This window comes from Vidua chalybeata, chromosome 22 (genome assembly GCF_026979565.1).
Source record: "Vidua chalybeata isolate OUT-0048 chromosome 22, bVidCha1 merged haplotype, whole genome shotgun sequence".
In the NCBI taxonomy this organism is placed as follows: Eukaryota; Metazoa; Chordata; class Aves; order Passeriformes; family Viduidae; genus Vidua; species Vidua chalybeata.
The window spans coordinates 6,142,014-6,279,371 of record NC_071551.1 but is presented as its reverse complement, the minus strand read 5'-3'; the positions used below and the strand labels follow the sequence as shown (position 1 = coordinate 6,279,371).

General features: G+C 48.2%; 7 protein-coding genes and 1 long non-coding RNA gene across 25 annotated transcripts in view; 4 read left to right on the top strand and 4 right to left on the bottom strand.

Moving 5' to 3' along the window:
• LOC128798847 (C-factor-like) overlaps positions 1 to 6,838 on the bottom strand; it is a 9,945-nt gene extending 3,107 nt beyond the window's left edge. The window contains exon 1 of one of the 2 annotated variants that reach the window (XM_053962731.1): positions 6,609 to 6,838. In XM_053962731.1, coding sequence (XP_053818706.1) covers positions 6,609 to 6,749 — 141 coding nt within the window. In that variant the 5' untranslated portion in view covers positions 6,750 to 6,838. The remainder of the gene's footprint in view (positions 1 to 6,608) is intronic. The other variant, XM_053962732.1, reaches the window with a different exon arrangement.
• A 4,976-nt stretch (positions 6,839 to 11,814) lies between these two features.
• CCNL2 (cyclin L2) lies at positions 11,815 to 20,979 on the bottom strand. Of its 9 annotated transcripts, none has more exons than XM_053962685.1 (11): positions 20,687 to 20,979; positions 19,800 to 19,874; positions 19,419 to 19,528; positions 19,016 to 19,136; positions 17,828 to 17,892; positions 14,921 to 15,020; positions 14,728 to 14,832; positions 14,375 to 14,516; positions 13,560 to 13,677; positions 13,385 to 13,477; positions 11,815 to 12,244 (listed from the first exon to the last, which is right to left on the bottom strand). In XM_053962685.1, exons 1-11 carry the CDS (start codon positions 20,954 to 20,956, stop codon positions 11,884 to 11,886), a joined length of 1,560 nt encoding a protein of 519 aa, XP_053818660.1. In that variant the 5' UTR covers positions 20,957 to 20,979; the 3' UTR covers positions 11,815 to 11,883. The 9 variants fall into 9 exon arrangements, with proteins under 9 accessions (XP_053818660.1, XP_053818661.1, XP_053818662.1 ...); XM_053962686.1 differs by lacking the exon at positions 20,687 to 20,979 and adding an exon at positions 20,266 to 20,544; XM_053962687.1 differs by lacking the exon at positions 20,687 to 20,979 and adding an exon at positions 20,310 to 20,543.
• A 954-nt stretch (positions 20,980 to 21,933) lies between these two features.
• MRPL20 (mitochondrial ribosomal protein L20) lies at positions 21,934 to 26,396 on the bottom strand. Its single transcript, XM_053962729.1, has 4 exons — positions 25,587 to 26,396; positions 24,399 to 24,509; positions 23,423 to 23,500; positions 21,934 to 22,514 (listed from the first exon to the last, which is right to left on the bottom strand). Exons 1-4 carry the CDS (start codon positions 25,671 to 25,673, stop codon positions 22,338 to 22,340), a joined length of 453 nt encoding a protein of 150 aa, XP_053818704.1. The 5' UTR covers positions 25,674 to 26,396; the 3' UTR covers positions 21,934 to 22,337.
• A 639-nt stretch (positions 26,397 to 27,035) lies between these two features.
• On the top strand, positions 27,036 to 35,209 carry TMEM88B (transmembrane protein 88B). Of its 5 annotated transcripts, XM_053962703.1 has the most exons (4): positions 33,471 to 33,718; positions 33,801 to 34,269; positions 34,352 to 34,611; positions 34,694 to 35,209. In XM_053962703.1, exons 1-4 carry the CDS (start codon positions 33,570 to 33,572, stop codon positions 35,142 to 35,144), a joined length of 1,329 nt encoding a protein of 442 aa, XP_053818678.1. In that variant the 5' UTR covers positions 33,471 to 33,569; the 3' UTR covers positions 35,145 to 35,209. The 5 variants fall into 5 exon arrangements, 4 of the variants coding, with proteins under 4 accessions (XP_053818679.1, XP_053818678.1, XP_053818677.1 ...); XM_053962704.1 differs by adding exons at positions 27,036 to 27,956; positions 28,970 to 30,259 and having other exon boundaries at positions 33,190 to 35,209; XR_008434559.1 differs by lacking the exons at positions 34,352 to 34,611; positions 34,694 to 35,209 and adding an exon at positions 28,544 to 30,259 and having other exon boundaries at positions 33,190 to 33,718; positions 34,140 to 34,149.
• A 2,497-nt stretch (positions 35,210 to 37,706) lies between these two features.
• Positions 37,707 to 42,521, top strand: LOC128798844 (uncharacterized). The gene is made up of 4 exons (XR_008434563.1): positions 37,707 to 37,798; positions 38,431 to 38,659; positions 40,447 to 40,808; positions 41,944 to 42,521. It is a non-coding gene; the product is annotated as an uncharacterized LOC128798844 (long non-coding RNA).
• A 13,782-nt stretch (positions 42,522 to 56,303) lies between these two features.
• Positions 56,304 to 77,432, top strand: VWA1 (von Willebrand factor A domain containing 1). The gene is made up of 7 exons (XM_053962695.1): positions 56,304 to 56,470; positions 62,538 to 63,101; positions 69,907 to 70,185; positions 70,681 to 70,953; positions 71,888 to 72,039; positions 73,600 to 73,717; positions 75,841 to 77,432. Exons 1-7 carry the CDS (start codon positions 56,398 to 56,400, stop codon positions 75,888 to 75,890), a joined length of 1,509 nt encoding a protein of 502 aa, XP_053818670.1. The 5' UTR covers positions 56,304 to 56,397; the 3' UTR covers positions 75,891 to 77,432.
• Positions 77,433 to 80,570: 3,138 nt separating this feature from the next.
• LOC128798823 (ATPase family AAA domain-containing protein 3-like) lies at positions 80,571 to 110,082 on the top strand. Its single transcript, XM_053962678.1, is given in 17 exon segments — positions 80,571 to 80,770; positions 83,098 to 83,174; positions 83,897 to 83,998; positions 85,443 to 85,502; positions 86,357 to 86,426; positions 87,228 to 87,393; positions 89,655 to 89,724; positions 91,890 to 92,045; positions 92,248 to 92,304; positions 93,212 to 93,257; positions 93,260 to 93,336; positions 94,141 to 94,265; positions 97,355 to 97,406; positions 99,288 to 99,358; positions 102,026 to 102,193; positions 102,461 to 102,569; positions 109,697 to 110,082. Coding segments are annotated over 16 exon segments (1,554 nt in total). The 5' UTR covers positions 80,571 to 80,770; positions 83,098 to 83,129; the 3' UTR covers positions 109,877 to 110,082.
• An 8,538-nt stretch (positions 110,083 to 118,620) lies between these two features.
• On the bottom strand, positions 118,621 to 136,156 carry TMEM240 (transmembrane protein 240). Of its 5 annotated transcripts, none has more exons than XM_053962724.1 (5): positions 136,019 to 136,156; positions 135,053 to 135,342; positions 134,681 to 134,787; positions 123,973 to 124,181; positions 118,621 to 119,019 (listed from the first exon to the last, which is right to left on the bottom strand). In XM_053962724.1, the coding sequence occupies exons 2-5, from the start codon at positions 135,107 to 135,109 to the stop codon at positions 118,871 to 118,873; spliced, it is 522 nt and encodes a 173-aa protein (XP_053818699.1). In that variant the 5' UTR covers positions 135,110 to 135,342; positions 136,019 to 136,156; the 3' UTR covers positions 118,621 to 118,870. The 5 variants fall into 5 exon arrangements, with proteins under 5 accessions (XP_053818699.1, XP_053818700.1, XP_053818701.1 ...); XM_053962725.1 differs by having other exon boundaries at positions 136,023 to 136,156; XM_053962726.1 differs by having other exon boundaries at positions 134,681 to 134,822; positions 136,019 to 136,155.
• Positions 136,157 to 137,358: the final 1,202 nt, after the last annotated feature.

Below are 137,358 nucleotides of genomic sequence, written 5' to 3'. Positions count from 1 at the left end.
GTTCTGTAAGAAAAGGGAAATTCTCCTGAAGCTCAGCTAGTGCTGGACATGAGTGCTTTTAAAAAGCCATTTGAAATTCCTGTTTGCAGGAAAATTTCCCCAGCAGTTTCCCCATGGGAATTTCGTTTCCCCAGCAGCCTCGTTAGCGTCAATTCTTGTAAGTGGAGGTGAAGCCCACCAAGAAATCAGTCTGAGGCACAGCCACTGTCCAGGAGAACAACTCCCTCCCTGCTGGAGCTCACTCATCTGCCTGTCAGCACGGCGGGCTGGTGCTCCTGCAGAAATCCGTGCTCTGCGCTGTTCCGGCTGCACAGAGTGTGTCCAAATTGGATTTATGGGCCCAGCTGGAATACTCAGGTTTCTGTGCCATGAAGCCAAGTGGGAAGCGTGGCCAAAGACAACAGATGGATTCCATATCCCCAGTCATGTTCAGGAGACACAGCAACCTGGCCAAACATTCCAGCCCCAGCAAATCCCTTTCTTTGGGAGCCCTTTGGGAATAGGGGTCAGGAGGGCAGGTTTGGAAAGAATCCTTCTCTGCCCCTTGGAGACACTTTCGGGACTCGGTGTCCTCTGACAAACCATAATGGATCACATCTTTTATCTCACATCAGAGCCTGCAGGGTTCTCTCCAGGCTTGTTTGGGAGATTTGTTCTCCCACCGAGGCCAATCTACAACTGCAGTTAAGGCTATTAAGGGGAGTGGGAAGGAAAAACAAGTCAGAAGCACAAAACCAGAAGACATTCCTTGCTTTGGACAGGGCTTGGTGGGACAGATTTCCATAAATTAAAGGCCCAGAACACACTGTCTTGTTTATTGATGCGATAGCTCTGCTGTGTCAAGGCCTGCAGGAATTCTGTGCCTTTGGATTGTCACTGGATTTCAGTTTGACAGTATCACTCAGAGCATAATAAACTCCAGGAGTGCTCTGCCTTCTCCAGGTTTGTCCATTTATTTATAGTTCATTTATTTATATGCTTTACTCTCTGACAGAAAGCTCCTGCTGAAAGGCAGGAGCTGCTCTGAGTAGCAGCAGGCATTGAGAGGCTTCTGAAGTGAGCAAGCAATATTTTCAATTAAGAACTGAAGCATTCTCCAGTACATAGCATGAAATTACAATAGCTGCATGCAAATTAGGTTTAAAATTCAATGGGTTTTCCAGTTAATTACTTAGTTAACAAGTGACTCCCACTTCAGGGGTTTAAATTTCTGAGAAGCAGCTCCCAGGCACAAAGCTGATCTAGACAGCTTTGGTCTTCGAGAATGTTACACCTGATATAAGCTGAAAAATCCAGTTAGAACATCTAAAAGTTGCAGGAAAGCCTATTTTCCCCCTCCTGTGACTAGAAGGAAAATGAGAAAAGGAGGACTGAGACACGTAGGTACAGCCAACATATCCCAGCTAAAGCATTTTTAATTAGTGTGCTGTGACAGATAATTTAAAAACAAACAAGACAAACAAAACCCAACAAAAAGCCACAACACAGCTCCCTAGCACTGTGTTTATTTAGCATAGTAGCTGTAGAACTGCTCTGCACCTGAACAATCACCCCTGAGAATCAACTCGTGGGCAGTCCAAGACGAGAATTAAACTCTGATTAGCATCTGTTGTTTCCTGCTTGCTGATTTTTAATTACGATTAACAAAGAGTCAGCCTATTCTGATTCAAACAAGATCCTCTGGCACTCAGGGCTCCAGAGGCAGACTCCTCAGCACGCAGGGTATTTATTGCTAGATTTCAACCAGGAATGTTTTGTTGTCTTTGTCATTTAGCAAGATTTACTTTGCCTTCTTTATGAAAGCATTATCCACTTCAGTTACAGCTCTTGGAAAGGGCCTGGCCCCATTCAGCCAGTTGGAAGCAATCAAGCCAAACAAACACAGCCTGCGGGCAGATTAAAGGTGCTTGGGTATCCTTCACCTCATCCTGCTTGCACTCGGGACAAAGCCAGAGGTGTATCCCATTTTTCTGCGTCCCTTTGAGACAGCTTTTCAGTATCACAGTGTACAGCCAGCTCAGCGTTCAGCCCTGGAACAGCTTCCACAGCACTGCCCTGACCCACAGCCCTCTCTGACTCCAGAAAAAACCAGACCTCGCTGCTGTAGGAAGTGTAAAACACTTCCAGAAAAAAAATAAAATCAAATAAAACGACTCTGCAATAACCCAAAATTAGAAAGACTTCAAGAATGCCCCCTCTGCCTGATATATATTCAGAAATGCCCCCTTTGCCTGATATATCTGGTGCACAGATCCCTCAGCTGCTCTTCCCAGTTGCAAAGCACATGGCTAAAATACGTGTTAAAGGGGAAAACAAGCCCCAAACCTGACAGAGACAGGCTGACAAGGGAACGGGCACAGCTTGTAACCCAATCTGCTTCAGAGCAAGGGAAACTTCGCATTTAGCCCTGGAAGCTTCCCAGAGCTCTGCAGAGGACTCGAGCAGTGAGGGATTTGTTCACCTGGGAACGCGCTGGGGCTTGGGGAGAGCAGGAGGAGCGGGAGATGCTCCCGTGCACATCCCACAGCTCTGGGCACTTTTAATTTTATTTATTCACCCCACGGCCACCTCCTCCTTCTCCCATCACACAGGGCACCCCAGGGGCTGCACCGTTTTTAAGCGCAGTCCTTTAGGGCAGAGTTTTCTCTTTTATGGGAAAGCAGGATGGGGGGAGGAAGGAGCAAAGAAGGAAAAGAGGAGTGTGGGGAGAATTCCAGCTTGTGCTGGCTCCCTGGTAACGACAGCACTGGGGTTGTGCCCATCTGGAGAGCAAAAACAGGACATCAGGATTATTTCCTAGGAGATTTGTAGCTGCTCCCACTGTCAGCGCTGGAGCAGCCCAAGAAAAGGCAGACTGGGATCAGAGCGCGGCTGGAGGAGTCTCCGATGATGCTTTTCCAGGAGGGGCAGTGGTTATCTGGCTGCCTGCGGGCCTGCTGCGCGTTATCGTGTGATCTGCAGCCCATTTGTTAGGCAAATGTTCTGGGGAGGCCACCTAGGAGCTCCTCAGCCCCAGAGCTCGAGTTTTCACAACTTCTGCCAGCACAGACTCACATGCAAAAGCCTGCAGCTGTTCCGCATTACCCCAAGGTTAGGGAGTTACAGGAGATGTGCTGCTTTTCCCGGTGAAGAGAGGAAAGCAGAGTCAGAATTCCCCAGCATCTTTGGAAAAGCAGGTCCTTAGGGGCTCTTCTCTGTCCACTGTTTGGAGGGCTCCAAAATATTCAGTCATCACTCTGCTGAGAGATTCTTGCCCAATGTGGAACTGTGTTTGCCAGCAGCTAAGCATATTTAATCACTTTTCCTCTAAAAATTGGATTATTTTTTAAAAGCCTTTTCATTTAAGCTCTGCCCATCTCCATTCTGCCACGGGAAAATGCTGCTCTGCCAAACCAGAGGAGAGCAGAATTTATAGGAACTGTCCAAAGTTGCCGTTCTCCAGGTTCATCCTCTCATGCAGGAGAGGAAGTGGGGGACAATTCACTTGTACCAAGGAGGATTTTTTGTGTGGGCAACAAAAAGCCAAGGGGAAAAACCAAAATTAGACCACCTGAATTGCTGCCAAGAGAAAAAGCACTGACCCGGGTGTGCAGAGAAAGAAAAATTCCCTCAATTTCACAGCCCACAAACAGATCTGAGATGGGCCAAGCCCATTTCACGTGCCCCAAGCTGAGCCTGCAGTGCCAATCCCTGGAGAGCAGGAACCCAAACTCTGGGAGTTCAAGATGAGCCTAAACTCTGAGTGTTCAAAATCTGACTGGAAATGCAGTGGCAGCAAAGGCTCCTCTCTGAGAAAGAAAGAAAAAAAATAATAAAAACGACAAGAAAATCACGGAACCTTTGCCTTTCCTGCCACACTCAGCAGCACTGCCAGGCTGGAGCCAAGCTTTGAGAGCAGCAGCTGAATTTGGTGCTGCCATGACCGAGATTCCCAGTGCTGGAGGCTGGAGCAGGTCTGTTCTTGCCCTCTGCCAGCCCCAAGGACCAGTGGGAACACCCTGAGAGGGTCAGAAAGTTTTGTGCCAGCTCCGTGCATTGCAGATGGGGCAGATAATGCTGGTGAAACCACTACAATACCTTTAGTAAGGATTTCTCTTCCTTGTGGAGTATCCAAACCCATCTGTTAGAAATCTGCTTTCAGCTGACTGCAGAGGTTTCTATTGATGTCCTGCCAAAGCACAGCACATGGCCTAGAGGTCCTTACAAAGAACAAAAACCCACCCTGATCCACCAAGGACAAAACCTGCCCCCCTAACAAATAAAGAAAGCTCAGGATGCACCCCATGTGGCCGGCAGGATCCCCAGTGGGGTTGCTGGAATGTGGCTCCTGGCCAGTTTCCTGCCTACAGGAGACACCCTGCCAGAGGCTTTCCAGGTTTCTCCCACCAGCAAGGAGTGACCCAGACTCTTCCCAGACACATTGCACTGTCTGAAGGCTGTTTCATCTTCCTGTGCAGGTTTACAGCCCTTTTGCTCCAGATTTTTAAATACTGGCCACACACAAAAACAAAACAAAACAAAACAAAACAACCCAAAAAACCCAAACCCAAAGTGATGATTTGTGCTGAGATTTGCCCGTGTAATGTTTCCTAGGAAGCTCTTCCTGCTGAAGGAACCATTTCACTTCTCCATGTAATGGATCCGAGACTATTATGATGAAAAAACACAGGGGCCAGTTGGTGAAAAAGAGAAAAAAACCTCCCTCAGCAGTGGCTGAAGCAGCTTTAGGACAAACAACCACGCAGGGAGATTTTGATCTAGCACAGGTCAGATGTCTCTGCTGCTTTCCTGTGCCACTGCTACACCCGGCTCTTGTGCAATCGTTCGTAGGAAATAGGGCTGGGAGCGGTGCCAGCTCGGGTAACAGCAGTTAAAAGAGAACAGAATGGAGTGCATTTCTGCTCAGGTGCTGCCAGGAGGGGCTCGGGGGGAGCCACAGGGAGCAGCAGCCCTGAAAGGGAGCTGTGCACCTGATCCCAGCCTTGCTGGGCTGTTTCTCTGCACTTTCATTCAGAAATACCCTAAATGTACCTTTGTGCTGGAGACTTTTTTTAAAAATGAAGATCTTTCCCTTCAGTTTCATAAGGACCTGCAGCTGTTACCTGGCCAACCCTGTCCCACATCCTGAGCACCACCTTTTAGAGTTTTTTTTTGTTTGTTTTGCTTTTTTTTTTTTTTTTTTTTTTGTAGCTAAGCAGTAAACAGAGTTGCTGCATTTGGTTTATTGCTAGGACGGTGTGATCACAATCTGTGTGAAAGGAACCAAATCCCCCAGAAGGAACGGACACAGGGGCTCTGTTTCCCTCTGGAATTTACCTTTTGCCTTGCTGGAGACAGGGGAGATGCAGGAATGGGGCTGTGGGTATCAATTCTCCTTCCAAATGCCTGGGCCATTCCGGAGGGGTTCGGGGCAGTGGCAGGGCTGAGGGCTCGGCTTCCCGCAGCTCCGGGAGGAGCAGGGGGATGGGTTCCTGTGGGAGTTTCTGTGCTGCCCAAATCGCCCCTCACCGAGGAGAGCCGAGATCAGCCCGCACGTACAACAGGTGACGCTGCTGGTCACAGAGTCACTGATCACCCCCAGCCATTTGCCCCCCAAAAGTTTGAGAGGTGTGCGAAATTTTGTCTGTGAAATTTGAATTTAAAAGGCTCCTATAGAAGTCTGTAGGAGTCCCAGAAATGCTGCAGCAGCAGGGACTTGGGCTGCAATGGGAGAGAGAGGGCACCAAGTGGATCCACGAGCTGCAGGTATCAAAAACTCCTGTTTCCAGCAGGAACTCTGAGCCCTGCCCAGCAGAGAGGGGAGCTAAGAGAAGTCTTTAATTCATTGCTCATCTGGGCTTTCTCACTTGTTGCAAGTGCAGCAGGGAAAAGGAGGCAGGCAGGGCACACGGCTCCTGCTGGGGACACAGACACGCGTGGAGAGAGAGAGAAGGAAAGCTGTGGCGGGTTGCTCCCACGGGAAAGGTTTCTGAGGGATGATGGGCTGCCCCTGCAGGGCTCCGGGTCGTGCAGATCTGGATAAGGACAGGACAGACATCTCCAGCAGCAAATCCAGCGAGAAACTCGGGGATGAAAGGAGGGGGGTGGCAGGAGCGTTGGAGATGCTGCAGCTGCCTGGCCGTGTCCCGCACGCTCTCCTCCTCCCGGGAACGCTCCCCGTCATCGGTAAACCCCAGCTCCAGCCCCGGAGAGCTGCCCGGTATCGGCTCCTGCCCCGGATGGGAGCTCCGTCCCGGCTCCGTCCCAGCCCGGGAGCTCCGTCCCGGCTTCGTCCCAGCCCGGGAGCTCCGTCCCGGCTCCATCCTATCCCGGGAGCTCCGTCCCGGCTCCATCCCAGCCCGGGAGCTCCGTCCCGGCTCCATCCCAGCCCGGGAGCTCCGTCCCGGCTCCATCCCAGCCCGGGAGCTCCGTCCCGGCTCCATCCTATCCCGGGAGCTCCGTCCCGACTCCATCCCAGCCCGGGAGCTCCGTCCCGGCTCCATCCCAGCCCGGGCTCTCGCTGCCGGCACAGGGATGCTCGAGATGTTCCGCTCTTCCAAAGTGCCTTCTCCTCCCTCCCGACCCCTTTACCCCACTCCGGGGACCCCCGGCGCCGCCGCCCCGCTTACCTGCGCCTTCTCGGGGTACCGGCAGGTCGCAAAGACCAAATCCGGGGAGGGGCTGGCGGCTGCGAGCCCCCGCACCAGCCCCAGCCCGATGCCGCGGCTGCAGCCGGTGATGAGCACGGAGCGGCAGCGCGGCTGGGCCATGCTGCCTGGCCCGCTCCGCTCCGCTCCCGGCGCTTCTTAAGCCCACGCGGTTCTCAACCTGCGCGGTGCGGAGCCGGCCCCGCCGCCCCGGGCCCGCCCCCGCCGCGGCGCCTCCCCCGCCCGGCTCCGGGGCAGGGAGAGAGCGGCCCGGGGAACGGGAATTGGCTTTTCCCTCCCGGATCCGGGGCAGGGAGAGAGCGGCCCGGGGAACGGGAATTGGCTTTTCCCTCCCGGATCCGGGGCAGGGAGAGAGCGGCCCGGGGAACGGGAATTGGCTTTTCCCTCCCGGCTCCGGGAGAGAGCAGCCCGGGGAACGGGAATTGGCTTTTCCCTCGCAGATCCGGGAGAGAGCGACCAGGGAAAGGGGAATTGGCTTTTCCCTCCCGGATCCGGGAGAGAGCGGCCCGGGGAAGGGGAATTGGCTTTTCCCTCCCGGCTCCGGGAGAGAGCGGCCAGGGGAACGGGAATTGGCTTTTCCCCCTCACGGTTCCAGGGAGAGAGCGGCCCGGGGAACGGGAATTGGCTTTTCCCCCCTCCCACAAGGACCCGAGCCCATCCCGCTCCCGGCGGGTGCCCAAACCCTGCTCCACTTCAGAGCCCTGCGTGTGGCAGAGCAGCCCCTGAGCCCTCTGCCCCTCATTATCGGCCCCGCAGAACCGGACAAGGGTGAACTCGCTCCCCCCGGCAGGCAGGAGTGGGCAGAAGGAAAGGATTCAGCTCTTGAACGGGGGATGAAGCAGAGGGAGGAAGGAATGAATCCCCATTTCTGGAACTCCTCACATTCCTGCCGAGGCTTTTTAGGGTGTGCCAGGCACCACATTTCTGTCCCTTCCTCACTGTGGGTGACCTGGTCCTGGAAATCACCACAGGATCCTGCCCTCAGCTCATCCTCACCCTGTCCCGTGTGCCTTCCCAGATCAATAACCTCTTTATTACTCATCTGCACACTCGTGCAGAAACTGGGAGATGGAGGTTTAAAGGCTCTGTAAGCATAATATTGCTCTTTTCTTTTATAAAAGATCACTACACTTTTAAAATATTTTCATCCTTCTAGAGGTTAAGGACAGACTCTGCCCTTGAACTTGGGAAACTGAAGAACAAAGATTTGGTAATTTTGAAAAATTCTGTGGAAAAGCCTCAAACAGCTGCTGTGTCTGCCTCGTTTCCCCTTTGTTGGTTTAATTCTAAATACCTGCAACAGCTCCAAAAATGTACAGGATTTATTTATATTTAAGTATTGCTGCTGCATAGCTCAGGTTTGATGTTACATCACATTCCCGGGGGAGATGAAGATGACAAAAATCCTTCCAGACATTTCTCCTACCTCAGACAGTGCTGGCTGTGAGCAAAGCTGACCAGGGGCTTCTGGAAGAGCCTGGATTCCTGTTCCCTCAGGCTGGGGGAAAAGCTCAGCCCTGTGCACACAGCAGCTGTGGCAGGAAGCCAGCAGCAAGGCTGCCCTGGAGATTGATACCTGTTTTTCTCTTTACTTCCAAATAAAGCTCCATTCCAGCAACTTCTGTCTCACAAACAGCCACACTCCCCTTTCCCAGGTGCTTTAATTTCATCCATCACCATCCTGCCCACATTTCAGAACCATTTCCTTTGTGCATTACCACTGCTCTGGTGGGCTTGGAAAAGCTTTTTTTTTTTTTTTTAAATCCCCATCAAGCCTAAAACTGCTTAGTGACCTTTGTGCTTGGGATGATGGCACAGCTGGAATTTTGCACAGCAGGGATTGGCAGCCTCTGGGAAATCCTCTGGGCTCTCAGCTGGGAAAGCTTTGGTGGCCGAGCCTCTGCTGACAAAACTGCAGCTCTGACAGAGTGAATTTACAGCTGGGTGAGCCATTTTTAGGGAAAACATAAAGCCTGGGTGGGTGGCCAGAGCAGGCAGGAGGTTTTACTGAGGGAAGAGCAGGTGGGATTTATCAGAGGAATGTGGATCAGTACCTGGCCAAGCCTGTTTTCTACCAGTCAGGTTTCAGTGCTGTCCCTTCCAAGCAGAACATCCCAGAGCAGGAGGAATTGCAGGTGAACACCAGAACAGATCAGGGACCAACCTGAGGGAGGTTCTGATCACTGAGAGCCACGCTGGAGTCACCAGAGGTGGAGAAAACAGAGCCATAACTCACCTGAAGGGCTCAGAGCTGTTTACACACACAGGTGCATGTGGGGCTTTTTATTTCAGGTGAACTTCTGCCAGCTCCAGCCACGGGACCCTGCCCTGCTCAGCAGCAGCACTGACTTCTTCAGTGTCCCAGCAAACCCAGCACAGATGTTCAGCCACCCCAACACTTTCACCCCAAATGTCCCAGCAAACCCACCCCAACATTTTCACCCCAAATGTCCCAGCAAACTCACCCCAACATTTTCATCCTCAAATGTCCCAGCAAACCCACCCCAACATTTTCACCCCAAATGTCCCAGCAAACCCACCCCAACATTTTCACCCCAAATGTCCCAGCAAACCCACCCCAACATTTTCACCCCAAATGTCCCAGCAAACTCACCCCAACATTTTCATCCTCAAATGTCCCAGCAAACTCACCCCAACATTTTCATCCTCAAATGTCCCAGCAAACCCACCCCAACATTTTCACCCCAAATGTCCCAGCAAACTCACCCCAACATTTTCATCCTCAAATGTCCCAGCAAACTCACCCCAACATTTTCATCCTCAAATGTCCCAGCAAACTCACCCCAACATTTTCATCCTCAAATGTCCCAGCAAACTCACCCCAACATTTTCACCCCCAAATGTCCCAGCAAACTCACCCCAACATTTTCACCCCCAAATGTCCCAGCAAACCCAGCACAGATGTTCAGCCACCCCAACATTTTCACCCCCAAATGTCCCAGCAAACCCAGCACAGACGTTCAGCCACCCCAACACTTTCACCCCCCAAGAAGTGGCACAAAGCCCAAGGGATGGGATTCTCCTCAGGCCCAGCTCCTCCTCCTTGCCCAGGTGAGGAGGCCCAGAGCAAACACAGCTCAGGAAACTCAGCTGGGACCTGCCAGCTACTCCTGAAGTCAGAGAAATGCACTTTCCACCTCAAATCTTTGTGGAATGGGGGATTTTATGCTTGGTGCCCAAAACTCCTGCCTTTAAGGGTAAGGGGATTGAATTCCAAGTCTTGCATCTACTACAGTTTAAAAATCTCTTCATTTTGCACCAGTTTCCTTCCTTGTGAGTAGGCACAAGTGGTGTAGCTCATAAGAAACTCAAGGGAATGTAATAGAAAATCAAATACTTTAATGAAATTAGGGAGCATGAGAGTAACAGCTCAGATATACCACTAGAACTGATAGTACTGGGCTGTGGGGCTCTGCTAATTGGTTTTTAAATGCTCTGTTCATCAAGCATGCAGACTGACAAACTATGAATTCTTCAGAGTGTCAAAGATCCTGAGTAAAGAATTTTCAACCACTTCAAATGGATATATAGGAAATGTCTTCTGAGCTGGTGGCCTGCACACAGCATTGCACAGATAAAAATATACTACTCTCAATGCACAGAGCTAAATACTTTCACATTTATCAGAATTTTCTACACAAGTCTTTTTTTTTTTTTCTTTTTTTGTTGTTGATAGAATTCAAGTTTTGAATTTTCCGTAGATATCTTCACCTGTATTAAACAAATGCTTATTTACATTGTGGGTAAAGTGTAAAGGCTAGGAAGGCCATTTTCCCATACTGTACTGTAACACTGCAAAATATATATACACAGAGAACCTAATATAGGCAATGGGTCTAAAAAAAAAAAAAAAAGTCACCTCCCACCTGTACAACATCACCGAGCCAGCATGAAAAGAGGGCATTGTTAGCACCAAAGCACTCCCAGGGGGATGAGGAGCTTTCCAGTCCCACAGGGAAGAACTGCCGGGCTCAGCATTCCAAGGATGGGCTGCCTGCAGGACTGGAAGCCCCAAACACTGCACTGTGACAGGGATGGAAATCCTGGAGCAGGACAGGAGCTCCAAGGGTGAGGGTGACAGTGACACCCCGGCACAGGGTGTCCTGACATCACTTCCCACCCTGTCAGCCTTTCCTTTGGATTCATGGATGAGCACAAACTGCTGCCTCGAGCCAGGGGGGGTTCACCAGCCAGATTAACCCTGCACAAGCCGCGGGGAACGAGCTCTGCTGGCAGAGGGAATTCCGAGGGAAGCAGCCCTGGTTTGCCAGTGGTGCCAGAGGGAATTCTGGAGGGAAGCAGCCCCATCTCACCAACTGTGCCCGGGGTGCTGGAGGGAAATCCCTCAGAAAGCAGCCCTGGTGGGCATTCCCTTGGGAAGCAGCCCCAGCAGGGCTCACTGGCAGGAATTCCCTTGGGAAGCTGCCCCAGCAGCTTGAGAGGCTCCCTTCAGAGCTGCCCCAGCAGGCTGAGAGCTCACCAGCAGGAATCCCCCCAGGGAGCAGCTTTGGGGGCTCAGCAGTGACAATTCCCCCAGGGAGCAGCCCCAGCCGGGCTCACCAGTGCCAATCCCCCCCAGGAGCAGCCCTGGGGGCTCACTGGCAGGAATTCCCTTGGGAGCAGCCCCAGCAGGGCTCGGCAGTGCCAAACCCCCTGGGACCAGCTCTGGGGGCTCACTGCCAGGAATTCCCTTGGGAAGCAGCCCCAGCAGGGCTCAGCAGTGACAATTCCCCCAGGGAGCAGCCCCAGCAGGGCTCACCAGCAGGAATCCCCCCGGGAGCAGCCCCAGCCAGGCTCACCAGCAGGAATCCCCCCGGGAGCAGCCCCAGCCAGGCTCACCAGCAGGAATCCCCCCGGGAGCAGCCCCAGCCAGGCTCACCAGCAGGAATCCCCCCAGGGAGCAGCCCCAGGCAGGCTCACCAGCAGGAATCCCCCCGGGAGCAGCCCCAGGCAGGCTCACCAGCAGGAATCCCCCCAGGGAGCAGCCCCAGGCAGGCTCACCAGCAGGAATCCCCCCGGGAGCAGCCCCAGCCAGGCTCAGCAGTGCCAACTCCCCCCGGGAGCAGCTCTGGGGGCTCAGCAGCGCCGATCCCCCCCGGGAGCAGCTCTGGGGGCTCAGCAGTGCCAACTCCCCCCCGGGAGCAGCGCCGATCCCCCCCGGGAGCAGCTCTGGGGGCTCAGCAGCGCCGATCCCCCCCGGGGGGCAGCCCGGGGCTCACCGGCGGTGCCGGCTGTGCCCGGGGTGCTCGCGCTCGTAGCGGTGCCCGGCGCGCTCGTAGGAGCGGGAGCGCTCGTGCCGGTGGTTGCGGTAGTAGTGGCTCTTCTTCTTGTACTTGCCCGAGTGGTCGGAGCGCTCGCGGGAGCGGCTGCGCGAGCGGGACGAGCTGCGCGAGCGCGACTTGCGCGCCTTGTGCGCCGAGTATTTGCTGTAGTCCTTGGATTTCTTGTAGCTCCGCACCTTGGAGCCCTTGTAGGCCGAGGAGCTGTGGTTGAACTGCCTCGGGGGGGAATCGCTGCGGCTCCGCGAGCGGCTGTGCGACTTGGAGCCGCTGGACGTGGAGTAACTCTCGCTTTTCCTGCCGAGGAGAAGAGAGCAGACGTGCTGTTCTGGGGTCCTAAGAACTTCATGCTGCATTTTGCTCTCAGTTTGGGTTTTAAGAACTTCATTCTGCTGGTTATTTTGGATTTTAAGAACTTCATTCTGCAGGTTTTTGGGAATTTTAAGAACTGCATTCTGCTGGTTATTTTGGATTTTAAGAACAGTGTTCTCAGGTTTTTGGGAATTTTAAGAACTGCATTCTGCAGGTTTTTGGAATTTTAAGAACTGCGTTCTGCTGGTTATTTGGAATTTTAAGAATTACATTCTGCAGGTTTTTTGAATTTTAAGAACTGTATTCTGCTGGTTATTTTGGATTTTAAGAACTTCATTCTGCTGGTTATTTTGGATTTTAAGAACTGCATTCCGCTGGTTATTTGGATTTTAAGAACTTCATTCTGCAGGTTTTTGGGAATTTTAAGAACTGCATTCTGCAGGCATTTTGGAAATTTTAAGAACTGCATTTTGCAGGCATTTTGGAAATTTTAAGAACTGCATTCTGCTGATTATTTTGGATTTTAAGAACTGCATTCTGCTGGTTATTTTGGATTTTAAGAACAGTGTTCTCAGGTTTTTAGGAATTTTAAGAACTTCATTCTACAGGTTTTTGGAATTTTAAGAACTGCATTCTGCTGGTTATTTTGGATTTTAAGAACTACATTCTGCAGGTTTTTTGAATTTTAAGAACTACATTCTGCAGGCTTTTTGAATTTTAAGAACTGCATTCTGCAGGCATTTTGGATTTTAAGAACTGCATTCTGCTGGTTATTTGGAATTTTAAGAACTGTGTTCTGCAGGTTTTTGGAAATTTTAAAAACTTCACTCTGCAGTTATTTTGGATTTTAAGAACGCCATTCTGCATTTTGAATTTTAAGAACTTCATGCTGCATTTTGCTGTTCTCCCACGAGAACTCATCTTGTATCCTAAACTTCCATCTGGCTACTGGAAAAACACTGATTTTTAGGAACTCCAGTGACAGGAATACTGTGAACACCCACAGCTGGAGCTACTCTGGAGTTCAACGAGCAGCACACACTGCTCAGCCTCAGCCTCTTGGTGCTGATCTATCCAAGCTGGCACTGGGAAACCAAACTGGGAGGGACTGGGAGCACACCCTACCTGTGCTTAGGGGATGCAGACCTCGATGGTGACCTTGAGTAACTCTGATCTCTGCTTCCACTTCGACTTCTGCTCTCTCTTCCTTTCTGGACACTGCCAGAGACAAGGAGCACTCAGTTATTTTATTTCAAATACTGATGGGAGAAAAATCAGCTGCTTCCTCATAAAACCTTACCCATTCACTGGGCTGTTGGAGCTGGTTCTCTTGGCTCCCTCTGTTTTCCTTTTAGCATTCTTCATGGCCTGCACAGGTAGCGGTGAAGGTTTATTTCCTTTAACCTCTTTTGGAGACTCTGCAAGAAGAAGCCTTTGTTACCTCTTTGGAAAGTACCTGAAAGGACCTGAGGCTCCCCTCACCCCATGTCTGCACCAACCAGAGCTGCACAGCTGGGCTCTGCACATGTGTGCACACACAGCCACCCACAAGCAGATCTCAACAAGTTCACAGAAGGCAGAAATTCATCTGAAACGTTCCTGCCAAAGTATTGAGGCAGCTGCAAGAAAAGGCAGAAAACCACCCTCCTTTCCTTGCCAATTATTCAGCATTGCTTGAAAGGTAAACTGGGGAAGAAGTTTGTTTGGGTGAACGTGGTGCTCTAGGTGAGACCTGCACCAGACTGGAAAATTTAACCAACAAATTCCTCACCCAGCATCCCAAAATGTTACCCCTGCCAGGGCACCTCTGCTTCAGCATAACATGCCAGTGGCAAGGATTTGAGCTTATTGCCAAATCCACATGAAAGCAAGTCTCTGGTCTATATAGGTTTAAACTAGTCTTAATTTCAGACTAATTTGATTTTAGCTTTTATCTGATTCAAGAAATCACAAAGTCACAGTGTTATTCAAACCCTGCCAGTTGAGTAGTGCTAGAAGCCATCTTAAAAAAAATCCCCAACAAACTCCAAACCACACTTGTAAATGCTTCCCAAAAGGGTAAATATACATGAAAGATGTGAAAGAGTTATTAAAAATGAGTTATCCACTATTTACCATTTTTTGGGATAGGGGAAAATCCCGATGTGTTATCCAAGCTTGGAACTCCCTCAGGTACCAGACCTTTAGCTTGTGCTTTTGCCTCTTCAATAGCCAATTTCTTCTTTTCTATTTTACTTTCCAGATCAGATAAATCCACCTGTGAACACAGGAACACTGCTTGTGAGAACTGAATTTCCTGGCTACCCACTCCCAGGGAGGGGAATGAAAATCCAAGGAGTCCCAGACAGTGACTGCTCTTTGTTCACTTCCAGGCTTGCAGCTGTGGTTTTAAACAGCCTCAAATTTTCCAGCTCCTGCTCTGAGCTGCAGCCTTCACTGAGGGCTCCCAACATGAAAAAGAACCAAACCTTTTTCCTTGTGTAGAGCTGCAAGATTTTTAAGCAGATTTCTTGAATTTCTTCCTCAGTTGCTCCGAACAGTAAAAACCAATGTGGGCGATTTGGAAGTGGGATCTGAAAGGGAGAGAGAGACAAAGCTCAGATTTCTCCTCCTGTTGAAAGGGCTTGGAAAAAACCCCAAATCCATGGCACTGTGGCTCACCTCCAGTGTCCTGGCTGCCAGGTAAATGCAGGCACAGGCAATGCTTTCTGGCTGGAACCTCACAAAGACATCTGTTCTCAGGCTGTCGTTCATGTAGTTCCTGAAAAACAGGAGAGCAGGAGGTTGCAAGGCACTGCAAAGCTCTCTGGGGTTCTTTTTTTTTTTGGGTTTTTGACTTGGTTTTACTTCTACAAGGGCTATTTCTTTCTGCATTCAGTTACTAGACTTCAACATTATATTCCTGTAAATCTAAAGAGAAGCTGAATGATTTTACTAAAACAAAAATAAAAGAAATAACTAAAATAAATCCCTCAAGGGGAGGGACGTGTGACAGAAACAAAGTCTGACTGCTGAAAATTCAGTGAGAAGAGAACCAATTTTAACTTCACTTTTGCTGCTGGATCTCTACTGGCCTGCTCTCATGCAATAAACAAGTTATTTTCATCAAGACAACATACAGTGTGCTCAGAAATACTCAGTTATAGAATTTTTAGGTTCACATGTTCCCCTGCAATAGGGCAGAACCAGGTGTCTGGCAAAAGCTGCAGCTCCTGGAGCAGTTCTCCCATGAAATGCAGTCCTCTTCAGCACAGGTCAACTTCCAGTGGCATTTAAGGGTCCGTTTCCATCCAGAAGAGAATTCTTTTTGATGCAAAAAGTCAGCCATAGGAGAAATCAGGGTGTTTGGGAACATCAGTTCAGGAGAACAGTCAGTACTCAGGCAGATCTCCTCTTTGGCACATGAAATAAGGTTTCCAAATTGTCCCATTTCAGTAAGGTTGCTTAAAATGAATATTCACAGAATGAGAAAACTGTAAAATATTGCACATATTCCAGTCAGTACAATGAAGCATTATGCTGTTAAATCTTAAATACACAAAGCAAATTCCTGTGAATCTGTCAGCTGATGTGCTTTAGAAGATCTAGACTTGGGAGCACATATGTCAATAAAGTATCAGATGGAGAGAAACTAAATCCAGACATAATAAAAGTCCTTAAAATAATACTTTAAGGTAATAATTAACCATGTGGGTACCCAGTATACAAGGATTCACTGACCCCAAGATATCCAAAGCAGAGACCACAGGCCAGGCACCTGCAATGTTTACAAGGACAGAGAGCAGGGATTGGAATCCCAGGAGTTTCCAACTCCCACCTGCCCCAGCTGTCCTCAATTCTTGTTTACACAAACAGCAACTGCTGCCCTCAAAAAAGCAACATTGGCCATCAGCTCATCTTTCTGGGAGAAAGGAACTTCTAAACCTGCTCTTGTCTCACTACAAAGAGAGCACAAACCTTTTGGCCAAAGGAGTGATAAAGGAAAGGGTGGCTTGGAACATTTGGAAGCTTTTTTTTTCTGATTTGCCAAATTGAGAACCATGCCAGCTTCCAAGTTTGGCCTCTGCACATCTGCCCTGTGGGCTCAGTCAGACACAGGAGGAAATGAATCCTTGTCACAATAGCTTAAGAAAAAGGTAATGTTGTAAAAATGCACATTTCAAAAAACCAGCTATACTGGATACCCACCAGTTTTTGGGTACTGGAAGTAACAAACACGAGCACAAAGATGTGTTATTGTAACATCTGACCCCTTTCTCAACTGGGGTAATTCCCTCCCTCCATAACCAGCAGATTCCTGGCAGTCCAGAACTCCCATTCCACTGCTCCATGCAATGCTTCTGGGAAGTGTCTCTAAATATCACATCTTGTGTCCAAGCTTCACACACGTACTAGTTTTTTCATTTAAACATTTGAGATAATTGTATCTTTCAAACTATTCATTTTTTTTGTTGTTAATTCATCCCTTTTAAAGATTTAAACCCCACCTTAATTCGCTTTATCATATAAGAAACACACCAGATTATAACAGTTAAAGAGAAATAGAACATTAAAATAAAATAAAATTTCAGAACTTCAACGCTCTCAGGTTATCAAATATACAAACAATCAAAAAATGCAGAGTAAGAAAAAAAAATAATAAATATAAGCACAAGAAGCAGTTGGCCAGTTACTCTACTATCATGTATATACCACCTGTCTAGAGCCAGCCTTCTCTTTGGAGAGCTTTGGGTTGACTGAAGACGGCAGCTATCCCTGCACCATGGGCAGCAGAGGAGAAGTCTTAGTCACTTACCCTCAGAGGCTACCCTTTGATCAAAAGAGTACAGAAAAGAAAAGTCAAAACTGGTTCTCTACACACAGGTCACAGTACCAGACAGTTCAGTCAGCAGAAATATGGTCTTTGGATTCACTAAAGGTGGTTTTTTTGTTGTTTTTTTTTTTTTTTAGACCATTGGTATTGTTAAAAAAGCATTATGGTTTATAAAAGCATTATTTGGTAAAGTTTAAGATGTGGAATTTTACAGAAGCTTCCCACCCCCGAGCAAATATTTATTAAACGAGAGCAATAATGCAGAGAACATTTCTTGGCAAGTATGAATCCAGGCTATCCATCTATCCAGTCTCAGAAGCTGACATCTTGCATTATCCACACAGCTAAAAGAAATTGATCTGTGCTGAGGTCTAGATACACCTGAAATCAAGCTCAGGCCCTGGGAAAAGCCATTTCCCAGCACTGGGAACAGACTTGAATTACACCCAAGTTTTCCCTGAAGAAGACCCCAAGGGAACAACTCTAAACCCACCCAACCTTTTCCCTTCAGCTGGAAAGTGAGAGCAGAGAGGAGGGAAGTGAGAAGTCAGGGTGGAAAGCTACCTTACCATTAAAACAGTGCCTCGAACTTAAGAGGCCGCTCAACATTTGGGAAGTAGTTTGGGGCACACCAAGGACAGTGGAGCTGTCTGGGGTGGCCCCAAGCACTGCTGAGCAATGCTGCCCAGTGCCTCAAGTGACATATTTCTGCTACTGCCCCTTCTGGTCTCTTAGAACAAAGAAAATCAACTTACCATGAGGTCTGGACCAGGTGTTGGTTACGTTCACATTCTAATACCTGAAGGTACATAACGATTATCTGGAAGATATGGGTTATTGAGTTATTAACAAGCATCTGGAGAGCCACCTGCTTATTTCAGAGGGACATCCATGAGGCATCTGTGATCCTCTTTCAAGGCCTAAAACACTCCACATGAAGTGTTTGCACCATCCCCAGTGTTTATCCACACCAGCTCTGACCTTCCGAGCCCTTCCGTCCTGCTACTCAGCCAGGCCTTGTCTCCACCTGGGCTTGATCGAGGGATTTTGTGGATTGGTTTTGATTTAGGGATTTTTGTGGATCGATTCTGTTCTCCTACAAACCTCACAAATCCTTTTTTAGCTGCAGCCTGGGGAGAAAAAGCTGCTGCCTGCAATCAGCAGTGAGGGAAGTTGGCAGAGAACAGACCTAACGCTGTGCCATGGTTTGTTCAGTTCTGAGAGGTTTTCCTTTGGTTTGGAAGGAAAACAAGGCTGCAGAGAGGAAGAATAATGGCAGAATTCACCCCAATTAACAAACCACAGCTGCCCTCTGGGGTGGGTGACAAAAGGAAATTCTGAATGTCAAGAAGCTCAGAAAGGCAGCTCTGAACAGGAGTTTTTTAGAGGAGAAAAGAGCAAATCTCAAATTGTGTTGGCACAGAAATAGAAGATCTTTTACCAGTTAAGGCACTTGAGGCAATTGTATCTTTCAAGTAGCATCCCCTCTGACATTTGTTACTTTTATACTGAGCCTTGCCTCAGTTCTAGCCAAGCCTGAGCGTGGTTTTAACACACCCCAAACACTAAACTGGCTCACAGAACTTTAATACCTCAGCACGTTCCCAGCAGGAGTGACCATGACAACCCCAGGCCTCCAAATTCCTCCCTGCTTGGGAGATCTAAGTTCAGGTGATGTTTTTCCACCACCAAAGCTACCTACTGATCCAATTTGCCTTCCAGGAATACTGAGCACCTGCATCCACCTCGCCGTCACTCAGCAGTGATACGAGACCAATTAGTAAGAGTCTCTTAAATGAGAAAGAAAACATCAGGATGGTAAGAAACTAATCTCACTGAATTCACTGATCAGCATGAGCAGTCCACAGAGCTTCCAGGCAGCCTCCTCAGAGCTTTACAGGACGTGAAACATTGGTTATGTAGTGAATTTATAAAGTACCAACCTTGTGAGGGTGCTTCACGTGAACACAAAATCCCAACTCCTTCAACACTCTTCTTTCTGCCTTAATTATTTGATTCTTCAAGTTCACGTATTCTTGATCCAATATTAGAGGCACAGGTTTTCTGCAAGACAAGGTCAAACTCACAAGATGATCTTAACCCTTAAGGAAACTCAGGCTGAGGTGTGTAAAAGTATTTTTTAAAAAAATCATTATTTATAAAATGAAAAATATTTATTATTAAAACAGGTCAGCTCATGAGATCACTTTGAAATGAGACACATGTCTTTCATGAGATCACTTCGAAATACTCCCTGATTGATGAAAAAGGCAATGATGCTGTTGTGAAGTTTAATAATTTAAACACAACACAGATAATTCAGATTATTCTGGATTCTCAGCTTACTTTTTCTCCCTCAGGTGTCTGAGGCGATGGAACACATTGATCACGTCCCGAATGCGTCTGGGAGCTTCCTCAATTTTGGATGCCAGATGGACACAGGCCATGGACACATGCTGAAAAACATAATATTTTATATAATATTTTGTTCCCAGTTCAGGAATTGAGCTCTTACAACAGCTTAAGGAGAGAAAAAAAAAACGCGGCAAAACAAAAAAACATGAAATATTTGACAAAAACCACTATTAAATAGCTTTGTAAAATCATGTTTCTCTATATCTATAATCCCCAGAGTAGTTCCTAACACTGATCACATCTCAGATAACAACTTGCCAAGAGAGATCAGAAGATAAACATGGCAACAAATGTCATTTAATGCCTTCTTACCTCCATGGAATGCTTCACAAAAGACTTGGTATAAAAAAACCGCTGGAACAACACCTGTCCTGTAGCCATAGCCACCTAAAAAAAGAGATAATCACAACAGCCATGAACAAAACCACCAAAGAGAAGTTTTAATAGGTTTAAGACTCAGAAGATTAACTAAGCATGGGAGGAAGTTTAATGGTATCTAAAGAAAACTAGAATTGCTACTGAAGTAATTAAGTTGTCCAAGACATTATCAATGCTTTAAATACTGCTTACAAGTCAAATACAGACAGAAAATCCCAATTTTATTTTATAAAAAATGCGAAAATACGCTCAAAGTCATTAAGTGAATAATAAACAACAAGAAAAAAAAAATCCAAAAAGCCAATAAAGTTCAAAGTTATTAAAACTACGTCAGAAAAAAAAAATTGCTTTTTGGGCGTGGAAAGTGAGGAGCAATCTAATCGCGTCATGATTTGCATACATTTGAATATGCTAAGGCTCGTAATCGCGTCATGATTTGCATACATTTGAATATGCTAAGGCTCGGTAGCTGGAAAGTTTTACGCTCAGAGAGCAACGAGGCTGTTCGGCCTGAAGTTCTCCGGGGAAACAAAACCTCCCCGAGGTCACCGCGGCTCCACGGGAGCCTTAAGAAATCCGTCTTTGCACAATCCTCCCGCGGGGGCGGCGCAGGAAGGCGCTGACATCACCCGCTTCCGGCAGCCGGCGGCCGGGGAAGGCCCGGAACGACCCCCGAGCAGCGGGCGGCCCCGCGGCCTTGCCCGGCCGGTAACTGCGGCCCGGCCCCGGGGCCTCCCCGGCCGGTAACCGGGAGATCGAGGCCCGCACAAAGAAGCGCCCGGCTGAGTTCTAGCCCGCTCCCTGCCCGCGCCCAGCCCCACCTGCGGCAGCCGCAGCAGGATCCCGGCCGCCTGGATGAGCTCGCAGCCGGTGACGCGCAGCTCGGTCTCGGTGTCGGGGTCCAGGCCGCTGCTCATGGACGGCGTGAAGCGCAGCGTGTGCTCGGGCAGCAGGCAGTTCTCCAGCGTAATCAGCACGCCCGAATACAGCCGGTCGCCGATCAGCACCGCGCCGGGACCCGGTACCGGCGCGGGAGCCGCACCGGCCGCCTGAGGGCCCGCGGGGCCGCCGCCTCCCGCCGCCGCCGCCATTTTGTGCCGCCGCCGCCTCGCTGGCTCCGCGCTCCTTCTCCTTCCCCCACCAGCATCCGCCCCACGCCGATTGGTGGAGCGCGGCGGGGCCGCGGCCGCTGATTGGCTGAGAGGCCGTGACGCACGACGCCGCCCGGGCCGCGCGCGGCGCGGTGACGCAGCGGCCGGGAATCCGGACAGGGCGGGGCCGCGGCGCCCTCAGAGCCCTCAGAGCCGGACCCGCCCCGGGACGGGCGTGAGGGGGCTGGAACACAGCGCTCACCGAGTTAAATATCTTTGTTTACTCCCTAAAAAACCACACTATGCTCACCGAGTTAAAGATCTTTGTTAACTCCTTAAAAAACCACACTATGCGCTCACCGAGTTAAATATCTTTGTTTACTCCTTAAAAAAACACACTATGCGCTCACCGAGTTAAATATCTTTGTTTACTCCCTAAAAAACTACACTATGCACTCACCGAGTTAAATATCTTTGTTTACTCCCTAAAAAACTACACTATGCACTCATCGAGTTAAATATCTTTGTTAACTCCGTTAAAAATCACGCTGTGCGTGTCCTTAACTTGCAGAGGTTCACGTGTGAGGGCCGAAACGCCGCTCCCCAGCCTGGTTGGGTTTTCCCCTTGCAGCGCTAGAATTTCGCCACACAAAACGTTTCCCTGTAGCAGTTACCAACAAAAATATGTTTAGTATTAAGTCCTTAACAGAACAGGCTATGTTTGTCCTTCACCTAGGGGCTGTCGGGGCTCATGTCTGAGGGCTCACACTCTGGACTATATTTTTGCTGTGCAGCGCCAGAACTCACCTCAAAAATTGTTTCTCCACAGCAATTTCCAAAAAATTACTTTTATAAGTTCTTATGTGTGTCCTTAACACAGGGGCCGTGTGTGAGGTTCAACATCCTGCCCTTCCTCCATCCCCCGGCTGTATTTTCCCTGTGAAGTGCCAAAATTAACACAAATTGTTTCCCCATAGGAGTTTGCAATAAAAATGTCTTTATTAAATCCTTAAAAGTATAAACTATGTGTGTCCTTAACACCCAGGCTTCACCTGTGAGGGTCAACATTTCCCCCCATCCCAGCTGCGTTCTCCCCGTTCTGAATTCACCACACAAATTAAGTCTTTTTCCTAGGAGCAGTTACCAAAAAAAAAAAACAAACCAAACTATTAAGTCACTGTATGGCCTGACTGCTAACCTTGAAGTGTGCTTTTAATTTAACAGGTTTCAGTGACAACAACACAGGGAAAAAGCCATCAAGGAGAAGCTTCACCCACGCGATCCTCAGAGGATTTGTTCCACATTTTCCATTTCAGCAGCAGTCCCACGACAGGTTTGCTTCACAATCCCTGCTTCTAAAACATGCACACAGACTCTGATATCAATAGTGGTGGTGCACAATACGTGAAAATATCCCCTCTGGTTCTTTTCCATCTCCCAGGGCAGCCAGGAACCCTTCCTGTCTCCTCCTCTGGGCTAAAGCTGCCAGGGACTTGAATGTTTTTGGCTCATAAATAGCCAAGTCTGCCAGAACTTTCCTGTTCAGCTCCACCTGGGACTAAAGGCAAGAAAAAAATTGTTGGTTGAGGACTGTGATTTTTAGGAATGACACTGCAATGCTTAGTTTTAATATATTTAAATTAAATAGATTTTATTAAATATAAGAAAATTTTATTATTAAATAAAATTACATTTGTTTATTTTATTAAATATAATGAACACTTTATTAAATATAATTAACATTCTTTACTGTTTATATAAACGCCCTTCATTAAGTACCATTAAACACTCTTAAGGCTTAAGACCTGAGGTCTTAAAGCAGATTAACTTTTTTCTACCCTGTGCAATTTGGAGCTGCTAAAAGCCTGTCAGACACTCCCTGGCCATGGATGTCTCATTAACCCACCATGTAAAAATTATTTCCTGCCTTTCTCTAAAGTTTTTCAGGCAGAAACCAAGAACTGAAAAAAAATCCCCAATTTTGCTCAAAGCCACGCTGTTCCAGGTGAATCCATGGCATCTGTTTCAGCTCAAACAAATTAAAACAGAATCACCAAATCGAAACAAATTCCCAGCATGTTTTAAAAACAAGGGACAACAGCACCAAGCTTCTGCATTCTGCAGGCTCACCAAATCACAGTTATAGTGAAAAGAATAAGGATTTCTTAGGTTTTTGGGTTTTTTGCTAACACAAGCTTTGTATTTTTAAATCTCTTCAAGTAAAAGGAAAAGCAGCTGTCACTGAATGCCCACAAAAAAAAAAGCATTTTAGAAGTCTCATTCCTAAGTTTTGGGGGCAGAACATGAGGTAGAGCCACAATGTTCACCAGGATAAAAGGGAGTAATCCATACAGGGAAGAGAAATAGTTTAGGGCACAACTTAGTTCCTGAAGTGGATGAAACTGCTTTCACAAGACTTTCATCACTCTAATTAGTAAGTAATTATCCTCCAAACCACATCCTTACCTTGACCAGGTTGCTTATGAAGGCTGGGTACTTCAAACCATGTTCAAGGGAAGCTGCTTCAATCCTTGTGATCCAGAGCTGAAGGTGTAAAAAAAAAAATCAATATATTGCGTGATAAAATACTTTAAAATAAACCCTTTGCCACGCTTGTCTGCTCACACTTATTAAATATAACATTAAATAACATTAAATATAACATGGGATATCCTGAGCTGGAAGGGACCCACGAGAAAAGGCTGCTTTAAACTCCTACTTTTCACCCAGAAACTCTGGGGGGGTTGTTTTTAAACGTATTAAATATAACATTAAATATAACTTATTAAATATAACATTCAATATAATTATTAAATATAACTTATTAAATGTAACTTATTAAATATAACATTAAATATAATATGGGATATCCTGAGCTGGAAGGGACCCACAAGAAAATGCTGCTTTAAACTCCTACTTTTCACCCAGAAACTCTGGGGGGGTTGTTTTAAAATTTATTAAATATAACACTTATTAAATATAACATTAAATATAACTTATTAAATATAACATTAAATAACATTAAATATAATTATTAAATATAACTTATTAAATATAACATTAAATACAAAATGGGATATCCTGAGCTGGAAGGGACCCACAAGAAAATGCTGCTTTAAACTCCTACTTTTCACCCAGAAACTCTGGGGGGGTTGTTTTAAAACTTATTAAATATAACACTTATTAAATATAACATTAAATATAACTTATTAAATATAACGTTAAATATAACTTATTAAATATAACATTAAATAACATTAAATATAACATGGTATATCCTGAGCTGGAAGGGACCCACAAGAAAATGCTGCTTTAAACTCCTACTTTTCACCCAGAAACTCTGGGGGGGGTTGTTTTTAAACCCCTCAGAGTAAGAAAAGCAGCTGTTTCACTTCTGCCTTGCTCCCATTTTGATGTTTCCACCCAACATTTTGCTCTTTACCGCTCTGAGGAATCTCTTCTTCTCCCTCCTGGCCTTGGTGGACTTCACGAAAGCCCTGCGGACGCTCCTCACTGCCAGCTTGTAGCAGCGGTTCTTCCTGCCACGAAAATGCTGCAAAAAAAAAAACCCCAGAATGGTCTTCTTCAATTAAATTTAAAGATATAACACTAATAAAGCTCATTTGCATTCACAGCTCTCCATAACAAGGATCACTGAACCCTTCACAAGCACCCCCTAAGCCTTCAGCTGGCACATAATGAAAATATTCTTTCCTTGTATTTTTTTTACCGTGGGAATATATGGGATATAATATGATATGGAATATAATATCATGGAAATGTAGTTTTTATCATGGAAAACCTGAAGATGAGGAGTTGGAGCAGGGTGGGGAAAAAAATCTCAGTTCAGCAGAGGCAAAACCAGGCCTCACTTTGGGCTGTGGTTCTGTGGGAAAGGCAATCACAAAATCACGGGCAGTGCTTTCACCCAACACTGAATCCACACATTTATTCTCCTTCCTGAGCTCCCCTCTGTCTGTATGAACACAGGGATGGGGCATGAGCCTCTGACTTGTCAAAAACAGAAAAAAAGAATTAAATTTGTTTTCTGACATCCATCTAACACAACACAGGAGAAAGTGGCCAGTGCTGCACCAGGAATAACTGGTAGTGTGGGCAGCTTAGGTGCTACAAAACCAAAATATTCTCACTTCCTTCAACTTTCTCTATCTCATTATTACAGCAAGATGTACTACCTAGGATGCCCTTGAGAAAGGTTCATCCCTAACCTCGGCACGGCAGCTTGGATCCCAGCAGAAATCCAAAATGCAAAAAAAAATTCAAAACGCGCTTGAGAACTGTTGTGATGCACTAAAGGCAATTCCTACAGAGAACAAGGTTAATTTTCTTCCCAGCTTCTTTGCCCAGTAAAACAAAGAAAGAAAAAACACTCAAGAAGGACGCACAACCAGCACGCTGCGTTTCACGAAACGCAGATCGCTTCACGGCACGAGAAAAGCGCAGAATGGGCTGGGTGGAAAAGGAACCTCCGTGCCCACCCAGCCCACCAGCACGGACCCCTCCCGCTGCGCCAAGCCCCGTCCAGCCTGGGGCACTGCCAGGGATCCGGGGGCACCCCCGGGGCACCCGGCAGCGCCGGCACGGGGGGATGCGGGCATCCCGCACTCACCCGCGCGTACTTGAGCACCTCCTGCACCCTCCAGAAGCGATCCGAGAGGCGGCTGCGCACCCAGCGCGCCGCGCTCAGCACCACCATGGCTGCGGCACGGCGCCTTCCGGGGCGGCACCCGAGCCTCGCCGCGCTTCCTTCGGACCTTCGCCCGCTGCTTCCTCTGATCCTGTCCCCGAGCCTCGCCGCGCTTCCTTCAGACCTTCCCCCGCTGCTTCCTCTGCTCCTGTCCCCGAGCCTCGCCGCGCTTCCTTCGGACCTTCGCCCGCTGCTTCCTCTGCTCCTGCCCCCGAGCCTCGCCGGGCTTCCTCTGCTACTGCCTGCCGGGCCCTCCTCTGCTCCTGCCCCCGAGCCTCGCCGGGCTTCCTTCGGACCTTCCCCCGCTGCTTCCTCTGCTCCTGCCCCCGAGCCTCGCCGGGCTTGCTCTGATCCTGCCCCCGAGCCTCGCCGGGCTTCCTCTGATCCTGCCCCCGAGCCTTGAGTAGCTTCCTTAAGACCTTCCCCCGGTTCCTCCTGTGATCCTGCCCCCGAGCCTTGCGGAGCTTCCTTAAGACCTTTCCCCGGTTCCTCCTGTGATCCTGCCCCCGAACCTTCCCGGAGCTTCCTTAGGACCTTCTCTCAGTTCTTCCTCTGATCCTGCCCCCGAGCTCTCCCGCTGCTTCCTCTGGTCCTGCCCCCCAGCCTTCCCGGTCCTTTCTCCAGTCCTTCCTCCGGTCCTTCCTCTGATCCTTTTCCCGGTCCTTCCCTCGAGCCTTCCCGGTCTTTCCCCCGGTTCTTCCTCCGGTCCTTCCCCTGCTTCTTCTTCTGATCCTTCCCCTGAGCCTTCCCGGTCCCTCCTCTAGTCCTCCCTCCGGTCCTTCCTCCAGCCTTTCCCCCTGTCCTTTCTCCGGTCCTTCCTCCAGCCTTTCCCCCTGTCCTTTCTCCGGTCCTTCCTCCAGCCTTTCCCCCGTTCCTTTCTCCGGTCCTTCCTCCAGCCTTTCCCCCTGTCCTTTCTCCGGTCCTTCCTCCAGCCTTTCCCCCTGTCCTTTCTCCGGTCCTTCCTCCAGCCTTTCCCCCGTTCCTTTCTCCGGTCCTTCCTCCAGCCTTTCCCCCTGTCCTTTCTCCGGTCCTTCCTCCAGCCTTTCCCCCTGTCCTTTCTCCGGTCCTTCCTCCAGCCTTTCCCCCGTTCCTTCCTCCGGTCCTTCCTCCAGCCTTTCCCCCTGTCCTTTCTCTGGTCCTTCCTCCAGCCTTTCCCCCGGTTCTTCCTCCGGTCGTTCCACCGGTCCTTCTCCTGATCCTTCCCGGTCGTTTTCCCAGCTCTTCCTCCAGTTCTTCCCCTTCTCCCCATCTTCCCCTTGCCTTTCCTCCAGTCCTTCTGCTGTCCCCAGCCCTTTTCCCGGTCCTTCCCCGGCCTTTTCCCGGTCCTTCCCCGGCCTTTCTGCCTCCCCCAGCTCCTCTCTCAGAGCACAGTGGCTTTTCCCTGTGCTGGGCATCCCCTGCCCCAGCCTGAGGACAGCCGTGGAATCATGGAATATCCTGAGCTGGAAAGGACCCACCGGGATCATCAGTCCAGCCCCTGGCCCTGCACAGACACCCCAAAATCCCACTCTCTGCATCCCTGGGAGTGTTATCCAAACCCTCCTGGAGCTGTGCCTGTTCCCTGAGGAGCCTGGTCAGTGCCCCAGAGCCATCTGGGGGGAAGAACCTTTCCCAAAATCCAACCTAAACCTCCCCTGACACAGCTCCAACCATTTCCTCAGGTCACCAGAAACCTTCACCCTCTGGGTGAAGAACCTTTATCCGATCCCAGCCCTCTCAAGCGACCACGGCACCCTCACCACCTGCCTGAGGTGTGACCCAAACCAGCCCAAACCCACAGCTCAGCTGGGAGCAGGCACACACGGTGTGCTGGTGTTGTACCAAAACTCCCTGTAAAAAGGAGCTGGGCTGCTTGGAGTGTGCGTCCCCACAGCTCAGTGAGGGATTTGGGATTTTGTGTATCCCCAGCAGTGCTCCAGCCACCAGTGTGAGATGATCTGGTGTTGTTTCCAGTGGCTGGAAGGATTCCATAGTGGATAACAAGCCTTACAGCATCCTCTAAGGGTTAGGGTTAGAGAATAAGAGACATAAATTGAAAATTTATGAACTGCAGCAAACCACAAGATGGTGCTGCCAGAAAATGATTCCATGGGAGCAGCAGTCCTTGGCGTCAGAGAACTGATGGATTTTTCTGATGCTTTTTAATCATCACCACTTCCAGCGTCTCAAAGCAATCATGCTCCTGTTATAAACTGCTCCATCATCAAGATCTTCCCCACTTCTGGGAAAGTCCTTGTCAAGAATGTGGAAATTTCAGGGAATTAGAGAGAAATCTTTCTTCATATCGCTGAGGTTTGTCTGACACAAAGTTCGCTTGGTTATTACAAGAACCAGTAGAAAATAAGTGTACAACACACAATTTTCAGACCTCCCTGAAAAGGTTAAAATGCATTTTCATGACAGCAAAAGAACTTTGAAAAGTTTCACTGGATTTAGCAAAGCTTCTTAGAATTTATGGCACTTTTATGAATGCTTAAGTTGTGTTTCACCACACCCCTGGGCCATCACCAGCAGATGGTAAAAGCAGCTGTAGGATTTTTAGTTGCCCAGCACCGAGTTCATTTTTCCATGGTTTAAGCCTAAAATTGATTTCTCTTCCTATAGTTTTGGGTTGGGTTCCTTCTGTTTGTATGACTCGTCCTTTTTTCCACTTTGAAGGCATAAATCAAATTTGAAAAATATTATGTCTTTAAATCTAAACAGAATTTAGACAGGCAGAGCAACCGCTGAGACTCTCAGAGCTCCCTGCCACTTGTCACATTTATGGTTTCCTGCACAGCTTCAGATTTTATTATTAACACTGTCTGTGGCCTGTGCAGCACTGAAAACAGGATGGATCCAGCAGTTATTTCCCTCGGGATGTCTGGACAGATCCGAGAAGAGATTTCACATTTTGCAGCTCGGGTGGAGGCTGCTGCCCTGCAAACTCCCCTGGGAGCCATCCCAGCCCGAGAGTGCAGGGAAGGAACACGATGGAAATGGACTTGTCACACTCTGCTGTCTGCCTTAGAGGTTGTTTCTCTCTGCATTTTTTAATATCTGTGTCTTATTACCGCCACTGTATCTTGGAGGCTACACAGGCATGGAGATGGCACTGAAATTCTTCAATAATATTGATCTTATGAGGTAGATGAAATAACTGATAATTGCTGTGCCTCCTCTATGGGAGTATCAATATGTTCTGCAAACAATAACAGATGACTGCAGGGGACAGCTGATTTCTGAGGAATACAGTGATTATTATCAATTCCTCTAAGGTGGTTTTTTTTGTTTTTGTTTTGTGTTTTTTTTTTTTTTTAATCTAGAGAGGAATTTTAGAAAATGAATCAGAGGCAGAATAATTAAAGTTGGAGAGGAGAGGGACCATCTTGACCCTTGATGGATGGCTGGAGCGTGGCTCTCGGGTGCTGCGTGTTAAATCCCATCCGTGGGGAGGCAGATGTGGAGGATTGGCCAGCACAGAGAGCACTGAGGCTGTTCTGTAAACACAGCAGCCTTGCAAAGCTGAGCTCAGAAGGGACCACACTGCTGGGTGTGAGTGGCTGCAGCTGAGAGCAGTGACACCACCACACACTGCTCCCATCTCTGCTGCACGGGGCGGGCAGCAGGACTCCAGAGGCTGGGAAACAGCTCCTGTCCTTCCTCTTCACTGCTCACCTCGTTTGGATGAGACCTGGGCAGGAATATTTGCTTGGGTACAGGGTGAAGAGCACAGAAAGCTGATCTGAAGACAAGGAACTGCCTGTGGGTGCCTAAACCTGATATTCTCAACACCCAGACCTGATATTCTGAATACCTAAGCCTGATCTGATGAACACCTAAGCCTGACATCCTGAACATCTAAGCCTGATATTCTGAGCACCTGAGCCTGATATCCTGAACCTAAGCCTGACATCCTGAACACCCAGCTGAGCTCCAAGGTGGAGGGGGATACCAAAGCCCACTGAGCAGCCCATCACAGCTACCACAGCAACCCTCTGGGACCTCTTGGGATCGTAATCCTGGGAAAAACAACAGCAAATTCTGTAGGACTCTGGATTCTAAACCAAAATAGAAATTAGTGCCAAACTTCCAGGAGATCTGCTTTGGGACTGAGGCTGGGAAAAGCACCTGAAGGAAGCAAACTGTGCTGAGCAGGTCCTGGGAGAGCAGGGGGCCCAAGGAGAGCTTTCCTTGCTTGCTCCACGATGATCTCTGGTTAAGGGCTCCTGGCCACATGTGGAAGAGGCAGAAGAAGCCTTTGCAAGCTCCTTCCCAGCTCTGTTAGACCAAAAGCAAGGAAATACTTTTGGATAAGAGCGTGGGTTGGTGGATCTTCCTGGAGGATGTCTGGCCAGCACCCTGAGGACTTTGGAGCAGAAATCCTGTCGGAAAAGTCCCGGATGATCCCTGGGCTCCCCCCGTATGACATGGATGACCAGCTCCTTCCCAGGGAGCCCCGCAGCCCCTGGTGCTGCCTGGCCTGGACCCTGGTGATAGGAACCATGAACTCCCTGGTCTTCCTCCTGAATTTGCTCCTGATGTTTGTTATTTTCACCGTCGTGCTGCTTCCTACCATCGTGGTGGTTTACTTTGGCTTCCAGTGCCACTCCCAGGTAAGTGCCACTCCTCAAGGGCAGGGCCACACCTGAGGGTTCCTTTGAGCCCAGACTCCCCAGGTTTTGGCTCTGTTTCCCTGAGGAAACAGATTTTTCCCTGTGTGAATAGTCTGGGCTGACAAGGACAGGCATGGTGGGAAATTGGGCGATGAAGCTGTGTCCCCATGGAAGTGCCAGGTGAGGTGAACACGCTCCCTGCCCCGATGGAGTTGCTGCTTGCATTTTAATTTCACAATATTTCTCTCTTCCCTGGGATTTTTTGTCACTGAGAACTGCCAACCTGAGCTCCAGAGCTCAGAGTCCTGCCTGGGCTCTGGTAGGGTTTGCTGCTTTCTGTTTAAGTGAGTTTAAGATCCATTAGGGCCTGCCTAATGATAGGATTAGTCAAATCTGACAGAATATATAATCCCCTTCTCGTGCCAATCTAGCATTCCTGTTCCCAAACATTCTGTGCATTCCTCACACCAAAAATGAGCCTCCTTTGTCCATCCAGACTCTTTTTGCTGCCCTCTGCATTGCATCACTTCCTTACTTACAAACCCCTTCTTGGTATATTCCTTTAAACATTTTTGGGATCACTGGACCAAGGGTGGATGTGAAAAAGCAATTCCCTGTTTTCCTTGCAGGCATGGGCTCTTAGACCAGCTCAATGTGCCTTTTTCATAAGCCATAAACAGGGCCTGCAAATTGGACTGAAAATGGGAAAAAAAACCTCCCAGAACTGCCCCTTCCAGCTTCCCTCACCTTGGAAAACCTCAAGTTCTCCTTTGCACTTACACCCAAATGTTGCCCTGATTTTTCAAAGTGTTATGTTTTCTTTTATAGTTCTTTTGAAAGTTTGAAAGTTCTCATAAAACTTCTTTAGCCTTCTGATAGTGTTTATATATTTAAGAGTCACAGTTCCCACACAATTTCATGGATAAATAGATTAATTTACATATTTCTCTGTGGGTGGAAAGAAATAATTGATTGATCTTTGGAGCAGTGTGGTTGGAGAGGTGGCAATTCCATCAATCCACGGTCACCTTTGGGATTCTATAAATACCAGATGTTTGAATAAAACTGAGTCTTTTTCTCTTTTGACCTTACCAAGCTCCTGTGTGCTCATTTCGTGCCCAACAGCAGCACTCAAAGGCTTTGAGGAGATGCAGGATGTTTTTTGAGTGCAGCCAAGTGGTCCAGAAGTGAAAGCCCCTGAGCTGCTGGAAGCTCTGAGGAGTCTTTTAAACTCAGCCTTTCCTTTAATGCAATCATAGCAAGGGATTGTGGCTGCCTTTGAGCTTTCCAGCAGCCAGAGGCTGATTTCTGCACTGCAGCTCCATTCGATGGATTTATTGTTGGTTTTTAGCTTGATGGGTTGCGTTTCTTTCACTGCTGAAAGGAGAAAAGAACAAAGTCTGGGGACGCTGAGGCTGCCTGCAGCATTTGGGGCGCAGAACAAGCGAGTGCCCGGCTCAGCTCTGCGTGGAAGGAGGGTTTCAAACCACTCAGGCAGGCCCCCAGAGGTTTTCTTTGCAAGTGGTCCTCCCTGGCAGGTTTTTCAGGCAGAAATGAGTGTACACATGTTGCTATTGGACACAAAATGAGCACACAGAAGCTTGGTGAGTTCAAAAGAGAAAAGAGCCAGTTTTACTCGAAAATCTGGTATTTCTAGAATTCCAAAGGTGACCGTGGATTGATGGAATTGCCACCTCTCCAACCACACTGCTCCAAAGATCAATCAATCAATCATTTCTCTCTGCCCACAGAGAAATATGTAAATTATTCTATTTATCCAGGAAATTGTGTGGGAACTCTGACTCCCAAATATGTAAACATTACCAGAAGGTTAAAAAGTTTGATGAGAACTTCCAAACTTTCAAAAAAAATAAAAGAAAACTTAACACTTTTAAAGACCAAAACAAGATACACAGAGAGCAGAACACCAAGGGGTCTGGAGAGCCACAGAATGACCGGCATCTGTCTGCAGAATGGAACAGATTTCCATATTTCTATTTATTTTTATTTACATATGTATATATTTATAAATATATTTTCTATTTATTTTTAATTATATAAAATATAAATGTATATATTTAATAGAAATTTATAACATATTTTTATAAAAACTATATATATAATTAAAAAAAATTTCTTTATTATTCCCAGTGTTGTGCCACCCACACCGATGTAGCACCATGAGGTTTTTGGATTTGGTTTGTGCCTATCAAATGCTGTTGGATAATTGAATAAAGACGAGTGTTTCCTGCTCCAGGATCAGTGTGCAGTGCTCTTGTCTCCCAGGGATCATTGAAAGCTTGATTAAGATGTGCTATCAGTCACAGAGTGTACCTGAAGATCACTCAGCTCTGAGAGAGGCAGCAAAAAAAAAAAAAAGTTTTCTTTTTCCATGAAAACATCGGAAACTCAAGGGTGTTTTGGCTGTCAGCACCAGGGTACATGACAGGGGTGGCCCGGGCAGAGCTGGGACTTTTCACAGAATTCACAGAATCCCAGGTTGGAAGAGACCTTCAAACCCATCGAGTCCAACCCAGCCCCAGCACCTCAACTCAACCCTGGCACCCAGAGCCACATCCAGGCTTTGTTAAACACACCCAGGGATGGTGACTGCACCACCTCCCTGGGCAGGGAGAACTTTATCACCCTTTCCATAAAAAACTTCATCACCCTTTCTGTAAAAAACTTTATCACCCCTTTCTGTAAAAATCTTTATCACCCTTTCTGTAAAAAACTTTTTCCTGATAACCAACCTGTATTTCCCTTGGTGCAGCTTAAGATTGTGTCCTCTGTTCTGTCAGTTCCTGGAGAAAGAGCCCAACCCCAGCTGGCCACAGCCACCTCTCAGGGAGCTGTGGAGAGGGATAAGGTCACTCACTGGAGCTCTTTTCCAATTTAATGATCCTGGTTGTGCCTCTCTCTCCCCACAGGTGCTGCACTCCTCTGCCCGCTACTGCAAGAGCATCCTGGACGACAACAGCTCCTCTGCCCTCATCATCCTGGGCTTTGTCATCATGTCCCCACTGCTGGTGGTGGCCATGGCCATTTACTGCAGCCTGGCACGGCGCCTGCAGCTCCTGGTGTGCTTCCAGCCCTACAGCCTGGCCCTGTACAAGGGGGGCCGCTGGTGCCGCCGCGGGGAGGGGGCTCCGTGCTGTGCCAGGGGCTGGGGCACCCAGCTCAAGGCCTGGGTGTGACCCTGCAGCACCAGCAGTGTCCCCTCCCTGTGCCCCGTCCTCATCCTCAGCCCTCCCTGCAGAGCTGCTGCTGCTCAGCCAGGCCACCCCGTGGTTTATCCCAAAAATCTGCAATGGAGTGGAAACACGGCGTGGGACAGGTGTGGGATGGGCAGGGCAGCTTCATCCTCCCAGATCCTTCCAAATCCTTCCAAATCCTTCCAAATCACCCTGTGGTTTATCCCAAAAACCTGCAATGGAGTGGAAGCACAGCATGGGACAGGTGTGGGATGGGCAGGGCAGCTTCATCCTTCCAAATCACCCCGTGGTTTATCCCAAAAATCTGGAAACACAGCGTGGGACAGGTATGGGGAGGGCAGGGCAGCTTCATCCTTCCAAATCCTTCTGAAACCTTCCATCCTTCCATCCTTCCAAATAAACCCTGTGATTTTTCCCAAAAATCTGCAATGGAGTGAAAACATAGTGTGGGAGAGGTGTGGACAAGGCAGGGCAGCTTCATCCTTCCAAATCCTTCAATCCTTCCAATTCACCCCGTGGTTTATCCCAAAAATCTGGAAACACAGCGTGGGACAGATATGGGGAGGGCAGGGCAGCTTCATCCTCCCAAATCCTTCCAAATCCTTCCATCCTTCCAAATCACCCTGTGGTTTATCCCAAAAATCTGGAAACATAGTGTGGGACAGGTATGGGGAGGGCAGGGCAGCTTCATCCTTCCAAATCCTTCCAAATCCTTCCAAATCCTTCCATCCTTCCAAATCACCCTGTGGTTTATCCCAAAAATCTGCAATGGAGTGGAAACACAGCGTGGGACAGGTGTGGGATGGGCAGGGCAGCTTCATCCTTCCAAATCACCCCATGGTTTATCCCAAAAATCTGGAAACATAGTGTGGGACAGGTATGGGGAGGGCAGGGCAGCTTCATCCTTCCAAATCCTTCCAAATCCTTCCAAATCCTTCCATCCTTCCAAATCACCCTGTGGTTTATCCCAAAAATCTGCAATGGAGTGGAAACACAGCGTGGGACAGGTGTGGGATGGGCAGGGCAGCTTCATCCTTCCAAATCCTTCCAAATCCTTCCAAATCCTTCCATCCTTCCAAATCACCCTGTGGTTTATCCCAAAAACCTGCAATGGAGTGGAAACACAGCGTGGGACAGGTGTGGGATGGGCAGGGCAGCTTCATCCTTCCAAATCACCCCATGGTTTATCCCAAAAATCTGGAAACACAGCGTGGGACAGGTATGGGGAGGGCAGGGCAGCTTCATCCTTCCAAATCCTTCCAAATCCTTCCATCCTTCCAAATAAACCCTATGATTTTACCCAAAAATCTGCAATGGAGCGAAAACATAGTGTGGGAGAGGTGTGGAGAAGGCAGGGCAGCTTCATCCTCCCAAATCCTTCCAAATCCTTCAAAATCCTTCCAAATCACCCTGTGGTTTATCCCAAAAATCTGCAATGGAGTGGAAACACAACGTGGGACAGGTGTGGGATGGGCAGGGCAGCTTCATCCTTCCAAATCCTTCCATCCTTCCAAATCACCCCGTGGTTTATCCCAAAAATCTGGAAACATAGTGTGGGACAGGTATGGGGAGGGCAGGGCAGCTTCATCCTCCCAAATCCTCTCTGGTGTTGTTTTTGCTGTTGTTTGTTGGTGTTGTTCCTGCTCATCACTGGCTGCTGTCCCCTTTAGAACCATTTGGTCTGCCCTTTAGAACCTTTCCCAGTTTTCTGGAGAAATAAAGTTTGTGCCCAATCCCCCCTGGAGGAGTTTGCTCTGTCTTAGCCCTGGCTGCAGCAGAACCACCTCTTGTTCTCCACCTGGTAGCACTGTAGGGTAAAATGGAATTTTTGTTCCCTTTCTGAGGATTGATTTTTCCTGCTATTTGCCCTGTGTGGCCCCGATACCACCCAGAGGAATAACCAAGGGTGGCTACAGGGGGAAGTGAACTGGAGGGAAAAAAAAAAGGAGGAAAACGAGTTGACATTTTCTGACAAGACTGAAGAAAAACAAGAAAGTTCTGTTGCAGGCAAGGAGATCGTGCTAGAGGATAACAAGGTTTTGCCTGAGGGCAGTGTCTGCTCACTGGGTACAGATATTTGATATGAGCTGCTGTTCCTTTTGCTCACCTGTGGTTTAATCCAACTGCTTTGGAAAGGAAAACACTCTTGAGCCTGGCAGGTATTGTAATGAACCCTCCCCGCTGCTGTCCCTGCAAAGAAACCCAGAGTTATTTGCTACAGCCTCCCCAGTAAAGCAAAATTGTATTTCATTTGGTATTTCACTTCTCAGAGTATTTTAATAACGAAGGGGAAATGAATTTACTTGCAGTGCCAGCAGCAGAGCAGACAGCCCAGGTGCCCCTCAGGCTGTCCTGGCAGGGGCAGAGCCCCAGCCAGACATCCCAGCAGTGCTGCAGCTCCGAGGCGAAGCTGGCTTGATCCTAAATTTCCTGTGGAGAGCACAGAGCCATATCCTGAGCCTTGGATCAGGTCCTGAGGCAGCTGTGCCAGCCTGCAGGGCCCGTGTGCCAGGCAGGGACTGTGCCACAGATGTGGGGGATCCCTGGCTCTGCCTCCTCTTCATTCCCACAGGCAGGGCTTTGTCCTGGCAGCTCCCAAACCAGCCCAGAGCACAGCAGGGAGGACAGAGAGAAATTTATTTTCACTGGTTTATTTTTTTTTTTTTTTTTTAAAGTTCAACAGTGTGTGGATTTAATTCTCCTGCAAGATCTCCACGGTCAGAGCCACGGCCCTGACCTGGTTCTGAGGCACCTCAGAAGACACTAAAACACATTTCCTTTGGTCAGGTCCGTGTTTGTTATTTGTGCTGCCCTGTCACTGGCTGGTCCAGGTGAAGCACAGGAAGGTGCCTCAGTGGTTATCAGACGCCTTCAGCTGTTGGAACACTCAGCTGGGGGTGCTGCAAACACAAACCATCTGTCAGGCTGAGCTGAGATCAGGAAGAGCATCTTCCAGAGCCAAGGACAACAGAGAATTTATGGGAAGGATGCTCCGTTCCTGCTCCGAGGGAGGCCAGGGGAAAGGAAGCTGGAACCTGCTGCACATACCATGAGAGGATGTGCTGCTGCTCCCCAGCTCATCCCGGGCCCTTCAGTGCTCCAAGTGCTTCATTTTCTGTGGAAAACTCTCCAGCTAATTTGGCAGGATCTGCATGGTAATCTAACATGGTAATAAAGCCCCGATGACATGTTCTGGACAGTTCCTTGTGCTCTCTCCACTGCTTCACTGAAACTTGAGTGTCTTCAGGGAAGCTTTCCCTGTGCTCCCTCCCCTCTCTCTAACTGGGCACTGGTGATTGTTTCCAGCTCTGCTGGAGAACTTGCTTAGAATGGATGGAAGTGATTAAAGAAGAGACTTTTTAAGGGAAAAAAAAAAAAAAAAAAAAAGAGACTTTTAAAGTGATTAAGGAAAGAATTATCTGGGAGTGCCTGCAAGGGCCCCTCCTCTCAGCTGATCCTCCAGAGTGGGGCACAAACTGCCCTGGGAATGCTCCCCTGGGCACTGAGTTAGCTGTCACCCTCTGCCTTGGTTTGGAAAGACAGGTGTCTGCTGAGGAAGGCAGGAGCCTCCCCTGAAATGGAAAAATCTAGATCCTTCTGAATAACAATGAAAATAAAAATTAAAAAAAAAAAAAAGATCCTCCTTCCGAATTGTTATAAATTTGAAATTAAGGGGGGGCCAGCCTGGCAGGGCAGCTGGGTGCCAGCAGGAGAGGCTGGCGTGCCCCCCGAGCCCTGCTGGGCCATCCCCCAGAGGGGAAGAGCAGGCAGGACGTGCAGGGCTGGACCTTTCAGTGGTTTCTGTGAACCTCGGGGGGAGATGAGAATCAAAGCCAGAGCTCCCAGCCAAGCCAGAGGTGCTGGCTGCTTTCCTGTTGCCCTGATTTTTCAAAGTGTTAAGTTTTCTTTTACAGTTCTTTTGAAAGTTTTGAAGTTCTCATCAAACTTCTTCAGCCTTCTGACAATGTTTCCATATTTCTCCTGCAGTTCTCACACACTGTTCATGTAAACAATGATTGTTTTGCATTCTTTTTTTGTGGGAGGAGAGAATTGATGGATGTTGGTTTGACCAGTGTGGTTGGAGAGGTGGCAATTTCACCCTCCCATCCACTGTCACTTTTAGAATTCTATATATTGTGAGGTCAGAAATAAAATTGGATCTTTTTTCTCTCCAAACTTCTGTGTCCTCATTTCGTGTCCAATAGCAACAGTTTCCCTCTCTGCTTTCAGGTGCTGCCAGCTCCATTTGTGCCTCCTCCATTGTTCCCAAGCTCAGGACAGAGCTGAGGAAACCAAGCCCTAGACCCTACAGGGATGAACAGAGGTAAAATTAGAAACCAGGGGAGCAGACTTCCTCCAGATTGCTGCTGCTGGAAGCCCAAAATATCTGAATTGTCCCTGAGAAGTCCTTCACCAGCTTCCCCTCACCGCTCAGGGCTGATTCAGGCTCAGCATATTTGGGGAAAAAAATTGCCTTTTGGTGTCTATTTCAGCTGTGCTGGCCAGCAGCCCTCACATTTGGATAATCCCACTGTGATGTGCAATGGTGAACTCTCACCAGTAAAAGGCAAATATCATTTATACATGTTAAGAGAAGTTTTATAGAGTTATAGTTATGTTTTACCCCCTTGTGCTGTTATCAGGGCTGGCCTGGGACATTTGGGAGGGTTGGCTTGTTACAGTGGCAGCACCTGACCTCCAATCAAGATTTAAGGATTTAAACTTAAATCCTTAAAGGACTTAAACTTAAATCTTAAATCCTTAACTTAATCGGACAGAGAAGGAGTGGATGGATAGAATTTTGGGAGGGCTAAAGGGTTAAAAGGCAAAACCTCCATGGTGTGGATGAGCACAGGGTGGGAAAAATCCTCTGCTCCCAGCGCTGTAATATTTTCTTTATTCCGTCTTCTATTTCTGCTAATGTTTTAATAAACCTTTTTAATTTTTTTTTTTTAGAAGCGAGGATCATTTCTCCCAGCCCCTTTCTGGGTCCCTCAGGCAGCTGCTGCTGAGGTGCAAAGAGAGCCCCTCTGTGCACACAGCGCTCAGTGTGTGAGAGGAACAAATGTTTGGGAACAAAACTCCTCATCCTCACCCCTGTCCTGGAAGGAGCTCGGCTGTGCAGGGCCTGCCTCTGTGCCAGGGACCTGGGCATGGGAAGGAGGGAAGGAATCCAGCCAGACTGGTGTGTGGGAAATGGATTTGTAGGGAATTCTCAAAGCCTCAAAGGCAGCGAGGCTCCTGCTGTTCCCCCCTGGGCAGATTCCCTCGTGGAAACTCTGCGGGGTCGGGTGATGGGGCAGGGAGTGGGGGTGATGTGTGGTTTATGTGTGATTTATGTGTGATTTATGTATGATTTATGTGTGATTTATGTGATTTATGTATGATTTATGTGTGATTTATGTGTGATTTATGTGATTTATGTGTGATTTATGTGATTTATGTATGATTTATGTGTGATTTATGTGATTTATGTGTGATTTATGTGTGGTTTATATGTGATTTATATGTGATTTATGTATGATTTATGTGTGATTTATGTGTGATTTATATGTGATTTATATGTGATTTATGTATGATTTATGTGTGATTTATGTGATTTATGTGTGGTTTATGTGTGATTTCTGTATGATTTATGTATGATTTATGTGTGATTTATGTGATTTATGTGTGATTTATGTGATTTATGTATGATTTATGTGTGATTTATGTGATTTATGTATGATTTATGTGTGATTTATGTGATTTATGTGTGATTTATGTGATTTATGTATGATTTATGTGTGATTTATGTGTGATTTATGTATGATTTATGTGTGATTTATGTGATTTATGTGTGATTTATGTGATTTATGTATGATTTATGTGTGATTTATGTGATTTATGTATGATTTATGTGTGATTTATGTGTGATTTATGTGTGGTTTATGTGATTTATGTGATTTATGTGTGATTTATGTGATTTATGTGTGATTTATGTGTGGTTTATATGTGATTTATATGTGATTTATGTATGATTTATGTGTGATTTATGTGATTTATGTGTGGTTTATGTGTGATTTATGTATGATTTATGTATGATTTATGTGTGATTTATGTGATTTATGTGTGATTTATGTGATTTATGTATGATTTATGTGTGATTTATGTGATTTATGTATGATTTATGTGTGATTTATGTGTGATTTATGTGATTTATGTATGATTTATGTGTGATTTATGTGATTTATGTATGATTTATGTGTGATTTATGTGTGATTTATGTGTGGTTTATGTGATTTATGTGATTTATGTGTGATTTATGTGATTTATGTGTGATTTATGTGTGGTTTATATGTGATTTATATGTGATTTATGTATGATTTATGTGTGATTTATGTGATTTATGTGTGATTTATGTGTGATTTATGTGTGGTTTATGTGATTCATGTGATTTATGTGTGATTTATGTGATTTATGTGTGATTTATGTGATTTATATGTGATTTATGTGTGATTTATGTAATTTATATGTGATTTATGGGTGATTTATGTGTGATTTATGTATGATTTATGTGTGATTTATGTGTGGTGTATGTGTGGTTTATGTGTGATTTATGTGTATTAATTTATGTGTGATTTATGTGTATTAATTTATGTGTGATTTATGTGAGATTTATATGTGATTTATGTGTGATTGATGTGTGATGATTTATGTGTGATTTATGTGATTTATGTGTAATTTCTGTGTGATGATTTGTGTGTGATTTATGTGGGATTTAAGTGTGATTTATATGTGATTTATGTGTGATTTATGTGTGATTTATGTGTGATTTATGTGTGATTTATGGGTGATTTATGTGTGATTCATGTGTGATTTATGTGATTTATGTGTAATTTCTGTGTGATGATTTGTGTGTGATTTATGTGGGATTTAAGTGTGATTTATATGTGATTTATGTGTGATTTATGTGTGATTTATGCTGATGTCCAGGCAGGATTTTCCTGCAGCGTTCATTCCCATCCCAAATCCTGGCCCCACGAGGCACCTGCCCCTCCAGAGCTTCGCTGAACTCGTGGAAAAAAAGGAAGAATTGGTGAAGAATTGGTGCTTGGAGGAGGAGCTGACTCGGAGCTGAGCCCGTGCCCCCTTGAAGGCTCCCACAGTGTGTGCAGCTGTGTGCAAACCCTGAGATAAGAAATGCTGATTTAGAAATGCCATGGGACAGGACAGACATTGCTGAGAGAGAAATGGAACCAGAAACAAGTTTTCAAAGGATGGCCTTGCAAAAAAAAGATTAGATGCTTTGGGAAAATGGAACTATGAAAGATGCACTGGAGGAGGAGCCACGAGGGGTGGGTTATTATTTTAATTTTAGATTTATTTAATTTTAGATGGTTGGCTTTAAGGCATTTACAGCACGGTGTGGCCGAGCTCCTGTTTCTTCTTGGAGCCAGCTCCCCTCTCTCACACTCCCTTTCCCCTCTGAGGTCTCACCCCTGGCTGGGATTGTGGCACTTTTGGGGACAGATGTTGTGACAAAGAGCAATTTTCTCTCAGGCACCAGCTGCCCTTCACCTGCTGCTGGACACGTTTCATCTGCTGTGGAGTCTGGCCCAGCCTGAGGCACAAAAAAATCCCTTTTGCTTGAGATGCTCCTTCTAGGCACAGCTGGGCTCCAGATACTCAGAAATCCAGAGAAAAAAAAAATAATTCACAGAGAGGAAATCAGTCAGTGCTTCAGAATTTTAGTTCAGGCTACAGGGGAAGGGTTCATTCAGCCTCCTGATTTCCTGCTTGTTCATGATCCCATACTCCATATCCCACAGAAACAGAGGGAGCAGGGAGAAGGAAAAAAAAAAAACAAACCAGCAAAACCCTTTTGCCTGGCTGCAATTAAAGATGATTTCTATTTTAAAGAATGGAAATCATTCAGCTGAATGAGGGTGTGAATAACTCTCATTTTTCTGGTTTGTTCTCATACCCGGGCGTGGCTCTGCCTACCTGGGCTAGACCATTCCTGTCAGCACCTGGAAAATCAGCTTTCCTTGGGATTGCACAGGTCCTGTGGGTGGGACTCACCTCATGCTTGGTTCCTGCATGGAGGGCCCTTTGTTCAGGGGCGTTTTTGGTGCTTGCTTCTGTCATTTTGCTTGCAACTTCTTGCTGCTCCTCGCCATGATTTTACCCACACCGTGATTTTAGCCACGCCAAAAGTGGCAGGCAAAGCGTGTGGGGAGATTTTGGGCTTGTCTCATGGAGACAGCAGTGATGGGGGAGCAGGGTTTGTTGTGCCCCGGGAGCTGGGAAAAGGCAGCTGGAAGGAAATTTCTGGGTGTACAAATTGCTGCAGTAGCAGAATTCCCTCATTCCCACCAAGAAGCAGCAAAGCTGTGTTTGTGCTGAGCCACTCCACAGCAAGGTTCCCACTGATCATGATTAGAGGGGAAAACAGGAGACCAAAAAAATCCCTTTTTTTTTTTGTCCCAGGACAGCCTTGAAAGAGAGAGGAAAACAATCCCTGGATGGTGGAATTGCAGCCCAGCACAGTTCCAGAACAGATGTTGCATCTCCCTGTCGGTGCTGCTGGATGTGGCTGCTCAGAAAAACCCCATGAACATCCTGGAGACGAGGAAAATTCCCTCCAAAGCCTGGCCAAGTGTTTCTCTGGCAGCAGACATTTCCATGAGGTCACTCTTGGAGCTCCTCCCGTGTCTGGATGGTTCACAACCAGAAACTTCAATATTTTGGGTTTTGTGACCCCTCGTGTGTCCCGCTCTGGTCCAGCGTGGGGCAAAAGGGGCTTTGAGTTCCTGCTGGCATCCTCCAGGATTTGGGATCCTGCAGGATCTGGCTCAGTCTCCAGCTCCCCTGCTCCTTCCAGAGCTGCTCACAGGAAAGTCTTGTCAGCCCTGATTAATTATCAACTGTAACAAAAGATTATTCAAGATTACACAATTAATTATCAACTGTAACAAAAGATGATTCCAGGAATCCCTGCACTAAAACTGTCTGCTTTTCGATCTGCAATCCTGGAAAAATGCTGGATTCAGGGCAGGGGCAGAGGTGCCACATGTGGGGTGAAAAAACTGTGGGTTTTTGCTGGGTTCTGCTGGTGAAAGCTGCAGCAGTGATGTCTCCTCACATCCTGCCATGGATTGGCCTGAAGGGCCAGGAGAGAACAGGGGGAGAACCCCAGAATTCCACCTTTTGGAGATTTGTAGGAATTCCCTGAAGGGACAGAAGCCTCGGGAGCTCATGATGGAAGCACTAACATGAATAATCTGAGGGACTGCAAGCAAAAATGACTGCAAGCAAAAATCCCTTTTTTTTTTTTTTTTAAAGTTTCACTGTTCCATTCTGCATCAGTTTCCCTTGGCTTCCCCTCTGGGACATCTCTCCACCCTGTTCCAGGTGTTCCCTCCATCCCTGCCCAGCTTGCCAGTCCTGGAGATGATGGAAGAGAGAGAACAAATGTGGAGAGAAGCTCTGAGTGCCTTTTCTTGGCAAAGCACCCCCACAGCAGCGTCCCTGACAGGTGCCAGGAAGCGAAGCAGAGGCAGAAAAAGCCCCATGTGTGGGAGAGCTCTGCCAAACAGGATCTGCCACGCTTCCTCTGGATGCCCAGGGAGCAGGGAGAGGGGAGCAGGGCAAGCCCCACACTTGGAGCAGCCCAAGCACCACCTGAGCTTCCCAGCTGGAAAAGTGTTTTTTTTTTTTTTCCCATTTCCACTGTTTTCCACCCATTTTTTGCAGAAATCTCTGCAGCCTTGGCTGCCCTTTGGAGAGGCAGCAGGGAAAATGGCAGTGGAAGTGGTGAGTGCTCCTTCATTCCCCGACTCAGGGCTGCAGCTGGGAAGGGGAGGGATGCTGGAATTGCAGATTTTTAGGGAGCACCAGGATCTGGGTGCACAGGGTCAGAGTTGGTGTGGGTCTGTGGCTGTTCCCATTTCCCCTCAATGTTTGGTGGCATTCCCAGGGAGCCATCCCATTCTGGGGGGGATTTTTAGGGCCGTTCTCTAGGAGTTTGCTGTAGAGGCAGATTTCCACGTGGCTGATCTGTTCAGAACCCTCACATCCTGAGGACCTCAATTCCTCCTAAGAATTCCTCCTCCCTAATGTGTCTTCCTGGATTTTATTTGATTCCTCATTCCTGTTGGGAAGTGGGGAGTGTGGATGGGCTCTGCTCTCTCACCTGCCTCTTCTTCCTTGGCTGAAAAAGCAAATTTACCTTGCAGAAAGAGCATGACCCCACTTGTGGAAGAGCAGAGAGGACATTTCTGCCCAACAGTGCCACTTTTTTTGTGGCTGAAAAAGCAAATTTATCTTGCAAGAAAGTCCATGGAAGAGCAGAGAGGACATTTCTGCCCAACAGTGCCATTTTTTTTGTGGCTGAAAAAGCAAATTTATCTTGCAGAAAGAGCCTGACCCCCCTGTGGAAGAGCAGAGAGGACATTTCTGCCCAGCAGTGCCACTCATTTGTGGGGGGATATTTGTGCTCTGCCTGTTCTTTCATCGTTCAGGAATTACAGCACCCGGCTCTGGAACAAAAGTCCCTTATCCCCAGACAGAGACGGGGATTGTTTGGGTGGCTTTGCACAAATCTTTCTCCAGGAGCTGCTGGAATGGCAGCTTTTCCCCAGGCTGACGTGGGAGGGTGTGAGGCTGGCAGGGAGGAAGGGATGGATGGCAGAGCAGTTCCCTGTCGCTGTCAGACACGAAATGAGAGCTTGGTAAGTTCAAAAGAGAAAAAGAAACTGATTTTATTTCTGACCTCGCAGTATATAGAATTCCAAAAGTGACAGTGGATGGGAGGATGGAATTGCCACCTCTCCAACCACACTGGTGAAACCAACATCCACCAATTCTCTCTTTTCACAAAGAAGAATATAAAACAATCATTATTTACATGAACTGTGCAGGAGAACTCCAGTAGAAATATGTGAACATCAGAAGAAAACTTTTAAAAGAGCTTTAAAACTTTCAAAAGAACTATAAAAGAAAACACTTTTAAAAATCAGGGCAACAGTTCCCAGCAGAGTCCTCCACTTCCCTGGTCTTCTTTATCTGTCAGTGTGGGAAATGAATTTGTAGAGAATTTTTTTAAAGCCTAACATTTTTTTTTTAAAGCCTAACAGAAGGCCTAACATCGTTGGTTTCCAATTGTGATGCTGTGAATTATAACATCTGCACTGTCTCACCCTTTGCATGAGACTGAAAACGGAATAAAAGTTTTAAAAGCCTTAAAAACTCTCAGTTTCCCCATCCCTGGGTCAGAAAAGAGCTTAATCCGACACATCAGGATTTCTAATCTGCCTTTTTTTTTTTTTTGGACTGGAAATAGCAGCTTGTTGTTGGCAGCAAGGCTCATCCCCCTTCTCCTTCCACGCTTCACCCAGGCAGTCCATGCTGCCCTCCCAGGCCCCTGTCCAGGGCAGCTCGAGGTGGAGCACACGGGATTGTGTCCCCAAAGGGCTCCCAGCGAGGCTCCTGCTCTTCCCCCCGGGCTGATTCCCCCGTGGAAACTCTGCGGGGTCGGGTGGTGGGGCAGGGGTGGGGGTTATGTGTGGTTTATATGATTTATGAGTGATTTATATGTGATTTTTGTGTGATTTATATGTGATTTTTGTGTGATTTATATGTGATTCATGTGTGATTTATGAGTGATTTCCATGTGATTTTTGTGTGATTTATGTGTGTGATTTATGTGTGATTTATGGGTGATTTATGAGTGATTTATGAGTGACTTATATGTGATTTTGTGTGATTTACAAGATTTCTGTGTGATTTATGTGATTTATGTGTGATTTATGTATGATTTATGTGATTTATGTGTGATGATTTATGTGTGATTTATGTATGGTTTATGTGATTTATGTGTGATGATTTATGTGTGATTTATGTATGGTTTATGTGTGATTTATATGTGGTTTATGAGTGATTTCTATGTGATTTATATGTGATTTATGTGTGATTATTTATGTGTGATTTATATGATTTATGTGTGATTTATGGGTGATTTATATGTGATTTTTGTGTGATTTATGTGTGTGATTTATGTGTGATTGGTGTGATTTATATGTGATGATTTATGTGTGATGATTTATGTGTGATTTATGTGATTTATGTGTGATTTATGGGTGATTTATATGTGATTTTTGTGTGATTTATGTGTGATGATTTATGTGTGATTTATATGTAATTTATATGTGATTTATGTGTGATTTATGTGTGATTTTTTGCGTGATTTATGTGTGATGATTTATGTGTGATGATATATGTGTGATTTATGTATGGTTTATGTGTGATTTATATGTGGTTTATATGTGATTTATGTGTTATTTATGTGATTGGTGTGATTTAGGTGTGATGATTTATGTGTAATTTATATGTGATTTATATGTGATTTTTGTGTGGTTTATGTGTAATTTATATGTGATTTCTGTGTGATTTAGGTGTGATTTCTGTGTGATTTAGGTGTGATTTCTGTGTGATTTATATGTGATTTATATGTGATTTATGTGATTTCTGTGTGATTTCTGTGTGATTTCTGTGTGATTTAGGTGTGATTTCTGTGTGGTTTATGCTCCACTCTGCTGATGTCCAGGCAGGATTTTCCTGCAGCGTTCATTCCCATCCCAAATCCTGGCCCCACGAGGCACCTGCCCCTCCAGAGCTTCGCTGAACTCGTGGAAAAAAAGGAAGAATTGGTGAAGAATTGGTGCTTGGAGGAGGAGCTGAGCCCCTCTGACCCCAAAGCACCACGAGTTCCCAAGGGCTGCAGGAGCTGGGGGGCGGCTGGCCAAGGCCAGGGGGGCTGGAGGAGCCCTGCTGGGGCCACCACGAGTCATTCCCTGCCCTCCCACTGCCCCCCAGCCGCCCTGCACACAAAAAGGGCCGATTGTTTTTTTGTGCTCAGAGCTTTGCTTGTGCCCTTTCTCCCCGAGAGCAGCGCTGGAGGGGGGAAAAAAAAACCCCACAGCAAATCCCAGCCTGGAGTGGGTTATAAACGCTGGCAATGAGGGCGTGAAAAACGCCAATCACTTGGTTTTTAAAAGTTTTAAAGTTTAACAATAATAAAATGGTTATAAAAATAGTAACACAATTACAGTAATAAAAATTTAGAGTTAGGACAATTACAAGACAATAAAAAGCAAAGAATTCCGGATGCTCTCGGGCCCTTAAGCCACGACAAGCACGCCTTGTGAAAAAAGGAATCACCTTAAAAGCAGCAGCCTGTTGCATATCCAAAACACTTCATGATTCTGCTATATTTTATTTAAAACAAGAAATTCATCTGGTACTTGTCAAAAAGTTTCTGTCAATCCCCAGGCACCTTCGAGTCTAAGTCAGGCTTGAAGAAGTTCATTTCTGTTGATAAGGAAAGCCATAAATTCCTCTTCTCTGGAAAATTTAGGGGTTTCTGTAATTGTTATCCTTGTGCGAAGAATTCCTTGATTATCTCATCTCTTTCTTGAGCTGGTTAAAAAGTATCTTACATAGTATGGTTTCTATTTTAACATTGTGTTATAAGTTAAAAATACATTTAACACGCCACTGGAGAGAGTTAATACAGCGTAACTTTCCAACATTGCACATATAATGTTCATTGTAACATTTGTGAAAAGCCAATCATAAAACATGCATTTTTCACAAGGGGTTGGTGCCATTCTGGAGCGGGGAAATAAATGGGAGAGCAGCCCCAGAGTGGTCCCGTTTGCAGCTCTGCTGCAGCCACAGCCCAGCTGGAGCTGTTCCACCCCAGTGTGGCACATTCAGGGCCGGCTTTATCCCAAAGTGAAGCCCCACTGATGCCTTTTGGGGCTACCTAAAAACACAAACCAGACGAAATTAGGAGAATAAAAAGAAGTTCTATTTATTGAAGGGCCCCCAGGTACATTTAGGGCAGACAAAGCCCCCCAAAAAATGGACAACAAGTCACAGGTTTTTATATTTTTATAAGTTTGGTCCATTTGCATATTGGGGGTGAATCTCCCAATTACAGCTTCAGGTAATGAAGGGATTTATTCCAAGTTTGCTGCTCCCAAATTCATTTTTGTTTAACTTTTTTGGGGCCTGAGGCAGTGAGGTGTCCTTGATTGCCAGGCCTGGAGAGGAATTGCTGTGTCTGGAAATAAAATGTGAAGACAGCAGCTCACACTGCACCTGGAGTTGAGAGTTCTACACTGAAGAACATACAGGAAACACAGAAAATATTACATGAAAAAATAGAAAAGCTAAATATGTGAAAATAGAAAATACATGAAAAATAGAAAAGCTAAATATGTGAAAATAGAAAATATGTGAAAAATAGAAAAGCTAAATATGTGAAAATAGAAAATACGTGAAAAATAGAAAAGCTAAATATGTGAAAAAAAAAGAAAAATAGAAAAGCTAAATATGTGGAAATAGAAAATAGATCGAAAATAGAAAAGCTAAATATGTGAAAATAGAAAATAGATGAAAAATAGAAAAGCTAAATATGTGAAAATAGAAAATAGGTGAAAAATAGAAAAGCTAAATATGTGGAAATAGAAAATACATGAAAAATAGAAAATACATGAAAAGTAGAAAAGCTAAATACAGGAAAATTGAAAATACGTGAAAAATAGAAAAGCTAAATATGTGAAAAAAGATGAAAAATAGAAAAGCTAAATATGTGGAAATAGAAAATAGATGAAAAATAGAACAGCTAAATACATTAAAATAGAAAATAGATGAAAAATAGAAAAGCTAAATATGTGAAAATAGAAAATATATGAAAAAATAGAAAAGCTAGATACATGAAAATAGAAAATAGATGAAAAATAGAAAAGCTAAATATGTGGAAATAGAAAATAGATGAAAAAAAACCAGAAAAGCTAAATACGTGAAAATAGAAAATATATTAAAAAATAGAAAAGCTAAATACATGATAATATAAAATACATGAAAAATAGAAAAGCCAAATATGTGGAAACAGAAAACAGATGCAAAAACCCCGAAAAGCTGAAGTCCTGAGGAAGAACAAGAAGGCTGCAGGGAGTGGAGAGGCTGGAGCTGTCACCTGGCTCCTGAGGCTGATGGAAAATCAGCCTCACTCCAGATTCCAGGCTGGGAGCAGCGAGCTCTGGGCCAGCGCTGCTGCAGCTGGGGCCAGCAGCTTCTCCTGGTGGCAACCAGCCCCACGCTGCTCCCCTGTGCTGCTCTGGCTGGATTTGGGTGCTCAGAGACCCGTCCCTCGCTGTCCCTGCTGCTTTCCCCTCTCCCACCACGCTCAGAGCCTGGCAGGAGTGACAAAAATCCTCCAAATTCCAGCTGCGCCCAGGGGTTGTGGCCCCAGGAAAAGGGGAATCATGTCCTGAAACAGGAGGCAGGGATGGAACAGCCAAAAAAAAAAAGCCATGAGAGGGTTAATTCAGCCTGACAGGGCCCCGAGCGGGGCTGGAGGCTGAAAATCTGCCCTGATTTAAGGAAATTTGGGGTTGAATGTGAAGAAATTTGGGATAGAATGTGAAGGGAGAGAAGCAGGTGCCAGGGCAGCCTCCTGGGGGAGGGAATCTGATCTCCTCTGCTCTGGTTGTTCCTGTGCTCCCTGCAGATAAACACAGCTCTCCAAATGCTGGAGTCTCCTCTGCATCCCTGCAGAGGGGAAAAAAATAAAAATAAAAACAAGAAAAAGTGAAAAGACAAATAAAAAACAAACAAAGAACCCGAACCAAACAAAACCAAGCAAAAAAAAAACCAAAAAAAACCCAACAAAAAAACCTCAAAAAACCAAAAAAACCCCACAAACAAAACGGAACCCAACCAAAAAACCTCGCCAAAAACAAACAAACAAAAATCCAAACCAAACAAAAAACCCAAACCAAACCAAAAAACCAAAACCAACCAACCAAAAATAAACCCCCAAAACCAAAATAAACTAACCCAACCCAAACCAAAAAACCAAAACAAAAAAAAAAACAAAACCCAACGAAAAAAAACCCAAAAATCCAAAAAAGACTCAAACCAAACAAAAAAACCCAAACAAAACCCAACGAAAAAAAAACCCAAAAACCCAAAAAGGACTCAAACCAAACCAAAAAAAAAAAACAACAAAAAAACCAACCCAACCAAAAGATCCCAAAAAAACCCCAACCACACAACAAAAAAAAAAACCCCAAAACTCAAACAAAAAATCCAAAAAAAACCCCAACCACACAACAAAAAAAAACCCCAAAACTCAAACAAAAAATCCCAAAAAACCCAACCAAACAACAAAAAAATCCCAAAACCCAATCAAAAAATCCAAAAAAAACCCAACCACACAACAAAAAAAACCCAAAACTCAATCAAAAAATCCCAAAAAACCCCAACCAAACAACAAAAAAACCGCAATTAAAAAACCAAAACAAAATAAAAAGCCCTAAACGGCAACAAAATAAACCAAAAACTCCCCCAGATTGTTGCTTTGGGGTTTTTTTCTCTCTCCCAGCTGGACAAATGTAGGAGATCACAACTCCTGAGAGGGGCTGGGAGCTCTCCAGGCTCTTTGAGGGGAAGCAGCAGCTCCTTACGTCGGTGGAAATCCCTCAGGAAACCCAGTCCTGAGGAAATTCTCTTCAATTTGGCTTCCCCAAGTGCTCTCCTAACAGGATGGAGACAGGACAAAGAAGTCAAGAAATAAGAAAATGACCCGCTCCAAAGAATAGCCCGTGGCTAAAAATTGACTTTTTTCATGCAGACCTTGCTTGTGCTGCTTAGAAGTGAAGCCAAGTTTTGGAGCTGTTTGGGTTCCTGGCGAGCAAAGGGAAAAAAAAGGTTCTCAAGTCCTGTCTGCTGAAGGAAATGAAGCAGGAATTTCAGATCTTGGGGGATTTTTGCTTGAGATTCTCAGGGAGAAACGTGAAAGGTTCTCTTTGCATTGAATTGATGCCCAGGGATTATGAGCTGCATGGAAAAGTTGGCTCAGCCTGATCTGAATCAGCCTCTCCTCCCTCTGAAGCCTCTGGAAAGAGGGGCTGCAACTCAGAGATTTGCAGTTTATTAAAAAAATTAATATAAATTCTAATTTTAATTATAAATTATAATATATAAATTATTATTACTATAAAACATCATTTAATGTAATTTAAACAATAAGAAATAATAGACATTTTAATTAACAACCTAAATGTTACTTGATATATATTTTTAATATTATTTAATTAATAATTGCATAACATTAATATAATATTTAATATAAATTTGAATATATACATTTCAAAAATATATAAATCTATCCAATCACTCAAAATCTATACACAAAAACATACAACAGCTCAAAGGAAGTGTCAAAAATGAAAGTTAATAATAAAACTTAATTAAATAATCTATTTAATAAAATTTAACATAAGTAAAAAAACTTTAAAAAATAAGTTTATGCATTTTAATGATAATGATAATAATCATAGTCTTTTATTTTCTCCAATACATTCAACAAATAATTAACAAAACTATTTAAAAAATTGATACAAGGATGTTTCCACCTGTTTTTTTTTTTGGGGTCAGTGTTTCTGGGCCTGTGTCCTACCTGGTTTTTATGGGGTCAGTGTTTTTGGGTCTCTGTCCTGCCCAGGTTTTTTATGGGGTCAGTGTTTCTCAGGTGTCTCCTGCCTGGTTTTTTATGGGGTCAGTGTTTCTCAGGTGTGTCCTGTGTGGTTTGTTGTGGGGTCAGTGTTTCTGAGCCTGTGTCCTGCCTGGTTTTTATGGGGTCAGTGTTTCTCAGGTGTGTCCTGCCTGGTTTTTTGGGGGGTTCAGTGTTTCTGAGCCTGTGTCCTGCTTGTTTCTTTTGTGGGGTCCATGTTCCTGAGCCTGTGTTCTGCTTTTTTGTGGGATCAGTGTTTCTGAGCCTGTGTCCTGCCTGGTTTTTATGGGGTCAGTGTTTCTCAGGTGTCTTCTGCCTGGTTTTTTATGGGGTCAGTGTTTCTCAGGTGTTTCCTGCCTGTTTTTTTTTGTTTGTTTTTTTTTTTTTTGCGGGGTTCAGTGTTTCTGAGCCTCTATCCTACCTGGTTTTTTGGGGTCAGTGTTTCTGAACTTCTGTCCTACCTGGTTTTTGGGGTCAGTGTTTCTGAGCCTGTGTCCTGCCTGTTTTTTTTGGGGGGTCTGTGTTTCTGAGCCTGTGTCCTGCCTGTTTTTTTTGGGGTCAGTGTTTCTGAGCCTGTGTCCTGCCTGGTTTATTGGGGTCAGTGTTTCTCAGGTGTTTCCTGCCTGGTTTTTTATGGGGTCAGTGTTTCTCAGGTGTGTCCTGTGTGGTTTGTTGTGGGGTCAGTGTTTCTGAGCTTGTGTCCTGTGTGGTTTGTTGTGGGGTCAGTGTTTCTGAGCTTGTGTCCTGCCTGGTTTTTGGGGACAGTGTTTCTCAGGTGTTTCCTGCCTGGTTTTTTGTGGGGTCAGTTTTTCTGAGCCTGTGTCCTGCCTGGTTTTTGGGGTCAGTGTTTCTAAGCCTGTGTCCTGCTTGGTTTTTTTTTTTTTTTTTTTTGGTGGGGTCAGTGTTTCTGAGCCTGTGTCTTGCCTGGTTTTTTGTGGGATCAGTGTTTCTGAGCCTGTGTCCTGCCTGGTTTTTGGGGTCAGTGATTCTGAGCCTGTGTCCTGCCTGGTTTTTTGTGGGATCAGCGTTTCTGAGCCTGTGTCCTGCCTGTTTTTGGGGGGTTCAGTGTTTCTGGGCCTGCTCCAGCTGTGGAATTTCAGCAATTCCAGACAAGAGCAAGGAGAAAATGAAATCTCTGTGCTCGAGGTACCCAAAATTCAGGGCTCAGAGCTCAGGCTGCTGCTTTTCACCCCACAAATTACCCCTTGTTCTTGTGCTGTGTGGCTTTTTAGGGAGCTTTGGGATAAAAAAGACCATCTATAAGCTCGACCTTACCTCACTGAGGAGTCATTCCCAGCACTGCTCATCCTCTGAGAAACATAAAACTGGTGAATGCTGCGGGTAAACACATCTATTTTTGTAGTTTGTCTCCCAAGTCAAACAAAAATAAGAGATGACTGCAGGCTGAGCCCTGCGTGACACGGCGGTAACTGAGAAGTGACAAACTCGGGGCCTGACCCCGGGCTGGACGTCAGGCTGGCATTTCTGGGGTCAGGGACTTGAAGTTGGTGCCCCGCAGCTGAGCAGGAATTAATGTGGCACAGTCGTTTTTGGGTGGGGGGGGGGGGGAGATTTGGGTGATGTTGGGATTTTCTGGTGGGATTTCTGCTGCTCTCAGCATCCTCTGAGTCAGATTTGGGGCTGATAAGAGCTGAGCAAGGTCCAGCCCAAGCCCTGTCCAGCAGGATTCCTGGCTCCTTGGGTGATTTTGTGCAGCTGGGGCTGCACAAGCATTCCCTGGAGTTCCAGGGGAAATTTTCACTCTCCTCACCCCACCCCAAAGCTGCTCTGCTTCCTTTCCAAACAGGGAATTTCCAAACTGCCATATATAGATCCCCCTCCAAACAAACCCAGCCACAAACAAGGCTCTGCTCCCAAAAGCTTGTTTGTTCCAGCTGCAGACAAGAGGATGATCTCTTCAGAAATTGGGGATTGTTTACATCCCTGGAATGTCACAGCAGCTGCAGCAAAACCTCCCCAGGCACTGAGGGCTCTAGGAAATACCTGAGCCCCAGCAAGGTCACCCTCAAAATTGTGGTGGGTTGGTTTTATTTGGGTTTTTTTTTCCTACAATTATTCATTGTTGCTGGGTTGTTCTGTAGCTTGGCACGGGGAGAAGGTGTGGTGGTTTTGGTTTGCTAATTTTAGATTTTTTTAATTTGAAAATTTGAAAAATTTAGATTTTTTAAAAAATGTGATAATTTTAATTGAATTTTTAATTAAAAAATTAAAAACTAAGAATTTAATTATTAATTTTTTTGGTTTTTAAATTTTTAAACAGATTGTTATTACACAAAAAAGTTTTATATCACTTTCTTAAATTTCTTCTCATTCTAGGGTATCACCCCGAGAGAATTTTGTCCAAATTCATGGCAGGTGGAGAATGGGAGCTCAGAAGTGATGGGGAAGCAGAGATTTAAGCAGGAGCAAAGCTGGAGAGACACCTCTGGCTCCAGATGCAGGATGCTTCCAGGAAAGAATCAGCACAGGCACCAGGCTTAATGGAAACAGGATTTGCCAATTCCTGTAAAGTTTAAAAATAAACCCAAGCCCTGTGAGATCTAATGATTTTCCAGGCTGCTTTTTCCTGCTTGCACCTATTCCAGCAGGACTTAGAGGGAGATAAAGGCTCCCTCCAGGCTGCAGAGTATCCACAGGGATAAACTGGCAAAAAAACAGGGAATTATTGTGAGCTGAGCAGCACTTCCTTGGGAAGTGAGTAATGGAAGGAAATCATCTCCAAGAGAGCTCTGAATGGGTCTGGAGATGGGGCAGGAGGAGGATGGGATGGGATTTGATGGGATTTGATGGGATTTGATGGGATATGGTGGAAGCAGGTGGATGTCTGCCTTAGGGATGGAAGAAATTAGGGATCAGAACCAGCCTCTCCTCCCTCTGAAGCTTTCAACACAAGTCTTGCAGCCTTTGGAAAGAGGGGCTGCCACTCAGAGAGGTGCAGTTTATAGAAATTTCATAGGAATTATCACTTTAAATATAAAATTATAACATCCTGGTTGCTGTCAGCTCCTCTGGGATGCAGATGGGCCCCAAACTGGGAGGGGAACACAAACAAGTGCCCTCAACTGTTCCTTGGGAAGTGAGTAATGGAAGGAAATCATCTCCAAGGGAGCTCTGAATGGGTCTGGAGATGGGGCAGGAGGAGGATGGGATGGGATTTGATGGGATTTGATGGGATTTGGTGGGATTTGATGGGATTTGGTGGGATTTGATGGGATATGGTGGAAGCAGGTGGATGTCTGCCTTAGGGATGGAGGAAATTAGGGATCAGAACCAGCCTCTCCTCCCTCTGAAGCTTTCAACACAAGTCTTGCAGCCTTTGGAAAGAGGGGCTGCCACTCAGAGAGGTGCAGTTTATAAAAATTTCATATGAATCATCATTTAACTTATAAAATTATAAAATTATAACATCCTGGTTGCTGTCAGCTCCTCTGGGATGCAGATGGGCCCCAAACTGGGAGGGGAACACAAACAAGTGCCCTAAACCATCTCTGGTTTTTAACTGTATTTTCCATTTTTTGGTGCATGAGTTTGGATACAACTTTTTTCCACTCTGAACAACCCAAAATCCTGGTGAGATATTTTTTTTTTTACAATTCCCAGGGGAGAGGAAATAAAATTGGAGGAAATATTGCTCACCAGTGCCTGAAATCCCAAAAAGCTTCCAACATCTCTTCTTTGCTGCTTTTCAGCCTGGCCTGCTGGTCCCTGCCTGTGTCAGGGAGATGAGGATTGAAGGATCTCTTCAGAACTGGATGTAATTTTCCAGCTTTTCCCTCTGCTGGTAACACCTTGGACCTGTCCAGCGGGAAAAATCCTACAGGGAAAAGGGAATTGTTGTCACCTCACCTCACAAATGCAGATGTGAGGAGAGCAGGGCAGCCCTGGGAGAGGGAATTGGGGTTTATTTCTTGATGTTCTGGCAGAAATGCCCTGCACAGAGGGGCACGGAGGGGCTGAACCTCAACATCTCTGGTGTTTGCTCCCCTCCCCTCACCCAGTGAGAGATTTATCACTTTCTTTGCCTCAGGATCCCCGACCTGAGCCTGTATTTAACACCACAGCAGGAGAGATCAGCCCTGGGCTGTTCCTGTGCCAGCTGCAATTCCCAATATTGCTCCCTGTTGGGCTCCCTGTTGGTTTTTGGGCTTTTTTTTTTGTTTTTGGTTGTTGTTGTTGTTTTTTTTTTTTTTTTTGTTTATTTTTCTTTTTGAGGTTGGGATTGCAGGTATTCAAGATGGTATTATGTGTTCAGGTTTAGACCTTTATTTTTTTTTCTTATCTATGTTCTAGTATTATAGTAGTGAGTTTTGTAGTATTTTATTAATAGGGTATAAAATGGTTAACTATTTTTTGTTATAAGGCTTTTTAAGGTTAAACTTTAAGCTTTCTACTCTGTGATATTATACACTTCCAATCAACCACACACTCATAATTCTAGTGCTGTCAATTAACTTTGAAGGTTTTTTTTTTCCTACAACCCCAAATCGAAGATAACACTTTCTTAAAAATAAAAATTTATTAACACACACACGCACACAAAAAAAAAAATTAAAAAAAAAAATTAAAATTCTCAACATCCAAACCTCCAACCTCTCCCTGCCTTTTCCCACCTGGGCAGCTCCTTCCTGCAAGCTCTGCGTGTCTTGGTGGCCCCAGCAGGGACACAGGGGACACAGGGGACACAGGGGACACAGCCTCGAGTGTCCCCCAGCCCTGGGACGGCCCCGCTGGGCAGCGCTAGGACCTGTGTGCAATGCTCCTCCCAGAAGATTAGCCAATATTCCCAGGGCAGGGCAGCTCCCCAGCCTTTTCTACTCTTTCTTTCCTTTATAAACGTGTTTTTCCTTCTTCCAGCTCATTCCAGACAGCAGAACTTTGGATTTCTCGCAGCTTTTCTTCCCCCTTTTTTTTTTTTTCTTTCCCTCTGGTTACTGGCCTGCTGCCAGTGCCTCGCAGGGCCAAAGTTTTATCTATCGGGATATATTTTTCAAACCAAGCCCAGCTGCAACACGGACTAAATCCCCGCTCCTGGGGCGAGCTTAACTCGGCGGAGGAAGAGCAGCAGGAGCGCTGCGTGTGCCTCTCCTCCAGCTATTGCTGTCAGGATGGATTTATGGCTTTAAAAGGAGTTGGGGTGGGGGGAGGAAGGAAAATTCCCTCCAGGAGCCAGAGCTCGCACCAGAGCCCAGCAAAGCGCACGGCGAGCTCCAGGCATGGCAGTGGGATGGCGCTGGGAGCTGCTGGACCCGGACTATGACTGATCTCGGGCTTTTGGCGTGCCCCCACAGAGCCCCGGCCGTGGATTTAAGGTAGTTTGGCCAGGACCAGGCTCTGCTATGTTGGCCAAGGTGGTGCTTTCCCTTTTTCTGTGGCTGCGGTTTGCTGCGGGACAGGACGCACCTGAGGCAGGTGAGTGCCTGGAAAGGCAAAAGCGTTCCTCTGGTGCTTTACCCCCCGTTTCATGCCTCCTGCTCTCCCTCATAAACCCTTTTCACAATAAAAGCTGAGCCTACGGTGCTGCTTTAGGTGTTTAGAGGTGCTCGTGTACAAGGAACAAACCAACCTGTCCGCGATTGCAGGGAGAAAGTGCTTGGAAAGTAATTTTGTCGTGTTTGATCGCAGTGGGGAAGAGGAAATTGTTCCAGAAATTCGCAGAGTTAAGAGTAATCCTGTGGAAAAGTCCTCGCTCCTCACAGCGGGCTGGAGGACGGGCAGTGAGAGGAGTCCAGGCGGTAATTAACACCGTGTTCTCCTGCTAATCTCTGTAATTCAATCACTTCAGCCCCGCTGTGAAACGCTTTCTCTTGGGTACTGCTGGTGGAAAATGAAAATGGGTCAGTCCTGCAGAGCTGGCCTTGGGAAGGGGACGTGCAGGAGATGGAAGTCTCGTTCCCGGACCCTGGGCAGGGCTCATCCCCGCCTGAGCTGCTGCAGCTCGGTCTGTCCTGCCCTGTGCTCGGTAATGGAGCAGGTTCTGTGCCTGCAGGGACGGTCGTGTTTGATTTCAGCGCGCCTGGGAGCTGCAATCCGCTGGGAAACCGCGGGGAACCTCGTGTGTGCCTGGCCAGGAGCCCTCGGGCACAGCAGCCCCGGCCGCTGGGGGCTGACAGCGCTGCTGGGGCACGGAGAGGCCGGGCTGGGCCTCAGAGCCCTCACGGGAGCTGGGTCTGTCCCTCAGTGTCCCCTGGGGTCTGTCCCTCAGTGTCCCCTGGGGTCTGTCCCTCAGTGTCCCCTGGGGTCTGTCCCTCACGGGGAGCTGGGTCTGTCCCTCAGTGTCCCCTGGGGTCTGTCCCTCAGTGTCCCCTGGGGTCTGTCCCTCCGTGTCCCCTGGGGTCTGTCCCTCACGGCGAGCTGGGGTCTGTCCCTCAGTGTCCCCTGGGGTCTGTCCCTCAGTGTCCCCTGGGGTCTGTCCCTCACGGCGAGCTGGGGTCTGTCCCTCAGTGTCCCCTGGGGTCTGTCCCTCAGTGTCCCACTGGGCCTCAGAGGCTTCACGGGAGCTGGGTCTGTCCCTCAACATCTTCTGGGGTCTGTCCCTCACGGCGAGCTGGGTCTGTCCCTCAGTGTCCCCTGGGTCTGTCCCTCAGTGTCCCCTGGGGTCTGTCCCTCACGGCGAGCTGGGTCTGTCCCTCAGTGTCCCCTGGGGTCTGTCCCTCAGTGTCCCCTGGGTCTGTCCCTCAGTGTCCCCTGGGTCTGTCCCTCACGGGAGCTGGGTCTGTCCCTCAGTGTCCCCTGGGGTCTGTCCCTCAGTGTCCCCTGGGTCTGTCCCTCACGGGAGCTGGGTCTGTCCCTCAGTGTCCCCTGGGGTCTGTCACTCAGTGTCCCCTGGGGTCTGTCACTCAGTGTCCCACTGGGCCTCAGAGCCTTCACGGGAGCTGGGTCTGTCCCTCAACATCTTCTGGGGTCTGTCCCTCACGGGGAGCTGGGTCTGTCCCTCAGTGTCCCCTGGGGTCTGTCCCTCAGTGTCCCCTGGGGTCTGTCCCTCACGGGGAGCTGGGTCTGTCCCTCAGTGTCCCCTGGGGTCTGTCCCTCCGTGTCCCACTGGGGTCTGTCCCTCATGGGGAGCTGGGTCTGTGCCTCAGTGTCCCAGTGGGGTCTGTCCCTCATGGGGAGCTGGGTCTGTGCCTCAGTGTCCCGCTGGGTCTGTGCCTCAGTGTCCCACTGGGGCAGGAGCAGTGCTCCTGGCATTGTCCCAGCACTCCAAGTCCACCCAGGCAGCAGCAGTTCCCATTGTCCCTCCCTCCTGCCACCCCGGGCGGTGTGGCATTTCCCAGCCCGGGCTCTGAACAATGCTCAGGCCTTCAGGGGTGTGACAAAGCCAGCCATGGCATTCCAGAAGGGTTGTGCCCTGCTCCAGAGGCAGTGTGTGGGCTTGGGATGAGCTGGGCTTGGGATGAGCTGGGTTACGGATGAGCTGGGCTTGGGATGAGCTGGGTTAGGGTTGAGCTGTGTTTGGGATGAGCTGAGTTAGGGATGAACTGCATTTGGGATGAGCTGGTTTAGGGTTGAGCTGGGTTTGGGAAGTGCTGGGTTGGGGATGAGCTGGGTTTGGGGTGAGCTGGATTTGGGATGAGCTGGGTTAGGGATGAGCTGGATTTGGGATGAGCTGGGTTAGGGATGAGCTGGGTTTGGGGTGAGCTGGGTTTGGGGTGAGCTGGGTTAGGGATGAGCTGTGTTTGGGATGAGCTGAATTAGGGATGAGCTGATTTAGGGATGAACTGCATTTGGGGTGAGCTGGGTTTGGGGTGAGCTGGGTTAGGGATGAGCTGGGTTAGGGATGAGCTGGGTTAGGGTTGAGCTGTGTTTGGCCTCTCCCCCGGGAGGCAATGACCCCTCTGGGCAGGAGATGCCTATCCCAGCCTGGCACAGCTCCTTGCCCAGAGGGTTTGTGATGCTGTGCCACAGTCACAGGGACAGGAATATTTTGGGATATCTGTCCAGAACACCGTTTCCTTGGGATTTGGCTGAATGTCAGTGACTGTGACTGCATTCTCAGCTGCAGTGGGCAAAGTGAGGAAGCTGCTGGGTGGCCCCTGGGGCTTGCACACCTCAGGAATGACTGCATTGTTCTGGACAATGGGTTCTGGATTGTTCTGGACAATGGGTTTTGGATTCCTGCACAAAGTCAAGGCAAGCCATGACCAATTCCCCCTTCCCTCTTCGGGCCCAGATTCAGATCTCGGCTACATCCATGTAAAGTGCAGCCTTTTGATGGTTTGGGCTTGGAAAAATGGAATTTGATTGTCGTTTCCTGGGCTGGCATCAGCAGAAAATGACGGGGATGTTGCTGTTGTGAGTGAAAAATGCAGACATGGCCCATCCAAGCACACTCTGTGGGGCACCCTGCCCTCACTGAGCTCTGAAGCACTGGCACAATTCTATGGTCCCAGAAATGTTGCTAAAACAGCAGAGAGAGTGAAACTCTTGGGAAGATCAGGAGAGATGGCAGCACAGCTCCCCTCCAGCTGCTGGGATTTGCCTGAAGGGCCATTTCTCAGCCTCAACTCTGTGCCGCGGATGAGCTGGAACCTCTAAAGGCTTTTAACCACACAAGTACTCTGTGCTTGCTGGATGTCAGCCCTTCATCAGGCAGGTGACCTCCCCATCTCCCGTGGGGTCTCTGAAGTGTAAAACCCCTCCTGGCTGGCTTGGGGGGAGAATTCTCTGCCAGGTTGAGGTGGTGCCTTCCTCCTCCTCCTGCCTCTCACTGTGATCCAGAGGGGCCACAGGGAAGCTCAGCCCGTGCTCCTCAGTTCCCTCACATCGCTGGACTTTTTTCCAAGCGGTGAGAGAAGACAAGGGTGGGATGTCAAACACAGTTAAGCCAGACAGGACATGATCCTTCTTGGCTGTAACTGAGCCCCACGAGCTCCAAGGCTGTGCAAACCAGGCGTGTGGAGCGTGTTCTGCTCCCAGCTGAGAGCGTGGGGAGCTCCGCGAGCGGATGTCTCCTGTCAGCATCACAGGGAAGCCTGGCCAGCTGTTTTCCTCCTGGAAAAGCCAGCAGGCAGCGTTGTGTTCCCATAGTGACATTTTGCTCCCATACCAAGCCCTTCAAAACGCTTCTGAGCGCAGTGCATTGACCTGGCATCACGCAGGGGGTGACCACAGGGCCCTGCTGTGTGTCCCTGTCACTCCCCAGGCTCCAGCAGAGCGCAGTGATCAGATCTGCAGCTATCCCTGACAGCTCAGGAGTCAGGGAAGTGCTCACGGGTGCCCCTTTGCCTCCAAACCCCCCCTGAAAAGTGAGAAATCCTCATCTGGCGCCTCGCCACACCGTCTGAAGTGAGGGAAGTGCCTGAAAACAGCAGCTGCTTGCGTAAGCGGGGATTTGCTGGTAACAAACCTCTGCAGCCCCACCTCTGGCACGGATGGCATGTTTGTACTGGATGCAGGACAAGGAGCAGGAGGAAGGATGAGGGAATTGAAAGCCTGGACCTGCAGGGGAGGGTGATTTCAGTGTCTGGTGGCTTTCTGAGCCTTGCCACGCTCCTGAGGTGGGGAGAGAGCCTTTGTCTCGATTTTTTTAATGTATTCTTTCTGCTGAACAGGAGGAATTTGTTTCCATCTCATGCAGGACTGAGTGTTACAGATGGGATGGGGTTTGGATGAAGGAGGAGCCTTCTGCTTGACCCACAGAGGGTCTCTTTCCTTCCAAAACACACCCCTGCCCTTTAGCTGCTGGTTTTGTTAACCAAGGCAGAACCCTGGGATGTCAGACTGGGGCTCTCCCTAATTAACAGCAATGAGTAATGGGGAAAACCAGCATTTAAGGGATGTGGATGTGATGCCCTGCTCTAGTGGTGCCCCAGAGCTGCAGGGTATAGGGCTGTGCCTCCCCAAACCTCTGTTCTTTTGGGGTCTCACACAAAAGGACACGGCTGTGAGTCCCCAAACCTCTGTTCTTTTGGGGTCTCACACAAAAGGACGCGGCTGTGACTCCCCAAACCTTTGTTCTTTCGGGGTTTCACACTGGAGTTCACCTGCATGTTCCCCATGCAGGTAGCTCTGGCAGCAGTGGGATTTCTGCTCCCTTGGGCGAATTCCCAGCTCCCCTCCCAGTGCTTGTGCTCATGACCCCGTTGTTTACTGCTGCAAGAACGTCCTTTGGCCATTGATCCCTGCCCTGCCAGGGCCAGACGCTTTTCCAGCTGCTTGCTGCAACATTTGGGAATTGAGGGACACTTCTCAAAGCGGTGAGGAGCAGAGGGGAAGAACAACCCCGTGCTGCCAAGATCTCTCCCATGTGAGAAATGATCCTCACTTCCAAAGAATTTAAAAGGTTTATTAAAACCTTATCAAAAATAGAAGGCTGAATAGAGGAAATATTAGGGCACTGGGAGCAGAGGACTTTTCCCACCATGTGCTCATCCACACCATGGAGGTTTTGCCTTTTAACCCTTTAGCTCCTCCCAAAGTTCTGTCCATGGACTCCTTCTTCTCCATCCAGTGGTGGGGTTTAAATCCTTAAATCTTGATTGGAGGTCAGGTGCTGCCACTGTAACAAGCCAACCCTCCCAAATGTCTCAGGCCACCCCTGATAACAGCACAAGGGGGGTAAAACATAACTATAACTCTATAAAACTTCTCTTAACATATATACATGATATTTGCCTTTTAATGGTGAGGGCCACCATGGCATTGCTCATCTATCACACCCGTGGTCCTGCCAGCCAAACCAGTGGCTTGTGCTCCTTCCAGCAGAGGGGAGAGCTCAGAGCTGTGCTGTGCCTTTGTGCATCCAGCAGCACCACCCAGAGCCCTGCTGGAATGCCACTGGCAGCTCTGGGATGCGGTGGCAGGGACCTGTGGGGTCACAGTTCAGCTCTGCTGGGTGGTGTGGTGATTCCTGGACTTCACTTTGGTTTTCTGCCTGGCTCTGAGCTCCAGGGTGCTGCAGGGGAGTGTCTGTGGCTCAGGGTGAGCTGTGCTGGGTCACGCAGAACTGGCTGGGATCCAGCTGGGGTGCAGGTCTGAGCACAGAATCAGGGAATGACTGGGGTTGGAGGGACCTTAAATCTCATCCCATTCCACCCCCTGCCATGGCAGGGACACCTTCCACTGTCCCAGGTGGCTCTAAGCCCCATCCAACCTGACCTTGGACACTTCCAGGGATCCAGGGGCAGCCACAGCTTCTCTGGGCAACCTGTGCCAGGGCCCCACCACCCTCATTTGGGGAATTTCTCATTGGGAATTTGTTCCCATCTAAGCCTCCTCCCTGTCAGTCTGAAGCCATCCCCTTTGCCCTGTCACTCCGTGCCCTCATGAACAGTCACTCCTAGGTAACTTGAACTTTCTCCATTCCTGAGTGCTCTCCCGTTGTTCCAGGAGATCCCTTGTGCCTCTGCCATCTCAGCCAGCACCTCTCCCCGAATCCTGGGGTTTGGCACAAGACAACCAAGCTTCCCCAGCAGGTGCCTGTGCAGGTTTTGGGCTCACACCACTCCACTAATGCTGTTCCTTCTCTCTCCCCTGCCAGGTGCCCAGCCATCCATCTCCAACGCAGAGGGGGACCTCCTCTTCCTGCTGGACAGCTCTGCCAGCGTCTCCCACTATGAGTTCTCCAAAGTCAAGGAATTCATGTGGGACCTTTTGCACCCTTTCACCTTTGGCCCTAGGGACATCCAGACCAGCATCATCCACATCAGCACCACGCCCACCATGGAGTTCCCGTTTGACCGGCACCTGACCAGTGGCACCGTGAGAAAAGCCATCAGGGACACGCGGCAGCTCATGGGTGACACCAACACGGGCAAAGCGCTGTCCTACGCCAAGGAAAAGCTCTTTAGTGGCGAGGCTGGGGCCCGGCCAGACGTGCCCAAGGTGCTGGTGTGGGTGACAGATGGCTTCTCCACGGACGACATCTCCGAGCCCATGCAGCTGCTGAAGGACATGGGCGTGACCGTGTTCATTGTCAGCACCGGCCGCGGCAACTTCCTGGAGCTCTCGGCCGCCGCCAGCCAGCCCTCGGACAAACACCTGCACTTTGTGGACGTGGATGACCTGCCCATCATCACCAAGGAGCTCAGGGATGGCATCCTGGGTAGGCTGGCACTGGGAGGTGGCAGCAGGGCTGAGGGTGGGTGTAGCAGTGTGGGGTTTAGATGGTGGGTGCTGTTACCTGTTCCCCAAAAAGCATCTTTGTTGCTACTGAGTAAGAAAGTGGTATAGACTCACAAGAAGGCTGGTATGTACAACTTTAATATGAATAACTCTTTTTTTTTTATAGACTGTTTAACAGACTGGATAATTAACAAAAACACCTTTCTTATAAACAATCCTTGAGAAGGACAGGAAAACAGAAAGTAAGAAAACAGTACTTGTAGGTTGTTTATAATAACAAGCTATCATTGCTTTTCTACAACTCCTTAAACATCTCACAAGTCCACTGTGAGAAAACTTTTCTGGTTTTCTCGCTCTCTGACCAGGCTGTCACATCCACACATCTCCTGTGGAAAAGCTGCTTGGGTGGAAAATTTTCCTGTGGAAAATTCAGGCAAAGCAGTCGAGTCCACACACACCACGGCTAGCTCGGCCAAGAGAGGCAGAAGGGCCTTTTGTATGATCCTGTCTCATCAAAGGTTTATTCCAGCGTGCTGAAGGGAAATCAGGGACAAAAGACCACGTGCTGTGCACAAGGTTAAGTGTGGGGTGGCACGGGGGTGGCACAAAGGGCAGGGCAAAGAGTATTACCCTACAGGGGAGATGGGCTGGCCACCACAACCCATGAGGGGACAGGGAAAGGACAAACCATGAGAATTTGGGACATAACGGGGAAGGGAACAGGAGTGGTTCATGGTGTTGTGCAAGACTCCATGGGGAAGTCTTTTCTTTCAGCCTAAGTGGGGAAAACTCTGTGGTAAATTCTTCCAAGGCAATGCCCTGGGGATTTCCCTGAGGGGGGAGGACTCAGAGGGTTCCACAGGTGGGTTTGTGTTTGGCTTTGTGGGGTGGGCAGTGGGAGAATCCCCCAAATCTCACACCCATCCTGACCCCAAAGTGCTGCCCTGGAAAATTGTGGGGTTTGCCCACCATGCTGCAGGTCCAAGTATAAACCAAGGCTTCTGGGGAGTCTGGGACAAATATTTGCCCTTGGAATATTTGAATGAGTGGGACAGATTCCCTTTGGTGAGATGAACTTGTGTTTGTGAGGAGTTCAGCTGGGAATGAGGAACTCGGGCAGCAAAATATCCGAATTCCTTAAAACCCCACAAGCCTTTGAAATGAGTCATGCAGGTCAGGCATCTGCACAAGCCAGGCAGAGCACGAAAATGCCCCACCTGCACAGGCTGTTAACCAAAGGTTTCCCAAACAGGAATGATTTCACCTCAGCAAGATTGTGGACACAAAGTGCCTGAGCACTCGAGTTGATTTTTGCTCTCAGGGTTATTATTTTCTTTTCCTCTCAAACGTTGTCTGTCTCTGTGCCAGCTGATGGAGGAACATGAACGTGTTGCACATATCCGAAATGGGATGTGTGTCCCTGGCAAGGATTTGGTGCTGTCAGCTCCCTCCAACTCTTATTTTGGATAGATCTGATTCCTTAAATACATCATCAAGGGCTGAGACCTCCAACTCCTGCAGTTGTTCTCTTACAAAATACAATTAAGGACGGTGCCTGCTGTCAGCATTGAGACTATAGGAAAGGAATGTTTTTGTTCCATAAATCCCCCGTTCTAACGTGTTCCACATCTGCCAGATCCATGGCCTGACTTGGCCAGCACAACCTTTGGAAGAACAGCCCAGCCCTGCCTCAGCAGGCCAAGTGTTACCTCTGTGTTCCTCGTGGGGCTGTAGTGGTGGCTGGGAGAGGGAAATGCCACTGGAAATCCCACTGCTGCCAGAGCTACCTGCATGGGAGCACCAGTGTGAAACTCCAAAAGAACAAAGGTTAGGGGAGTCACAGTCATGTCCTTTTGTGTGAAACCCCAAAAGAACAAAGGTTAGGGGAGTCACAGCCATGTCCTTTTGTGTAAGACCCCAAAAGAACAAAGGTTTGGGAGTCATAGCTGTGTCCTTTTGTGTGAAACCCCAAAAGAACAGAGGTTTCGGGAATCACAGCCATGTCCTTTTGGGTGAAACCTCAAAGAACAAAGGGGAGTCACAGCTGTGTCCTTTTGGGTGAAACCCCAAAAGAACAGAGGTTTGGGGAGTCATAGTTGTGTCCTTTTGTGTGAAATCTGAAAATAACAGAAGTTTGGGGAGTCACAGCTGTGTCCTTTTGGGTGAAACCCCAAAAGAACAAGGGGTAGTCCCAGCCATGTCCTTTTGGGTGAAACCCCAAAAGAACAGAGGTTTGGGGAGTCACAGCCATGTCCTTTTGTGTGAAACCCCAAAGAACAGAGGTTTGGGGAGGCACAGCTGTGTCCTTTTGTGTGAAACCCCAAAGAACAGAGGTTTGGGGAGGCACAGCCCTGTCCTTTTGTCTGTACCCTGCAGCTCTGGGGCACCACAAGAGTGGGGCATCACATCCACATCCCTTAAAGGCAGCAGGTTGGCGTTGTCACCACTCCAGGTTTTCAGAGCATCCAGGAAAGGCTTTGAGGAGATCAAATCCCATGATCTTAACCCAGGACAGGCTTTGGAAGGCGAGGGCACTGCCATCTGCCCCTGGGCTTTGTCTCAGCCTCCCACATGCCTGTGGATTTCTTTGGAATGCTCAGGGAGTTTCTGTGACTTTGCAGGCTGCCCACAGATTTTTCTGGAGGTCCTCTCTCCGTTGGAAATGCTGATTTTATTCCTTATTTGACTTCTGCTGTGTGAGGTGGGTTGGGGCTGGCTTTGGTGCCCCAGTAACCCTTTCCACAGAATCCTCTGTGTGTGGCAATTCTTTCCTGTTCCCAATCACAATCATTAAAAAAAAAAAAAAAACACTCTCAAGGACTGTGCTCTCCCCCAAACACCCAATTCTCTCCCATGTGAGAATTGGGCAGCACCATCACTCCTCCTCCTGCCCCAGCCACCCCACAGACCTCCAGGTATTTTGTTTGAGTGCATCCTGACAAAATAGCATCCCAAAAATTAGAAGTCTGTAGCACAGGAGATCATAAAGTCTGCAGAGGTCACAACTGCTGTGCCTGAGGGCAGCACTCTGTGAATCCAGCGAGCCTAAAACATCCTGGGCTGGGATTTTGATGCAAGGTGAGATTCCCACACGAATCCAGGGGTTGCAAAGTGCCAGATTTTGGTCACACCACCTGATTTCACCATAAAAAAAACACTTAAGTCCACTGCTCCCTACCTGGAGGAGGAAGCCCTCAGCCACCACCCCTCCTGGGATGGCAGGGACAGGCATCATCTTGGCAGGCAGGAATTAATCAGGCCTTTCCAGCTCTGGAATGGCCCAGACTGGTTTAATTATCTCTTATCTTCATCTCCTGTAAAAAAAAAAACAAAACAAAAAAAAACAAACAAAAAAAAAAAAAAACAAAAAAAAAAAAACAACAAAAAAAAAAAAAAAAAACAAAACAAAAAACAGTGGAGGAGGCTTTTGGAGAGGCACAAACAAGCTTTGTCAGGAGCTGCTCTCCTCCTTCCATCTCCTCTCCAGGAATGGGGTGTTTCCTGCCTGCTCCACACATTTTCCAAACCAAGGCTTCCTGCCAAGCTGCTGCTGCCTCAGGTGGGCTCAGGAGCCTCAGTCTCCACAGGGAGACACTGCTGAGATGTGGTGGAGCTGAAATGGCTCCAGAGCTGCTGCTGCTGCTCTCTGAGGGCTGCAGGGCAGGGGCTGTGCATGCCTGGGGGGTCTCCACTGCCTGGTTTTCCTCGGCCCATGCAGGAATTCTGCAGAATGCAGCTCCCTGCCAGCCTGGCTGTGGCACAGCTGGCTCCTGGCGGGCACCTCCGCCCTTCCCAGAGGGAAGGGAAGCTTCCCAGGCTGTGCAGGAGCTCAGGCTCCTTCTGTTGGATCTTGGATGTGCCCAAAATGTGGCATTTGGTGCTCTCCTGCTGGGGAAGGACCTTCAGCGTTGTGAAACCAAGGCATTCCTCCGAGGTGACATCAGGCCCTGTGCCTGCAGCCACTTGCTCTGTGCTCAGCCCAGTTAAGCTGAGGCTGCCGACTCCTTCCAGCCTTTGGCAGCAGCTCCTGAGCCAGGCTTTGCAGGAGCCTGCGTGTCCCGCAGGCCCTGAGCATCACCACATGCCACATGTGCTCAGGGCAGGGCATTTCTGACCCAAAGCCAGGGGCTGGGGGAGTCCTGCTGCAGGGAAGGCTGTGATGTCTGATGTCTCACCTGGCACTGAGTCCAAGCAGGTGAGCACATCCCAGACCCTGCAGGTGGCACGAGTGCTGTCCCCCCTCCCAGAGTCAGAACCTTTCCCCACTCGTATCAAAGCAGGGAAATAGACCCAGGAAGGAGAAGGGATTTGTCCCAAATCCCAGCTGCAGCTTCTCAGACCCAGGTTAGGACAGGTTCTCCTGCCTGGCTGCATTTCTTACCTTCATCATGAAACCAGCAGCACTCCTGCAAGTCTGATCCTGATCCCTCCAGAGCTCGTGGCTGCAGAGCAGGGTCTGGAGTCACCGAGAGGCAGGAGATGGAGGGAAAGTGCCACCAGCAGAGTGCCACCAGGCAGGCACTGGCTGGGTCCAGTGCAGGATATTAATTATTAATTATAATTTTTAATTATTGCTGCTTTCCTCTGGGAACAGAGGGGCTGGGAAACACATTGTGTGTTTCTGAGCCCTTTTCTGACCCAGAAATGGGGAAACCGAGAGGTGTTTGAAAAACTTGTATTTTATTTTCAGTCTCATGTGAAGGGTGAGACAATACAGATGTTATCATTCACGCTGCTCCAATCAGACGTTAACAGTTTCTTAATTATAATACGTTATAAGTGTTTCTTGGCTTATTGTTTTAGCTACACTATGTTGTAAATATTTTAAAGCCAATCATCTAAAATTACCCCCCGTGGCTCCTACTCCAATGCATCTTTCATAGTTCCATTTTCCCAAAGTATCTAATCTTTTTTGCAAGGCCATCCTTTGAAACTTGTTTCTGGTTCCATTTCTCTCTCAGCAATGTCTGTCCTGTTCCATGGCATTTCTAAATCAGCATTTCTTATCTCAAGGTTTGCATACAAATGTGTGAGCCTTCTGTCAGGCTTGGAGAATTCCCTACAAATCAATTTCTCACAATTGTGGGCATTTATTTATTCATTTTTCTGTGGTTTATTGCCCTCTTTGTGTGCTGAAGGCTTCTGGGCTCTGGCAACAAGGGGCAGAGCTGTTGGCTGTGGGCTTCCTGCCCCCTGTCCTTTGATCTGCCCCCTTTATTCACAGTGTCCCTGCCTCCAAGCTCACTTATTTCCATTCCCTGAGCTTTTGGCAGGATTTTTGGCAGCACTGAGGCCTTTCCTGCGCTCCCTGTTCCTTCGTGGCTTGGCCCCTGGTGTTTGTGGGGCTCACAGAAGGGTGCAGTGCCCCAGGACTCTTGAGTGGGTGGAGTGCAGCTGCCCGGGATGGGATGGGATGGGATGGGATGGGATGGGAGCAGGGAAATGTTCCTGCCTGCCTGGGACGGCCAGGGAACAGCTCAGAGGAAAAACTGAGGCTGTTTTATTTGGTACAGAGAAGTTGGCAGGGCTCGGAGCAGCTCAGAGGAGGAGAGCTGATCCTCTCCCGGCTAAAGGACAAGTCTGGGAGTGCAAAGCAACCCCAGCTTGCAGGTTTGGGAGGAATTTTGTGCCTCCCTTCACCTCTGTGCAATGGGGAGCCAGTGAGAACTGCCTGGAGTGCTCTGTGAGTGCTTGAGCATGAGCTAGAAGGTTCTTTATAAGGATTTAGCGGCACTTCAAGCCTCGGGGTGGTCTTAAAAATCCTTTAAAACCAGAAGAGATCTCTGTGCCTCCCTATGCCACTTCCCTGGAGCTAGGAACAAAGCCCTGTGTGTTTGTGCCCCTCTGGAAGCCCAGAGAACAGTGGAATTCTGCCCAAAATGGGCTCAGAAGGCCACGCCTGTCAGAAGGGTCAAGGAGCAGAAGGAGCTGGGGGAGCTGCCCAGCACCACCAGAGGGATTTGTGCCTGGCATTTGTGCCTGGAGCTCTGTTGCCCTGATTTTTAAAAGTGTTAAGTTTTCTTTTATAGTTCTTTTGAAAGTTTTAAAGTTCTCATAAAACTTCTTCAGCCTTCTGACAGTGTTTACATCTTTCTACTGGAGTTCTCACACGCTGTTCACGTAAACAATGTTTGTTTTGCATTCTCCTTTGTGGGAGGAGAGAATTGATGGATGTTGGTTTGACCAGTGTGCTTGGAGAGGTGACAATTTCACCCTCCAATCCACTGTCACTTTTAGAATTCTATATATTACGAGGTCCGAAATAAAATTCACTTTTTTTCTCTCTTGAACTCACCAAACTTCTGTGTCCTCATTTCGTGTCCAGTAGTGACAGAGCTCAAAGGTAGCACGAGCCTCGAGGAGAAGCAGGGGCAGGGAGAGGTGAGGTGGCACAAGAGGGCTCTGAGTGCTGAATGTCACCGAACAAGGGAGCTCTGTGAGCCCTGCAGGGAGTGACCTCAGCTGGGCTGGGTCCAGCTGGCTCAGCAGAGCTGGGCACTCCCCTGTGGAAACCCAGGGCACTGGGAGTATTTCTCTGTCTGCTCTGGGGTGTCCTGACTCCCAGGGGAGCACTGACTTTGACCCTCATTCATGGAGAAAGCTTCCAAAGCCTCAAGGTAAGCTAGAAACCACAAAAGTGTGAAATAGATTGCAGAGATTGTAGAGAGTAGTGTAGTGTGTCCCATGGGTGAGAAATTGAGGTTCTGGGATTTTCAGTATGTTCTAGATGGGTTCAAGATGGGTTGATGTCAGCAGTGATTTCTGTCCCCTTGTCCCTCTCCCAGATGCCATCCAAGCCAACCGGCTCCACGCCACAGACGTCACCTCCAGCAGCTTCCGCCTGGTGTGGCCCAAGCTCCTGTCCCAGGAAACCGGCTACTACAGCCTGGAGTATGGCCCCAGAGCTGATCCAGCACGGAGGAGCACGCAGCAGGTGTCTGGGGCTCACAGCAGCCTCGTGCTCAGCGACCTCGCACCAGAAACCACCTACGAGGTGGCTCTGATCCCTGAATCCAACGTGCACTACTTCCCCCCCCAGACCACCAGGGTCACGACACTGGCAGGTAAAATGGGCACGGCTTGGGCACAGTCCCTCCCTGGGGACAAGGAGGTGATCCCTGTCTCCCACCTGGGGCTGCAGGTGGAGATGGAGGATGCTGGAATGACCTGAGGGAAATCTGTGTTAGAGGGGGAAGAACTCGGAGCAGGATCGGCCTCTCTGTGCAGAAAACAACTCAGATTTATGCTGGGGAGCAGCCTGCAAAAAGGGGGCAAACTGAAAACCTGGCCTGGGGTGGCAAAGTCAAGGTGGGCTTGTACACAGTATTAATTTTCTGCATGCAAGAACGATTCTGGCTGAAAGGTGGAGAAACCCTTTTCTTTGGGCTGAGCAGTGTGATGAGTATCAACATCTGCTTGCTGGGCTGATTTTAATTTCCAGCGGGTTGATTTTAATTCCTTGCTGGGTTGATTTTAATTCCACACCCTTGAAGCCCACTATGATGCAGGTCAATAATGCTCATTAAATCCTCATTCACATCTCTCTCCATTGCTTCCAGAGGAAATCAGCCCAGTTCAGGTTCTCATCTCGGAGTCTGGGCCTCGCAGCTTCCACGTCAGCTGGGCTCCTGTGCTGGACAGCGTGGCCAGCTACCAGGTCCTGTATGGGCCACTCCCAGGGAACTCAGTCAAGGTGCTGCAGGTGGATGGGAGGCACAACAGCACCGTGGTGGAGCACCTGGCACCCAACACCACCTACCTGGTGACAGTGACTGCAATCTATAGATCTGGCAAGGAGAAATCCCTGTCAGCCAAGGCCTGCACCCAGGAAGGTGAGCGAGGGCAAGTGGCAGCCTGGAGGGTCCCTAGAGGGTCACCTGCCTCGGGGTGAAGCCAGAGGACTCAGAATCCAGTCCCTGGGGTGGGAAAGCTGCACGAGCAGCTCTGGATGTGCAGCAGATGTGTCAGGGCTGGAAGAGAGTCACACACACAGTGCCAGCTGCTAATGGGGCATGGCCGAGCTGCTGGCACCCCTGCAGATCCAAGAATGTCCCTAAAGAAGAAAGGAAGGTGCCTTTCCCTCCCTCCTGACTCCTCTGTGCCTGTTCCTTGGGGTGATTTGGCATCACAAGGGTAGAAGGGATGAAGTTAAGAAGTTAATGAGCAGCAACTTGTGCTCTGTGAAGAAGTACCTGTGAGGATATTGCAGGAGGCAAAGTCTGGCTCTTATCAGGACTCAGGAGTGAGGAGGAGCTCAGGGGATGACAGAGCTGAGGGTGTGGGAGGTGACTGCCAGTGAAATAAAGACTTTTATGCTGGTACCAGGGCAAAGGTAAGGACTAATTAATGTGAGCTCAGAATTTATAGAATCCCAGGTTGGAAGAGACCTTCAAGACCATCAAGTCCAACCCAGCCCCAACACCTCAACTCAACCCTGGCACCCAGTGCCACATCCAGGCTTTGTTAAACACAGACTGGTGACAAAATGGTGACTCCACCACCTCCCCGGGCAGGGAGAACTTTATCCCCCTTTCCACAAAAAAAAACTTTATCACCCTTTCTGTAAAAAACTTTTTCCTACTAACCAACCTACATTTCCCTTGGTGCAGCTGGAGGCTGTGTCCTCTCACAGCTCCTTCAGCGGGGCGATGCAGAGTGATTTTACCTCTGCCCCCCAAGGCCAGGCTGGGTTTGCAGCATCCCCCTGGGGGAGCAGGGATCACTCTGGAACAATGCCCCGCACTAAGGCGGATCCTCTCCCTGCAGAGGGCTCCAGGGTGAGGCACCTCCGCTTCGAGGACGTGGGTCCCAACAGCCTGCGAGCCTCCTGGGACTCTGCCCAGGGCGCCGTGCTGGGTTACCGGGTGCGCTGCCGGCGGCAGAGCGGCCGCTCCTCCGTGCTCAGCGTGTCCCCGCAGGTGGGTGGAGAAACGACCGGGTGACATCGGCTTTTGCAATGTTTGCCTGCATTAAAGCGCGTTAAAATTAAAATGCAGGCAAATCTCGGCTAATCTGTGCGGAGGGAGAGCCTGCAGGTTATAGATGCAAATTATAATATTGGCTTTTTGCGAATGTTAAAATGGATTTTATATCCATTTAAAGTGTTAAAGTAACTTTGTTATAAAGAGACAGTTCTTATTTCTGTTGTTAATTAAGCTTAGTGAAATAGCAGATATCAGTATGTGTTATAGATGCATACTATAATATTGGCTTTTTGCGAATGTTAAAATGGATTTTATATATAGTTTTACTGGAATTATAGTTGGATTTTATAGTTTTTATTTCTGTTGTTAATTAAGCTTAGTGAAATGGCTGACATAAGTATATGTTATAGGTATACTGATATCTGCTGATATAAGTATGTGTTAAAGTAACTTTGTTATAAAGAGACAGTTCTTATTTCTGTTGTTAATTAAGCTTAGTGAAATAGCTGATATCAGTATGTGTTATAGATACATACTATAATATTGGCTTTTTGCAATGGAGTGTTAAAGTTATACAGATGTAGAGTTATATATATAGTTATATACATAAAGATATAGAGTTATAGATATATAAAGTTATAAAGATAGAGAGTTATATATATATAAAGTTATAGAGATACAGAGTTATATATATATATAAATAAAGATAGATATATTATAAATATATATATAAGACTTTGTTATAAAGATATATTTTTTATTTCTGTTGTTAATGAAGCTTAGTGCAATAGCTGATATCAGTATGGTTGTGTTAAAATGCCTGCTGGGATGGGATAACATCCCATGAACACTGGATGAGGGCCCTGCTGTTGATATTCCAATTATCAGCACTCACTGTCTGAAGGCAGTGTGGGCCAGGGCCCAAAACCTGGAGGAGATAAGAATGGACTAAAACCACAACAAGGAATATGGATGCTCTAAAAAGGTGGAACTGAGGAGGAGCCAAGTTAAACAGTTTTTGGAACATGTAAACTAGTTTAGGGAAACGTTTACTATGCATAAGGATCTATGAATATGCAACAGGCTGATGTAATTAAAGGTATTTAAGGGGTATCCCTAAAGAGAACAGTGCACTCTTGGCTGAGCCAATAACCTTTGCTCTGTGGTCCTTGTCTCCTATTGTCCTTTATGAAACTTTTTACATTTTTGCTCTGTGGTCCTTGTCTCCTATTGACCTTTATGAAACATTTGACATTTTTGCTCTGTGGTCCTTGTCTCCTATTGTCCTTTATGAAACTTTTTATATTTTTGCTCTACGGTCCTTGTCTCCTATTGACCTTTATGAAACATTTTACATTTTTGCTCTGTGGTCCTTGTCTCCTATTGACCTTTATGAAACATTTTACATTTTCACAGGGGAGTGATAACACTGTACACACCGGGCTGTTCTTTGCCTGTTGGCCAGGAGCACCCCAGCGCTGGAATTTTTTCCTCTCTTATTTTATCCCTCATTAAACTTTACCAAAATTCTTGACCTTCTCCCTCGTTTTGCAGGTGCACAGCGTGCTGCTCAACGACCTGCCCTCGGGCACCAGGGGCAAGGTGTGTGTGCAGCCTGTGTACAGCAACCAGCCTGGCAAGAGGCTCTGCCGCAGCGTGCACAGGCAGCCAGGTGAGCTGAGGGCATCCTTGTGGAGTTACGAGTGGGTTTTGGGTCTTCAAAGGGACAGCAGCTGGTTGTTGTAAAGTTGTTTATTGCATGAATACATCAGCCTGAAAGAAGAGTTCGTGCTAAAAGTCCGTGCTAAAAGCTTTTGGAATTGATGCCTTGTGAAAGCTGGCCTAGAACAGAGGCTGGGCAGAGCTAAAGAATAAAGCAGGGATTTATTAAAGGATCTCCTCATGGATCCACCTTGGGCAGCACCAGAGCCCAGCCAGGGCTGCACCCAAGGTGAACCCAAATGGTCCCAAGAAATGGATGATTGGTCACAAAATGATCAGCTCTGCTCCATTTGCACCTTGGAGTTGATTGTCCCATTCCAGCTTTAGCCCAGGCACTCCCATCCTGCTTGTTTTTCTCTCTCCAGCCCACGCTGTTTGTGCTCCTGGGCCTGAGCTTTGGATCATTTGTCCTTGGTGCCCAGCTGGAGCAGGAATTGTTTTGTCTCCCTGCTCTGTGCACAGAGCTCAGCATCCCCTCATGTGAAGCTCAGAGCCACACACTAAAGCAGCAGAGAATGTGAAAAATAGAAAAGCTGAACCTGAGGCATCAGCACAGAATGTGAAAAATAGAAAAGCTGAACCTGAGACATCAGCACAGAGTCCCAATGTTCCAAGCAGAAGCAGCAGCAGCTAGCAGAAGCTACTACCACTTCTTTTGCACCCCAATACAGGGAGATTTTATTCATAAATCATCCAATCAGCTAAAAACACGATTCTAAAGCATTCTTCCTACACCTGTCTGAGCTTAATTCCATTGTGGGAAAGTAGTTTTCAGTTCTTACACAAAATCTACAAATACAGTTCTATCTGTTCACATAAATAGTTCTATCTGGAAATGTAAGCAATATTCTGCTATGTTTTCATTATGTCTGGAGCTAAGTTAATTTTGTGGAAAGTAGCACTATTGAACTTTAAGCTAAGCTTTAGGGCTTTTACTAGCTAACACAGTCTCTCAAGGCACTTAAGATATATTTCTACTTACTTAAAACTTACACTCCTACTGTGTGGCTAAATATATTTCAGTTTTTCTAAAGGTACCAATTCAAATCCTGCATTCCTTTCTCTCTCTGAGGGGTTTGTGTTTCATGCATTCCAAAATCACAGAGGAGCCCCTCAGGGCTGGGATATTCTGTGCTCATCCCCGCCCTTGTTTCACCACAGGGACTGACCAAAATTGGGCTCTTTCCCCGGTTTTTAGGAGTAAGACTCCTCCTAGTGGAGTTCATTGCAGGCAGGAGGAAGAAGAGTACAGTGGAGACAGTCCCGGAGCTGCTTTGGGATAACAAGGGTGGGAACACTGCTAGAAGTGCTCTTTAAAAGTCTTTTGAAGCCTTGGTTGCCCTTCATTTTCCAACGTGGCAGAGGACAGGTAACAATTAAAGCCATTTATAAAGACACAACACTTCTTTCTTCCTTCTGCTGCCCAGAAACCACTTTCTGTCACGGGCATTGGAAGATCCCTGATAGGATGAGTAAAACCAAACAGGAGCTGCTAAAGAGAAGCTCCTTTTTCCCATCTAGGGGCTGCAGTGAGAGCAAAAATATGGGAGTAAAGCACATGAAACTCAATTTTCTTCATGGTGGAAAAAGCTTTTTCTTCTTATTCTTATTATTCAGTTTTCCAGACCTCCTGTGGGACTCCAGTTGGTTAGTAGTTTTCTTGCCAATTACATTATTGATTAGTAAAAGTTGTCATGCTGTATGGATTGGTCACTCAAACTCTCAGTGTCCACATGCTGGGAAGGTTGTTGATGAAAATATAGCTTTCATTTTTCTATCTAACAGTGTAAAACCAGTTTATACAGGTGCTAAGTTGGTTTTGACCCAGGAATAGATTGTTTTGTTAAATGAACTGCTCACACCAGGATTGATTTCACATGGGAACTTGCAAAATGCTAGCTTGGCTTAGAAGAAATGACAGGCCAGCCAGAGAAGGCCTGATTTTGTGAGGCTTTTCTTTGTAATTTTTCTACCTTACAGCAACATAAAAATGCCCCCAGGGGTGAGATCTGCGGCTCAGATGTGGAGAATGGGTGGCTAAAATTGACATTTCTATTCCTTGTGTCCTTCCAGCTACAGAGGCCCAAGGATACAGGCACAGAGAGCGTGACAGACCGCAGTGAGCTGACTCCCAGCAGAGCAAAGGTCTTGAATGGACAAGGATTTGGACAAAAAGGAGGAGCCAGGGGAGGAACAACCTCATCTCCCAGCCTGTGCTGTCCATTGAGGTGTCCTGCTTGTCCAGCCTGTCCCCAGCCAAGCTCTGCCAGGGTTTAAAAGGCTTGGCCTGGCTGGATGGAACAACCAAAGTGACTAAAAGATGCCAAATCTGTCCCCATTTCATGCAAACACAAGTAACAAACAGAAGGCCAAGTGGTGGATCCTCACTGTTGCTTGCTTGCTGCCTGTTCTCTATCTATTCAAGGTCAATCCTGATTTATTTCTTTTTTTGCAGCTTATGAGCACATTCAGGACTTGGTTGTTCATCTCAGAGAAAGATTCCACGTGGCCAAATCCATTCCTGCTGCCAACAGCCAGGGAACCTGGAGGGTGAGAGAGCAGGAACCCCAAAATCCTGGGAATGTGCTTCCCCAGCAGGACCCTCCAGGGCTCTCAGCTGAGCTCCAGGTGGAGCTGAGAGTCCAGAAAAGCCAGACAGGACCATCTAAAGCACTTATTTTTGTTTCTGTGGTCCTGCCTGGATCATTGCTCTGGCATTCCTGCAACCCCTTTTCACAAATGGGAGCGCTGCTGTCCTCGTGGAGATTAATTAACCTGTTCTGTGGCTAATTACAGGCAATAAGTCTCCAGCACTATCATTCCTCTGCACTCTGAACACACACAGCACATCTCTGGTGTCTTGTCTTGGGCTTCCACCCAGTGCTAAGCTTGAGCTACACTTAAAAATCAGGGGTTTTAAGGGAGAAGAGTAAATCTGATTATTTCCCTTTGCCCCTAAGCTTGAACTCACTGTCTCTAAGCCACTCTGGAAAGGGGAGCTGGGGAAAAAAAACCAAACAAACAAATTAATTATAAATACCTAGTGACCAAGCAAATGGTTTCAAAGTTCAGGGCTTAGGGCTGTAAAGAAATGTAGATATTTCTCTGCTAAACCCCAGCACCAGTGGGAACACCCTCCCTCAGTAACTCTTGCTCTGTTTTAAATTTATTGCTTGTTTGTCCTACATGTGGAACTCGGTTTTGAAGCAGTGCTGTTTGTTGGAGGGCCCCATGCAGCCTCACAAACCCTTCTTAAAACAGCTCCTTTTGGGGTCGAGAGGAACTTTTATCCCCAACTTTGTCCCCTGAGAGCTGAACCCTTCATCTCCACCTTTCTGGAGCATTTTTTTCCTTGGGCTGCCTTGTTCAGGAGAGAGAAGGGAGGTGAGTCACTCATTAACTCCATAAAGAGATTTTCACATGATTTGTGTCCTCCTTTGGAACGTGCATTTGTGACTGATTAATCTCAGTCACAAATGAGATTTGTGCTGAAGGGATCACAAAGCCCCTGGAACTGCTCATGCAATAAGATGGTTTTGTTTCTTCTTGCTGTAGGACAGAAATTAAGTTTGCACAACTCCCTGCATAGTTTATTAATGCATTAATTTTCATCCCCCCCCAGTTGTAACACACCCTTTTGAAGACAATTAAATATAAATACAAGAGCTTCTGAATGGTTCCTTTGTGCTTGGTGGCAAATTTGTGGTGGTTTTGTTTGTTTGTTTGTTTGTTTTGGGGTTTTTTTGGGTTTTTTTTGTTTGGTTTGGTTTGGTTTTGTGTTTTTTTTTTTGGTTTTTTTGGTTTTTTTTTGTGTGTGTGTTTCTTTTGTTGTTGTTGGTGGTGGTTTTTTTGGGGTTTTTTTGGGTTTGTTTTTGTTTTTGTTTTTGTTTTGGTTTGGGTTTTTTTTTGGTTTTTTTTTGTTTTTTTTTTTTTTTTTTTGTGGAACTGTGGGTTTTGTTCCAAGGATTCAAAAGCTGTCATTCATAAAATCACAAAAGTTGGGAAAAGCTTCTGAGATCACCCTGTTAAATCATAATTTTAAATGAAGTGCATGTTCTCCCTGTGCCTGCACATCCTGGTTAACACAAAACTTTAACCCCCATCCCTCAAAAAACGTGTTGGAAATGTAAAACCAGAAATATTTTGGTCTTGATAAATCCTTAGTTCCAGTAAGGATTGTTTTACAGGGAAAATCCCTGAAATTTTGGCAGATCTGGTAAATATTTGTGCTCAGGCACGGGGTGGGATTGTTGGGGTGCCCTGTGAGGGGCCAGGAGTTGGACTCTGATCCTTGTGGATCCCTTGGAGCTCAGGACATTCCCTGTTTCCATCATTCTGAGCATGCATTTGGGAAGAAAAACGTGAAAAACGCCAATCACTTGGTTTTTAAAATGTTTTAAAGTTTAATAATAATAAATGGTTATAAAAATAGTAACACAATTAGAGTAATAAAAATTTAGAGTTAGGACAATTACAAGACAATAAAAAGCAAAGAATTCCGGATGCTCTTGGGCCCTTAAGCCACGACAAGCACGCCTTGTGAAAAAAGGAATCACCTGAAAAGCAACAGCCTGTTGCATATCCAAAACACTTCATGATTCTGCTATATTTAATTTAAAACAAGAAATTCATCTGGTACTTGTCAAAAAGTTTCTGTTAATTCTCAGGCGTTTTCGGGTCTAAGTCAGGCTTGAGGAACTTCGTTTCTGTTGATAAGGAAAGCCATAAATTCCTCTTCTCTGGAAAATTTAGGGGTTTCTGTAATTGTTATCTCTGTGTGAAGAATTTCTTGATTGTCTTCTCCTTTTCTAAAAAAATATCTCACACACATAGTTTCTATTTTAACTACTAATGCTTCATTTTGATTACAAAACTACATTTACTGTATTATTAAAATGTTAATACAGCATAACTTTCAGCATAATACATATAGTAAATATCTGTCTAGAGCCATATAATATGCATTTTTCACAAAAATGAACATTTAAAGGGGAAAAAAAAAAAAATCTCAGGTGCCCCTGGCCTGCTGCTGAGGGCTGGGCACGGCCCAGGTGTGTTCTACATTTTACACCATTTCAGGCTGCAGAATTCCACGTGTTCCTGACTTTCACTCCACTCCCCTTTCCTGTCATCTTTCCCATTCCAAAATGATGGATTGGGAGCTGATTTCTATGGAATATCCCACATAACCACAAATAAGGGTTTCCCTGTGCTCCCCTTCTCTGGAAGCTCCCGTCTCATCTTTCCCATTCTAAAACATTGGATTGGGAGCCGATTTCCAGGGAAATCCTGCTCTTTATCCCATAAAACCACAGATATGAGTTTCTCTGCACTCCTCTTTTCCACCATTTTTCCCATTCAGAAATGTTGGATTGGGAGCTGATTTCCATGGAATATCCCACTCTTTATCCCACATAACCACAAATAAGGGTTTCCCTGTGCTCCCCTTCTCTGGAGACTCCTGTCTCATCTTTCCCATTCCAAAACATTGGATTGGGAGCCGATTTCCAGGGAAATCCTGCTCTTTATCCCATAAAACCACAGATATGAGTTTCTCCGCACTCCTCTTTTCCACCATTTTTCCCATTCAGAAATGTTGGATGAGGAGCTGATTTCCATGGAATATCCCACTCTTTATCCCACATAACCACAAATAAGGGTTTGCCTGTGCTCCCCTTCTCTGGAAGCTCCCGTCTCATCTTTCCCATTCCAAAACATTGGATTAGGAGCTGATTTCCAGGGAAATGCTGCTCTTTATCCCACATAACTACAGCGAGAGGTTTCTCCACGCTCCCCTTTTCTGCTTTCCCATCCTCTCTGCCATTCCAAGGAGCTGATTTTGGGGGAAGCCTGGGATAGCCCCAGGGGAAACCTGGGATAACCCCACGGCAATCCCGGGATAACCCCAAAGGAAACCCGGGATAACCCCAAAGGAAATCCGGGATAACCCCACGGCAATCCCGGGATAATCCCGAAGGAATCCCGGGATAACCTCGAAGGAATCCCGGGATAACCCCACGGCAATCCCGGGATAACTCCAAGGCAATCCCGGGATAACCCCACGGCAATCCCGGGATAACCCCGAAGGAATCCCGGGATAACCCCACGGCAATCCCGGGATAACCCCGAAGGAATCCCGGGATAACCCCACGGCAATCCCGGGATAACTCCAAGGCAATCCCGGGATAACCCCACGGCAATCCCGGGATAACCCCGAAGGAATCCCGGGATAACCCCACGGCAATCCCGGGATAACCCCGAAGGAATCCCGGGATAACCCCACGGCAATCCCGGGATAACCCCGAAGGAATCCCGGGATAACCCCACGGCAATCCCGGGATAACTCCAAGGGAATCCCGGGATAACTCCAAGGGAATCCCGGGATAACCCCACGGCAATCCCGGGATAACTCCAAGGGAATCCCGGGATAACCGCACGGCAATCCCGGGATAACCCCACGGCAATCCCGGGATAACTCCAAGGGAATCCGGGATAACCGCACGGCCGCGCCGCCCGCGGCCCTTAGCAACGCCCCTCACTCCCGTTGCCACGCGGAAGCGCCGCCCGCCCCGCTTGTCCCTCCCGGCGCTCCGTCCCCCACACGGCTCTCCCTCCCCTCCCGCCTCTTTCAACCAATCAAACCCCACACGCGGCGCCTCTCCGCCAATCAGAGCGCGGCGCGGCGCTCCGGCGGGCCAATGGGAGGCCGGTCCGCCTGGCGGCGCAGGCGCGCGGGCCGCGGCGCGTCCCCCGCGTGCAGCCGCCGCCGCCGCCCTCATGTCGTGGCTGTTCGGCCTCAACCGCGGGGCCGCCCCGGGCGGCGGCGGGGACGCGGCAGCCCCGGGCAGCGGCAGCGGGGCCGGCCTCTCCCTGCCGCCCGGCCCCGCTGCCGGTGGTGCTGGCGGCGCCGGGGACCGTCAGACGCCCAAGGACAAATGGAGCAACTTCGACCCCACGGGCCTGGAGCGCGCGGCCAAGGCGGCGCGGGAGCTGGACGCGTCCCGTGCGTGAGGGGACGCGGCGGGAGGGCGGCGGAGCTCGTGGCGGGGTGTGAGGGAAGGGAGCGGGCTGTGCCCCGTGGGACGCGAGGGAAGGGCAGGGAGCGTCCTTCCCGCTGGGTGTGAGGCGTTGAGGGATGTTCCACCCGAGGGGTTTGTTCCGCTCTGGAGCAGAGAGCAGGGAGGGTGTGAGAGAGAGTCAGAGAAACGGACACTGAGGGATTTAATCTGCACCTTGGAAAAAGCTTAGATTGGTGTGAGAGAGAGTCAGAGAAACAGTGAAGGATTTAATCTGCACCCTTGGAAAAAGCTTAGATTGGTGTGTGAGAGAGTCAGAGAAACGGACACTGAGGGATTTAATCTGCACCTTGGAAAAAGCTTAGATTGGTGTGAGAGAGAGTCAGAGAAACAGAAAATTCCACAGACACTGAAGGATTTAATCTGCACCCTTGGAAAAAGCTTAGATTGGTGTAAAAATGCAATGCACAGACATTAAGCAAAAAAAAAAAAAAAATCAGAAATTTGTGTTTCTATAGTTATAAGAAAGAATATACCTTAAGTAAGAAGCTGTACTATAAGTACAGTGCTGTTAAATACTGTACCAATAAAACTAAAATTAAACTGTACTAATAAACTAAAAGGTTTATAATCTAAGAGTGTAGTTGTATAGAATAAACTAAGGGTTTAGGAGTTATCCTAGAAGCATACATGTGTGTATTTGTGTACATGTGACACAAAAACCTATTAGGCAAAAATATCCACAGTGCAGCAGAAATGAGTAAAAGTGAGAAGTTAGAAAGACAAAATGAGCCCTGTAGCAGTTGTTTGTTAAGTTAGGAATTATATATTACCTTGTAACAAAGAAATTTATAGCTACTCTTGAGCTCTAAGTGCTAATCTCACAACCTCTAAAATCTCACAGCCTCTAAAGTGAACGTTGATCTGAGCAATAAATTGTTCTTAGTGCTGGTGCCATCCTTCTTTACTGACAGTGGTGGGTGTGGAGTGTCCCTCACGGGCTATTCCAGCTCTGTCCAGACCCAGCTCTGTGCCCTGAGCTCTGGGATGGCCCTGCTGGAGCAGAGGAGCCTCTTGGGGCCCTTCCAGCCTCGCCCATCCTGCTGCACCTGTGTCCTGTGGGGTCCCACCTGGCCAGGGCAGCCTCTGGCTCCTGCCCTGCTCTGCTGGGATCAGCATTCCCAGGCACTGACCTCTGAGTGCTTCCTCAGGGCTTCTGAGGAGAGAGGGAGGCACCAGAGCATCTTGATAAAACCACAGATTCCCAGAATGGTTTGGGTTGGAAAGGACTTGAAATCCCATCTCATTCCACCTCCTGCCAAGGGCAGGGACCTTCCACTATCCCAGATTGCTCCAACCTGGCCTTGGTGGGATCTTTTCCACAGCTGTGCTGAGAATCATTTATTCATAATCATTTATTCCTTCCAGTATCCCAGATTGCTCCAGCCTGGCCTTGGTCAGATCTTTTCCACAGCTGTGCTGAGAATCATTTATTCAAAATCATTTATTCCTTCCACTATTCCAGATTGCTCCAAGAACCATCCAGCCTGGCCTTGGTTGGATCTTTTCCACAGTTGTGCTGAGAATCATTTATTCAGAATCATTTATTCATAATCATTTATTCCCTGGAGGGTTGAATGTGCCATTGCAGAGCTGTGGAGCAGCATGGATTGAAGAGCCTGAGCATCAGCTTTGCTGAGGAAAGAGCTCTCACTGTGGTGCCTTGTGAAGGCTGAGCTGGAACAGAGCTAAAGAATAAAGCAGGGATTTATTAAAGGATCTCCTCATGGATCCACCTTGGGCAGCACCAGAGCCCAGCCAGGGCTGCACCCAAGGTGAACCCAAATGGTCCCAAGAAATGGATGATTGGTCACAAAATGATCAGCTCTGCTCCATTTGCACCTTGGAGTTGATTGTCCCATTCCAGCTTTAGCCCAGGCACTCCCATCCTGCTTGTTTTTCTCTCTCCAGCCCACGCTGTTTGTGCTCCTGGGCCTGAGCTTTGGATCATTTGTCCTTGGTGCCCAGCTGGAGCAGGAATTGTTTTGTCTCCCTGCTCTGTGCACAGAGCTCAGCATCCCCTCATGTGAAGCTCAGAGCCACACACTAAAGCAGCAGAGAATGTGAAAAATAGAAAAGCTGAACCTGAGACATCAGCACAGAATGTGAAAAATAGAAAAGCCCAAACCTGAGGCATCAGCAGAGAATCTGAAAAGTAGAAAAGCTAAAACTTAAGGCATCAGTAGAGAATGTGAAAAACAGGGAAGTTAAAACCTGAGGCATCACCTGTCCATAATCTCTTCCCCTCCTCCAGGCCATGCAAAAGATGCTCTGAGCCTTGCCCAGATGCAGGAGCAGACCTTGCAGCTGGAACAGCAAACCAAACTGAAGGTGGGTTGCAATTCCTCACCTTGGAACTGCTCAGGCAGCTGCCAGGTTTGGGAGGGACAAAAGTTAAAATCTCTCCTCTGCAGAGGATGATAAATTTTCCTTTCTGTTCAGCTTCAGCGAATTGTAGTTATTTGCCTTTAGGAGAAAAAAAAAAAAAAGTAATTCTGGAAGGTGAATCTCAGCTAATTTGGCCTATCCTGACACAGATTTTTGTGGCTTTGATTAAAACTTGCATGTCCTCAGTTGTTTTGTGACTCCTGGAGTATCTCTGCTGGTTTTGGGGAATGACAGGGGGTTTCTGTGGGAACTGTAAAGTAGCTGAGTAAAGGACAGGTTTCTGTTTCTCTTATAAAGGACTTTAGGGATTGTTTGGTGTTGGTTGATCTCTTGGATATTTTGGGTTTTTTTAATTGTGTTTAATCCTGAAATGGTTGATGATATTTCTTAGGAGCATTGGGAATTTAATTTTTATTATAAATTCTATTATCATATTATATTATAATAATATGGTGTGATAATATTTTATTATAATAATTTATTATTTCTATTTAATTTTATTATTTATATTTATTATCATATTTTAACTTTATTGTGTCAGTGGTCATTTTTTGTGGGTACTACTCTGAATACAGAGGGATTTCTTGGAATGTGATTGTCAGTAGAATTTCTGTGGAGGATGATCTCTGAATTTCTGGTAATTAAATTCTCTGGTTCTGTCCCAGGAGTACGAAGCTGCCATAGAACAGCTGAAGAATGAGCAGATCAGGGTGCAAGCAGAAGAGAGAAGGAAAACACTCAATGAAGAAACCAAACAGCATCAAGCAGTAAGGGAATGAGGGGGAAGCCAAGTGAGGGGAGACCTTGTTTGTGTCTTCCCTTAGAGAAAAGGCAATGATGCATTAATTATCCCTTTCATTATCCCTTTAATTAATTATCCCTTTTGGGGGAGAGGAGGTCTGGGGGTGTTCTGTTCACTGAGCCCCTGTTCTGTCCTGGATTTGTGATGTTGAGCTGGATTTTTAATCCTCTTGGACTTTTGTTCCCAAGTTCTTGGGCATCCAAAGGAACTGGTGGTAGCAGTTCCTCTCATTCTGTGGGTTTTTTTTGGGATTTTCCTAAAGGGCTTTTCAGGGAAGTGTTGAGGAATACTGGTTTATCAACTGAATGAAAAATGAAGCCATTAAAGAGTGAAATGACTCTGGAGTTATTTGGATTTCAGTCTTAAGTAGCTTGAAACCACATTTCTTCTGAATTAAACAGAAAAAGATATCTTAAGAGGAGAAATGATGCAAATCTGAGTTGTTGTGAGCAGTGTTGGTGCTTCCTGGTTTGTTTTAGCTTGAGTGGCTGATGTGGCAGTAATCCTGAAACAGGGAAAACAAAGGCTGGCCTTAATGTTAAAAGCTAAATTCTGGGGATTTCTTACTCTGAGAGCACAGGAGATGAGGGAACTGATTAATTCTAATGGATTCTCAGCTTGGGAAGTTTGCTAGAACTGTTTATTTGGCACGTGCTGCTTTTACCCTGGCAGAGTTTGGACTTTGAGCAGGGCTGGCCCAGGAAGCAGCTGCACACTCAGCTGCTCTCAGGGGTTGTTCCTTCACCTCCTGCTGCTCACAGGGCATCATTTGAGGTTCTCATGGGTTACCTGAAACTACAGCAAACTCAGTCTTGGTTTATTCCATGATGTTTTACTGGTGCTGAGGAGATAATTCCCAAGCTGTTCTGCCATCCCTGTGTTTGGAACAGAGAATGATGTCACCCCTGACACAGAATCCTCCCTGGATGTGGATCCTCAGCCCACTTCCAGTTCAGTGGAGATGACTTGGGTTTATTTGGAGTTACAGTGATTGATTAGAGGAATTAATGAGCAACAAGTAAATCTTTATCAAAACCAGAGCCCATCAGCACATCCTGACAGTTCTATTGCTTGCACTCACCAGTCCAGATAATGTGGTTTACAACATGAAAACCTTATTTTTCCCACTGAAGTCTCCTTCTGTGGGCCAAGAAACCCTTGCTCTTTGTCTTGACATCTGTGATACCATAAAATGAAATCAGGCTGTAGAGATTTCTCAGCACAGAAGAGTTTTTGGGGCTGAGTGAGGATATTTGGCCCTGTTCACATTCAAATCCAGGATATTTTTTTGTTTGTATGGATTTTCCCATTTTATTTGTTTTTTTTTTTTTCTTCCTGAACCTCATTTCCTTGAGGAGCTGGCTGTTTTTTAAGTGCCTAATCTGTGTATTCTGTTTTGTTTTTTGAAGAGAGCCCAGTACCAGGACAAACTGGCACGGCAGCGCTACGACGAGCAAATGCGACAGCAGGTAGGGAGGGTTCCTGCTCTGATCCAGCTGGGAATGGGCTGGGAGCCTTCTTAAATCCAAGAGATGCTCTGGAGCTGTTCCCTGTCCTGCTGGGCACAGTTTATCTGTATTATCTGCTCAGCATCAGCAGTGCACATCGAGGGCTGGGCATTAGGACAAAGCAGCAGCTTGGAATTAGGAGGGAAAATATGGGAGATGGGGAGAGGAAAACACACTTCAACCTGAGCAGCAGCTTCTTGAAAATATTTGTAGTGATGCCTTGTGAAAGCTGGCCTAGAACAGAGGCTGGACAGAGCTAAAGAATAAAGTTGGGATTTATTAAAGGATCTCCTCATGGATCCACCTTGGGCAGCACCAGAGCCCAGCCAGGGCTGCACCCAAGGTGAACCCAAATGGTCCCAAGAAATGGATGATTGGTCACAAAATGATCAGCTCTGCTCCATTTGCACCTTGGAGTTGATTGTCCCATTCCAGCTTTAGCCCAGGCACTCCCATCCTGCTTGTTTTTCTCTCTCCAGCCCACGCTGTTTGTGCTCCTGGGCCTGAGCTTTGGATCATTTGTCCTTGGTGCCCAGCTGGAGCAGGAATTGTTTTGTCTCCCTGCTCTGTGCACAGAGCTCAGCATCCCCTCATGTGAAGCTCAGAGCCACACACTAAAGCAGCAGAGAATGTGAAAAATGGAAAAGCTGAACCTGAGGCATCAGCACAGAATGTGAAAAATAGAAAAGCTGAACCTGAGACATCAGCACAGAATGTGAAAAACAGAAATACTGAGGCATTAGTAGCATTTAAATTTACATTTGGTGGAGTCATCACAACATCAACATCTCTTCTGCTGTCATCTCTCCCTGTAGCAACTTGCTAATGAGGAAAATCTGAGGAAGCAGGAGGAATCTGTGCAGAAGCAGGAGGCCATGAGGCGAGGTGAGTGTTTTGTTCAGCTGCTGGGAGTGTGGGGGCATGTGGAGTCCTTGTGCTGATCTATGTGTCCATGCTGTGTTTGAGGTCAGATTGGCAAGAACAGGTAAATCCCAGGAGTTCTAAAATTACCAGTTGCTTCCAAGGTTAGTTTTAGAAAGGGCTCCTAAACATCTGCCCTGTCACTCCTGGATTTCCCAGTGATCTCTCAGCATCTCCTGGTAGAATAACTGAAATTCTGATTTCATACTGGAACAACCTAAAATAGTTTTGAGGAGGGAAGAGAAACAAAACATCTTCTGAGAGGAGAGGTTATATCTGTATCACCTCATCTCCATTCAGTTTCCTGCAGAAAATAAAAAACCTGTGGTGTGAAACTTGCTTAGTTTCTTTGTGTTGTTGGGAATTGCCAGAATTCCTGGGTTTGCAGAACTCCACTAGGGTGCAAGTCTCAGAAATGTTAATGTTCATTTGTGTTTGGCTGAATGGGATGGGAAGGGCGGTTTGCTCCGAGCACAGATGTGGCCAGCTGTGCTGCCACCCAGTGAAGGAAGTGCAGCCTGAATAAAGCAGCCCAGTGGTGAAACCCTGCAGGCTTGGGTTATTTTACTCCAGGATTTCTCATTCATTTTCCTTTCACACAGTTCCATGTTTGAAGTCACAGAGCTTCCAAAATCCCTTTTGGGACCGGCAGCTCCGTTTTGCTTCTCTTCCTTCCAGTGCACAGCGACTTCCCTGGGGTTTTCCTTCTCCCTGGCATTAAGCCACCCAACAATTTGACCTCTCTGCTGTTTTTTTTTACCCAAGCTACTGTGGAGAGGGAGATGGAGCTGCGGCACAAGAACGAGATGCTGCGGGTGGAGGCGGAGGCGCGGGCGCGCGCCAAGGCCGAGCGGGAGAACGCCGACATCATCCGCGAGCAGATCCGCCTCAAGGCCGCCGAGCACCGCCAGACCGTGCTCGAGTCCCTCAAGTGGGTGCAGGGCAGGGCCTGGAGCTGCTCCACGTGTGTCCCAGCCTGTGGGAGAACCTGGGGTTTGTTCCTCTGGAGCTGCTCCACGTGTGTCCCAGCCTGTGGGAGAACCTGGGGTTTGTTCCTCTGGAGCTGCTCCACGTGTGTCCCCACATGTGGGAGAACCTGGGGTCTGTTCCTCTGGAGCTGCTCCACGTGTGTCCCAGCCTGTGGGAGAACCTAGGGTCTGTTCCTCTGGAGCTGCTCCACGTGTGTCCCAGCCTATGGGAGAACCTGGGGTCTGTTCCTCTGGAGCTGCTCCACGTGTGTCCCAGCCTGTGGGAGAACCTGGGGTTTGTTCCTCTGGAGCTGCTCCACGTGTGTCCCCACATGTGGGAGAACCTGGGGGTTGTTCCTCTGGAGATGCTCCACGTGTGTCCCCACATGTGGGAGAACCTGGGGTTGTTCCTCTGGAGCTGCTCCACGTGTGTCCCCACATGTGGGAGAACCTGGGGTCTGTTCCTCTGGAGCTGCTCCACGTGTGTCCCAGCCTGTGGGAGAACCTGGGGTCTGTTCCTCTGGAGCTGCTCCACGTGTGTCCCCACATGTGGGAGAACCTGGGGTCTGTTCCTCTGGAGCTGCTCCACGTGTGTCCCAGCCTGTGGGAGAACCTGGGGTCTGTTCCTCTGGAGCTGCTCCACGTGTGTCCCCACATGTGGGAGAACCTGGGGTCTGTTCCTCTGGAGCTGCTCCACGTGTGTCCCAGCCTGTGGGAGAACCTGGGGTCTGTTCCTCTGGAGATGCTCCACGTGTGTCCCAGCCTGTGGGAGAACCTGGGGTTTGTTCCTCTGAGGAATTTCAGTCTGGTGATCCTCCCACATGTGGGAGAATCTGGAGTTTGTTCCTCTGGTGTTTCTCCACGTGTGTCCCAGCCTGTGGGGTTTGTTCCTGCAAGGAATTTCAGCCTGGTGCTTCTCCACATGGGAGAACCTGGGTTTGTTCCTCTGCTGCTTCTCTAAGTGTGTCCTCACATGTGGGAGAACCTGGGGTTTGTTCCTCTGAGGAGTTTCAGCCTGGTGCTTCTCCTACACCTCGGAGAACCTGGGGTTTGTTCCTCTGGAGCTGCTCCAAGTGTGTCCCCACATGTGGGAGAACCTGGGGTTTGTTCCTCTGGAGCTGCTCCAAGTGTGTCCTCACATGTGGGAGAACCTGGGCTTTGTTCCTCTGAGGAATTTCAGCCTGGTGCTTCTCCCACATGTGGGAGAATCTGGAGTTTGTTCCTCTGGTGCTGCTCCAAGTGTGTCCTCACATGTGGGAGAACCTGGGTTTTGTTCCTCTGGAGCTGCTCCAAGTGTGTCCCAACTTGTTGGGTTTGTTCCTGTAAGGAATTTCAGCCTGGTGCTTCTCCACGTGGGAGAACCTGGGTTTGTTCCTCTGGAGCTGCTCCATGTGTGTCCCCCCATGTGGGAGAACCTGGGGTTTGTTCCTCTGAGGAATTTCAGCCTGGTGCTTATCCCACACGTGGGAGAACCTGGGTTTGTTCCTCTGGAGCTGCTCCACGTGTGTCCCCCCATGTGGGAGAACCTGGGGTCTGTTCCTCTGAGGAATTTCAGCCTAGTGCTTCTCCCACATGTGGGAGAATCTGGAGTTTGTTCCTCTGGAGCTGCTCCACGTGTGTCCCAGCCTGTGGGAGAACCTGGGGGTTGTTCCTCTGAGGAATGCCAGTGTTGTGTGAACTCTGTGGCTTCTCTTGCTACATTGTCACCTGAATGGCAACCAGAGACATTTAGAGCGATACAATTTTTTTAGCAGATTATTTCAAGCCTTGTCCTCTAGTCCTGGAGCTCAGTGGCTCTGAGATCCCCTCAGTTCTTTCAGGTCCCCTCAGGTCTTTCAGAGCACCCATCACAAAGCTATAATGCAGTTTGGCTCCACAGGGGTGAGTGTTTAGCTTTGGAATTGGTTAATTTCAGGTGCTTTGAGATTTTGAACCAAAAAAGCTTTAGAGTTAAATACCTCCAGTTCAGCACAAATAATGCATTAAAGAAGTAAATTGATACCATCTTGAGGCCAGGTGCTTTTCTGGACTTAATCCCAGCTCAGGTGTAGGCATCAGATGATTATAAATATATTTTCCATGCTTGCTCATGTTTCAATTCTGAGGTGAGCCCATAGCTTTGACTTTTCTGAAGAAGATTAACAACTTTAATACAATCTGAAAGCCTGTCTTTAAAATGTATTAATTCAGTCCTTGAAATCCTTTTCTCTCCTGCTTGCCACAGGACAGCTGGGATGCTCTTTGGGGAAGGATTCCGTGCTTTTGTGACAGACTGGGATAAAGTCACAGCCACGGTAAGGTTGGGAAACCTGTCAGTAACTTCCAGAAAAGCCTGTGTGTAAATGTGTGCTAAACTCCTGCTTGTGTCACAGCTTTAAATCTAATTTTGATGTAGCCTAAAGGGCACTTAGAGAACTCTTATGTGTGCTAAATAAATTGATTAAAAGCCAGACCAGCTTCTTTTCACAGGATAAAAGAGCTTGGCAGTGGAATCTTGGGGACATAAAGTTGTTTCTCAGTGTAATGCTTAAAACAAAACAGCAGTGAAAATATATTTTTGGTAGTGTGGCTGGTTAAAATAGAAATTTTGCTTTAAATCAGTCACAACCATCTGCTCCACCCTCTGATTTTATACACACAGGCTGATCCAAAACATCCTTTGCCTGAGAGCTCTGGGGAGAACAAGCCAAGCTTTTAGTGGCTCCTTTTGTCATCTGTACCTGGGGTGTCTGCAGCATTCAGAGCCTTTTGTAGATCAGTCCTTGGTGCTTTGAGCTGTGCATTCACTTGACCCAGATACCAATTTCCTGCATTATGGTCATTTTTGCTTCTGACATGCTCTTCTCTTGTGAATTTGGGACATTTAGCTCAAAAAAAAAAAAAAAGAAAAAGAAAATATAAGAAAAAGTCAAGTATATTTTTAGAAAGGAGATAACACAGCTGGAACTCATCTTTTCTGTTGCTTTGAAAAGTTTGAAATTACTATAAGGTAAGAACCAGTCAGTTATTTTAAGATTCTTGTAAATGAAGGCTGAATTTTCAGCTCTGTCTATTCTAAGTGCTTCTCTTTCTCTGCCTCTTCCCAGCCAAGCAGAACCCCAAAAGTTCTACTTCAGATTGTTTGGTCCATTGTGGTTTTGGTGTAATTGTCTTTATTTATCAGAGACCCATTCCTTTGCTTGATGCTTTATGACAAATAGGTAGACTGTAATCAGACTGATTTTTAGAGTGGGCAGTTGGGTTTTAAAGCTCTGTTTCTCTGTATCTTGTGACATGAACATCAGTGAAGTCCAAAAGTCTGAGGAAGTGACCTTAGATCCATCCAGGCAGAGGGAACTTTGTGCTGGGTGGTTTAAGAGAGCATGAGATCATGGCACTGTTTTTAGAGGGAGCTGCTAAAAAGGTGAAATCTGTTCTGTGTTCTGTGTCTGAGCTGAACTGGGTGTGGAGATCCCTCACTCTTTGCATCCTGGAACTCACAGTTCTGCTCCCTTCGTGCTTCCACCCAGAGCAGAAGTGATGTCACACATTTCAGCAGAGTGAGAGCTAACAGATGGTGCCTCATGGTTTATTGAACACTGCCATCCTTGTTGTCCTTGAGGCTTTTGACCTTGATCTGCACTTGCAGGAGAAGTCAGCTTACTTTAAAAGCAATTGCTGCAGTTTGCTCTTGTCTCTGATACAAATTATTGGCACCAGCTTTAAGCTGACTCCAAAATCTGGAGTCTTTCTGCTTCACTGGCAAATCGATGGGAATGGCTGATTTTGTGGGGTTTCTGAAGGAGCAGCCCAGTGAGTGATGGTAATTCCCATTCCCATGGTGGTAATTCCCATTCCCATGCTGGTAATTCCCATTCCCATGCTGGTTTTGGCTTTGTTGCTCCTCTGGAGCCCCTAATTCCCTGTTGTGTTACAGCTGTCACCTTTAGCAGATATTCCCTTTTTTGTTCCCCACTGTGCCCTGCCTTGGTGGCAGCCACGATTCAGCTGTTTTACCTTGGCATCTGAAATTCAGCTTGCATTTTCTGGTGTGGTCAGGGGCATTCTGGCAGGCAGCACCTGGCTGATGTGGCTGTTTTATCTTCATTACTCAATTTAGTTGAAAATCCAGCCCCACACTTTTTGGCTGATGTGGCTGTTTTATCTTCATTACTCAATTTAGTTGGAAATCTGGACATCCCCACATTTTTTTGGGCAGGATGTACTTTTGGATTCAGGACTAAATGCTTCACTTGTGCTTCCTCTGCTTTTTGCTGTGCAAGAGCAGTCAGTGAACAGGGAGTGTGAGACCTTGACTGTCTGAACAGGGATAAAACACCTTACCAAAAATAAACCCCTCCTGCTCAGCATTTGTCCTGAATCTTAATTCCCCACCACAGGACAGGCTGCACACAACAGCACTGCCTTGCCAAGTGTTTTTGCTCATCTTTCCCCCCCCTTTTTTTTTATTTTTTTGCAGGTGGCAGGCCTGACCCTGTTGGCAGTGGGGGTTTATTCTGCCAAAAATGCCACGGCTGTAGCAGGGCGCTACATAGAGGCAAGGCTGGGCAAACCCTCCCTGGTGAGGGAAACCTCCCGGATCACGGTGCTGGAGGCTCTGAAACATCCTATCAAGGTAAAATTCACCTTTGTTTCTGTGTTGCACTCAGCAAAACTCAGGCTGGGATTGTCAGTGGGTCTGAATAAATGGAATATTGGAGGTAGAATGGCTGGGCCGAGCCCACTGGTATTTTTCTGTAAGATGTTTTGGTCCAAGTGAGTTGTCAAAATGTGGGGGTTTTTTTCTACCTGTGAGTAACTGAATTTGTCCTCCCAAGGTTGGTAAACGTCTCACCAGCAAGGCTCAGGATGCCCTTGAAGGAGTTGTTCTCAGTGTGAGTACTCTGTTCTCCTGTCTCGGGCTGTGAAGGATGACTTTGGATTCTAAATAAGAGCTGCTGGTTCCTTAAACTCACTTCTAAAGCTGTAATTCCAGCAGTTTTGGAGTCATAGCACCCTTGGGACACTGAGACCATAAATAAGCTCCTGTGTTCAGTGTGACATGCATTAAGCAGCCTGTTCACCTTTTTTTCCTCTGTGAAAAGCAGTTGGAAGTCTCAGTTCAGTCCTTGCTCTGCTGCAGTTTCTCTCTGTAGTCAGCATGTGAAGATTCAGAATTCCACTTGTGCCATCTGAAGTTAAGGATTACTGAACCCAGACCTGCTTCTAGGCCAAAAAAATCTAAATATTGTGTGCATTTTTCCACCCTGAGATTGGTTCTTAACTTGCTAATTAGTGCTACTTCTGTCTATTTGCTTCTGAATTTGATTCCTGGTTATCAGGCAAATTTAAGAGCTGCTTGAAGCTGCTGAGAGAAAATGCTCCTGCAGGAACAGCTCTCTTCCAGTATCCCCAAATGCAGTAGTAATATAAATATGAGTTTATGACTTGAGAAGGAATTAGCACTGCAAAGAGTTGCTTATGTTTTGACATATCCCTCCCAGGGCATCCATTAGGAAGTGAATATTTAGGTGTTATCTGTTCCTAAGAGTAGTCACTGCACTCCTTCCTGCACTGCTGCTTTTTCTTATGAAAGAATTGTAGCCAAGTGGACAGAAAATCAAGTAAATCCTCACATAGGACAGGAAATGACCTTGGTGTGGAGTCATGAGCAGCTGAAGTTAAGACTTAAAAGCTTGATCCTGGAGTGCTGCCTCCTTCCTGCAGGTACTGATGTGGGCACCTGGTAGGTGCAGCTCTTTTGGTACCTTCTGATCCTTAAATTTAACTCTTTTCTTGCAGCCCCAGCTGGAAGCACGTGTGAGAGACATTGCCATAGCAACAAGAAACACAAAAAGAACAAAAGCTTGTACAGGAATATTCTGATGTACGGCCCCCCTGGCACTGGAAAAACTCTTTTTGCCAAGGTAAAACCCTGCCAAGATTCTGCCAACCTGCACCTTGCAAAGCATTCTGAAAATTCCAGGGCCTGAGGACCTCCCTGGGCTGCAATCTATTGCTGGAGTGTTGCATAAACATTGTGTTCCTGTTGGGGAGGGAGGCAAGGGCAGCCTGCCTGCTTCAGCTCTGAATCAGTGCAGCCACTTGGATTCTGGTGCTGAGAGGAGGCAGAGGAGCCTTTCCATCTGGGAAAGGCCCTTGGCAGCTGGGATTTGTGGGAATTGCAGCAGCAGCCACTTCATACCCACCTCTGGTGGCTTTATGCCCTTGCCTAAATGGCTCTTTCCTGCTCCAGAGCAGACACAGGCATGGCTCCATGTGCAGAGGCACTGCCAGGATGATTTTTACATGGATTTGAGTCAGAATTTGATTTTTTTTTCCTTGCTTGTCCACAAGACCTGAGGTTTCATCAACTTTTTAACAGTGACAGATTTGCCAAACTGGTGCAAGTTGAATTTTTTTTCTTACATCAGTACATGAAACCCCTACCCCAATAGTTTTCAGAGATTGTGGCACCTAAACCTTTGTATGGCACCTACTGGATTTCTAAAACCACCTAGTTTGGGTTTCTAAAGCCAACAGAGAGGCACAGAAATGGAAAAAATAAACAATACACAAGTTAAAATTGCCATTAAGTGATAAAGAAGCCAATAACTCCCTTTTTCAAACCAGCACAATGACAGGACTAAACTGCTTTCATTCTCTCTTCATCCTCCATGGCCTTGCAGTGAAAGAAAAGGTTTAATTTGCTGGTTTTTGTTTCATTGCAGAAATTAGCTGTGCACTCAGGCATGGATTATGCCATCATGACAGGAGGGGACGTGGCCCCCATGGGCAGGGAAGGGGTCACAGCCATGCACAAACTCTTTGACTGGGCCAACACCAGTAGGAGAGGGTAAGTTGAGCTTTTCTTTAATCCTCAGTTTGGGTTTTTGCTCAAAAAAACCCTCACCACAACAGTGGTTTTGCTCTAAAAACCCTCACCCACAACTACAACAGTGTAGTTCAGCCCCTCAGTTGCTGTTACTGAGTGAGGTAACACAGAATCTCCTGAAGTTTTCCTAGAACGGGTGAATCCTTGTTAATTAGTAATATTTTAAAAGCTGGAAACCTTTGCTTTTCTGTTCTCTCAAACCCTTCCTACACCAACTTTTCCAGATCAGTCATAATTTGATTGTCTGATCTCACCAAGCAGGAGGAGACTTCCTGCCCACTTGAAAGCTGGGACAAATTACCTTCAGGGTGATTAATGATCTGACAGTAATTAGAAGGTGAGCACAAATCAGGTGTTCACACTCTGGATGTTCCCTGTTGCAACTGCTCAGATTTTAAACACTGATAGTGTTTAAATCCAGCTTCTGGTTTACTTTTGAGTCTCAAGCAGTGAATTATAAGAAATAAAAGAGGATAAGGAGGAGATGGATGCTAAAGGCATTGACATCAGGTGTAAAAATCACAAACACAAAAAAGAACTTTTGCTTTTTCAGTCACCTTTAAAAGCAAATTTTTATCTGCAGAGAATCCTCCTGTTGAGGCTGAATCTGGGCTCCCTGATTTTGTAGGAGTGTGTAGTTAATTTGCTCCTAGCATTGTAAATGGATTTTTGCAGTGCAGAGGTTGCTTGTCCAGCCAGGATGGTAAAATTCAATATTGAACTTTCAGGAGGTGTCACTTTGGGTTTTCTGCTGGTTTGATCTCAGATGTGTAAATGTGGCTGCCCAGTGATTTATGTGTTCTCTGATTGCTTGAGATGGACATTATCTTGCAGTGTCTCTTTTAATCCTTGCTTCATTCATCACCTAATTCTTTCTATTTCCCCTTACAAAGAAAAAAAAAAAAACCAGGGATCTAAAAGCAGGATTTAAATTTTTGAGCTTCTGTCCTGAGGCACTATAGAAGGGAAGGTGTTAGAATTTAAGTGAGCTGAGAATTTAAGTGAGAAGTTGGAAGAGATGTGAGGATACTCAGCTGGATGCTCCCATCAAGGAATTATTTTACAACGCTGCCTGGGTCTGAATTTCTCTGCCCTAATAAAAAATTCTGTGAACTTCAGCTTTCTACACTTCCTGATCAAAGCTTACATGTGTCCATAAAATCAATATTCTCACCTCCAGTAGCACTGAAGTATTTAAGCATATTTAATTCTGAATATCCACCAGTGTTAGCTGTTGCCTTTATTAGCTGAAATTGTGATAACAGACACTTTTCTGCAGAGAATATTTGGGAGAAGCTGGGGCTGGGTGGGAGATGTTAATAGGCCTGAAATCCCCTGGAAGAAAGCTGGGTTTGAAGTTGGGCAAGGAGGTAACACAAGCTGTGACAGCTTTATGAGCAGCCTGGTTCTGTTATTGATAAACATCTTTACAGGCTCAGTCCCTTGGGAAGAGCACTGCCCTTGGCTTAGAAGTGAATTTATTTTGGTGAATAATTCATGGACTTTATTAATTCACTTCTCCACAGGTAGTAAAACCATAACATTAGTGCTGCTGTGGTTTGGAAAAGAAAAACCTCACAAAATAACAAAGCAGGCTGAGGAGAGGACTCTGCTTTGAGCTTTTCAGAGTGGCACAAGGAAGAGAAATGGCAGGGAGGTGTCACTGTCACCAAGACTTCTGTATTGTGCCCTTGCACACATCTCTCTAAAGAGGAGGGAATGCTAAAATCTCACTCAGATTTCAGCAGGTGTAAATTTCAAATATCTACTGCAGCTTGGCAGTGACATCCAGCACTGCCAGCCACAAACTACAGACTGTGCCTATGGAAGCTCCCACCTGGATTTAAAAATCCCCAGGAGTTTAAGGTCCTGTGCCTTTCTCTTGCTTCAGTCTGCTTCTGAACAGCAGTAAGAGAACTCCAGAGGCCTGGGGGCAGATCTGTGTGAAATGAATCCATTTTTCAGCTGCTGGGCCGGGCCAGGTGCACACCATGGACAGGTTGCTACAGCTTGAAAAGCTGTAGTAGAAAATGAGGTTCCTTGTGCAATCCTTTGGGTGCTGGCAGCTGTGGGTGCCTGGCAGTGGGGCAGGAGGATCCTGGAGCCAGCTGAGCCTCTGTTGGAGCCCTGGCTGCTGGGAATTCCAGCCTTTCTGTGCTGCCAGGCACCAACCCCCAGGAGAACACTGCACTGACCTGGGGCCGTGGAGAAGCTCCCAGGATGGAATGGTGGAACTGGGATTGTGGGGGTGGAGTTTGGAGAGAGGCGTGTGATGTCACAGGGTGGGAAACTCCAAGTTTGGGGTTTTAGAGTGTGGTGATATATATGGAGCAAGATGGAGGTTTTAGGGTTCTTCTTCACCTTCTCCACCTCCTTCTCCTCCTCCTTCTTCTCCTTCTCCATGGGTTTGGGTGCTGTTATGCAATGGGGTAAAAAAGTCTGCATTGCTGTTATGCAATGGGGTAAAAAAGTCTGCATTGCACCGACCCTCAGGAGAACACTGCACTGACCTGGGGCCGTGGAGAAGCTCCCAAGATGGAATGGTGGAACTGGGATTGTGGGGGTGGAGTTTGGAGAGAAGTGTGTGATGTCACAGGGTGGGAAACTCCGAGTTTGGGGTTTTAGAGTGTGGTGATATATATGGAGCAAGATGGAGGTTTTAGGGTTCTTCTTCACCTTCTTCTCCACCTCCTTCTCCTCCTCCTTCTTCACCTCCTTCTCCATGGGTTTGGGTGCTGTTATGCAATTGGGTAAAAAAGTCTGCATTGCAGGCCATGGGTGGTTGGTTATTGAGTTAAAAGTAAAAATAATTTAGGTGTCATTTGATAATTGGACAGTTTATCCTTAAAAGGCCCTGTAGAGACAGCTCCATTTTTAGTTTGTTGGAGTGAAGTGCTGCAGAACTCGGGGCTTGTGACACTCTAACATAGATAAGAACTAATAAACTTCTGAAAACAAGGAATTCCATCTTGTCCATGGCAAAAAAAGGAGCAAAGACTCCCCAAGGCTGACTGACTGTCCTGTTACTGTGGGGTGCTTTCCTTTTGCAGCCTCCTGCTGTTTGTGGACGAGGCCGACGCGTTCCTGAGGAAAAGGGCCACAGTAAGTGCTTGGTGTGTGTCTGCTCTGCTCCTGCTGCACTGCCAGCCTGTGCACTCGGATTATCTGGCCTCAAAGGGCAAAAAAATTAAAGCTGGCAGGTGCTTCAGTGCTCATCTGATTAGCTGATGATAATTTTTTGAATTTTCTTTTAAATGCCTGTTGCTGCAGGTCCCCAGCTGGGTAATAATTAGCATTGACTCCATGGTTCAGAAGGCTAGACCAATTGCTTTATTATTATATTATCTTATAGTATATTATATTATACTTTTATTACACTATATTACAGTAGCAAGAGCTCTCACTAACTACTTATTGAAAAACTTGTGGCTCTCTCTCCTGAGAGTCCTGACAGAGCTGCTGTGGATCTGCTTGGTCATTGAATTTAAACCCCATCACCAGAATCCAGTCAAGCACTCACCTTGGGCAAACAATCTTCACATGGGTAGAACACATGAAGAGAGATAATCATTGCTTTGATTCTTTCTCCTAACTTTCCCAGGCCAAAGCTTGAGAGAACTCTCTCTGTTCTCTCTCTGACTGAGCTGAGAGCTTCCATAAACACCTTTTATGTATTCTCAAAACCCTTTGCAGTTTTCTGTCATTTTCTGTCCTTGGGGTCTCCTGAACTTGTTGGAACCCATGCAGCTGTAACTGATAATTGCTTGTGTGTAGCTTCTCTGTCCCAGAGGTGCCTGGGAAGAGATATTTTTCTACAATAAATAAATACTTGTAATTTCATTTCATCTAATATCTTGACATAGTCCTAATATTTTAATTAGGCCAAAAAAACCCAGACATCCTAAAAGCCTCGCCATTAAAAACCAAAAAATCCTAAACTGCCTTAAAATACCAAAATCCTCTCTAAAACACATCCTATAAACTAAAATTAAACCCATCTAGAGGAAAATACTGTGGAATAAATAAATATCACACTATTCATTCACACCTCTCATTAAAATATCTTTATTAAATATGCTAATTTATAAAATTGTATACGTGCTCTACTGTGAATGTGCATTTCAGAGTATTCCACCTTAGCAAATTGCTAAAATCCTTATTAAATTCCAAGATAAAAACCCTTTCTCCCTTAACCATGTCTAACTCTTCATTTTAAGACCAAGGGAAAGGCATCAGTGGCCCAGTCCTGGTGGGGGTTTGGCAGCAGGAAAATAGGAAGGAAAGGAGCATTTATTGAAGGTTGTTCATGCTGGTACCTTGCAGGGTTTGGGCTTTGTCCCCACAGATATTTATCTTTGAAAATTTTCATTACAAAACTGCTTTTTGCTACATGAACAAAGTTACAGCAGCATCTTCCCCTGCACAAATAATTTGTGTTTCCAAAGTCAGTCACCGCATTGTGCATCCAGCCTGGACCTGCTACTTCAATCCCAGCTGTGTATTTAAAGACCTAAAAGTTGTGTATTTAAACCTTCTCCAGAAGGTTACTTTGGATGTGTGAGTGAATCCTTTACTTATTTTCCTGTAATTATCACACTGGACTACGCAGCTAAAATAGCAGGGAAAGCCACCTGGGCCAGTGGCTGGAGCATTGGGTTGGAAACCAAGAAATCACTGGATGAGTGTGGATAAATCTGTAGTCCCTCTCCTGGAAGCTTTTTCCCCTGGGTATATAAATTGATTTTTTTTCCCCCAAGGTGTTACAGTGCTTTGGATTCTGCTGTAATGCAAGTGCTTGGCAATATACAAGATTGTCAATAAACAGAATTCTGTTATTTGACAATTCATTTGACAATAAATTGTCAATAAACAGAACAATAATTTGTCCAATAACAGAATTCCCTTTGTGCTTAATGCTGATTAAAGCTCTGACCTCTCTGCAGTCCTCAGCAGCTGATCCTCCTTTGTGTTTTATCTTTGCAGGAGAAAATCAGTGAAGATCTCAGAGCAACTTTAAATGCATTTCTGCACAGAACAGGGCAGCACAGCAACAAGTGAGTACCCAGTTTCAGCAGCTGCTGTTTCCCTGGGTTGAGGAAAGTCTTTAAAGGGTCTCTGGTGTACAAATGGAAGTTGGAAATGATCTGTGCTGCTGAATAAAATCAGCAGAGAATATCCCCCTTTCACTTTATGGGCTTGTTCCTCCTTCAGCTTTTCCTGGCACTTGGAAATCAGAACAGAAGGAAATTTTTTTCCCTGAAACTTTGGTGGTATTTGGACATCTTGATTGTCTTGATGTTTATATTTTCTTTCTTGGCGCGTTACTGTTTATACAGGAGCTCAGGAAAATCACTACCACAAAAATTCAGAGTTATGCTGGCTGGCTGCTTTGTGTTCCCTGGAAAAAAAAAAAAAAACACTTCAGTGGTGCTTGTGCCTCTCCAGTGAGCTCTTCCCATCTTGTGCAAGGAGCTTGGAGGCAGAAGAGTTCCCATCTGACTCCATTTCTTCCCATCTGACCCCATGTGGGGTCCCAGAGCTGTCCCCTCCTTGCTGAGCACAGAGTGACAGTGTCACTGTCCCCAGCCCTGCTGCCTTTGTCACCTCTGCTCAGTTTAGCCAAAGCCATTTCCTGGCTGCCACGACAAAGAGCTGATCCTTCCTCCACCTTTCTCAAATCATGTTTGATTTTTTTTTTTTGCTGTGAGCTTTACTTAGTTGTTAGAATTTCTCCTGTCACAATTGAGCCAACAAGAAAAGTTGTCTCTGGCTTTATGGTGGGAAAGTGAGGTTTTTAATGATGAACTCCCCTCAAGTGAGGCTGGAATGAAAGACTTTTTAAGTAACCTCTTGACATTGAAATAAATATCCTGGAAGGTCACTGTTCCAGGACATTTTCTGTCCTTGGGGTCTCTTGAACTTGTTGGAACCCTTGCAGCTGTAACTGATAATTGCTTGTGTGTCTGTCCCAGAGATGCCTGGGAAGAGGTGTTTTCCCAAAATAAATAAATTGTTAGAAAGCAAGGTGTTGATCCTGCAAGAACCTTGGTTTTCCCTTTGGGAGGAGAGAGCAGATCTCTTCTGAAATGATCCATGGAGTTGCTCTAGAAATTGCTCAGTATAATTATTATTATTTCATTATATTTGCATGAATAATCACAATAAATATTTGTCCTGCAAATCAGGGACAGGCAGGGGATGTTTCTTTCTTTCTTTCCCTGATGTTAGATTGCCTTGGAAGAGCTCTGGGGGTGTTTTTTTGGGTGCTGGGAATATTTCTTTCTTTCCCTGATGTTAAATTGCCTTGGAGGAGCTCTAGGGGTGGTTTTTTCCCTGATGTTAAATTATTTTGGAGGAGCTCTGGGGGTGTTTTTTTGGGTGCTGAGGATGTTTCTTTCTTTCCCTGATGTTAAATTATTTTGGAGGAGCTCTGGGGGTGTTTTTTTGGGTGCTGAGGATGTTTCTTTCTTTCCCTGATGTTAAATTATTTTGGAGGAGCTCTGGGGGTGTTTTTTTGGGTGCTGAGGATGTTTCTTTCTTTCCCTGATGTTAAATTGCCTTGGAAGAGCTCTGGGGGTGCTTTTTGGGTGCTGGAGATGTTTATTTCTTTCCCTGATGTTAAATTATTTTGGAGGAGCTCTGGGGGTGTTTTTTTGGTTGCTGGGGATGTTTCTTTCTTTCCCTGATGTTAAATTATTTTGGAGGAGCTCTGGGGGTGTTTTTTTGGGTGCTGGGGATGTTTCTTTCTTTCTCCTGATTTCAAATTGCCTTGGAGGAGCTCTGGAGGTGCTTTTTGGGTGCTGAGGATGCTCTGCCTGCCCTCAGAAGAGCTGAGCTCTCGTTTGCAATGAGCAAATTCAGCCCTGATTTCAACCATGAGCCATTTGAGGACACTGAACATGCCCTGGTGATTCATGCACTGCTTTTTACTTCTGAGCAGCCTTATTGCTGCTCTGGGCAAGGAGCAGCCCTGCATCCATGAGTGGGAGCTCTCTGGAATGGGTGAAATGGGCTGTGTAAATGGGCTGCCCTGGTGACACCCTGAGGAGAGCTCTTCCTTCAGCAGGGAATCGTCACCAGGATTGGGAATTGCTGCCTTTCAGCTTCCCAAAATCACCTTGTGGGGTAGCTGACTGGCTGAATATCAGGCTGCATGGCAATCCTTAATCCAGGCTCGTGTTTCTGCAAGTCTTTGTTGGTAGAAAAGCCACAGTCTTGTCTTGGCCAAGTTATCTCCAGAAATGACAGCAGAGAACACGGCCCCTTGTAGCCAATGATTCAGCCAGACAGCAAGAACATCAATATTCCAATAGCTGTGCTTAAAAGCCCATTTCAAATTATTAGGCACTATTAAACTGGTGACATCAATTAAAGCATTAAAGTATTGGCACAGGGAAGAAGCATCATTACAAAGCAATAAAAAAAGAAAGGGTTTCCAGCTCCAAAATGCAGCAGGACCTGGAGCAGCACATCTGTACTGAGGAGCAGAGCTTGGTCTGCACACTTCAGACTGTTCTAAACAGCCCAAAACACATGTTAGTGTGCTGCTTGAGATGCTGTTAAAGCTATTTCTAAGGAATCCAGATTTTTTTTTTTTCCCATGTGATGAAACATCTTTGATCCCAACCACGGCAGCTCCCGACGTTCAGACTTAACTCATCGGTTTTTATTTTTATGGCTTTATCAGTCTATCCATTTTTTTTTTTTTTCCCTAATTCCAGGTTTATGCTTGTTTTAGCAAGCAACCAGCCTGAGCAGTTTGACTGGGCCATCAATGACAGGATAGATGAGATGGTGAACTTTGACCTGCCCCAGCTGGAGGAGCGCGAGCGACTCGTCAGGATGTATTTCGACCAGCACGTCCTGAAGCCAGCCACAGAGGGCAAACAGTGAGTACCCCTCACAGCTCTCCCACCTTGGAGAATTCTCTTGCTTTTCTTGGTTTTCCTGATCCCCTTTCCTGTGTATTCTGTCTATAAACCCTCTTTCAAGAAGCAGCACAAGGGTTGGGAGATGCCTCTCGCTGTCTCGACGTGACACCATCCCAGATTTTTTGTTGTGCCCTTAAAATTCAGGAGGCAGTAAAGCAAGCAGGAATCTGTAGGAACTCCTGTGGTGTGGCTACACATCAACCAAAAGGTTGTTCTGCCTTTCAGGAGGTTGAAGCTGGCCCAGTTTGATTATGGCAAGAAGTGCTCAGAGATTGCCAGGCTGACCGAGGGCATGTCCGGCCGGGAGATCTCCCAGCTTGCTGTGGCATGGCAGGTGAGTGGGGCTTTTCTCCTTCCTTCCTTTCCCTTCCTTTCCTTTTCTCCTTCCTTTCCTTTTCCCTTCCTTTCCTTTTCCCTTCATTTCCTTTTCCCTTCCTTTCCTTTTCCCTTCCTTCCCTTTCCCCTTCCTTCCCTTTCCCCTTCCTTCCCTTTCCCCTTCCTTCCCTTTCCCCTTCCTTCCCTTTCCCTTCCTTCCCTTTCCCTTCCTTCCCTTTCCCTTCCTTCCCTTTCCCTTCCTTCCCTTTCCCTTCCTTTTCCCTTCCTTTTCCCTCCCTTTTCCCTCCCTTTTCCCTCCCTTTTCCCCTCCTGGGAGGTTTGAGTGTTTGATTCTGGAGTCTCAGATCATCTCTCCCTGTGAAAGTTTCATTTGTCCATAGGGTGGTACCAGATCACTGCTGCCTCTGGGGTGGGTGTTGGAATATCACCATAATTCCTCATCCCATACATAGGAGCAGTTCTGATAATCCCTAGTGGGAAATCCCTTGTGGATTTTAGGTCAAGCAGGTGAGTTTGGGGTCAGTTTGGGCAGTCCATGCTGGCCACACTCATGGTCCAGCTCAGGAAGCTCAGCAGAAGAGATGCCTGATGTTGGTGCCCTCCTTTGTTCCAAACCCTTTCAGTGCAACTTGAGCTATGAAAGGAACAAAACTAACTGAAAAAAAAAAATAGATATTTCTTCCATACATAAAAATAAGAAATGCAGTCACTTGGAGTACAATTATTCACATGCTTTAGTGTTTTGTTTTTTTTTTTTTTAATCAGGTTTTCACCCTGTTTTGTCACAGCTGCCAGTTCCTTACTGGATTGTGTATTTTCATAAACTAACCTAGAAATATCAACTGAAGGGATGTGCTCCAATTTGTGTGTCACGTAACCTACTCATGTCAGCTTCCTTTCAGGGATTGTAAAAACAAAGTGGCTTTTTGTTTAGTTCTTAAATTTTTAATTTAGTTTAGCAGCTCACAAACATCTGACTAAGTTTGTACATTTCATTCCTTCTACTACTGATTTTCCACCTTTTAAGGAACAGAAATATTTATCCTTTCTAGTATAAATTAATTTCAATTACAGTAGTCAAGAGCTGGGGTCCAGTTTGAGTGCTGTTAGTTCTTATTTTATTCTTTGGTGGCACACAGCTGGTTAATTTTCCTGTATAATTTTTGTGATATTGAATCATATTTCAAAATGTGTGCTGTCATCTGCCCCACGTATGTGAAAGGCTTTGCTGCCAACTATTTCCTGTAATAAGAAGTTGTGATAAATGATGCTTTGCTTTTTATCACCCCTTATCAGCAAGTTTGTCATTTCTCCCCAGGAATGACCTCAGCTTTTATCATTTCTCCTTTAAGTGCTGGTGAAGGAAGGAAAAAGGTGGGGGTGACTAATTTTCCCTGACAGCTTTTAAAAATGTACCTGGTGCTGCCAGCACTATTAACAAGGTTTGATGTAAAATTGCAGCAGGAAGTTGTTGTGCTCCTCTCTGCTCTCATGAAACACTCAAAGGGCTTTAAAAAAAAAAAAAAAAACACTCAGGAGAGGGGAGTGGGGGGAAATATTTGAGTTGGTTGGATGTAGCAAGAAAATTCATGTGTTAAAATGAAAGTTCAAATCAAAGTTCAAGTTCAAATCAAGGGGACCTCATTTCTTGTTGGTCAGGAAGGGGAGAGGGATGTGCCAAGAGTCAGTGGCAGCCCAGGGACTGGACATGAGGACATGAGGACACCAGGACTGGACATGAGGACATGAGGACACCAGGACTGGACATGAGGACACCCAGGCTGGGCTGAGAATTGTCTTCAGCACTGCCCTGGAGCTGCCTGCCAGAGCTGTTGATGCCCTGGGGGTTCTTTTTCAGTCACTTGTGATGCCTCAGGATTTTAGATTTTCTATTTTTCATCTCTTTGTAATCCTGCAGTTCTTCAGTGTAGAACTCTCAACTCCATGTGCAGTGTGAGCTGCTGTCTTCACATTTTGGGCAGACACAATTCCGCTCCAGGCCTGGCAATCAAGGACACATCACTGCCTCAGGCCCCAAAAAAAGTTAAACAAAAATGAGTTTGGGGGCAGCAAACTTGGAATAAATCCCTTCATTACCTGAAGCTGTAATTGGGAGATTCACCCCCAATATGCAAATGGACCAAACTTATAAAAATATAAAAACCTGTGACTTGTTGTCCATTTTTTTGGACGAGGAATTTGGAGCTGTGACCAAATGGAGCTGCTGTTCCTGCCAGGAGCCTTGGCAGGACGTGTCCCCCCTGCCTTTGGGTTTTTTCTGTGTGAAGCCCCTCAGCAGCTTTGGGGAAAAGCCCCTCTGCAGGCAGGTGAGTTTACTCACCCACCCCCAGCTGCTCTCCTGGGTGCTGCTGGTATTTTAGGCCCTGTTTTAGCACTTGTTTCGTTTTAGGATCAGTTGTTGTTTTAAGGCTGCAGTTTTCCAGCCTTTCTGGCAGTGTTTTCCTGCCTCCAAATTCCTGCCTTGCTGCTCTCCTTGCCGTGGTGCTGGTGCACCCCTGTGGATGGCTGTGCTCTGAACTGGGTCAGGGAGCTGAGCAGAGTTAAAAATAGCTTGGCAAGATGAGTTAACTGCATAGCTACAGTGCTCAGGGTAGGTAGGAGCTGGAGGAACCAGGAATTAACTCCAAAAAATCCTCACCAGGCTGGATGCAGCAGCTTAGGGTGCTTAGACACTCTGTATTTCTTATATCTCATATCAATATTTCATTTTTGGCCTTTTAATTCCCTTTTAATTCAAGGTGCTGCCTGCCAAAGGTGGGAAATAGATTTACAGAATAATCTGATTTACAGAGTGTTCTGATAATAGATTCAGAATATTCTGAAAATTCTGATTGCAGAATATCCTGAGCTGGGAAAAGCCCACAGGGATCATCCAGGTCCATCTCTGGGCCCTGCAGGGCTCAAACCCCATAACCCCACCCTGTGCCTGCTGTGAGCAGCCCCTTTCTGAGTGCACACCTGAGCTTCAGTCCTGGGCACAGGAAGGTTTGTGTGGCCCTGGTGGAGCTTGGAACCTCTGGGATCATCCTCACTTCCCAGAACTGGATCCCAGGGATGGTTTTGGGGAAATTCTGAAGCTTTAGGGGGTGAAAGCATCACAAGCACCAGCTCTTCCCTGGGCCAGCAGCAGTGGCCACTCTGTCCTGTGCCCTTGCAGTGAGTTCCCACAAGGATTCTCCTGCCAAAATTGCCTTTAGAAACCATCTCAGTTAAACTGAGAATTATCTGCTGCTTTCAGAGGCTTAGCTCCACCCTAAACTGGATTTGGGATGCATTGGCTGTCACTTCCATGAAGTTCTAACCCAGTGTTGTTTCAGTCTGGCTCTGGCTGTCCTGAATTTACCAACAGGAGGAAAAAACAAGATGCAGAAAAGCCAAGAGTGTAACCTCTAGCACTGGGAAAAATATTGCTGTCTGGCACAGCTGAGAGTGTGCGTGCTAAAAATCCATTTTAATCTCTTCTGCAGAAGTCTGAGCATTCCCTTTTGTCCTTGTGCTTTTCCATTGCCCTTTATGGCTCTAGCATGGACTTGATGCATTTTCACCTTAAAAATTCCCCTCAGCTCTGTTTCTGGTTGTGTGCAGACTTGCCAGCGCTGTACTCCAACCTGCTGATGTGCTTTAGATAAAAATGTCAAAACCTAAAAGCAACCTTTCACTATTCCAAGCTGTAATCTTGGAAAACTGTTCTGGCAGCACTTCAGGAGAATTCCCAGGAGTTCTATGTCCCAGTGTGAGCTTCCTGTCATTTCCTTGCCTTTTATGCCACTGACATAAATGCCTTTTTTTTTTTTTTCCTTTTTGCTCCCTGAACCTTGTTTATATTTTAAAAATAGCTGTTGTATTTTTGTGGTTTTGTTTTGGTTTTTTTTTCATCAGGCTATTTTCATTATAAATGGGATTTAAATGATACAGATGAGTCTGGCCAGGTTAAAATAAACCACAAGCCTTGGCTGAAATGAAACATGAGGTCATTCAGGCTGGATTTGTCATCTGTTCCATCCTCACCAAACAAAATTATTTCATAATTGGGTTTGAGGGATAAACCAGGAATTGCTGCACTGGAGAAAAAGGGTTAAAATTTGCCCATGCAGGAGGCAGAGGTATGAATATAAATGAGCCTTGGTACCATTTTTATGTGTGTGCAAGCTACTCCCAGAAGGGGCAGCTGCTTCTCCCATTTGCTTTCTTGACAGCGAGGGCCTAAGGCTTTCTAAAAATAGAAAGTCATTGAGAAAATCAGCAGAGCATGAACTGCACAGCTCTGCAGGAGGTTCCACACTGGGCTGGATGGGCTGTGCAGTGCCAGGGAGGGGGGCAGGCAAGGCATCCTTCCTCTCTGAGCTCTGCAAGCATCCCAGCAAAGCTCTTTTTGCATTTTCAAACACCCCAGCAGGGCTGCACTGAGAGCCCTGCGACAAAAAGTGAAAATCTAAAGGGGGTGAGTGAGGTCTGAGCAGAAGATTTCCAGTGTTCCCCTTTTTGCAGAGAGGACAGGAGGGGTTGGGAGAGGTGCTCTGGGAATATTTGGCAGGTTGTGGCAGCCTCAGTGCTGAGGATCCTGCTCAGGCAGCGAGAGCAGCACAAGAACCTCTGAGAATAAAGAAAAAAATGGAGAATAAATAATAATAAATAGAGAATTCTCTATTTACAGACCTGCTCCTTCTCTGCACTCCCTCCCTGAGGCCAGGCTTTACTCCTGGTTTCAAGCAGGAGCAGCAGCCTGCCTGGAGGAAGGATTGCAAAGGGTTTGCACAGGGAAAGGATTTGATGGTGCTGGCAGGACAAACCAGCACCTGCCAGCTCTGCTGGGTTGTGCAGTGAGACCTTTTGTGGTCCAACCAGTTCCCCCCCCCAAAAAAAGGGCTGGAAAATAGGTTAGAGGAGCCTGAAAACCAGCTTGGGTAACCTTTTGCTTATTGCTGGAAATAATTACTCCTCCTGCAGTGAGGTATTTCTCCTTCCATCTGATGTAACAGGCAGCTCTAACCTCAGCACTGGGGTCCTGGCAGAGCAACAGCTCACCCTGGGCTTTGTCTTCTGCCCCATGGGCATCCCTGGGCAGGGGAGGTGTGAAAGGGTCATGCTGGAGTTTGCTCCTGTGCAGCTTCTGCTGTCAGACTCGTTCCTTGCTGGAATTGATGTTTTGCACCATCAATAATTGATGGAGCCTGTGTGTGATGCCTCAGAATCACTGCAGTGAGCTGTGAAATCACAGTTAGAGCTCCTCACTGGGACAGGGCACAGAGGGGCTGGCACCTGACAACCCAGGACCTGGGGAGAGCTTTGGGGCCCTTAGGGCCAGGCAGGATGGATGTGGGGAGCTGCAGGGCTCCCACCCCTCATCCCAACCTCTGTGCAGCCAGGGGATCTGTGTGCAGCCTGGGATCTGTGCAGCCAGGGGATCTGTGTGCAGCCAGGGGATCTGTGCACAGCCAGGGGATCTGTGCAGCCAAAGGATCTGTGTGCAGCCAGGGGATCTGTGCAGCCAGGGGATCTGTGCACAGCCAGGGGATCTGTACAGCCAGGGGATCTGTGTGCAGCCAGGGGATCTGTGCACAGCCAGGGGATCTGTACAGCCAGGGGATCTGTACAGCCAGGGGATCTGTGTGCAGCCAGGGGATCTCTGTACAGCCTGGGATCTGTGCAGCCAGGGGATCTGTGTGCAGCCAGGGGATCTGTGCAGGCAGGGGATCTGTACAGCCAAAGGATCTGTGTACAGCCAGGGGATCTGTGTGCAGCCTGGGATCTGTGCAGCCAAAGGATCTGTGTGCAGCCTGGGATCTGTGCAGCCAAAGGATCTGTGTGCAGCCAGGGGATCTGTGTGCAGCCTGGGATCTGTGCAGCCAAAGGATCTGTGTGCAGCCTGGGATCTGTGTGCAGCCAAAGGAACTGTGTGCAACCTGGGATCTGTGCAGCCAAAGGATCTGTGTGCAGCCAGGGGATCTGTGTGCAGCCTGGGGATCTGTGTGCAGCCTGGGATCTGTGCAGCCAAAGGAACTGTGTGCAGCCTGGGATCTGTGCAGCCAGGGGATCTGTGTGCAGCCAAGGAATTCCTATACGGCCAAGGAATTTCTGTGCAGCCAGGGGATCTCTGTGCAACCAAAGGATCTCTGTACAGCCAGGGGATCTGTGCAACCAAAGGATCTGTGTACAGCCAGGGGATCTGTACAAATCTCTCCACAGCCAAGGAAGCTCTCTACAGTAAAGGAACCTCTGTACAGCCAAGCTCCCTCATTCCCTGAGCTGCTCACGGGAGCACTTGCAGAGGGAGGAACCAGATTTAGAAATCTGCAGCTCGGGGGCTGCTCTGTTACCTTGGAGATGGGTGCAGCTGACAGCACAAGCATCCTTCCCTCGTGTGCTGTGCTGGCATCTGCAGGGTGGCCAGGCTGAGCCCCAGCTGTCCTGCGTGTCCCCTGCACAAGGGACAGTCCCTCTGCTGCCTCGCAGGCCTGTTCCCCCTGTGGGTGGTGGCACAAGGGTGGCAGGAGCTGGCAGCCCTTTCCCCAAGGAGCTGTGGTCACGTTTGTGCTGCCTCTCGCAGCCACAGGATCCAGCGTTTGCCAGCAGAACTGGGCAGGGCAGCTGGGAGGAAAGGAAGGGAAGGGAAGGTCCTGTGGGCATTTGAGTGCAGGCTGGGAGCTGCCACAGCACAGAAGTGATGCAGGAGAGATTCCTGAGGGAGTGCATGAGGAAAGCAGGATAAGGCACATTAAACATCATTTCAGAGGCACCACGCTGCCCATGTTCCCCCTGTGAAAGTGGTTAAACGATTTTCTGCTGCTTGGGATGGAGTTGCTCCATCACCCCCCTGCACCCACCTCTCTTCATCTTGCTGGCTTCACACGTGCAGCTCTTTTAGAGCAGGAGAGGAAATTTAAAGGAGCCAAGTGTGGGTCTTGTCTTCTGAAAACAAGGGCTTTGATTGCCAGCAAATCCAGAGGTGGGCAGAGCTCCTTGCAGGAGCTCCACTAGGAATGAGAGCGTTGTGGGGGAAATCACACATGGAGAAGGGAACAGCAGACAGGGAGCAGTCTGAGATGTCCCCTGATCCTGGGACATGCCATCCCTGAGCTGACTGAGGTGTCCTTGTCCCCACAGGCAGCAGCCTACGCCTCGGAGGACGGCGTGCTCACCGAGGCCATGATGGACGCCCGCGTGGCCGACGCGGTGCAGCAGCACCGGCAGAAGATGGAGTGGCTGAAAACAGAAGGTGCTGAAGCAAACAAAGAGACTGCCAGGAACCCCCTGCTGCCTTTCCCCAAAGGGACACCAGTGTGAGAAAGCTGCAGGCTTCACGTGAGGAGAGAAAAAAAAAAGGCAAAGGTTTGGTGGAATCAGCCATGGAGAGCAGCCCTTGGTGCCAGGGAGGGGCTGCTGCCTCAGCCTGCCGTGGGTCTCGTGGTTTTAAAGTGCACCAGAAAAACAGAAATGGGTTCAAAAAGGCAGAAGCAACTGAATTTATTAAAGGACCCCTTGGTGAAATACCACTGGCTGTGTTGGTCTCTATGGCCTGACCCCAAATCCTTCTGGGGTTTCTGCAGTGTCCCAGCACCAAGGGCCTGTGGGAACCCGGGGCTTGTCCAAGCCTGACACTCCCATGCATTTCAATTTGTGGGGTTTGTGCTCCAGCAGAGGCATTTCTCACCCTTTTATCCCCAGATCCTGCCCATGACACAGTTCCTTGCTCACTGGAGTTGCCCTTCAGAGTAATTTTTTCTTAGAAATGTGGATCTGGGGGGGGATTCACTGCTTGAGTTGGAGTTAACACGAGTGGTCTGAGAGCAGCCTCACATATTTTTCCCCCAAGTAAACCACTTTTCTCTGTGGAGAGGTGAGTTTGAGGCACACAGATGCAGTATGGTCTGAAGAAAGAGATGAGTGGGGCTTGTTTGCTCCCACTGCTGCCATCAAGCTGCTCTTGCCACACGAGTTTTCTGCTGCATTCCTGGAACAGCTGGGAAAATGTGCCATTGTCAAGCCCTGAACACGAGCCTGTCTTGATGAGATGACATTTGTTCTTCTGTGCATATGAGAGACAGGTTAGAAAATCTCCTGATTCTTTTTTTTTTTCTGTGTTTGAACTGGATTTGAACTCTGTGCTCTGCTCTGAGGCCTCTTCTGTAGCTACACAGCTCAAGCACGTTGGCCTGACCTAGATCTGTGCCCTTGAGTAGCTTGCTGAGCTGTTCTCCTCACACAGGAGCTGCCAGCAGCCCCTTTGTCCATCCCAGGCCTGCCCGAGCCCTGAGCTGTTCCCTGGCAGGAGCTGCTGAGCTCAGGAGCAGAGCCCTGTCCCTGTGGTGTAGGAACTGCCCCCTGTTGATGGAGTCACCAAGTCACCCTTTGTCTCCTTACAAAGGACAAAAGCCCAGAAGTTTCTGTCCTCAATTTGGGTAAAAGACACCTCACAGGACCTTGGGGACTTCACCTCAAACTCAAGGACACCCAACTGGGCAGGAGCCAGAAAGTCCCACCTGAGCAACTCCCGAGAAAAAGAAGAGAACAAAAGAAGTAAATCACTTTTGTGAAGTGTTTTAGCAGGAGCAGGAACCTCTTGCCCTGGATTGGTTTTCCTCTGTAAAGAGCTTTGTTATTTTGCCTTTTATTAAAACCCAAGGAGACAAAGGGTAACTTGTTTACTCCATCAGCAAGGCCCACATTCCTACATCCTCCTGTCACCCGTCACACTTTGTGCTGTTATTTCATCCCAATCCTGCCTTCCCAAACCAGTCCTTGCCCCTGGCCCTGTGCCCTCTCCTCACCAGCGAGGTGATTCCATGCCCTGCTGCCCACTGGACACCTGGGCCTGTTTCTGTCACTGCTGCTGTCCTGTGGAAGGTGACAGGAAGGGGAAGAAAGGCTCCCTGTCCCCCTGAGCTCCTGCCCCATCCCAGATTTCAGTGCAGGGATTGTCCCTGGCTCGCTGCCACCTCCAGGGTGACCGATGTCCCCGTGGAGGTGGCACCCAGCTATCCAACACTCCAGGCAGGGCCAGAGGATGGCAGCCCCAAGCTGAGGTTATCTCCCCTCCTGACACTGAGTGATGAGCCAGCAGCACTTCATTCTTTTATTCTTTACCATTTATTAGATGGTATTTTGTGTCGGAGAGCAAATCCCAGAGCAGATGGATTCGTGGGCAATCCATCACTCCCATCCTGCCTGCTGCCGCTGGAAATGTCCTGCTGGGGATGTCCTGGTGGATCCTGCAGCTGGGGGGACAGATTTACAGCCTGGCCAGCTCTGGCTGCCCCCAGTTGCCATCCTTGGAAGGATTTGTATGGAATGTGAAAGGCTGGGAGGAGATTCCAGCATGTGAGCGCCACGTGCTCCCTGTCCCTGCTCTGGGCCTTGGGAAGGTGGGAATCCCCCAGGAAACGCCTCCCTGCCAGCCTGTGTTTGTGTTTGGAGGGGAGAAAACCCACTCAGAATCTTGTTTTGGGTGCTGGGGTTTATTTTCTGCTCTGCTTTGTCTGCACTGAGCCTGGGACGTGCCCAGATGTACCCGGGCTGGTGGAACAAGTCCTGCAGCAACATCTGTGCAGGGCTGGAGCCCCAGGCAGGCCCAGAGCTGCTCTGTGGGGGTGCTCCTGTGCCAGCAAGGAGCAGATGTTGGAGATCTGGTGCAGACTTCAGTCCTGCTGGAATGGGAAATGATCCCACTTTTCCTTCCTCAAGCCAAAGGCCTGAGATTCCTGTGCTTTTCCTGCTTTTCCTGCCCTTCCAGGCAATGGGCACAAGAGGCTCAGGCTCCTCTCACTCCTCTCTGCAGGCAGCTTGCACCCAGAATTGAACAGTAAAATATTTTGCTTTAAAATCAGTTTTGGATCTTGGAATTTCCCTGTTTTCCCAGCCAGCAGGAGCCAAATGGGTGAAAATCTGTCCCAGAACCTGGGGGGATCCCACAGCCCTTCCTCAGAGGTCAGGACAGCTCTCCTTGCCAGCCTTGTTTGCACCTCCTCCTGTCACCCCCCTGCCCAAAAACTGGGGAGCTGCTGCTCTGGGGTGCCCCAGTTTTTGAAAGGTTCACTGGGTTCAAAGGGTTGGAAGAAACACTCAGATGCAAAACATGCAAAAAACTATTTTACTGACAAACAGCAAAGGATGGGCTTAGTTCCAGGAGCTGAACTGGTTCTCTAATATACAAACATCTTATTGAAAGGGAAGGAATGGCTGAAATGCACTCACCTGTTGACCCAAATAAAATCACAGTGTGCTTTTTCCATTGCCTCCCCCAGCCCAAGCTCTCTGCACCTTCAGCTGCTCCCTTCAGCACAGCTGTCACCCCTCCAGCCACTGGAGAGCACAAAGCCCTGGGTGAAATCTGCCTGTGCAAGTGTATTTAATTAAAAAAAAAAAATTGGCCATTATTGCTTTTCAACCACAGTAGAGATGATTCTGTGATTAGACTCGGAGCAGAGTTTAACCTCTCTCTCTCTGGTAGTTTGGGCTGTGCCTCTCCCTGCCTGATGCATGCAGAAGTGGTTTGGGTGCAGGATGAAAGAAAAGAAGGATGAACCATCAGGGAAAGCAGCACTGCAGGCTCTGTCCTGGTGGTTCACAAGTGAAAAACCTCCCTCAAGTGAGTGCAGGGCTCCCTGTGCCTCAGGGTGAGCTGGGACTGAGCCACCCCGGGGTGACCCTGCTGGGAATGCCAGCAGGGGCCTGGAACTGGGAACCCCCCTGGGGCAGAAATGGAATAAATGGAACCCCCTTGGGGCAGAAATGGAATAAATGGAACCCCCTTGGGGCAGAAATGGGATAGATGGAAACCCCTTGGGGCAGAAATGGAATAAATGGAACCCCCCATGGGCAGAAATGGAATAAATGGAACCCCCTTGGGGCAGAAATGGAATAAATGGAACCCCCTGGGGCAGAAATGCAATAGATGGAACCTCCTTGGGGCAGAAATGGAATAGATGGAACCTCCTTGGGGCTGAAATGGAATAGATGGAACCCCCCTGGGGCAGAAATGGAATAGATGGAACCTCCTTGGGGCAGAAATGGAATAGATGGAACCCCCTTGGGGCAGAAATGGAATAGATGGAACCCCCTTGGGGCAGAAATGGAATAGATGGAACCCCCTTGGGGCTGAAATGGAATAGATGGAACCCCCCTTGGGGCAGAAATGGAATAGATGGAACCTCCTTGGGGCTGAAATGGAATAGATGGAACCCCCCTGGGGCAGAAATGGAATAAATGGAACCCCCTTGGGGCAGAAATGGAATAAAGTGAACCCCCTTGGGACAGAAATGGAATAGATGGAACCCCCCATGGGCAGAAATGGAATAAATGGAACCCCCCATGGGCAGAAATGGAATAGATGGAACCCCCTTGGGGCAGAAATGGAATAAATGGAACCCCCTTGGGGCAGAAATGGAATAAATGGAACCCCCTTGGGGCAGAAATGGAATAGATGGAACCCCCTTGGGGCAGAAATGGAATAAATGGAACCCCCTTGGGGCAGAAATGGAATAAATGGAACCCCCCTGGGGCAGAAATGGGTGGAGGTGCCAGAGGAGGGACAGGCTCTGTGCAGGGCCACGGTGACACACAGACAGAGCTCTGGACACACGGACACACAGCAGGGTCCCCCCAGCCCAGCCGGGGTGAGCGGCTGCTCCTGGCTCTGCCACATCTTCCCTCTCCTCTGCTTCCTTTTCCTTCCCTCTCCTCTGCTTCCTTTTCCTTCCCTCTCCTCTGCTCTCCTCTGCTTCCTTATCTTCTTCCTCTCCTCCTCTTTCTCTCCTCTGCTTCCTTTTCCTTCCCTCTCCTCTGCTTCCCTCTCTGCTTCCTTCTCCTCTTCTTCCTCTCCTCCTCTTCCTCTCCTCTGTTTCCCTCTCTGCTTCCTTCTCCTCTTCTTCCTCTCCTCTTCTTCCTCTCCTCTGCACCCCAAAACCAGCTGCAGTACCCCCCAAACAGCTGTAACAACCCCAAAACAGCTGTAACACCTCAAACCTGTGGTGACAACCCCAAACCCCAGCTGTAACACCCCAAAAACCTGCTGTAACACCCCAAACCAGCTGTGACAACCCCAAAAACCTGTAACACCCCAAACCCCAGCTGTAACACCCCAAACCTGCTGTAACACCCCAAACCAACTGTAACACCCCAAACCCCAGCTCTAACACCCCAAACCCCAGCTGTAACACCCCAAACCCCAGCTCTATCACCCCAAACCAGCTCTATCACCCCAAACCCAGCTCTATCACCCCAAACCCCAGCTGTAACACCCCAAACCCCAACTGTAACACCCCAAACCCAGCTCTATCACCCCAAACCCCAGCTGTAACACCCCAAACCAGCTGTAACACCCCAAATCCCAGCTGTAACACCCCAAACCCCAGCTCTATCACCCCAAACCCCAACTCTAACACCCCAAACCCCAGCTCTATCACCCCAAACTCCAGCTGTAACACCCCAAACCCCAACTCTAACACCCCAAACCCCAGCTCTGTCACCCCAAACCCCAGCTGTAACACCCCAAACCAGCTGTAACACCCCAAACCAGCTCTATCACCCCAAACCCTAGCCCTATGACCCCAAACCCGCTGCCTCCTTCACCTTCTGCTTCTCTGGGGGCCTTGGCACCTCGTTCCCCAAAGAGGAGACAGCTCAGACCTGTGGCTTTTGGGAAAAACTCTCCTATTTTGGGGGTTTTTGGGGTGTTTTTGGTGTCCCTGCTCAGGAGTTTGATGCCATCCCAGATCTGCTGGGTCAGGATTCCCTCCGTGCACAGGAAGGAATTTTGGCCTTCAAATTTTGGCCCACAAAACCTGTCTGGTTTCCCTGGATTAAAGTGAATTATTCCAGTAAATTTAATTGCACTGAGAATATTTCTTGTTTCTTATTTTGTGAGGGTTTGTTTGTTTGTTTGTTTTTGGCTGGGGTTTTTGTTTTTGTTTGTTTGGTTGGTTGTTTGGTTGTTTTTTGGGGGTTTTTTTTTGCCTAAGTTTGAACAAGAGAGAAGTTCAAAAGGCTCCAGACCCAGCAGATTTTTTTTTTTAATCTGGGGTTTTTTTACAACAAGAACATTTTTATTATGTTGGATTTTTTTTTCCCCCTCTTCCAGAGCATCAAATTTTTATGGAATTTTGTCATGGATCAGCCAGATCAAACTTAACAGGTGTGAGCCATCACTTCACCCTTTCCAGCTGTTTCATTTTTAATATTTCAACCAAGCTCAGCTGCTGGAGCAGGGCAGAGCCAGGCTTTACATTCAGTCTGAGTTTAGATCAGTGGAAAAATTGCTTTTTAAAGTGCTTTTTTCCCCCCTTTTTTTTTACATAACCGGTTCCAGGGACTCAGTATTTGTCCTTATCCCAATGGAAATTTCTCCCCTACAAAATGCTGTTGATAAATTGTTGATAACACAGACCCTGCTCTTCCCTGCCAGGAGGCTGCTCAAGGAAAAGTCATTCCTTAGATCCTAAGGAATTTTGGACATCACAGCCAGGAATGAGAGACAGACAAAATATGGACCAGGCAATTATTGAGGTCCAGAAAGAACCTGGGGCTCCAAGACAAGAGGCACTAGGGAATAGCAAAAGTGGGAATGGCAGAAAAATGGGAATATTTTGGGGCTTGTAATTAACTGGACTGGGCACAGGAAATGAACAAAACAACCCCAAGACACAGGAGCTGGAGCAGGGAGGGAGGAGCAGGAGTTGTGGTGTCCTTTTCCCTGCCATCAAACAGCAGGAGGCTGCTGAGAGTGCCAAGGAATCCGTGGGAAAAAAAAAAAAAAAAAAAAAAAAAAGGAGATTTTTCTGGCAATGCTCAGCATCCTTCAGTTCTGGGTGTTTTCCCCATTTCTGCACCAACCCACTGGATACAAAATGATGAGTGGAGGGGCAGTGGTGAGGGTTCAGGACTCTCAGGCTCCTGGGCATGGCATTTTTATCCCTATATCCTTTATCCCTGCTGACAAATCCTCTCTCCCCTGCCCAGCCAGGACCAGGACAGGCACCAGACACCCCTTGGCCCTACAGCTCCTCCAGGCCCCTCTGCTGGCCCTAAAGGAGGTTTTGGGGGTTTTGGGACACTGCTTTTTGCTTTTTGATCCCATCCACACCTCAAAACCCACGCCAGGAGCAGCAGGTGCAAAACCACTTTGGAGCATCCTCGCAGTGTGACTCAGCCCTGGGGACATTTGGGATGTCTGGGGAGGACTTTGGGCTTTGGTCTCCCCCTGTCCCTCAAGCCCAACCCCACAAGGAAGGGGGTGCTGGGTGTGCAGCAGGGGTGAGGCTGCTCAGGGCCCCCTCTGTGCTGCACTTTGGGGTTTTGGGGTGTTTTAACCAGGCTCACCCTGCTCAGGACTCCCTCTGTGCTGCACTTTGGGGTTTTGGGGTGTTTTAACCAGGCTCACCCCGCTCAGGGCCCCCTCTGTGCTGCACTTTGGGGTTTTGGGGTGTTTTAACCAGGCTCACCCCGCTCAGGGCTCCCTCTGTGCTGCACTTTGGGATTTTGGGGTGTTTTAACCAGGCTCACCCCGCTCAAGGCCCCCTCTGTGCTGCACTTTGGGATTTTGAGGTGTTTTAACCAGGCTCACCCTGCTGAGGACCTCCTCTGTGCTGCACTTTGGGATTTTGGGGTGTTTTAACCAGGCTCACCCCGCTCAGGGCTCCCTCTGTGCTGCTCTCTGGGGTTTTTGGGGTTTTGGGGTGTTTTAACCAGGCTCACCCTACAAGAGGAGGCTGCTCAGGGTTCCCTCTGAGCTGCTCTCTGGGGTTTTTGGGGTTTTTGGGTGTTTTATCCAGGCTCACCCTGCTCAGGGCTCCCTCTATGCTGCACTTTGGGGTTTTGGGGTGTTTTAACCAGGCTCACCCTACAAGAGGAGGCTGCTCAGGGCTCCCTCTGTGCTGCTGTCTGGGGTTTTGGGGTGTTTTAACAGGGTCACCCTGCTGAGGACCTCTTCTGTGCTGCTCTCTGGCGTCTTTGGGGTTTTTGGGGTGTTTTATCCAGGCTCACCCTGCTCAGGGCTCCCTCTGTGCTGCTCTCTGGGGTTTTTGGGGTTTTGGGGTGTTTTAACCAGGCTCACCCTACAAGAGGAGGCTGCTCAGGGCTCCCTCTGTGCTGCTGTCTGGGGTTTTGGGGTGTTTTAAACAGGCTCACCCTGCTCAGGGCTCTCTCTAAGCTGGTCTCTGGCGTCTTTGGGGTTTTTGGGGTGTTTTATCCAGGCTCACCCTGCTCAGGGCTCCCTCTGTGCTGCTCTCTGGGGTTTTGGGGTGTTTTATCCAGGCTCACCCTGCTGAGGACCTCCTCTGTGCTGCACTTTGGGATTTTGGGGTGTTTTATCCAGGCTCACCCTGCTCAGGGCTCCCTCTGTGCTGCACTTTGGGGTTTTGAGGTGTTTTATCCAGGCTCACCCTGCTCAGGGTTCCCTCTGTGCTGCTCTCTGGGGTTTTGGGGTGTTTTATCCAGGCTCACCCTGCAGGAAGGGGGGCAGAGCAGCTCCTTTCCTCCCAGGCAAGGGTTGGGGGGTGTTGGTTAGTGACATCTGACACATCCCACCCTCCTCTGGCGAAGGACAGCAGCCCTGCCACCCCCAAAGGTGCCACCCCAGCAGCAGCCCTGGCTCTGGGGTCGGGTTGCTTAAGGCAGGTTTCGTGGACAGCAATGCAAACATCAAACCCCGGACACAATCCCAGCCCTTCCTTCCCCCACAGCAACTCCCCAGGACGTGAACCAAAGCAAAAAAAAAAAAAAAGGAAACCCAGCCAGGGGCCGCTGTGCCTTGCCCCCATGCAAACCTGTGAGCGGGCAGGCCCGTGCAGGCAGGGGCAGAGCAGGGCACGGCCCAGGCAGAGGAGCAGAGAACTTTTGGGGGGCTGGAGCTCCTGGAGGAGACACTCTGCATCTTCTCGGTGCTGTCCCACCTCCATCCAACATTCCCAGCAGGATGTGCAGGACAGCCAGGAAAATGGGGAGGGGAGGGGGGGTTGAAAGTAGAATGCAAATCTCTTTTCTCTCTCTCTCTCTCTTTTTTTTTTTTTTTTTTTTTTTTTTTTTTTTTTTTTTTTTTTTTTTTTACATATTTACACGAGTCTGACAATAAAATGTGGAACACAGTGCAAAGCCTTGGCTGCAGAGCATCCAGGACTGGCTTTAGTTGTGCATCGTGGCGTGTCCACCCGCGGACACCCGGGATGGATCCCGAAAATCCGTGTCCTCAGCTGGCTCGGGAGCGATCCAGAGGCCGTTCCCCAGGAGGAAGAGGAGTCCTGTGTGTGTTTTAAAAGCTGGCTGCAGTCCCTGGAGGCTGGGGGTCCCTCAGAGGTGCCGGGGGCTGGGGTGCCCGTTGTGGTACAGCTTCTGTTTGATGTGCACCATGTTCCCGGTGGCCTCCTCGTACTGCCGGTGGTGACGCTTCCTCAGCTCCTTCAAGTTACAAAATTTCGGGATCCAGGACCAGGAGTTGTCTGGAAGGCAGGGAGGACAGGGAAGGTGAGGGCGTGCAGGGACGCCACCCCTGAGGTCCCTGCAGGGCTGGGCAGGGACGGGAGCGGAGCTCGCCCTTCTCCTCCCTGTGCCACCACCCCCAGTGGGAAACGGATTTGGAGAGAATTCCCAAAGCTTGAGAATTCATCACCGTTCACCTCACGCCTTAACTAGAGGAGCTTTACAAAATCACTTCATGGAGGTTAATTATTAATACATTCATACACGAATATATCGATATATCAATACAGCAATACATCAATATATCAATATATTGATATATCAATATAGCAATACATCAATATATCTATATACCAATATATCAATACATCAATATATCAATATATCTATATATCAATATATCAATACATCAATATATCAATACATCAATATATCAATATATCAATACATCAATACATCAATATATCAATTTATCAATATATCAATATATCAATGTATCAATATATCAATACATCAATACATCAATATATCAATATATCAATAAATCAATATATCAATATATCAATATATCAATACATCAATATATCAATATATCAATACATCAATTTATCAATATATCAATATATCAATGTATCAATATATCAATACATCAATACATCAATATATCAATATATCAATAAATCAATATATCAATATATCAATACATTAATATATCAATACATCAATATATCAATATATAAATATGTCAATATATCAATATAGCAATATATCAATATATCAACACATCAATATATCAATATATCAATACATTAATATATCAATACCTCACTATATCAATATATTAACATATTGACATATTGGCATATAGATAATAATTACCAATTGAAAATTGCTAATTTATGCATATCGATTTACAAATGCAAATATTTATACACATTAATTATTATAGTGACAGTGTTGGTACCTCATATACCTCACTGTACACAACAAGCAATAAACAAAACCACCAAAGGTTTTTTTTATCCTGTTCAAAAAAAAAATTAAAAATATGAAATAATGACTAAAAATACTAAATTAATTACTAAAAATAAAAAATAATAAATCATTCCTAAATAGAAAATACTAAATTAATTACTAAAAATAAAAAATAATAAATAATTACTAAAAATAATAAGTAATTACTAGAAATAAAATACCCAATTAATGATTAAAAATAAAAAACTACTAAATAATTGCTACAAATAAAATAGTAAATTAATTTCCAGAAATTAAAAACTACTAAATAATGGCTAAAAATAAAATACGAAATTAATGACTAAAAATAAAAAAAAATACTAAATAATGGCTAAAATAAAATAGTAAATTAATGACTAAAAATAAAAAAAAAACTAAATAATGGCTAAAAATAAAATACCCAATTAATGACTAAAAATAAAAAAAAAACTAAATAATGGCTAAAAATAAAATACCCAATTAATGACTAAAAATAAAAAACTACTAAATAATTGCTAAAAATAAAATAGTAAATTAATTACTAAAAATAAAAAACTACTAAATAATGGCTAAAATAAAATAGTAAATTAATGACTAAAAAACACTAAATAATGGCTAAAAATAAAATAAAAAAATTTATAACTAAAAATAAAATACTAAATAATAGCTAAAAATAAAATAGTAAATTAATTACCAAAAATAAAAAACTACTAAATAATAGCTAAAAATAAAATACGAACTTAATTACTAAAAATAAAAAATACGAAATAATGGCTAAAAATAAAATAGTAAATTAATGACTAAAAATAAAAAATACTAAATAATGGCTAAAAATAAAATAGTAAATTAATGACTAAAAATAAAAAAAATACTAAATAATAGCTAAAAATAAAATACGAACTTAATTACTAAAAATTAAAAATACGAAATAATGGCTAAAAATAAAATACTAAATTAATGACTAAAAATAGAAAAAAACCCTAAATAATAGCTAAAAATAAAACACTAAATTAACTACTAAAAATTAAAAAAAATACGAAATAATGGCTAAAAATAAAATAGTAAATTAATGACTAAAAATAAAAAATACTAAATAATGGCTAAAAATAAAATAGTAAATTAATGACTAAAAATAAAAAAATACTAAATAATAGCTAAAAATAAAATACGAACTTAATTACTAAAAATTAAAAATACGAAATAATGGCTAAAAATAAAATACTAAATTAATGACTAAAAATAGAAAAAACCTAAATAATAGCTAAAAATAAAATAGTAAATTAATGACTAAAAATAAAAAAAACCTAAATAATAGCCAAAAATAAAATAGTAAATTAATGACTAAAAATAAAAAAAATACTAAATAATAGCTAAAAATAAACCACTAAATTAATGACTAAAAATTTTTAAAAAAATACGAAATAATGGCTAAAAATAAAATACCAAATTAACGACTAAAAAGAGAAGCCTCCCTCCCGCCGGGGTGCTGATCCCAGCACAAGGAGAGGTCCTGGGCTCTGATCCCTGATGAAAATCAGGAGCCACAGCCCCAAAATTCCCTCTCAGGAGCTGAAAAATCGGGAAAATCTCCCAGGAAAATCAGCAGCAGCGCAGCCCCGGGAGAATCCTGACTCCGAACCTGCCCACGGAGGCATTTGGGAAGAGTGATGGGAAATGAATCTGGTTTTTAATCTGAGTTTTTAGAAGCAGAGTCCACGTCCCTAATTAGAATTTCTTCTGGGCCTGCAGAGAAATCTTTCTGCTGCTCGCTTCGCCTTCGCCCCGAGCTGGGATTGAGCAGCACCACCAGGCAAGAGCTGCAGACGGGGATTTGTGGGCACGTTTTGAGGGAATTTCCAGTCGTTCTCTAATTGAATGCATTCCCCTGTTTTTTTTTTTCCTCCTCCCAATAGGAAAATCCGCGGGCTGAGGGAGGAGAATGGGGCAGAGGGAGGCTCTGAAGGATCTGCTGCTCCTTCTCAGGGTGATAATTCGGGATTTCGACTGCTCCAAACCTGGCCTGACCTTTTCCCAACATGGGGCTGATGGCACAGCTGGACAAAAAGCTCTCCACATCTGCTCCGGGGTGAGGGGTGGAAAGGGATGGAAATGGAGATATGGAAATATGGAAATGGAAATATGGAAATATGGAAATGGAAAAGGAAATATGGAAATGGAAATGGAAAAGGAAATATGGAAATGGAGATATGGAAATATATGGAAATATGGAAATGGAAAAGGAAATATGGAAATATGGAAATATGGAAATGGAAATATGGAAATATGGAAATGGAAAAGGAAGTATGGAAATGGAAATGGAAATATGGAAATATGGAAATATGGAAATATGGAAATGGAAATATGGAAATGGAAAAGGAAATATGGAAATGGAAATGGAAATATGGAAATGGAAATGGAAATATGGAAATGGAGATATGGAAATATATGGAAATATGGAAATGGAAAAGGAAATATGGAAATGGAAATGTGGAAATATGGAAATGGAAATGGAAATATGGAAATATGGAAATATGGAAATATGGAAATGGAAATATGGAAATATGGAAACGGAAAAGGAAGTATGGAAATGGAAATGGAAATATGGAAATGGAAAAGGAAATATGGAAATGGAAAAGGAAATATGGAAAAGGAAATATGGAAAAGGAAATATGGAAATGGAAATACGGAACTGGAAATAATGGGGTGTCAGCTGGCGCCCCACAGGTGTCTGTCACTGTCACTGCAGTGTCACAGCTTTACACAGCCAGCACCAGGCTGCTCTCCCAGCAGCTGGGAAAAAATAAAAATCCAGATTTTCCTGGGGGGGTTTGGTGCAGCCTGAAGATGTTCTGCCCACAGAATTCCCACACCGACGTTCCTGCCCGGGTCACGGAATCCTGGCACACCCCAGGCTGGGAGCATCCAGAGCAAGGGGGATACAGGGGGCTGGAAAATCCCAGATTTGTGCCAGGTCCAGGTGGAATAAAGCAGCAGCTTGGCCTTTTCCAGCTGCCCCAGGCTCCAGGGAGAGGGCAGGTGTGGAAGAGGTTTTACTTTGAATTCTGCGAGCCAGAGAGAAGTTTGGGAAGAGGATCCATGTTCAGCCCTGAAGGAATTCTCTACCGAGGTCACTGACACAAAAACCAAGAAATAAGGAAGGATAAAGAAGAGAAAGCTGCAGCTGCCTGTTGCAATGAGCCCTTGGTTTGTGTTCCCTGGCCAATGAGTGAATTGGGAGCTTTGTAAGAATGTTTTGTGAGAATGTGTGTGCAAAATAAAAACGGAGTGTGCTGCTTTGTATTGTCTCTGTCTCAGCTACGACAGGCAGGGGCTGAGAGAGGAGGAGGAGGAGGAAGGGGAGGAAGAGGAGGAGGAGATGAGAAGAAAGAGGAGTAAGAGGAGAAGATGAGAAGAAAGAAAAGGAGAAAGAGGAGAAGATGAGGAGGAGGAGGAGGAAGATGAGGAGGAGGAGGAGGAAGATGAGAAGATGAGAAGAAAGAGGAGAAGATGAGGAGGAAGAAGAGGAAGAAGAGAATATGAGGAGGAAGAGGAGGAGGAAGATGAGGATAAGAAGGAGGAAGAGGAAGAGGAGAAGATGAGGAGGAAGAAGAGGAGGAAGAGGAGAAGATGAGAAGAAAGAGGAGGAGGAAGAGGAGAAGATGAGAAGAAAGAGGAGAAGATGAGGAGGAAGATGAGGAGATGAGGAGGAAGAGGAGAAGATGAGAAGAAAGAGGAGGAGGAAGAGGAGAAGATGAGAAGAAAGAGGAGGAGGAAGAGGAGAAGATGAGGAGGAAGACGAGGAGATGAGGAGGAAGAGGAGAAGATGGGAAGAAGAGGAGGAAGAGGAGAAGATGAGAAGATGAGAAGAAAGAGGAGAAGATGAGAAGAAAGAGGAGAAGATGAGGAGGAAGAGGACAAGGCAGATGAGAAGAAAGAGGAGGAGGAAGAGGAGGAGGATGAGGAGGAAGAGCAGCACTCACCATAGCGCCGGCTGGTCCGCCAGGCGCGCACGGCGTAGTGCAGCACCCCGTCCATCCACACCAGGAACCAGCTGATGCAGAAGCCCAGCAGCAGCCCCAGCATCAGGTCGATCTCCTGCTTGGTGACGTTGTCAGTCACAAAGTAATTCTCCGAGGAGTCCACCACCGACTGGTCCCCGTCGTAGGGGATGACATAGTGCACGTGGTGCCTGGAAACGGGGCGGAAACGGGGGAAAAAGTCAGTGCAGGTTCTTCTGTCAGGGTCAGCTTATGGGGACCCCAGCAGTGTGAAATCCTTGTCCCAGCCCGTGCAGCCAAAGGAGCCTGGAACGTGTTTGATTGCGTTTCCAAGGCTGTTTATTTTCCCTTATCGCTAACGTTCTCTCTCTGCCCTGCTGAGGTCCATCCTGAAAGGAGGCCGTGGCCATCTGCCCCGAGCCCTGGGTGGCTCCCACCTTCTACACTCAAAACGACGCGTCTGTGTTCACAGGAACGTGCCAATGTCTGTCATTGATGTTGGGCAGTGTGTCTGTGCCTGAAACCAACAGAAAAGTGTCACCAGCACAGCAAGACACGGAGGGCAAGGAGGAGGAGAAGAAGGCCAGGACACACCCAAATCCCTCCACCTTGACCCCCTGAATTATATTCTAAAAAAACCCCAAATTTCTACTTTTCCACCCTACGTTAATTCAAATATCACACTGCTCAAACCCTTGTGGCTTGTAATTCCTCATACAAAATTGAGTTTTTTCCACGGGCTAAAATGGAAGCCACAGGTGTTTTTGACTTCATGCCAAGGTCTCTGAGCCCCTGCCAGGGTCTGGAGCCAGCCAGGGCAGCCAGGGGGATGTGCTGGGCTCGGACATTCTTCTTCTGCCTTTCCTGCCCGTCCCTCCCTGTCGGAAATCAGGCGAGCCCTGAGGGGAAGAAATGCTGAGGTCTGCTCCAGGTCAGGAGGCTGAAGGATCTGTTTAATTAAAGCCATATTATATTGCATTAATTTACTATTTAAAGAGCGACTGTCTCTGCTGGATCGGTCCGAGTCTCACAGACGGGACGGGACCCTGACTGGGTGCAGACTTAGGATTTATTTTCTGTTTGTATCATTCAAAAAGCAAGAGACACCACGAAAATAACAACAAATCCAGATCAGAGACCAGCTGGCAGCTCATGCAAAGCCTTCTTCTGCATATTCTTTGAACCAACAACGTAAAAGAAAAGGTGTAAAGTTATTATACTCTAATAAGAAAAGGACCCACGTGTGTTTAACATTAACAAAAGGACTTCTGTGAACCTCAAACAATACACAATAATTCATTCTTTAAGATTGAAACTTCTTCTATCTTTGCAAAGCATATATCCAGGACTTTTCACGTCTTGAGCTATCAATAAGTTCTTGTTCTTTCTTGTTCCATGTGATAAATATCAATGTATTCACTTGGTTCTGAACTTCCTGGCTTCCCATGAGAAGGTTTTGAGATTTCCCAGCCTTTCTTAGCTTTGGGGCCTTTTTCTAAAGTCTTTTACTTTTTTTATAGTCCTACAACTACCCTATTCTACATATTAACTTCTTACTCCCCTCTCTAACTCAAACTGTGACTCTGCTGGGATCCCGAGCCACAGCTGGATCCAGCTGGTCCCTGACCCCAACCAATTCCAAAACAACCAAAAGAAACAAAAAAAAAAAAAAAAAAAAAAAAAAACCACCACCAAAAAAACAAACAAACAAAACAAACAAACAAACCAAAACAAAACCAAACAAAAAACAACAAAAAAAACCCCAACCAAACAAAAAAGACCCAAAACCAAAATCAAACCAAAACAAAAACAACAACCAACCAAACAAACAAACAAATAAAAATAATAAAATAAAAAAATCCCCAAACTGTCCTGGGTTGGCTATATGATGTATCTTATTTTATTCTGAAATATGATGTATTGTATTTTGACAATTTTTCTCCCAAAATTCCTTCATTACCTGAAGCTGTAATTGGGAGATTCACCCCCAATATGCAAATGGACCAAACTTATAAAAATATAAAAACCTGTGACTTGTTGTCCATTTTTTGGGGGGGGGTTATTCTGCCCTAAATGTACCTGAAGGCCCTTCAATAAATATAAAAAAACATGCTTTTATTCTCTTAATTTTGCCTGGTTTTAGGTAGCACAAAAAGGCATCAGTGTCCCTCCCTCATCAGAGTTTAGAGAGTTTGGGAGGAATATATTATATTATATTATATTATATTATATTATATTATATTATATTATTATTATATTATATTATATTATATTATATTATATTATATTATATTATATTATATATTATTATATGTATAATAGTTATAATTTGTGACATACATTTAGAATTAAATTTTTAAAAACCCAAAAAAACAACCAAAAAAAAACCCTCCCAAAAAAAACAAGCAAGCAAGCAAGAAATAAATGTGAAAGCCTCAAGCCATATTTCATCCTAAACTCAGAGTCTAAATCCTTTAAAGTATGGGGTGATGATACAGCTCCCTCAGCAGAATTCCGGGCTGGGCTGAAGAACAGGCTCCAAAACCACCTCAGGTGGGCACTGCTGGCACTGTCCCTGCCCAGGTGGGCACTGATGGAGCTGTCCCTGCCCAGGTGGGCACTGATGGAGCTGTCCCTGCCCAGGTGAGCACTGTGGCACTGTCCCTGCCCAGGTGGGCACTGCTGGCACTGTCCCTGCCCAGGTGGGCACTGATGGAGCTGTCCCTGCCCAGGTGGGCACTGCTGGCACTGTCCCTGCCCAGGTGGGCACTGCTGGCACTGTCCCTGCCCAGGTGGGCACTGATGGAGCTGTCCCTGCCCAGGTGAGCACTGGTGGCACTGTCCCTGCCCAGGTGGGCACTGCTGGCACTGTCCCTGCCCAGGTGGGCACTGTCCCTGCCCAGGTGAGCAGGGTGGCACTGTCCCTGCCCAGGTGGGCACTGCTGGCACTGTCCCTGCCCAGGTGAGCACTGGTGGCACTGTCCCTGCCCAGGTGGGCACTGTCCCTGCCCAGGTGAGCACTGCTGGAGCTGTCCCTGCCCAGTTGGGCACTGCTGGCACTGTCCCTGCCCAGGTGGGCACTGTCCCTGTCCCAGTTGGGCAGTGCTGGCACTGTCCCTGCCCAGGTGAGCACTGGAGCTGATGTCCCTGCCCAGGTGGGCACTGCTGGCACTGTCCCTGCCCAGGTGGGCACTGTCCCTGCCCAGGTGAGCAGGGTGGCACTGTCCCTGCCCAGGTGGGCACTGCTGGCACTGTCCCTGCCCAGGTGGGCACTGATGGAGCTGTCCCTGCCCAGGTGGGCACTGCTGGCACTGCCGTGACCGCACACCCACCCAGGTGATGCCCACCCCCACGTGCCCTCCACCAGCACAGTCCTGGCACCACCAGTGCCCACAGTTCGGGCAGCGGGGCTGTGCCAGCGCTGCCCAGCGTCCCCAGCACCCCGGGCCCGTGTCCCTGTCCCTCCCCAGGCACGGCCCCGCTCCCACGGGCGGAGCGGAGCGAGGCAATCGCCGAGGCCTCTGAATATTCATGAGGTGCAGGTTGCTCGATAATGACGCCTGAGAAACGTCCAAATATTGACACAAACAAAGCTCCGCTCGAAGGAACCCTCTGAAAACAGCCCTAATGGGGGCCACCTGCGCCAGCTCCGGCGGAGCCGGGCACGGCGCTGGCACGGGGCTGGCACCGGCTCCGGGCTGGCAAGCAGCCCCTCCAGCCGGGGAAAGGGAAGGGACACGAGGTGCCAGCTCTGGTGGCAGCAGGGGCTGAGGGCAGCCCTGCCCCTGGTTTGGAACAGGGATTTTCCCTCTGCTGGCGCTGGGAAATCGGGGGGGCAGAGGCTGCAGGAGGGTCGGGGGTCCCCAGAAGGAAGGGGAGGGTTCCCATGAACACAGCCAAGCACTTCCCGTGTTCCAACGCCACCAAACCCCTGCACACATGTCCCACTGTCCCCAAACCCCTGCACACATGTCCCACTGTCCCCAAACCCCTGCACACATGTCCCACTGTCCCCAAATCTCTGCACACATGTCCCACTGTCCCCAAATCCCTGCACATATCTCCCATGTCCCCAAACCCCTGCACACATGTCCCACTGTCCCCAAATCCCTGCACACATGTCCCACTGTCCCCAAACCCCTGCACACATGTCCCACTGTCCCTAAACCCCTGCACACATGTCCCAGTGTCCCCAAAATCCTGCACACATGTCCCACTGTCCCCAAAATCCTGCACACATGTCCCAGTGTCCCCAAATCACTGCACATATCTCCCACTGACCCCAAACCCCTGCACACATGTCCCACTGTCCCCAAATCTCTGCACACATGTCCCAGTGTCCCCAAACCCCTGCACACATGTCCCAGTGTCCCATTGTCCCCAAATCCCCGTGAGAGAGGTGCCACACATGGCCCTCACCCACCAAACCCAGGTTCTGCCCGTGATTATTTACAAGAAAAGGACGAACCAAATAATTCCTCAGGGCCAAACCCTGGGCAGCTCCAGCTGCTGCCAGGTTCACCCTGTGCCCGAGCTGTGCCCACCCTCTGGGGATCCCAGGACACCCCGAGCTGTGCCCACCTTTAGGGGATCCCAAAATATCCTGAGCTGTGCCCACCCTTAGGGGATCCCAAAACATCCCGAGCTGTGCCCACCTTTAGGGGATCCCAGGACACCCCGAGCTGTGCCCATCCCCAGGGGATCCCAGAACACCCCGAGCTGTGCCCACCTTTAGGATATCCCAAAACACCCCGATCTGTGCCCACCCTGGCTGTGCTGGAGCTTCCACAGAAATTTCAGGGACAGAAATTCCAGGGACAGAAATTCACGCACAGCCGGGCCAGGAGCTCCCGCTCTGCTGCCACCCGGCCCAGGTGACAGACAGACAGACAGACAGACAGACAGACAGACCAAGGTCTGTGTGCCTGCGCACGTGTCCCCGTGCCGGGCTGTGGCACGGGGGGAGAAGCTGCCGCGCTCCTCTCGGCTGTCCCCAGCGCTATTGTCCCCTGCGGTGACCTTGTGTGAGCGCCGCTGCTGCAGCCACAGCGCGGCTCGGGAAAGCCACGGGGTGCTTGAGACACGCGCGGGGACAGCGACAGCGACGGGGACAGGGACAGCGATGGGGACGGGGACAGCAATGGGGACAGGGATGGGGACAGCGACGGGGACAGGGACAGCGATGGGGACAGGGACAGCGATGGGGACAGCGATGGGGACAGCAATGGGGACAGCAATGGGGACGGGGACAGCGATGGGGACAGCGATGGGGACGGGGACAGCAATGGGGACAGGGATGGGGACGGGGACAGCAATGGGGACAGGGATGGGGACAGCGATGAGGACAATGATGGGGACGGGGACAGCGATGGGGAGGGGGAGAGGGATGGGGACAGCGACAGGGACAGCAGTGGGGACAGCGACAGGGACGGGGACAGCAAAGGGGACAGTGACGGGGAGGGGGACAGGGATGGGGACAAGGATGGGGACAGCGACAGGGACGGGGACAGTGTTAGGGACAGCGATGGGGACAGCGATGGGGACAGCGACAGGGACGGGGACAGTGACAGGGATGGGCACGGGGGACAGCGACGGGGGACAGCAACAGGAATAAGGATGGGGACGGGGACGGGGATGGGGACGGGGATGGGGGACACCGACAGTGACAGGGATGGGGACAGGGACAGGGATATGGACAGCGACAGGGCCAGGGATGGGGGACAAGGATGGGGACGGCGACAGGGATGGGGACAGGGAGGCGCCAATGCTCCGGCTCAGCCCGGCTCCCTCCCGGGCAGGTGACAGTGGCAGCCACGTCACATCTCCCGGGCTCACGCTGCAGCTGCCACATCGTGGCCGGCCCGAGCCCTTCCCCGTGGCCAGCTGCAGCGGGATTTGGGGCAGCTGGGCTCGTGCAGCCCCCAGGCGGGGCTGGAGCGAGGCAGAGCCGCCCTGTCCCCAGCCCTGCCCGACCTTGCGGCCGTTCTCAGCTTCCCGAGCAGCCCCGGGCTCGCAGGGCCGGTCCCAGCAGGGCCAGGCACAGCAGGGTGGTGGCACCACCGAGAGCATCTCCCTGCTCCTGGTCCTGCTGGGAACACGGCACTGGCACAGCTGCCAGGAGCCCGGGGAAGGGCTGGTGGTCGCCAGCACCGGGCGAGAACATCCACGGAGGGTCTGGGCACGGAGGGGTCTCCAGAGTGGCTGGGAAAGGAGCAAACAGAGGAGAAACGTCCCTCGTGTCCCTCCTGCCAGCAGTGCCACCCTCCCCAGTGATCCCAGCATCAGGGCAGGGCCATGGCCAGCAGCCTCCTGACATTGCTGTGCCCAGCCCGGGGCATGGCAGCGTCCCCAGGCTCTCCTCTCAGGACTCCCCTTCCTCTCCTCTTAGGACCTCTCAGCTCCCTTCCCTCCCGGGCAGAGCCCGGGGAGAGCAGCGCTGGAGCATCCCTGGGGCAGCAGAGCCGTCCCCGGGCCGGCCGGGCTCTGCTGCAGGCTGCTGGCACCCGGGGGACACTCCTGACACTGCTCCCGGCCCTTCCCAGCCCTGCTCCTGCGAGGGAAGGACTCAGCCAAGGTCACCCAGAAGGTCAGCGGCAAGGAGGAAACCCAGCGGAGCTCGGGAGGGCCCGTTCTCTCCAGAGCAGCCACCTGGGAGCCCCCGGGGCTGTTTTGGTGGCTCCTCGCTCTGTCCGGGTGTCATCTGCTCCCTCCAGCTCACCCTGCCTTCCCCCACGGACGCCCTTTGGTGCTTTTGTTGTGCATGACATCACCCAGCTCCGGATCTGCTCCCTTGCGCGGGGACCCTTTGCTGCCCGGGGCGGAGGGGTGGGTCAGTCCCGGCCAGCCCTGCCCTCGCCGGGGACAGCCCAGCCCAGGCAGGGAGGGAGAGCGGGCTGAGAGTCGGGCACGGGGCTCCGGACAGCCTGGATGCCTCCAGGGCATGGAGAGTGCCGGCAGGCACATCCCTGCAGGAGGCAGGGAGCGTGGCTGTCACCCCCGGCTGTCACCCCCGGCTGTCACCCCCGGCTGAGGCAGATGTGACAGAGGAGCTGTCCCTGTCCCTGCCAGGCTCACCCCAGCTGCCAGCCCTGGCTCTGTGCTCAGGTTCTGCCTCCAGCCCAGCCCAGCTCCCCTTCTCCAGCAGAGTTTTCCCAGCTCTGGGTGCTCTCCCGTGGCCTGGGGGTGCTGGCGGCTCTGCCCTCCTCCCTCTGCTGCTCTGGAGCGGGGAAAACCCCGGCCCAGGCCGATGGTGACACCTCCCCTGCACAGGGGAGGACATTTGTCACCCTCCGAGCCCAGGGAAACGTCCAGCTCGGCCACCAGAGCAGGGACACTCCACAGCAAAGGCTCACTCAGACTGCAAACAGAGGCTCAGGGCCGCCTAAAAAATTGCAAATATGGGCCAGGGCAGCCTGAGCAGCTGCAGGCAGCCCCAGCTCCCCACAGCCCAGGGCTCCAGGCCCTGCAGCCTGCACAGCACAGGTGTCACAGCTCCCTCTTGGCTCTCACAGCTCCCATCTGACTTCAAAAGCACCTCCCGGGCCCTCTCAGCTCAGCAAATCACTCCTGGCATGAAATGACAACAAACAGCCTCAGCCCCAGGGCCCCTGAGCCACGGGGAAGGGTGAAGGTGGGGCTGAGCCCCGAGCAGCACCTGGACATGGGGCTGCTTTCCTTCCCCACTGTCTTGGTCCTTCCCAGCCACTGCAAACACACCGAATGCTTAAAAACACGGCAAAAACGATGCCCAGCACTCCTTGTACCCGTCCTGGGACCTGCCTGCCGGGCCAGAGTCCCTCAGAGGGGAGAAGAGGGCAAGGCACAGCCCTGCCCACCAGGACAGAGCCCGGGCACGGCCTCCCTGAGCCTCAGGAGCTCTCCGAGGGGCAGCTGAGCCCTGCTGGCCCTGCCCCAGCGCGACTCCAGTGGCCCCAGAGCCCCCAGAACGTGGGCACAGCCTGGGCACAGCTGCTGCTGCTGCCTGCCAGCCTCCCCAGGGACCAACAGCGGGTCCAGCTGGAGCTGGACGTGGGGACAGGGAGCAGGGACTCCCAAACTGGAGCTGGGAACACTGGGAACACTGGGAACTCCTCCAGTGCCGGGGGAGCGGGGATCCAGGCTGAGGAGGCGCCAGGACAGCCCGGCAGGGCTCAGCTCCCCTTCCCAAGCAGAGGCAGCAGAGCTTTCCCAGCTGTGGGTGCTCCCCCACGGCCTGGGGGGTGCTGCCACATCCCCTGGCACAGCTGGCACACGGAGCCAGCCCTCCCTGCCCGCAGCCAGCACCTCTGGGGCGGCTCCAGCCCCTCAAGCCCAGAGCAGATTCCAGCTCCTCCTGGAGAGCCCATCCAGGGCCAGGCACTCACACCCAGCCTGGGTGCTTGGACAATTCCACCCAAACTGGGTCCTCTCTGATGCCTGAGGAAGGAGACAACCAGGAGAGGAGAGGAGAGGAGGGAAAACATTTCTGAATGAATTATTGGGTCTGCCTGACACTGCGACCCAGGCCGGGGCAGGAGGGAGATCATTAATTGCAGCAGCTCAGCCCGCTGCACATCAATCTTCGTTCATCCCAGTTCCTCCTTCCCTTCCATTTCTGCAACATTTCCTGATTTTCCCCACTCCTCGCTGCACCACGCTGAGCTGCAGCCAGCTCCCTCCTCCGAGGACTCCCTCTGCTTGTTGGCAAATTAAGTTCTTCATCAGTGCTGACAAGAGGCTCCAGGACACAGCCCTGCCTGGGGGAGCAGCTCCTGCCCCAGGGCCGGGCTCAGGGCTCCTGGGCAGCTCACAGAGGGGACAGGGCACGTCCAGCCTGGGCTCCAAACGCTGCCACGGGGGCAGCAGGTCAGGGCACGGCTCAGCACGGGTGGCACAGCACGGGGAGGGCTTGGGAACCTCCTGGTCAGGGAGGAGCAGCTCGGAGCCAACGCTCAGAGGCTCCTGAGCTGCTTCTGTTGGCAAGAGCCACTGCTCCCACACACCTGAGGCAAGGGATAAACTTTGCTTTTTTTGCCTCCTCTCACGTCCAAGCTCGGCAGTTTGGAAGGTTTTTTTGTGCACTTTCGAGGAAACGACCCGGTGGTGTTTGTGGAGAGTGCCAAGGCCAATTTATCTGCCTCAAGAGCATCTCTGCAGGCACAGAGGCAGAGCAGAGAGGGGTGCCCCTGCCACCTCCCCAGCCTTGGGCACAGGGGACACTCAGCCAAGCCACCAGTGAGACCTGACACTCCTCAGCCACTCCCGACAGTACAGCCCATGACCAGCAGCCCGTTTTCACCAGCACTGAAGCAAGCTGCGACGAGTAAAAAGGAAAACTGGTGGAAGAAGCAGAGGAAAACTCTCAAACCAGTGAAAAACATCAAGGAAAAAGCTCAGAAAAAGCAAATCCTTGCCAGAGCCGAGTGGAAGACAGTGTGGAAGTTTTTTTTCCCACAGCCTCTCAAAGGGGGAGATGCCCCAGGAGCTGAGGGTGCTGCCACCTCCCCCAGGCCTGGCTGCTCCTGGCCCTGGAGGTGCTGCTGGTGCCTCCTCTGCTGCTCTGTCCCAGGAGGCTGAGGAGGAGCCGTGGGGAGGAAGGCAAAGCATTTTCTCTTCCCCAAGCCAAGCACATCCCAGCTCCCGCTCCAGCGGCACCGGGGGGAGGTGACACCTGGGAGACAGGACACAGCTGGCTCCAGAGGCAGCTCCAGGAGGAGGAAAGCTCAAACCCAAAGGCTGCATGTGGCAAGGGAGGGCTCTCCCAGCGTGTCCTTTAGCTGGCACAGCCTCACGCTGCTTTCCTCCCCCACAGGCGAGAAACTCTCCCGCAGGCAGTGAGTAACCAGGCACAGGAGGGGAGCCAGGCCTCCGGGAGAGCAGCACGAGGAGCACCAGCAGCAGTCCCACAGAGAAAGGTGAAATCCACCTCGCCAGAGCCCAGCCCTGGGCCTGAACGGATTCCAGAGCAGGCAGAGCCCAGTTTCAAGCTGAGCGCTTCAGGGATAACGCACGAGAGCGATGTTGTTTGGCAGGATGAAGCGTTGCCAGGAGGCACGGAGGGAGGCAGGTATTTGTCCAGGCATAAACTTGTGCACAGCAGAGGCACCAGTCCTGCCACAGCATCCAGCCCGACGCTCCTGGCCCGCCCAAAAGCTCAGCCCAGCCTCCTCAGTGTGCTGTGTTCAGGAGGAAAAGCCACAGGGAATTAAAATCTGATGGAAGATTGATCGCAAAGCCTCCGAGCGACTCTGTCCTAGGCGGCCACGTTCCAGCCTGGACAGGGATCCTCTCATTTCTCCAAGCCCCATTCCATTTATGAGCCACACAAGCACCACCAACTGCAACACCCAGACCACAAACAGGCTGGGGAAACACCACGGCCCAACCGACAACAAAAGGCAAATCGACAAACGTTTAAATCAAAGTTACTCACTCTCCCAGGGCTCCCAATGCCTGCACACAAAGGAAAATGCACTTCCAAGCCCACAGAAAACTCTTCCTCCAGAAAAAAAAAGCCAACCCCCACCACCCCTCCTCTCACCCTGTTCATGCAGGAGCTGCTGAGGAAGGTGAGACACAGCCAGAATGCAAAAATGGTAGCCCAGCTCCCAGGCAGCAGCTCCCTGTCCCTGGTCACCTCCTCCCCGGGGAGCCACGGGGGGAAGGAAGGGGCTGGGGGCAGGGCAGGGGAGACGCTCTGCAGGTAACTCACCTTCCACAGTTGCAGTGACAAACTCGGTCCTCCCCTCTGAGATGCGGTAGGATGTAATTGTGAAATCTGTCCAACAACGCATTCATGTCCATCAAGCAAGCTATTGCCTGTAAGAGCCCACAACCAAGGCATCTGGTCAACTCTGGATGGTGGAATAAAACATTGACTCCAGTTTGATTGCCAGACACTGAAGCAGTCATCAAGAAAAGAATCTTTGCTGCTCGCCGGGGGCACACACACACGCACACGCACACACAGAGGTGCACAGGCTGAGGGACAGTGCGGGGGGAAGGTGGAAGGGAGGCGGGGGTGCGGGGAGAGGGGGGGGGGGGGGGACCATGGAGGGGAGGGAGATAAGCAAAAATCTCTTACCATAACGATAGAGGCGCCCAGGATCATGAAAATCATGGTGTTTGCATTCATGGACATCAAGAGGGAATGGCCAGCGGTCGGGTCCGTGCGCCCCCAGCCCGCGGAGGGCGAGCGGCGGCCGCGCTATTCCGCAGAGCCGAGCGCGGGGCGCATCGCGCTCGCTGCCCGCACGCTGCGGTGCGGCGGGGGGCGGCGGGGCGGCGGGGCGCCCCCCGCGCACACACACGCACTCCCCCGTGCCGGGGATGCCGCGGGCTCCCGCGCCCTGCCCGCTTTATATTTTTATTATTCTAGGACGAATGTGACAGGTAAAAAAAAAAAAAAAAAAAAAAAAAATTAAAAAAAATTTAAAATAAATAATTTAAAAAAATTATTAAAAAATAGAAAAAAATAAAAAATTAAAAATTAATAATAATTCCACCCCCGCCGCTGGCCCCGGGCTCCCCCCGGCCGCGGTGGCGGCGGGTGCGCGGCTCCGGGAGCGGGCACACGCCGGTGCAAGCACAGCCTTCATGCAGCAACTGGGAAGCGAGGCAGCCAAACCCGGGGTGGGGGGGAGAGGCTGGGGGAGGAGGAGGCAGGCTGCAAAAAAAATCACCCACTCCGGGGGAGCCTCATCGCATCCTCTCCGCCGACCCTCCCCAAAATCATCCCCGCTGCCGAGCGCTGCCAAATAAAAATCGGAAAAAAAAAAAAAATAAATAAAATGCCCCAGCCCCCAAATCACCGCGCCCACCCTCAACACCCCCCCCCCCCCAAAAAAAAAAAAAATCAGCCCCACAAATGCTCCCGGCTCGGGGCTGCGCTGTCCCCGCCGGCAGCCCCCGGCCCAGCCCCTCCCGGGCGCCGCCGGCCGGCCCCGCTCGGGGGAGGGATGCGGGATGCAGGGGAGGGATGCGGGATGCAGCGAGGGGGAAGATGCGCCCAGGCAGCGCCGGCCGCCCCCTCCCCACCCCGGGCATTTACCTACGTGGGGGAGGCGCTGCTCCGGGAGCGGCTCATGGCGAGCGGCGGCTCCAGCTCTGCGGGCCGGCCCTGCGGGGCTCCCCCCGCCCCGCAGCCGCACGCCGAGCCCCGGCAGCGGCGCTTGGCCGCGTTTCCAGTGCCACACGCCATCCTCACCCCGCCCTTCCTCCGCCCGGGGTCGGCCCCGGCCCCTCGCGGCCCCCCCGGGCCCCCCCCCCCCCCCTCCCGCTCTCCCTCCGCCCGGGGGTGCGAGCCCCGCGCTCCGCCGCGCCCCCGCGCATCCCTGGGCGCCTCCTCCGCCGGCTCTGCCCGCACGGACCGCGGGGACCTTGCGGGGGTCCCGGCCCCGCACCCCGAGGGCTCCCGAGGGAGGCAGCGGAGCCGCCCGGAGCGGGGAGCAAATCCCACCCCGGCTGCAAATCCTCCCCGGCTGGGCCCCCCGGGAAAGGCCGGGGTGATGCAGAGAGACCCCCGGCAGTGTTGTGACACAAAGAACTCTGTCCCGCCTCTGTCCCTAAGGCCGAGGAAAGGGCCGTGCTTCGCTCTCCACGGCTTTGTTCCACCGTGCTGGCGGTCAGTCCAACTCAGGCCACGTTTAGGAGCTGCTGGGAAAATGGAAAGGAAGGAAAAGAAAAGCAGCGACCAGCCGGTAACTTTTTGCTTGTTTGGTTGTTGCTCCTTTTACAGCAAACGGGGCGAGGTGGAGGAACGGAAGCGATCGCAGCCACCACGTGGGAAATGCGTGGCGGCCGAGCTTGATGTCCCGCAGTGCCTTCCCCTCCCATCCTCAGCCTTCCTCACGGTGAGCTTCTCCTTGCTAGAACCCAGGTGTTCCTTTTTTTTTTTGGGCTTCCCACGGTGACCAAAGCAGATTTTGCTGGTGCTGGGTTTTGCATTTTTTGCAAATTTGTTTCCCTCCTGCTCCTCAGGCCACAATCAGCCTTCTTATGTAACGACTGGTGTTACATAAACTCCATTCTTCAAGGAACAGTCATTAACCTACTACTGGGTATTGAAAATACCAAAATACTGTCACGCAATTAAAATCACTAAATGGTGTCCTCAAATTAGAGCACAGATTGCATTGCAGATTTTTTTTTTTTTTTTTTTTTTTTTTTTTTTTAATGAAACCACACACATGAAACATTTCATAAGCCAGGCTCTTCATGCAAAGAAGCAGCAGGGCTGGGAAGGCACCTCTTGCTTTATCCTGCACAGCCCTCTGCCCTGAGCTACTTCCACTTCTTCCTGAGCTCAGAAGTGGATTCTGCCATGGAAATGCAGAGCTCAGAGAGGATACAGCTGGTTACTCTGCCAGCTGTGGAGAACAAAAGCGTTTC

Bases quoted from the DNA above. Each gene is read 5' to 3' on its own strand.
- CCNL2 (XM_053962685.1), bottom strand. From the start codon at position 20,956: ATGGCGGCGGCGGCGGGAGGCGGCGGCCCCGCGGGCCCTCAGGCGGCC. The intron at 19,875-20,686 runs GTGGGGCTGGGC...CTCTTTTTTTAG, and splicing joins TCCTGCTGCGGCTGCCGCAG to GTGGCTATGGCTACAGGACA. The intron at 13,478-13,559 runs GTAAGGTTTTAT...TGTCTCTGGCAG, and splicing joins TCCAACAGCCCAGTGAATGG to TGTCCAGAAAGGAAGAGAGA.
- MRPL20 (XM_053962729.1), bottom strand. From the start codon at position 25,673: ATGGTGGTGCTGAGCGCGGCGCGCTGGGTGCGCAGCCGCCTCTCGGAT. The intron at 24,510-25,586 runs GTGAGTGCGGGA...TTTTTTTTGCAG, and splicing joins AGGTGCTCAAGTACGCGCGG to CATTTTCGTGGCAGGAAGAA. The intron at 23,501-24,398 runs GTAAAGAGCAAA...TTACACCTTCAG, and splicing joins AGAAGAGATTCCTCAGAGCG to CTCTGGATCACAAGGATTGA.
- TMEM88B (XM_053962701.1), top strand. From the start codon at position 33,604: ATGGGCAGGGCAGCTTCATCCTCCCAGATCCTTCCAAATCCTTCCAAA. The intron at 34,270-34,351 runs GTGTGGGATGGG...AGTGTGGGACAG, and splicing joins GGAAACACAGCGTGGGACAG to GTATGGGGAGGGCAGGGCAG. The intron at 34,612-34,693 runs GTGTGGGATGGG...AGCGTGGGACAG, and splicing joins GGAAACACAGCGTGGGACAG to GTATGGGGAGGGCAGGGCAG.
- VWA1 (XM_053962695.1), top strand. From the start codon at position 56,398: ATGTTGGCCAAGGTGGTGCTTTCCCTTTTTCTGTGGCTGCGGTTTGCT. The intron at 56,471-62,537 runs GTGAGTGCCTGG...CTCCCCTGCCAG, and splicing joins ACAGGACGCACCTGAGGCAG to GTGCCCAGCCATCCATCTCC. The intron at 72,040-73,599 runs GTGGGTGGAGAA...CTCGTTTTGCAG, and splicing joins TGCTCAGCGTGTCCCCGCAG to GTGCACAGCGTGCTGCTCAA.
- TMEM240 (XM_053962721.1), bottom strand. From the start codon at position 134,880: ATGACTGCTTCAGTGTCTGGCAATCAAACTGGAGTCAATGTTTTATTC. The intron at 124,182-134,680 runs GTGAGTTACCTG...CCCCGTTTCCAG, and splicing joins TGTCACTGCAACTGTGGAAG to GCACCACGTGCACTATGTCA. The intron at 119,020-123,972 runs GTGAGTGCTGCT...CCTGCCTTCCAG, and splicing joins GCGGACCAGCCGGCGCTATG to ACAACTCCTGGTCCTGGATC.